The 144,179-nt window shown below is 33.3% G+C and overlaps 3 protein-coding genes across 4 annotated transcripts; 2 read left to right on the top strand and 1 right to left on the bottom strand.

Annotated features, from left to right (window-relative positions):
* Window positions 1-8,825: 8,825 nt before the first annotated feature.
* Window positions 8,826-15,514, bottom strand: LOC143224237 (uncharacterized). Of its 2 annotated transcripts, XM_076452653.1 has the most exons (4): window positions 15,125-15,514; window positions 10,816-10,964; window positions 10,602-10,701; window positions 8,826-9,984 (listed from the first exon to the last, which is right to left on the bottom strand). In XM_076452653.1, the coding sequence occupies exons 1-3, from the start codon at window positions 15,193-15,195 to the stop codon at window positions 10,619-10,621; spliced, it is 303 nt and encodes a 100-aa protein (XP_076308768.1). In that variant the 5' UTR covers window positions 15,196-15,514; the 3' UTR covers window positions 8,826-9,984; window positions 10,602-10,618. The 2 variants fall into 2 exon arrangements, with proteins under 2 accessions (XP_076308768.1, XP_076308769.1); XM_076452654.1 differs by lacking the exon at window positions 10,816-10,964 and having other exon boundaries at window positions 15,125-15,455.
* An 11,312-nt stretch (window positions 15,515-26,826) lies between these two features.
* On the top strand, window positions 26,827-65,523 carry LOC143223100 (cationic amino acid transporter 2-like). The gene is made up of 14 exons (XM_076450549.1): window positions 26,827-26,984; window positions 28,454-28,584; window positions 33,386-33,505; window positions 34,634-34,762; window positions 35,785-35,940; window positions 42,267-42,406; window positions 44,507-44,621; window positions 45,225-45,447; window positions 47,456-47,595; window positions 52,284-52,386; window positions 60,624-60,796; window positions 61,203-61,369; window positions 62,514-62,622; window positions 64,804-65,523. The coding sequence occupies exons 2-14, from the start codon at window positions 28,470-28,472 to the stop codon at window positions 65,010-65,012; spliced, it is 1,899 nt and encodes a 632-aa protein (XP_076306664.1). The 5' UTR covers window positions 26,827-26,984; window positions 28,454-28,469; the 3' UTR covers window positions 65,013-65,523.
* Window positions 65,524-71,533: 6,010 nt separating this feature from the next.
* LOC143223099 (calsyntenin-1-like) lies at window positions 71,534-135,497 on the top strand. Its single transcript, XM_076450548.1, has 16 exons — window positions 71,534-71,776; window positions 96,560-96,661; window positions 100,917-101,100; window positions 101,632-101,840; window positions 107,424-107,570; window positions 109,114-109,305; window positions 113,443-113,712; window positions 122,810-122,988; window positions 123,572-123,698; window positions 124,357-124,511; window positions 124,910-125,061; window positions 125,351-125,700; window positions 127,395-127,540; window positions 130,318-130,501; window positions 131,611-131,783; window positions 132,307-135,497. Exons 1-16 carry the CDS (start codon window positions 71,713-71,715, stop codon window positions 132,463-132,465), a joined length of 2,793 nt encoding a protein of 930 aa, XP_076306663.1. The 5' UTR covers window positions 71,534-71,712; the 3' UTR covers window positions 132,466-135,497.
* The last annotated feature ends 8,682 nt before the right edge of the window (window positions 135,498-144,179 follow it).

Raw genomic sequence — 144,179 nt, 5'->3', positions numbered from 1 at the left:
TAGACCGACTCAAATGATATTCAAGAATGCTGGCCAAGATGACGTTCCAGCCAAACTGACCAAACTTGGCATCCCTTAGCATGCAAGAAACCTTGTATTTACTTAGAGTAGCCACTGCGTTCCACATTCTCAATGTAGATGGGGCTGTAACATATAGATATCACCTGAAAAACATTGCTATCAATATCCTTACGTAACATGCATTACTGAATAAATTATCCTAAGGGTACAACGGGCATTATCCACTTCAGAAACAACAAAAGTGTGGCATACAATGAAACCAGTTTAACGACTTTTTTGACAACGTGTTATGCGAGACCTGCCCAAATACAAAACAAAGAATAAATTCAGAATAACTAATATAATCTAACAAGAATACATAAATGCATAATGTATTAAAATGCCACACTTAATTTGTAATATAATTTTCACAATTTCCATAAATTCTGTTTTGCTTAAAATATATATACTATAACATTTATAATATGAATATAATATAACATGATCAATTTTGTAATACCTTCTACCAGAAGAACTACTAAAATTCTTACTAATAATTGTAATTATTAATAAATAATCTTGATTATGAGTGATTATTGCATTAAACCCTAAACTTGTGTTTTCAAGAAAACCATTTTACTGACAAGTAATGGTGTTTCTTATTATCAGTGATTTTGTGTCTAGACACAGTATTAAAGCTTCCTTTAATTGAGATAAGGAATAATTGTTGATAATATTATTTTAAAACAAACTATTTAAACAAACCTTAGAGAATATTACCAGAAGTTTCTAATGTTATTCACTGACACAAGATAGAAAGGTTATCCATAACATAGATATTATACTTCAAGCAATTCACTTAATTCTAATGTACATGTATGTATAATATATAGTATCATATGACAGATTAAAATTACGTAATAAGTACTAAATCAATATTTTCTTATATTTCTTTCAATAGATAAAAGTACGTTCTAGTTTAGGTACTTAGATTTGGTTGGTTTGACATTTCTTATGCCAAGCTAATCTTTGGATTTTTGACTTACGAGTCCTGAAACTTAAAACTGGTCAATTGGGAAGCAAATATTTTAGAAATTATATTTTAATACATTTGAATGAAGTATATTTTGTATCTCATAAACAATCACAATAAAACAGATATGCTAATTTTGGAGGAGGATGGACTGATTAATTGGTATTCTAGAATAAGAAACTATATTCTTGATATATCTCTATGATTGAGACATAGGTAGGATGTTAGCTCTTAGAATCTAGTTTTAATTATTGATAAAGTTCATGTATGAGAGGTTGGTGGAAAACTTATAACCTAATGGTTTATAAAATTATGGTTTGATTTTCACAGGCCTTTACCAAGGACTACTAATCAATATTCAAGAGGTTTACAAACAAATGAAGTTTCTGCTTCAACAGATAATAAATCCATGTTGAAGAAAAAGGTAAAATTTAAAAGCTAGGATACATTTTGTTCAGTAGTGTATTATCATTGTAAGTATGAAGAGTAAAGTTGGGCAGTTAACTTGATTACATCATTAGTGTCAAGAAAGTAATCAGTTACTTAAAATTAGTGTTTCTTGGAATTGTTCATCTTGAGAATAAAGTTACAAGAAATGACTGTTACACCCCAGCTTTACAATATTAACTGTTCTAATATTAAACCGTTTTATACACTAGCCTTGAAGAAACCACAAAAGGTAAAATATCAGTTGAAATAAAAGTTATTTGAAAGTATGGAGTGTATAGGTTGTTGTTGTTTTTTATCTTCATTACCAAAATGTTTAAGCTAATTCAGTATGCACTACATGTTCTAAAAGATAGGAATAAAAATGTTTGGCAATGTTTACTTTCAGCTATTTTAATTATCCAAATTAATAGGAATATTGATATTGTGATTTCTCATGATTTTTTTATTAATTCAGAGTTGTTCTGCTCAATCAACTGATGAAAAATAATTAACTAACTGAAACTAGCGTTTCTGATAATTATCATTTGAACTGTTCATGTTTTGTTACAATAACTAAATAACGACTGTGATTATTGATCAATTAGCAAATTCTGCTAATCAATCCATGCTAATAAAGAGCCAATGATTTTGCAAACTATAAACCTATGTTTAGTTGCTTAAATGTTTTCTCTTTTGTATGTTCGTATATTTTTCATTATTAATTGTACATATTTTTATTTAAAAAACGTTTGTATGCAAGATGTATCTCCTTTGTTATGCATTTTCTTGATTACACATAAGTAATTCAAAAGAGACGATAAAAGAAAAATGTGATAATATACAAAAATACATATTTTAATGTTTTATTTCACATGAAATTGAAAGCGTTTGTTAAACAATATAATAAAATGTCAATGACAAATTTATTTTATTAATATAGTTAATTTTTCCCAGTAAAACTATAATTCACTTAAAACTGTATTGATGTATCTATGTAGTAAAGTTTACTGCAAACAATATGATTAATCAGTGTTTGTGCTTCCTAAAATATATCTTATCTATTCTCTTTGTTCGTGTATATTTAACAACAATATCTGGTTCATGAAATGTCGTGTATACGTTTTCTATGTGATTGAATAGTTAACTATCTGAAAATAAGTGTACTAGTACTTCTCTTCAATTTTCTAAACGAATGTGTATTTTGTTATCATGTGGTCACTGATATACCAATTATTGTTCTCCACACAAAATGTTATCACAAAATCGCTAGTAGATAAACTGTAGTTTATTTTTTCTTTATCTTACTTCAAATTACTTGACTAATTAACCTTGATAACAGTATACATGTGTGTATACACACACACACACATATATATATACCTTAAATCCAGCCCTAGTTATCAATTTTTCTCTTACATTCATATTTACTGCTTTCACAATATCTGAAGACACACCATTCCAAAGGCCAACCACCTTGTTAACAAATAAAACTGCCTTGGCTGAAGATGACTCTGCCAAAATTTATATTTTTGTTCTTTCGCCCTACCAGCCCTACCATTCTCACCACTAAGTATGAAAAAAGATGATTCATTATCACTGTCAATTTACTTAACAATCTTAAAAATTTCTATCAGAACCCTCCTAACCCTTCTTTATTTTCACAAAAAGAACACAATTTCATAGATCTTACCCTCTCCTTTTATGATAAACCTTCAATCCCAGGCATTATTCTAGAAGCCCTCCTCTGAACCATTTCCAACAATTCAATATCCTTCCTGAGGTAAGGAACCAAAGTCTGAACACAATACTCCAAATCTGGCAATGAAATTATAACCTCTTTAGACTTGTACTTTATAGATACAAACTAAAATCCTACTTGCCTTACCACTAGTAATAGCACACTTCTTGGATAGCTTAAGTTTTCTGTGTCTTTCCACATCTTTCCAAGGATTCTGTTTTGTTTGGTAGAATTTTTTCAGTTGAAGAAAACAAAGATAATTTTGTGTTTCAATTCTATAAGCTTGTAGATTCCATGTCATCCTTTAACAGAAGGTGAAGATAAAGCACTCATGCTGTGCCTTGTTGAGAAACATAAAATGATGCAGGGAATGAACATTCTCTTGAAAGAGAAACCCAAATCAGTGAACATCATATAGACTTTCTGTGATGTATTTTGAACTCTAAATTAAAGGCTTTGAAGAATCAAGCCTTGTAGTTTGTTTGATTTTATTTAAAATCAGCATTTGTAATGCACTTTATTAGTTAATTTAAAATCAACATTAGTGAGATGGGTTCATGCTTTCATAAAATGCCCTTTTATAATGCTTTATATATATATATATAAATAAATGAGAATATGAAGAATTTTTACCAAGTCTTATATGACCTAAGTTAGAATCATAAGAAGAGTTTGCACATTAAGTTAGAGGAATGATATACACACAGTTTCAACATATGAAAAGAGAATAATAAGAAATTATCTTAAATTTGTATTATCCATAGTATTCTCCTAAATTACTTGAGTGAGATCTGTTATATTTTCTTTTTCCTTTTCTCAAAACTCTTTTTTACATTGATTACTGTCACAAATATATAAAACTCAATTGACTTCTATTGATTTAAATTATCACACGTAATTTATGACAAAAAAAAAAAAAGAGAACATTTTCATTAATGGTACCTTTAATGCATTTTATGATAACTGTAGCCAGGGTATTGGGGGTGCAATCAACTGGGAGGTAAATATAACATATGAACTTGTAACAAACATTTACTTCAACAGAATTGGAATGATCTGAAAAATGACCATTAAAGATGAGACAGAACACAACTTTAAAGAACTGTAATTTTTAACTGCTGATGACTGACTAAGGAAAAAACATTTGGAAAGTAAAGTGAATTGTCACAAATCATGTACTACCTCTATTTAACCATTTAATTTGGCACTGGACAGGATTTAGCTGTCTCTAAGCATACCGTGCTAGAAACATTATAAAAAAACTTTCATACTGTAACTGGAAACCAGTTCAAAGAATGATTATCTTAGTGACAGCTCAGCTTCAATAGTTTGGATAGCAAATGATGGGATCGATGCCACATGATCTAATGGGCTGTATCTTACCCTGTTATAAACAACATGAGGCTCTTGGACTTTCTTGTGTTATTATGACAATAAAAAATGCTCTGTAGTGTAATGGCATTAGGTATGTTTTCATAACATAGTTTGAGTCTTGAATGTATCAAAGGTTCTTAATCAACCATGCTATTTACATAATCCTGTATTTCTACCACATTAGAAAAACATTCAATCTAGAAAACGTTGCAACAATCTTACATAAGTATATTGTCTGAAGTTAGTTCATAAAGCATGCCAATGGTTGTTAACCATCTTCCTTCATCAGCACATAAAAAAGGTCAGTCCCACTGAGAAACGATTTAATGAACTTGAGGACAGAATTGACCATTGTAATCTTCTGCTACTCCTGTGAAACTGTTCAATAAACAGACTAAAATGTAATAAAAACATCTTCTAGACATAATATAAATCTAAAGATGCCAAATTCATGCTCTTTTCATAAAAGTAGGGAGTCTAGCCTAGAATTCACTAATATTTTTTTTTATATTGGAATATTAATGTTAAATTTAGAAAGAAGGAGAACACACTGAAATGTGATTTTAATATTGAATTACTTCTTTACATGCTAAGTAAATATCAAAGTTACTGCAATCATTAATGGTAATCAATTTTGAAAATTTATCTTCAAGTTTGTTTTCACATATTAGTGATAAGTTTTTGTTTGAATATGTTTAACACTTGTGAACAATTATTTCCATCTCATAAACAAATGAACAAGTTGAAATCATGTTCTATTTGATTTAATTCCAAAAATCAATTTTCTTTCAATTCTGTAAACATTATGTCATGTAAGAACTAAAGTTAAGTTCCAAAATATTACTCAAGTTTAATATGTATTCCTTTACTCGTTTTGAATATTTATACAAAACTAGACAAGAGATACCTGCACTAATCATCTCTAATTTTGACCTGTCTTCTGTTCAGTTACTTTACAACAACTACTATCATCCATAATCAAATAGTGGAATTTGACTGTCACTTTATGAAACAGTATATGAACGCATAATGGTTATTTTCTTCTTTTTAAGTGTTTAAAGCTCATCTTTAGGTGCATTACTGTACTATAAAACTTGCCTGAAGAAATCTAACCATAGAGATAAAACCCTCACCAATATGTTCAGTTTGTTTAATGAATTGTTTTCAAGCCTCTGTGTGAAACCAGTTGGCGATTCGTATTCAGTGACGTTGCAAATGTTCCCAGTCTTGGTCTTTTAGCATGATTTTGTTCTGCACATTTTAGAAATATAATTCAGTTACTGTTAGATGTAGGAGTGGAAAGTTATGCTTGAATACGAGTAGTAGTACTTGAAGTGACCAACCAGGAAACATCCTCTTCGAACTAGCCAGGTAAACAGAAATATTTTAAACACCTAACAAGACATGAACATATATTAGTAGCTTATCCTATGTGTTAAATCCCAACAAAACAGCTGGAAAATTTTAAATAAAAAAAACAACGACTTTTTTTGTTCGTTTTCACTCCAATATTTTTCATTGCATTGGGAAGATTCCACTTGCTGGACTCTTAGCAAATAAAATCAACATGATGTGAATCACTGAAACAGCTAGAATAATTACAAGTGAATAAAGAAATATGGTGAGAAAAATGGCAATAAATATAACTACAATTATTTGATTATGCAAGCGAATAAAGTATGATGACTAAGTCACTAACACCTAGAATAACAGAGATGTTTGTTTATACAAGTGAATAAACCGTAGAAAACATTATACGCACACACCTAGACAGAAAGCAAAATCAACCAACAAAATTAAATATATCTCGCGAATAAAAAAAATCACGAATCCATACATTGCTGCATACCATATATTCCCGACATCAGCAGAAAAATAACCAACATTTGGCAAAAACTTGTAACAAAATATAACATTCCAGTTAATACCAAATTTATTCAAATACCAAACACAAAAAACTGAGATCTATACTATGTAAAAATTACACTGACAAACACAACACCAACATTATTTATAAAATACAATGTGATAACTGCCACGAATTCTATATTGGAAAAACAAGTAGAAAAATGGAAACCAGATTCAAAGACAACAAAAAAGTCACCTTCACACGTTTTCGAACACTGTAAGTCAAATAAACACAACATAACCATAGAAAACACTCAAATACTAAATAAAGAAACAAACATAAACAAACGCAAAATTAAAGAAGCCTTACTAATACAACAACTTGAACCAAAATAAACCAATACAAAGGAACACCTTTATACCTATATTAAAAATAATAAAATAAATAATATAAAATTATATATTCAAACATTTAACATCGCCCTCTACATTCCGACACTCAGTTACACAACCCCTTCAAACATGTGGTCAGCTTCCGGTCAGTTACCTCTCTCTTTCTTTGTGAACCTGACGATAATCGAAGAAAGTCAAAACGTTGTTCGCTCCTCTACGTAAAATATTTTCTCAACCCAAACGAGCTGTTTTTACATATATAAATGAATAAAGTATTATGACTAAGTCACTAAGACATAGAATATCAGAGATGTTTGTTTATACAAGTGAATTAAGTATTATTATGAGAATAACTTATTTTATTGTGATCTATTTCCTTTATTCTGTATTATTATCAGCTATACTGATAACTAGAAAACATTCTTTAAAAAATGTATATTTAATTTGTTTTGTCCCAATGCTTACGTCATCTGTTATGGGCAGGCTTCTGTGATTTCATCATACATTTTTCCGGTGTTATTGTTATTAATGAATAAAAACCATGTAACGTGAGCGCTTTTGAAAGGTCGATCCATCGAAAGTGCTCGGGTTATATGTTTGTTTTTTTTTATTCATTTTTGGCAAGACTTCTTGAAACTACGCGTTTTTCTAATACCATAAATGTACAATCGGTTTTGTTCCTCTAATCTCTCTCTGTAGATCTCCAGCACATTCATCGATCATTTCTTCAGTCAGGTTCATTTTATTTTGATGTCTTTCTTTTAACTCAGTTGTTAAATTCCTGTCCGTTATCTCGTGATCATCCTTCAACTTCCTATACATACATACATACATACATGTCTTCTATTATTTTTTGCTCTCTTACTTTTATGTTTTATTATTTTCCTGCCTTTTTCTTCTCGACTTTAACAAAACTGATTCAGCTCTTATGGAGGTTTGCTTTTGCTTTTTCTTGCCCGTTTTTTTAATCATTAACATTTGAAGTATTGTCAAAGTTCTTTTATTTCCACCAAAAAATACCACTTCCAACATTAATGTTGCAACGTATTCTATCGTTGGTCGATTCCTTTGTGTTAGTTAGTTAAGTTTTGTCAATGTTTCAATATAATTAGTTTGTTTCTTCTTTAACGTTTTTTTACAGCCAAATTCGCCTCTAAATGTAACTTCAAATATAAACTTTTAAACAGAAACTCCAGAATTACCATAGGCTTAATACATTAATAAGATGTAACAAAAATGTATTTGATTGATAACCAACTGGAGAAGTATTAGCTCTCCAACAACAGCTTTCCTCGATCAACATATCATATAATTATACTGAGTTCTTACTTCCTGTAAGTACGGAAATTTATAGATTGGAACAAACGAATGAAAAACTGACAGGACTTTAGGTTAGAACAATTTGACAGTCGGCATTACAAATGTAAACAGTCAAACAAACAACAACTCGAGATCTCGAAGTTAGATTACTCTACGAGCCAAAAAAAACAAAAAAAAAAACTATCTAAGTAGTCGCCAAAATCAACGACTACCTAATATGACCATTAAATACGAGTCATTTTTACTATTGTGTAGTCGGAAAATAGTCAGGTGATGATGGCAGGGATACCTGGCAGGTAAAAAATTTGACTGCTCTATGATAGTCGTTATGACTTTTGTTAGGTAATCATTCTGACCAATGGTGACTACCTGACAATAGTCTCATTGCCTACCTGCAAACCACTACAGAGTAGTCATGACATAGTCAGTGTGACTCTATTCGTCCAATGAGCGGTTGTCATTATGACCATCCATTAACAATGGACTGTTGTCATTATGACTATCTAACGACCACGGAAGATAAGTCATGTTGACCCGGTCAGGACCGCCTCTGCAATGTCACTGTTAGGCAAAGAGACCATCATCAATCAGTTGTGGTCAGCAGAACCGTCACTGAGCAGTCAACCCCGCTACAATCTGATGATTCAACCGAAGTCTCAGTAACCTTCCACCATCCTGAAAAATATAAAATGCATTTTAGCAGCACCATTTTTATTCCAAACCGAACACAAATGTACATTAACATACATGTACCAAAATAAAATTCAAAATGCAGCAACAATTTGAAAATAAACAACTGAACTTTACAGTTGGTTTTTGCAAATTCACCCTGGATCAAATACACATGACAAGTTACTATTACCAGATCTAATATAACCTTATGGCTTTGAACACTTTCCTCTTTCTTTACCTTTGGACGTTTTGACAGATTTCCCGCTGCTATGTTGTTTGACCTTCAAGAGATGAAGCAACTGAAAAACACATCTGTCTGCATCTTTTTCAGATTTGGTAATTTTCCTGGACTCATCAAAAAGCTTCAGAACAACTCTTTCAACAAAGTTGAAAGTTTTCTTGAGTTTTGTCTGAAATGCAAAGTTGAAGATATAAAAACTTCCTACATACATAGTGAATGCTTCCACAAAATCTTCAGTGGCACAAATATCAAAGCCATCAACATATAGTTTGAATTAATGATCACAAAACTGAAAAATTGAACACATTGAATGTATATACCACTCTCAGCAGGTTCCCTAACTTCAGCATCCACCATGATACTTTCACTTTCTTTTAGAAGAGAAAGAATACCAAGAATGGCAATACTAGATGTAACAGACATTTGTGAGGACTGTTTCATAAGAAATGCTAGCAATGAATTGTTTTCTGGCGATATGTTTCTGTGCTGCAGATAAAATTTACTCAGTCCTTATATTGAGAGAGAAAGCTGGACACTCCTTTTTCTGCATCACTTCCTAGACGTTTAAATTCATTCAATAGCTGTGCTGGTGATGCCACAAGGAAAGGATAATGCTCTACAAGTTCATTGACAGGAGTGCTGTCAATGACCAGTTTCCCACGATCATGCGGAGGAGTTTTGTTAATAAGAAAGTCCACTTTACAAAGATAACCCTTTTTTCTGCAATGCAGACGGCTTTTCATCCTCCCCAACTGGCTTTTCACACAAGTATTGTTTTAATCCATATAGCCTCCGTTCTTAGATTTGGTTTGGAGATGGGGTGTCACCTGTTGCAGTTTTAGTCTTTTTCTTTCTTTCTTGGACTATAGGCAATGATGAATCCTTCCGCTTTCCATTATTCTGCAATTTCTGACATAGCCTCATCCTTCACAGCTCCTGCAATTAGAATTGACAGAAATAGTTCTATTGAGAATGAATAACAAACCTGCCCTGGTATAACTATAATTATTTTAAACAGTATTTCTTTTAAACCACTTTTGGCATTTTTCAGGTTTAACCTGCAAAACTGAAAGTCATACACATACTGGTTAATAAATCAGTTGTACGAGTTCATCTTGACAGTGTATTCTCTTTAGCGTCAAATTAGTTGAGTTTCATTAGTTGAGTCATGTTACATCGTATACAAACAAAACAAATGTTTCAAAGTATCAAAATAGTATTTTCCACAGCCCCTCCTTGGTAGATATATGTACTTGTGTGTATTTTAAAAAGCATAACTTCCCACAAAATTTTCACTTGTTTTTTCATTAATATTATGCAACATAAAAATGCCATATAATTTATTTTGTAACTAATGAACATATTTCTTGCAGAATACATTTATACCCTTACAAGTGGTGATATGTTCATTCCTGTCATGCACTTTAAGACGAATTTTATTGGGCTCATTGGCTTTTGGGCTTATAAAGTCAAATGTATAAATAAAAGAATATTTGTGATGAAAATATATTTCACAACAAACATAACATAATGCACATGTGGATAGTACTTACACGAACACCTTGAGGTGTTAGATTTGTGGCATCTGACAGCTGAGGGTAGTGCTTAAATATTTCATCCACAACTTGGTCATACTGCCCTGAAGTGGGATATCTGGAAAATAGAGGTTGGGCAGGCTATCAAGTACAGATGACGACATCTGAAGAGATATAATTACACGCTTGTAATCAGAAATGGTACACATGGTATTCACTGCACAGCACTTACAAGGTATAGTTGGAAACCTCAGTGTAGACTGCATCCAGTAAATGGAAGCGATCTTCTTTCTCAACAGGCTTCCCTTGCGACAACAGCAAAGCAATAGATCTAGGCAGACTTGACAAATTTTCCAGCTTAAAGGCTTGGATGGTAAGATGCTGACCAAAGAAAATATCAAATAGTTCACAACACTTACAAATTGGGGTTGATTGATTGCAATGAAATACTAACTAAGACCTAATTGTCTCAAGCGAAAGATTAAACTATTTCTCTAACAGATTGAAAGATCTGTTTGACATTCATCAGGACAGAAAAGTTGTCATTGAAGAACAACTACAAAATACCAAAAAGATATGTTAAATTTAACATCAGCAGGGCTGGTATAAATCAGCTAAATAAGTAATTTGATTCTTTCCCTAACAAATAGTAGCCTTCAAAAGGTGAAAGCAAATACAAGTAGACTGACCTCAATAGATGGTGATTTTGGTGCCAATATGCATGATACATATTAATATAACAAAAGTTCACTCTGTTTGAAAATTGTGATGAAATCTGTCACAAAAAGGCAGAAACAAATTTATATAAAATATGTCAAATATTTTGATGAAATTTGTCACTGGATGGTACACACAAAGTAATATAAAATAGGTTAAATATTCCACTGATTACAGAGTCCTGTTTAAAAGTTGTAATCATTCAGTCGCCACGAATGTAGTGATGTAGGATGATTATATTTTCACCTTTGTTCACATAACAAGGCAATGATCATAAAGACCTGGAATGCTCAGGAGTTCATAGCTTCTCATTGACTCTATACTGTAAGCATGAAGATGCCTGTGATAATCAACAATTTGGTATCTTTGACAATACAAAAAACGTTTTCTCCAAAAAACAAAGCAACAGATCACTGAAGAAAATTGAAGACTGTCGAATTCATAGCTACTGACAACCATTGTGCCTGTGTTGTATGAGAGGCAGTTGACTGTACAACCTAATGCTTTAGTAACAAAATCACCTTCCCCAACAAATGTACTGACAAGGTTTCGCATCTATTTCAAGAAATCTATTGCTTTCCAAATGTGAACAGAGTTTATACTGGTGTCTCATTGCCATTGGTTTGGAGAGATTTCTCCCGTTTTTGGTACGTCTTGAAACATCAACAAATAAAACTATGTATGGCCTCAAATCTCATGGTCCACACATTCCTCAGTGGACCAAATCTGCGGGTCATCTCTGGGTAATGCAAAGTAAAATGTCCCTTGGGCTTGAGAGTTCCATTTAGAGAGTCTTTTCTTTGTATCACATCATTTAAGAATTCAATGCTTGCATATGACATTGATGGACGCATTACCAATTCTACCATATTCAGCAGAGCCAACAGAACTTCCCATCTGTTGTTGCCTTCTGGCAGTGCATCACCCACCAGTAATGGAAATAACCTTAAGAGACACCAAACTTGCACAGCTTTTTGCTTAATGAGTACAGACTCTTTCAAAATAACAATCTCAGGCCTATTGATTTTAGCAGTTCCTTTGTAGTGGAACTTCTTCACTCTGTCTATAAGATATTGAAGGCTGAAGTATCCAGACAAGACATACTGATCTATGAGCAAAACTAAATTTTTTAACATCAAGCCAGATTCAAAAAGGTCATGTAATATATCAGGTGGTAGAGCATTTGCCACATGAAATTGCTGCAGAACGTTCAGGGGCGATCTTTTTAACCCCCACATGTACTTGCCAAAGTCGGTTCATTTTCGACCATTGAAACTTGGTAATTATAGGATACAAGAGATCTCTCTAAACGTTTTGAAATATCAGTGAACTTTCTTAAATCATCCCGAGTTACCGAGTAGAATCTACGTGATCTGAGAGCAGAAAATGATTCAAGAAACCCTCCAATTGCATGGCTTCCCAAACTATCTGCAACAACAACAAGAGGTGCACCTCTGAATTTGAATGCTCCCTCTGGTTTGACAATGTCAATACCAATGTTTTCAAGAACAGATAGTTCTTCAATCAAAAGGTCTCATCACTGTATTTAGCCCTTTTTTTTTTTTTTTTTTTACATTTTGGCTCTTCACCAAAGATTGCTAAGAATATACAATGAAGCTGAGATCTCAAAGTAGGTTCAATATTGCCTAACTGATAGCAAAGATAAACAACCTGGCTAAAAATATCATGATGTTTAAGCAAACACTTCAGAGTATCTAATAAAGAAACATACTGCATTGTGTCACGTTTCCCATCACCAGCAATTCCCAGGTCATACTCAACAGGTTTCACAAATGACAAATTATCTTCAATATAAGACTGGAAATTATTGTGGTTAGTGAAATTTTCAATCATAAAATGAAAGTCAAGAATTTCTCTCTTGCAAGCTTCCATCACTGTAACTATACTATTTCTAGGAACCTCCTAACTGATCAATGTTCTTTTTATGGTTTGGGATAAGTGTTCATCTTTGGCAGCCATAATAGAACAGGACAAATTTTAAAAAAATTACTTGTAGTTTTGCAAGTAATTTTTTTCATTTTCACGCAGCTGCAGAATTGTTTTAGCTAAGGTTCTTCGCTTGTCTGTGACAACTATCTCCTTATTACCATCAATTGTCTCACCATTGTCAGAATTTTTATACCTCTGTTCCATAAAGTACTCGGCAAATCCACCACCAGCTTCATTATCACGCATACTGGTAGAAGCAAACCATCCATGCTTTTTATTTATATGTCTTTTCAAACATCTGATGCTTTTAAATGGTATTTCACATCCATTAACCCCACATGGGACAACAAATCCAGGCTCATGCTCATGAACAAAAGAAAATGTGAAAGAAGCGTCCTAAAATGCCTAACCTTATAATTACATTTAATGCAAGAGAAAATATTGAAAACGTCTGACTTATGCCATGTTTAACTCCAAAGTTTAGCAAACTTCAGTGTCTATTAATAAATATCATGCAAGACATGCATTCAAATGTCACGGGTTTCCATTGTGGAACGTAAAATGTATCATTTATTTAACTAAATTTAATGATACATTTTAACAATAACAACTAGCAAATGTCGGTCGCCCGCAAACCGACGATGTATTCTCAGACTTGCACTCAATCTAGCGAATAAAAACGTACTTCAAAATGCAAATTCTTGCCACAGGATGGTCAAAAACATTCATTGGCCAGACTTGAACCTAACTAACATATTCACCAAATTGGACAGAAATCCGAAAGGAATTGTGAACGGTAGAGTGAACACAAGAAAATCTCTGCAGACGCATACGCATGCTGATGCGTGATCCATAGTATACCCTGATTTTCATAAGGGTATACAATTTTTATTATTTTAACTACACAACTCGGTTGCTCCTGACTCGATGCAATATCCCCCGGATCATACATTTCTCTCACCGATATGAATGTGGTATGGATTATGGGAGGGACCCAAAAGTCTGAGAAAGTTTCCTGGGAGCAAAGAAGGGAGAGGGGTTGGGGTAATAGCTTGCAGGATCACAGGGCTTTCATTCATAGTGTACGGCCTGGCGCTGGCTCCTATCTCGCACCATCCGATTTTAAAGTATAGAGTTTAAAATTTAAGTAAATTTTGTACCTAAAGAGATTTTTAGATAGTTTGTAATGTTAAAATTAAAGAAACACACGTTAAACACAATACATGTTTCACTTTCTCGCTATTTTCAAATTATTTGTCTTGCCACCCCCATTTGTAACTCCATTGTTGGCTGTGACAGTGGATCCCGCCATAATACATACGTCGCATGAAGTGTGTACCCTTTAGCATTTGTAGCTTTGCTGATGTATTATAAATAAGGATTTATTATTTACGTATTATCGTATGTCACCTTTCGTTATCAAAGGTCTATAAAATAATAACAGACGAAGCCCCTTTTAATGAGTATACAACCTTCATCTGTGTAGCGGTGGCCGTAACAAATCATTTTAGCAGCGGTGTAGTTGGCGCTGAATTTAACAGAGCAGCAACGGGCTTTTGATTCTTCCACAGGATATGCATTCAAGATACCAGATATATGCATTTGTGATGTCAAGACTGGGGAATGTTTTCGATTTCATACTTATTTCAAAGCATTACCTAAATATAAATATTTCTACTCTACTACTACTAGATTACAATAGTACAGACCTACACAATGTAACGGGCAACCATCCTTGTTTACACATAACGAGTTGCACAAAAACATACGAATGGATTCACTTCAGCTAATCTAGAAAGTTAAACATTCGTATTCTCGTGTTGTTTTATTGAAACATAGTATTGTAAAATAAGACATAAACGATTAATATTTACCTGGATATCTTCTTTCCGTCATCTGTGCGGTTGCATGACAATTGTGCAATGTCAGTACAAGTTTCGGTCATTATAAATTCTATAAACGTCGTATGTAATCCTCCAATGTGCGACGAAATATTGCTGTGTGATTTCTCCTTCCTCCCCCCGTCCCCTTTGGGTTTATAGTGTCATCCCTACCTTCGGCTGCCGCTAAGGAGTGGACCGTGCCGTCTTCACTCTCCCCTGTGTATGTATTGCTGTATGAAGGTCCCTAAATCCTCCCTCGACCACCTAGAGGAATGATTAACCTCTCTCCACAAATAACATCTACAACCCTCCTTGCACAAGGAACTCCCGCCTTCAGACAAACTTGACCTGGTACACCCCTCTGGAAAAGAGATAGTGTCGCTCGCGCCTAATGTAGCTGCTTTCCATTTCTACTCGATTTTCCCTGCGCACCACTAGACGAATCGGATGCATTTCTCGGACGTGTAGTGTCAGCGCGAGTGTTAACCACGTGAGGAAAGCTTATTTCAGTCATAACTTACATCGTTGTGGATTGTAATAATAAATATATTGACTATTGGATTTCATATTAGAATATTGCAACACACGCACACAACAATATAAAAACACAATTGTCAAATAAAACAGTGAAGAAATAGTAGTGGTCGATAAATAAGATTTATTTAGGTAGGATTTATTTTGTGTGAAAGACATTTCTCCCCCCCCACTCAAATAAAAGACAATAAATCAATAAAGTCTTGCAAAGTTTAGCCCTGGTCACGTTTCAACTGTTGTATTTATGGAATAAAATGTATGTATACAGTCATTTGCTTGAATTGCACCTTAATGCTATAAGAAACATCAAGAGTGTCAGTTCATGAGTTAATGCTGACTATGGTGTTGGTCTTCCTGACCACAAAATAGTCCTTAAGACTAGCATAGCAGTGCTGCTGTAAAGTAGTCAAGATGACTGGGAAGTGGTCAAACAGACTGGGACATGGTCATTCTCACTGAGAAGTAGTCAAACTGACTAATTGCTTAAATTGACTAGGTCAGTCAAACTGACAAGTAATAGATCATTGTTACCTAATAGTCAATTTCATATCCACAACTACAAAATGGTAGTCATCTTGCTTATTGATACATTTTAGATAGTCAATTTGACAGCGACCACGATATCTCTAAAGCAGAAAATAGATGTGACTCTGCCCCGGTAGTCATAATGAACAACTTTTATTTAGAGTGAGAGTAGTAAACATTAGTTTGTTTGTTTTTGAATTTCGCGCAAACTTGCACGAGGGTTATCTGCGCTAGCCTTCCGTAATTTAGCAGTGTAAGACTAGAGGGAAGGCAGCTAGTCATCACCACCCACCGCCAACTTTTGGGCTACTCTCTTACCAACGAATAATGGGATTGACCGTTATGTTATAACGCCCCCACAGCTGAATGTACGAGCATGATAAGTGTGACGAGGATTCGAACTCGCGACCCTCAGCTTACGAGTCGAGTGCCTCAATCACCCATGACGGTCCTTGAAGAATTAGAATCTATGAAAATCTCTAAATATATAAATTTTGCCACATTTTCATTTGTTGTACAACTACATGACTGCCTAAAGTTAATTTTATCTATTTGAGTATTATATACTGCCAAGTTAATATTATAATCATTTATTACTAAGACAATGTCATCTAAATATAGATTTTAAAGAAATACTTGCTATACTATATACATATATTAAAAAAACCTTGTTGTACTCGAGATGTGATTTATTGCTATAAATATTTTTGATTTCGGTACAGAATCTGGCCTTTAAATATACAATTTTTAAACCATTGTGACATCTTACTTCTTATTCCTGTATTTTGCAACTTAAGTTGTGGTCCATTGTATCAAAGGCTTTACATAAATTCACAAATAATGCGTTAACAATCTTACCTTTCTTGAAAGACTAGTTAACTTCTGAAAAAAAACTTTCAATTTTATCGGTAATCATACCTAGCCAATATGAGTAGTTAATGAGTATGAGTAGTTGATAGCTGGACTTGAATATTTTCCAGTTTCAATTTAGTTTCGAATTAGATCATTACTGCTAGTTGAGGCTGTATTTATTTTAGCATCACAAGTTTCATCACCATCTTCTTCTTTGGTTGTTTTCTTAAATGCAATCGAGAAATTACACCACTCTGGTTTCTTTTTTTTACTTTTCGTTCTTTTCTTTTGTCAGCACCAAACTTGTGTACCCTTTTGAGCTTTCTTGCTGCACAATGTGAGTTAAAAGCTAAATAATTCACTTAAAAAATAACCGCATTTCCTTCTATAAAATGCTTGAAGTACAGGGTGGCCCGTAAGTTCCTACCCATCCATATATCTTATGTATCTAGTGTATCTGTGTGCTGTCCCTCATTCTCGCTGCATAATGTTATGCGACGCCATGTTCTGTGAGACATTTTTCTCAACATGGGCTTACATTGGCTATATTTCTCTGAAAAAAAATTTATAATACATGCGTAATTGAATATAACATAATAACATATGGATGGGTAGGGACTTACGGGCCACCCTGTAGTTATTCTCACTTATAGTTTTTAAACCAGCCATAGAGTGGCAAAGTGCATGTCGCAACATGTTGTTGCAAGCTGAAACCTGGTTCCATTCCTGCGCATACCGATGTAGCTCATGGGTATTGTATGCTTGTAAACCTTCGGGAATACAATTCCGGGAGATAAATATGTGTTTAACTGTGTATATACATTAAAATTTTCATAATTCATATTTGTTTGTAGTTTAAACACAAAACGAAACAATGGGTTTTCTGTGCTCCTCTCACCACGGATATCGAAACTCGATTTGTAGTGTTGTTAATCCACAGATATAAAGCTGTGCTACTGAGGGCAATAACTCACAAACTATTTAAAAAATTGGTCACATATAAAGGCTAATAATAGTTTAATAGCAATTCATATATTTAAGGAAAACCATTTCCAAAATAATAACAAACTTTTATTTTCAAAAATATGTAAAAAATAACAAATTTAATATTTATTTAAATTTGTTTTTATTTTTACTACTTGTATTATAATTTTAAAAAAAGATCGTCTCACCTTATCTATGTGATACATTATTTTTCTGTGACTATTGTTTATTTCATGGGGCACGAAAGTGTTTTGATGTGCAAATAAATAATTTTAGTAAATCCAAGAGCCTCTAGTGGCAAGGCCCGGCATGGCCAAGTGATTAAGGCAGTAGTACATGACTGCTAATTATATTCCTTTTATAAACTTGTTTTGTCATGCAGTCACAGTGTTCAAAGTTTGTACAGAATAGTTCTCATGACTATTTCAGTAAACATCTATAATTTCCAGCAGCTGTGAATTGTGGAAGAGGAAAAAAAGTCCTTATTTTGTCGCTTTCGTGCACTTTCCTTTGTTTTCAATTTGTAACATATCTTATACATTGTCAATTTGTTTAAAAATTTTTTCGAATTAGCCGGTAAACTGTTAATTTATGTGTCATTAGGTAGATTGGAATTATGGCTAGTCGAAAACAATTAGCGTTATCACTTTTTAGATACTTAAAGACATAAAACGTATTGTTATAATTTTTTAAATAGTATTGTTTGAGTATATTCATATCGTTTCACAAGTTAACTTCAACTGTTTATTCAGAATAAAGCGATAATACATAAAATGAAGAATTACTGTGTATCACAGAGAGAACAATAAACGTGTGTGTGTCTGTGTAAGGATGATTCTGTATTTCAGTAATAAGTAAATTATTCATAATTTTTTATTGATAAGCACAAAGCTATACAATTGGCTATTTGTGTTCTGCGAGTATCAAAAGCTAATATTTACCTTTATAAGTTGGCGGAAAGCAAAATAGGTATTACTGGTGTAAAATAGTGTTTAAGCCTACCCTATGATAATATAATTAAGCTAATTCGGCATCAGATCTTATCAAAATACGTCTTACTTTGAAAGGTGAATACAATGATAAGTGAAACATTTCTAACGAAAATTTGTCAAAAATTGTTTTTGAAGAACAACAGTTATGGACATAAATACATTTATTTCAGGCACTTGAAGTTATTCTTCAGAAGGTAAAATCATCTGAATAAATGCACAGCGTTCATTTGAAGAACACTTTAATGTGGTTCTATTCTATAAATAATGTCACTAGAATATCTGGGCTACTATCAGAATGTATACCAAATGATTTCTAGAAATACGTCATCCTTCACTTTAAAGCATGTCATGGCCAGGTGGTTGAGGCACTCGACTTGTAATCTGAGGGTCGCGAGTTCGAATCCTCGTCACAACAAACATGCTCGTCCTTTCAGCCATAAGGACGTTATAATGTGACGGTCAATCCCACTATTCGTTGAAAAGAGTAGCCCAAGAATTGGCAGTGGGTGGTGATGACTAGCTGCACTTCCTCTAGTCTTACACTACTAAATTAGGGACGGGTAGCACACATAGCCCTCGTGTAGCTTCACGTGAAATTCAGAACAAACAAAACCACTTACTTCAAACGATAAGAAATGTGTGTCAGTGGCTGAGTTCTGCAGAAGCCATACATGCAGATCAAGAACAGCGACCAGTATCTTTCATTTCTCCTGTAACATTATCACTTTTGAGAAATCCAGTATGTACGTCATCTTGATTTATATACAATTCCACAACGAAAGGCTTGACACTTGAATGTTCCTATACACAAAATGGCAAATATTTCATGAGTATTAACTAATTTGTGTAATTCAGTACTTTCATTTGGATTACATAATAAAGGTGAACTAGATTTTTATTTTACTTTTTTAACATTTGTCACACTATTCATCTCGGTAGCTTGAGGTAGATAAAAAAACAACTCGTTTTGAAAAGATTTAAGTTGTTTTGATTAGACAAAAAAAACAGGAAATGAAGAGACAGAACAAGTATAGATTCCATTGGAAACATAAAATTTAAGGCCTTAAAAACTCGGCTATAGAAGATAGAAAAAAGTGAATAAGTAAGAAATATTTTTCAAACTGAAAAGTGCCTAAATTCTCCGTTATATAGTTGGGAAGACGAGAGTGTATTTGTAACTAAAGAGTTTTATGTGTAAAGATTATGAATGGAAATTTGTAGCACTGACTGTTCTAGGGGGCCGAGCGTGGCCTTGTGGTTAACTTGCTGGACTGTAGAGCCGATGTTAATAAAGAAAAAAAAAGAACGCGCTCCGCACCTTGGAGCAGTGGATGTATTATAAGAGTGAAGATCAAATTCTATAACTAGCGTAGATAGCCCTCAGATAGCTTTTCATGAAAGTCAGAAAATAATTAGTCGCTGGTACAGATAGCCCTGATTTTTCACATTCTCTTCCAAAACATATCTGGCCCTCACACACCTTGATAAGATATAAGCACCTGGATTTCCTATAGTTATTTACTAATTGTGAATTACTATACACTTTTATCTTGCATTGATTTCGCACACTTCATTATCATACTATGGTATCAACTGATCTCGAGATGCTCCAAAATGTGGCGATTTGGGGTTCACATTCAGGCCACTGTTCTAAACATAAAAGCTTTAATCTATTTGATGTATCATTTTTTCTTATTTATCACGTGCTATTATCTCATAAATACAACCATAAGAGTCCCCTGCTGGTACAGCGGTAAGTCTACGAATTTAAAATGCTAAAATCAGGGGTTCGATTCCCCTCGGTGGAGTCAGTAGATAGCCCAATGTGGCTTTGCTATAAGAAAAGACACACACATCCCTAAGCAGTAAAACCAAAACAAGAAATGAACGTCAAAGCAGAGTGAAAATATAAATTACAGTTAAAAGAAGTGGAACACGTATGGCGTTTCTGTTTTCGCTGGCAATGCTAGAGAAGCCTTTACAAGCCAGTGACTACCATAATCGATCGGTTGATATTAAGATGACTTTGTTACTGCCCGATCTTTCTGTGAAACTCCTGAAAACATAATCATGATTTGCCTGATACGCTTGAGTTCATAAATATAAAAATAAATCATGCTACAGATATAAAGTTGTAAGATTCAGAATAGCTGATAGTCATGATAAGGTCTTAGGTGGATTTGTATGGCAAGCAGGCCAAATTTTTAGTTGAGTCTGTAATTATTTCACTTCCCTGGCTGAATGTCATTCTTTCAGTTCTCTGACTAAATGTAATTTTTCCAGTTCTCTGGCTGAATGTAATTCTCCCAGCTTTCTAGCTGAATGTAATTTTTCCCAGTTCTTTGGCTGAACGAAACTTTTGACTTAAACTAAAATCTAGTTCCTGCTTTACATGCATCCAATAAGATGTCAAAAATTGGTTTCATTGGATTTCTTTGACAAATGAGGTTAGTTAGAACTATCCAGAGTTCTTCATCAAAGAGAGAAAAGATCATGTTTCTACCACTATAGTTCTAACGTGAGATACCATTCACTAAAGTTCAACGAGAGATACCATTCACTAAAGTTCAACGAGAGATACCATTAATGGTCTCGTCATTAGATTAGTTAAATAAAGGAAGTTCTTATTGCAAGAGAGCTGTAAGAGATTTATGAAATCTGCCAAGAATGTTTAAACGTAGATTTTTCGTGTAATGTGAGACTACAGATAAAATTACTAGATTTTTACTACAGCATGCAGTATCATCCAAACACGTTTACACCTCCAATCCAATTAACTCTTACGGATTTACAGAAGCCTGAAAGTCCTGCTGTATTACATATAATGTTACATTATTATCCAGGTATATAAGTGTGAAATATTACTATAGTGCACGTGGTGTTGCATTATGTTCAAGCAGTTCTTCATATTTTTATTTGGAATATCTTATACACTGACTTTGAAAGTATTTATCAAACATGCACAAAGTGTATCAAATTTTAGCAACTAAAAGCTAATTTTAGTATTACAAGCATGTTTTTGCTTCTAATCCTTCTGAACTCATGGAAATAAACTTAATAAAATAATTAATTAATGATATTTTATACTATATTACATCCAAGAATTCGCGGTTGCCAAGAAACCTTTTGGTTGAACCAATATTACATTTTTCTCCCATAAAGCCATATACACTGCTGGCCAAAATCTTAAGGCCAATGAATATAAAGAAAAAATATGCATTTTGCGTTGTTAAACTCAACCACTTATTTGAGTAGAGCTTCGAAAGATGAAAATAAGAAAATGGAAAATAAAAATAAATCACTTTTTTAGTATTTAATAGGGAAAATGTGAACACTGTGAAAATAGCCTAAATACTAGCTGGTCAAAAGTTTAAGACCATATTGAAACGAAGCGTTAATTGGTAAACACGTAACGAAATTTAGTCATTTGTATTTAAGCATTAGCGTTGTCAACATCTCCCACTGACATCTCCTGTGTTACATTGGGTAAAAAACATGGCAAAGGCTAAAAAGTTGACAGAGTTTGAACGTGGCAGAATTGTTGAGCTGCAAAAGCAAGGTATCTCTTAACGTGCCATCGCTGGTGAGATTAGGAGCAGTAAAACTGCTGTTGCAAATTTCTTAAAAGACCCTGAGTGATACGGAACGAGAATTTTAAATGGTCGGCCCAAGAAAATTTCGCTGGCGTTGAGCAGGAGAATTCGACGGGTTGTCCGGCAAGATACCAGCCAATCGTCGAACCAGATTAAGGCCTTTACGGACGCAGAATGCAGCTCAAGAACATTAAGGCGGCATCTACGAGAGAAAGGCTTTAAAAACCATAAACGTCTTCAAATGCCACGCCTTCTATCACACAACGATACAGCTCGGTTAAATTTTGCGGAGAAGCACCAAACATGGGACGTTGAAAAGTGGAGCAAGGTTTTATTCTCTGATGAGAAAAAATTTAACTTGGACAGTCCAAATGGCTTCCAACATTACTAGCACGATAAGGATATCCCACCAAAGACATTTAGTGCACGACACAGTGGAGGAGGTTCCATCATGATCTGGGGTACTTTCTCCTTCTATGGAATGATGGAGCTTCAGGTTATACAGGGGCGTCAAACAGCAGCTGGCTACATTGGCATGTTGAAGAAAGCATTCTTACTGACTGAAGGCCCACGCTTGTGTGGAAATGATTGGATCTTTCAGCAGGACAAAGTTGCAATCCACAATGCCCTCAGAACAAAGGACTTTTTCATGGCGAATAACGTGTTTTTGTCGACCATCCAGCGTGTTCAGCCGAACTGAACCCTATTGAAAATGTTTGGGGGTGGGTGGCAAGGGGAGTCTATAGAAATGGACGTCAATTCCAAACAGTGCATGATCTTCGTGAAGCCATCTTCACCACTTGGAATAACATTACAGCCAGCCTTCTGCAAACGCTTATATCGGCCATACCAAAGCGAATATTTGAAGTTATTCGCATTGACGGCCGCGCAATTCATTACCGAGACCTCTTGTTGAGCATTTCCTATCATGTTTAGGACTTCTTTTTGGTATGGTCTTAAACTTTTGACCAGCTAGTATTCAGGCTAATTTCATAGTGTTCACATTTTCTTTATTAAATGCTAATAAGTTTTTCATTTTATTTTTCCTTTTCTTATTTTCATCTTTCGTAGCTCTACTCAAATAAGTGGTTGAGTCTAACAACGCAAAATGCATATTTTTTCTTTATGTTCATTGGTCTTGAGATTTTAGCCAACAGTGTTACGTTTTATGTGCATGTTCTGCTGTGTCCGAAATTTTGTTTATTTTTGTTGGACATATCTCTTTTGTTTTTAAATGATATTTTATTTTACGTTTTGCCTGTCCAATATAAATTCTTCCATATTCTTATTCTATTTTATAAATTTAGTTTTTCCGTTAATCGTGTATTATATTTAGTATTTCGTAATTTTTTTTTATTTATCAGTTTCAATATAGAGTAAAATATTTGTTGTTGTTTTAAACGCTATAAATAAATTAGTAATTCAACCTAGAACACACGGGTAAAAATAAACCTTACATTTTAAAATGTTATCATAACTAGGTTTTAAAGCAATATTTTGATCCGTTCTTGAGTAAGGAAGCACATCATGCTACTATAAAAATAAGCTGACGAACAATGATTTATAAGCATTATGTTTATAAATCATTGTTGGCCAACTTAATACTACTTTAATCTATTATCACAACATTAGTGAATTTCTATAGTATTTGAGTTAAATTCTCTTTCAGCTGATATATAGTTCGTTAATATATTTTTTTTTTTAGAACTTCGCGCAAAGCTACTCAAGGGCTATCTGCACTAGCCGTCCCTAATTTAGCAGTGTAAGAGTAGAGGGAAGGCAGCTAGTCATCACCACCCACCGCCAACTTTTGGGCTACTCTCTTACCAACGAATAGTGGGATTGAACGTCACATTATAACGCCCTCATGGATGAAAGGTCGAACGTTTTCGGTGCGATGGGAATTCGAACCCGAGACCCTCGAACTGCGAGTCAAACGCCTTAACCCACCTGGCCATGCCGGGCCTGTTCGTTAGTAACCTGTCTTCAAAATTCTGAGAACAGCAGTATAAAACGCAGATATTGTTTATGCTTTAGTATAACATAATTCCAGGTGTAAATATAGAAGAACAAAAAAGGATTTCCAATTAATAGGTGTTTCTAAATTACCTTGTACGATTCTTTCTACCAGTGCATTTAGAAAAGGCAAGCTATTATTTTTGTCTGTTTCATAGGTCAATTGCATAGACTGTTTTATTCTCTTCAAATTGCATGCAAACCATATCACTGCATTATTGGCCCAGCACGGCCAGGAAATTAGGGCGCTCGATTCGCAGTCTGAGAGTTGCGAGTTCGAGTCCTTATTCCGCCAAACATGCTCGTCCTTTCAGCTGTTGAGGCGTTATAAAGTAATAGCCATTCCACAATTTGTTGATAAAAGAGTTACCCAGGAGTTGGCGGTAGGTGGTGATGACTAGCTGCCTTCTCTTTAGTCTTACACTGCTAAATTACGGACAGCTAGCACAGATCACCCTCTTGTAGCTTTGCGCGAAATTCATACTGCCTTATTACCATATCTCCACATCTAGAGTATGTCACCAAAACATATAATTCAAATATGAGGTTTATATTTTGTACCATTTATTGCTTTTGTTTCAAATAAATCCATACAATCTTATATAACAGTGAAAATGGGGACTCCATCGCTAACCCTTCATTTTGTTTATGAAATTATTGTTAACTTAGAAAAATGAATTATTCACACATACCTTTGCTATATTAATCATAAATATAGTTTCAGTTGTTAGAATTTTATATTATAACAAATTATTTTGTCAAAACCATTAGATGCGTCTACTACTGGAACTTTTCTAAATAACGACACTATATCAAACGTTACCAACAAATCTTTTTTAATTAATTTTAAATAGTTAATATTCTCTACAACTTCTAAAGCATTTTTAACATGTACATATTTTTATTTCTAAAAGAAAGAGAATACGTCTGAGCTATAGGCTTGGCTATTTGATATACTAAATCGTATTGGTCTGAGGCTGTTATTAATTTTACGTGTTTTTGGAAGTACATAACATCGAGGAGTAATAAAATTTTTCTTTATTTTAAAATATTTTAATGGTGTACGCATTTTAATTATGTATTGTATACTATTTTGACATTATTCGGAAGTGTTAAGAAACAAACTTGAAGTAAATACATCTTTAACATGGAAAACATAAGCCACATGCACTTCTCCTATGTGCATACTTATGATCTGTGCACTATAAGAACTTAAAAATGTTGCATTAATTAATTATGATGATTAATATGAAAACAAAATCCTTACAAAATATTTTAATCCTCAATTATATAAAGAACTATGAATAAAAAAATCCTTTCATTTCATTTCTGAACTCCACATAAAAAAGATTTTTTTTCCCTCTCTGATGACTCAGAGGTAAACGTAAGGGCTTACAACACTAAAATCAGGATTTATTACTGCGGCAACACGGCTCAGATACTTTTAATACAGCTTTGCTCTAAAATAGATTACTAAATTGGTACATTTGTATTCATATTTCTTTTCAATTTTTTGTATAAATATGTTAGAAAATATGCATTATTCATTATTTTGTATATTTTGTCGAATCGTGTACTAGCATATGCTTGAAACAGTTTAGTTAATAAACATTTATTGCGTAATAGGCACAGCAAATACACTTGATAAAAAATCATATTATCTCTACAAAATAAACTAGTTATCATAAAGTGCCAGGCGTGAACTGTAATCTTAACTTACCTGGGCTGTAAATCCAAAGATTCATGGTTTGTGACCCTTTGTTGTATAAGCGTGCTCTGTCCTTGATCAGATAAGAATGTCTCGAGTGTTGGTGGTGAGCGCTGTTGACTGGCTATCTTCCCTTTATCAATGTTTAGTTAAGGATAATTATAAGAAGATATCGCTGGAGTAATTTTAGACGAAATTATGAAACAAACAAATAATAACTATCCTACAACATAGCACGCTGTGGGTCATGGGTTTGAATCTCTCTTACGCTCGCCACTCTGTGACCCAACTTGTCAAATTCAGTAATCTAGATGAGATATAACATTCAAAATTAGTTAAGTACGACCTTAACTCTATCAGTAACTTTTAATCTAAGCGACTCCAACAATAAAGCTGTTAATCACTTAGAGTCCGGCTACTTCACGTTACCATAGACCCATTAATTCTCCTCTTATGTGAGATTAAACACCAAATCATCGTAACACAGCTCATCAATCAATTGCTGAAATGAGGACTGAGCACACAAGATAAAAGTGAAAGTAAGAGTGCAGTCCAAGTTACTTAACAGTTTGACGTCAGAACTTGATGAAACTACATGTTTATCCATTCAGTTGCAGTGCATAAGTAGGGCGAGACATACGAAATCTGTAAGTATCTTTTCATAGCATAAGGATTTCTTTCCGTTGTGTAGCTTTGAAAAGACAGTTCTCGTTGCTAAAATATTTCGCTGTGTATTTATTCTTGTAGCTTAAATTATTTTATAAAAGGGGATCGAGTTCGAGAATGCAATAATGTAGAAGGCATAGTCTGATGTATTTACGGAAAAAAATTGTTACTTGAGGTATTTGTATTAATTTTCTTAAAATACATGTGTTTCATATATGCACTTATTAAAGTCTAGTCGCCTCCTTTAAATCTCATTGACCTACAGCTTAGCAAATTATGAACAGCGAATATGACTTATTGAAACTTACATCTAAGAAACTGGTTTGAATCCTCGTCACACCAAACATGCTCGCCCTTTCAGCCGTGGGGACGTTATAATTTAACGGTCAATCCCACTGTACTTTGGTAAAAGAGTTGCCCAAGAGTTGGCGATTGGTGGTGATGACTAGCTACCTTCCTTCTTGTGTTACACTGCTAAATTACGGACGGCTAGCACAGATAGCCCTCGAGTAGCTTTGCGCGAAATTTGAAAACACAAACAAACAAACCTTGGGGTTCTTGATAATAACGATCTGACAAAATCGTTACAAGTTATAACTTGTTTTTGACTCTGAGCGTGTAACTGAATATTCTGAAAATAGGTTTAATTTCATTGAAAGGAAAACAAAATACCTTTAAAATATCCAGGAAGGACCTTCACTGTGTTCAGTCATGGCCTAACTTAGTGATTAACATGCTGTTTTGTATATAAGAAATCCAAAGCTCGAGCCCAAGATAAACCTTTAAACCCTATGTTTTGACTATATTTTGGTTTACATAAATTACAGTCACTTCCTGTGCTTAGTATTAAAGGATCCATGTATGAATGATATGTCTAAACCTTGAATCGATGACTTGGCTATTTAGTTGATGATGTGTTACATAATGTACTGTGCTGGTTTAAAATACAGACTGTATGTGCTTAGACATATCTGTTATTTTCTAGTACTTTTCGTTTTTACTGTGGAAAATACAACACGAAAACCACCTTAACAGCACCTACATATCGTAAACGCTAATCCCTAGATTTTTGAAAACAAAACGATGGGAATCGCTTTTGTCACAAAAGCTGTTGTCCAGATTTAAGTGACTAAAGTTATCACATGTCTTACTATAAAGAAATGCTTAGGCCACGGTCATACTTAATTGTTATACATCTGTAGACCTGTAGAACTAACTATGTTTATTCATGATTATTTCATATCTTCCCTTTATATATTATCATTTTGCAGTTTTAACTAAGAATTATTTTCGTGAGATATATTGAACATTGTATTTCTCTACATAGCTGTGAATCAAATGCAAGTAACAAGTTAATACCATAGTTTTAAATAACCAAGAATAAATTAAAAGCAAATAAGAAATTATCCACCTCTGGTTTTTATTATCATAACTGTTATTTTTATCGCAGCTTATCCAGAATTATCATGTCTGCAAACAAATTCTTCAAAACACTGATTCGACGGAAACAACTGGACTTCGGGGAATTAACGGACACTAATCTAAATCGATGCCTGTCTACGCTAGATTTAACAACCCTAGGTAAAATTCAGTTATTTATTAACATTAATTATCAATATCTTTTGAACAAAACAAGCTACCTAGTTAAATAAAAAAACTAAATAATGCAGTTAATTTAATATACCTTCTAATTATGAACATGCATGACAAAATACAAAAAAGTTCTGATGAAAAGAATGTATTTATCCCTTAGTTGGGTACTCTAGGCCTTACAGGTTTAATAATTTACATCTATCTATGGATAGATGATGTCAGCTCTAGGCATTATAAACTTGCGATACCAAGTGAAAATATATTTGTTATTGTATTGAAAATATGATACAGAAAATTAACAATAAGTTTTCACTAATAGACCAAGAAGATGATTAAAAATAAAGAGATAATTTTTCATTTTTGGATAAAAGCACCAAAAGTGGCTCACTTGTAGTGCTTGACCTTCGGATCAGTTCTGATTGAAGAAGAGAACGTAATGGAAAAATCCAAGATGGCCGCCCAGTCTTATGTATATAGAAAGTAGAAATGTTAGAAGCGTTATAAAACAGATTTTTTTACACAATATTTATCTTCACTAGTTACAGTAATGTTAGATACATAAAAAATAATTATTAGTGTAATTTATAACATTATATTGGGAAAAAACATATTTTATATATTATATAATACGTATATAATAATTATCAAATGTTTTAAACAAGGTTAACGTTAGTTCGTAGAATAGCATTATACCTTTATTTATTGAGAGTAATCTGCATAGTTTTAACCAAACTAAAGTAAAAACCGTATACAAGTTACACTTTTAATTTTATATGCTTACTAAATATAAGACGTGCTTAAAAAATGCCTAACTAATGTTAGGCCTAAAGGAAGTGGGCTTATAAATACATTTTAGTGTATGAGATTTTAATTGTTTTGTAGTATTATTAGAAATCTTGTATTTAAATAAATAATTTTGCAATAAAGATACTAATTTGACTGCAAATATTTTGGATTCTCTGATAATGCAATAAAAAACCCATACAATAGATGTGTCAAATCAATGCACTTGAGTATGACAGACTAAGGAAAACTGGGGTTGGTTGATTAACTTTATTTAAATTTTTAAGTAAAAATCACCTGTAAACTTCAACATAAGAATTTACGATACCATCATAAACGAAATGTATTCCTCTATTTCATGGCAAAATTAAATCACTTAACGTGTCCATAATTTTCTCGGAAATGTTATCCTATTCTAAGAATAGGGCAAGCTGACATACGTTCTTGGATAGATTGAAACGGATGAAAATAAGTCAAAAACACATTAAAATTCACATCAATATATTTATTTCAGATTTATGTAAATTAGATAAAAATTTAATTTTTGTTATCATAGTGCGTACAAGCACATTTTACATGAAGGTAATGGAAAGGGAAAAACACAATGAGGAGTCCACAAGAAGCTTAATTAATTTTCTTAGCTTTTCAACAATAAACATTAATTGAAATTAATTAAAATGTATTAAATTTTTATATCATATCTTTATTTGAAGGGCATAAAAATATTGCAAACTTCTTACTGAGGGGCTAGTTCACACGCAAATCAATCTGTTTCAAGCGAAACGAGCCAACGTTTCCCAAACCGCCATTTTGTTATAAGTGATTTGTGTGTGTGCTGTTCAAGTTAGAGTTATTAAAATAAATTATGTACCCTTTTATAACCGAAATAACGCACTTTGAAATGCTATGTAACATGAGTTAAGCATGAAGCTACACAATGGGCTATCTTTGCTCTGCCCATATCGAAACCCAGGTTTTAGCGGTATGAGTCCGCAGACATACTACTGTGTCACTAGAGGGCGAAATAACTTGTTCTTTCCTTCTGCGTATTTTCTCTGCTCTGTTTTCCGTGGAACACCTTCCTTTGTATTCGCCCTTGATTTGATATATTTTCAAATGATTTGGTATATCTCAAAGTCTTACTAATTATAACCCACCCCAAATTAACAGAAGGCAACCTAATTACAAGCTTTAAGTTGTCAACTAGTTTGAATCTGTAATGTTATAATACATTCTAAAGGTGAGAAATGTCTAAAGGTATTTCATAGGATTAATAAGTGGGAGTTGTAGACATAATCTGAACTAGCAAAAATATGTTGATATACTTAAAAATATTTATATGTATATATATATATAATAGAAAATGCTTGGAATGTTTGTAGTTAAACATAAGGTGACATAATTTACTATCTGTGCTCTACTTATTACGGGTATCGTAATTCGGGTTCTAGTGCTGTGAACTTGCAGACATATCAATGTACCACTAGAAGGTTACATGAAGTGTCACATAATTAGTAAATACATGTTGAGGTTATTTGTATTTTTCACTAATCAGCTATCTCGTTCATAGTCATCACCACATTTACATGGTGCACATAGCTGGCTCATCTCATTCATATCGTCCTCTATATCCTACATCTGTCTGACACCTGAGTAGCTCCTTGCAGCACTGGGATACCTAAGTTAGTGTGGTCCATTAAGGCACTCTTATCTTTGTTTTGACATCTTCCACTGTTATTTAGATGAATATGGAAGCAGGGATATGGCAGTCACCAACAACGTCCGGCTTCAAAAACAGCTCTTTTGGTGAGTCTAAGAGAACTGCAGATGTCAGCGAAGTGTTGTCGATGGATGTCTATCTTTATGTTAGAAGTTATTTCTAGACATCATTTACACTGACAGAAGATCTGGATCGATCATACCTTAACACTACAAAATGTTCTATCACTGTCATCAAGTCTGTTTCACATTTCTCCGATGGAACTCGATTCGAGTGTATAAAAACTGCTTAGACCTTTTCATGTTCTTTCTTAGCATTCAGAATGGTCCTCTTACCTTTACATTAAGAAATGTTTCAGTTACATTTAGAGGAGATTCAATCATGCTTGGACCAATAGTTTGGACAAACTCACGTATTGCTGTGTGCCGGAAAGAAGTCCTCGTTTCAAACTCTATCTGCAACTCATTGAGACTTACCTCAAAATACATTACAATAAACAGTACAGTGATGTAAGTGTTAAAAATTCTAAATATCATCGTTTGATTCTTTCCTTGTTATAATCTGATATGTGAAGTGAGAGCCTTGTATCTGCCTCTTTATGTTTACATGAAAACATTTAACTAATGTATACCAGTAAAGTTCCAAAAAACTTCTTTTGAATAGCAGTATCTCTTCAATAAGATGATTATAAAGCTCAGTTTTTTCATCCACAGTGAGAAATAATTTCCACTTACCACGTAATTTGGTGTTTGGTTACAACCATTTTCGGAAATTTTCCATCGCAAATGGACTTAACAAAAATTTGCAAACAGTCAGTCAAGGGTGAATTTAAATCTAGGATAAAATTTATTTTGGTCTTAATGGTAAAACATAGCTTGTTGTCTGTCCCTTCTTTGACGTTTAATGCTCAGATAATCTGGAAATGTCGGTATGTACTTAATCACTTTATGCGACAAATAATTAATAGTTTTATACACCTTTGTCACAAATAATTCCGCCATTTTCAGGTTTAAAGGTTAACGTAACCATCTTGAAAATATGGATTATACATTTAAGACCACATTAAAATCTGTTATTCCTTGTAAGTTATAATTACAACCTTATTTTAGTAACAAAATACAGTCATAATTATAGCAAATATAAGGTCAACAAAACACGACACAAAAGAATAGCAGTCACTATCCTCAGAATGTATTTTACATACGTATAAGTTTTGATATTGTTCTGTATACGGCCCGGCATGGCCAAGCGTGTTAAGGAGTGCGACTCGTTATCTGAGGGTCACGGGTTCGCATCCCCGTCGCGCCAAACATGCTCGCCCTTTCAGCCGTGAGGGCGTTATAATGTGACGGTCAATCCCACTATTCGTTGGTAAAAGAGCAGCCCAAGAGTTGGCAGTTGGTGGTGATGACTAGCTGCCTTCCCTCTAGTCTTACACTGCTAAATTAGGGATGGCTAGCGCAGATAGCCCTCGAGTAGCTTTGTGCGAAATTCAAAAAACAAACTGTTCTGTATATTATAAATTGTTGGTAAAAATTTACATAAAAATCATTATTTTCATTTAATTACTCTATAGTGTTAGTAAGCTATGTTTTCGTAAGATTAAAGATCTGTAGCAGCCATCTTAAATTTGGGGGTCGACTTTAAAATATGTTTGTTTTCCCCGACATAAAGACATGGTGCCTATCATTCTGACAGCACTGATGCGTCTACACATTATATTATTGCACTATACATTTGTGACATTTTTTGTTGGAAATATATTTTTCTTCATTTCACAATCAATTTTTTCTTCTCATTAATTTCATTTTAAGAATTTCTCAAAAGAAAAATGCATTATAATGTTTCAACTTACTCAGTTCCACAATCGATCATAAATCAGAATAAATAAGTTTCAATTTTAAAAGAAAATTTTCTGTACAGTATGACTAGTTTTTCAACACAATGATGATTTCAATGTAATTATATATAAACACTGACGAGAAAGAAAACCTGGTACGTTTTTCTCCATATTAAGAGTTTGATATCCATACAACCTAATGATTTTGATTATTATAATTGATTTTGTTCTTAGTCCTTTATTATTACTTTTAATTACTAATTTTATTTTGTGTAATAAATTGATGGTAATTTCTAACTCGTATATTAAACTATAACTTTCAAACTATTAATTCAGTTTGAAAATGATTTTTGTTTTTTATCTCAGTGTTTGGAATGCTATTTTAAAAGACTTATTATTTGATGTTGAAATATTTACGACTAAATCGCCATCTTTAAACTTTATAGGTATTGGAAGCACCCTTGGTCTGGGAATTTACGTTCTGGCTGGACAAGTAGCCAGCACCAAGGCTGGTCCAGCTGTAATTCTGTCGTTTTTCATTGCTGCTGTGGCATCAGTTTTTGCAGGTGAATACATAATTTTTATGTATTGTTATTTATTGTATCGTGAAAAAAAATACTCAAAACAAATATTAAATAGTTGAAATATAAAAAAAACAAAACAACCAAGGGTAAATATTTCAGCCTACGATTTATCTAAATATTCAGACAGTAATATACGTAGTTGGTATATGATTTAGTTGATTAGTTGCGAAATAGCGGACATGAATTTTGTTGCGTCTTTTACATATGTTTCAATTACTTTATAGGAACATTAATTTTTAGATAAGTATCTCTCTGTCATCTCATACATTCGTCATTTTTATGTACACTTTTACATTTAATTTTAATACTAAAATTTTAGATTTGGGAGAAAAGGACTGGACTTGACACTTACAATGTCTTTACACAAACAAATAATTCATGATGACAAGAAACCTACTTAACGTAAAGGTATATTCTAAAAACGGCTGATATGGGTATTAAAACTTTAATTAAAATATAACACAGGACAACGTTTCGATCGTCTTAGGTCATCTTCAGGTTAACAAAGATCTTTAGATGATCTAAGAAGGCCGAAACGTTGTTCTGTGCTTTATTTTAATTAAAGTTTTAATACTCATATTAGCCGTCTTGAGAATACACAAATAGAAAGTATTAAAATACTGAGTGGTCAGAAACATTAATATCATCTGCATTAGCTCTGCAACCGCGATATGTGTGTTGCAAGCACACTTTTCGCAATGTGTGTGTTTCCTGAGTGAAATTCTCTGAATAAACAAAACACAGAAATATAGCTTGTAATAAATCGAACTATAAATCAAAATAAATCATTTTGCATATATATGTTGAATTAATTGTAATTTTGATCTTAAAATATGAACGTTTTTGTAAATACTTAGATATCGTCGTTTAAATAGGTATTTTTTAGTGTCAATATAATAGAACTTTATATATTTATGATGTTACTGGTAGTCATCTGGCTTGTCATGAACTAATTCCTATAAAAAACTTTAAAACATTTTTCGTATGATATATATATATATCATATATATATAACATAAAGTAAATCAGAGGCTATTACTTCCATTAAGACAATTGTTAAAATAGTGTTGATAACAGCCTAAATATGTAAATATGTAACTTATTCTCCAGGAATGGCCTATGCTGAGTTTGGAGCCAGAGTTCCTAAGACTGGTTCGGCATACGTATACAGCTATGTCACAGTTGGAGAATTTATGGCATTTGTGATTGGTTGGAACTTAATTCTAGAGTATGTAATAGGTATGGTTAACTTGCTGTTTTGTTGGTAAAATAAAAAAAAAATTAACCCATCTTAAGCACGGTTGCCAGATACTGCTCTCAAAATCCCCCTACTTCTGAAAAAGTAAAATAGAAAATCTGCCATCTGTAGCAGATTCGTTCGTAAGTTTGCTCATGAATTGAATCTATAAAAACATAAAGAAAATGTTTATCTTACTACTTCAAATATAGTTTAATAAAGTGGTTGATGTTTGTTCCAGAAATATACAACTTGAATGTACTACTAAGTTAAGGCAAGAGGAGCAAATGTGCAGGTCTTGCTTACTACATGTTGCAAGAAAAATTCTACAGCGCACGTAAAAAAAACAAAAACGGTTTTGACAGAACGATGATGGTAAAAGCAGAAAGATGGAAACTACATGAGATAATATGACTGGTAGTCGCATCTACCAATCACTGTCTTTGAGAAGGAAAGGTAGGATAACTGTGGTGTTTCGGAACAGAATAATATTACAGAGGCAGAATATGGAGAGTCAGTACGATTGGTTTGTTGTTGTTTTGTGTAGGTAAAAACTAAACTACACAAGAGGCTAATGGTGCTCTGCCCATGACGGGTATCGAAACTCTGCGCCACTAAGAAGCGAGTCATTACGAGAAGTTATTAAGATTGAGAGAGATAAAATCCCCTGTATGTGTTACTATTTCCCAACAGCTTACAATATTCCACAAATAGATTTCCTCCCTATTCTGGCAACCATTATATAATATAAAGTTAATTTACATGTTTATCGTGTTATGATTTTGAGGTTTGTTGCATTATAGCTGTTTTAAAGTAAACTAAAAAAATCAGAAATTTTAAAATACATGATAATAAACATTCGACAACAAAGTAAAAAAAGCGAACATTAAAAAGGCTAAAACTTGTTTTGTATACCAAACTGAATAATGAGAAGTAGAAAAAAATATGTTCATAAATGTAAAGACGAATTGATTCTAAGTGTGTTCCTCGATCATCATTATATGTTAAAATATTCTGATGACAGGCACAGCATCGGTGGCTCGTGGTTACAGTGGTTACATCGATTCTTTAACCAACAGAACTATCGAACGGACACTGATAGAGCTGTTTCCAATAAACAGTACAGGGATCTCTGCTTATCCAGATTTTCTAGCTCTAGGAATTACACTGTTGTTAACAGGTAGGAATAGACGTTTCCTCTCTTGTCATTTTTACATTGGCAAATAATATTGGAGAAACTTTTAAGTATAAGTTTTCTGACTCGTGCAAATTATCAAGGACAATTATCTATGTTAGTCAGATCCTAAGAAAGATAAAAAACCAAACAAAAACAGCAATACGTTTGTTACTGAAAGTACCTCAACCATTTTTAAGCCATGAAACATCACGGTTGGTAGATTATAATGCTGTTTGATAAGTGATATGGTATAAACATAACTTTTATCGGTTTCATAGAAATGAAGATGTCAAGTTTATTTTTTTTTTCATTTTTATGCACTCTTCCTGCTATTAAGTGAACGTTTTTAACATAGACAGTTGATGGATGATGACTTAATTTACTGCAAAAGTGAAAGCAAATGCACCTCATGTACTTTCTTATCCCAGTAAAGTTGACCAAATAAAGTGAGAAAAATCAAAGGTTAATATTTCCTCTGGATGACAGCTCATGATATATGAGTACTAGCTTCCGATCATAGGATGTTATCTGCTTAGTACGAAGCTAAATGTCATTTTGGTAATAAGTATAGCTAATTAAAATATACTTGTTTTATATTCTTAGTTATAAACATTAGAATTGTCGTTAACAAAGACTTCAGTTTTTTGTATCTCAAACTTACTGCTTTGCAAAGGAATATACGTTTTTATAATTTTCAGGTGCAATAAATAAATTACATTAATTTACAGATTTTTTTTTCAATATTAACATATAAATTTAGGCGTGAATAGAACTCGTGAAACCATTATTTTAATCCCAGAATTTCCAACGAATTCTTTTTGATCAATTGTTCTTGTCTTATTCATAATTATGTGTGTATTTGTAATATAAAAATAAATTTTATTTTTCTGGTATTTCAGTTTAAAATTACAAAATGCACTCAACAGTCTAGCGCTATGAACTACCATTGGAGTCACACGTGATCCCATTGAACCCATGTTTTAAATAGACTCATTAGTGTTAAGTTGTTTTACACACATCACATGACACCATTACACAAAAAAAATAATATTATACCAGATCTAAAACTAAATGAAATAATAAAAAGCTTAATGTATTATGGTAGATTAAAAGGTTATTTATGAAGAATCCCAACTTAAGTATATCAAACTGTTTCGTCAAAATTTGTGTTCAGTGGTTATTTCTCAGAGGAATGGAAAGTAAGCACAGTGCACATATGGATACATTTAAATGAAAGTATAGGTAACATAAATGTTTTATATAGTATTTAACTGTAATAATATAAAAGAAGACGTCGTAACTAAAAGGACAAAATGAAATTAATCATTCGAAGAAAATAAAATCCAGTTGATGGATTGTTGTTATATTTAATAATATTTAGGACAGTATTGCCATAAATGATTTGTCTTGCCCAACCACAAAAACTGTTCAATGACATTTTTAGAAGCATAAAAGTTGCTATTTCTATTATAATTTGGCTACCAAATACATAATATTGAACTTCCAAATAACAGCCTATTTCTAATAAACACTGTTCTAGCATATTAGGAATGTTCTGAATCTAAAACAAGTGTAATAATTGCAAATGACAACAATTATACTTTTTTTGCTTTAGATAACATAATATATAGTAAGGGAGGCGCTTCACAGGTGGAGGTGACGTGCTACCATGACACATAAATTCAACAATTCGGGAGGGGGGAATGGGTTGGTATGTCAAAGATGACGATATCAAATTTTTTAAAGGTTACCACCAAAGGGTGAGTTCTTAGGATGCGTAATTAGGCCGCCATGATAGGCGTGTTACTAGAAGACGTAACTAACTTATTGTGGGCTGAAATCATAATTGGATACCAGTGAATGATTATGTAATAGTACCACAAAGGCGAGAACGTGTTTATAGGCGGTCATAACTCGTACAATACATATCTCAACAAGAATACAATTAATTATTAATTCCATAGTTAATTAATTAAATCGTCCCTATAAAAATCCATTAACACTAATGAACTAAAACAATTATAATTAAATCGTTATAAAAAGACACTTAACGTTAATTCATTAAATCATTTATAAATAATTCGAACTAAATAGATTTTTGAAACTAATTTATTTGTTAATTAAGTGGTTATAACAAAGGACATTTAACGCTAATTCATCAATTAACTAATTTTTCTTATCATTTTTGTATCCGAAAAGAACGATACGTGAATTAAAACTTATTATTTTAATTAGCATTCAAGTGTATTCCAATAACATAATATGTTATTTAATTTAACATGATCGCAATTATATATGTTTTTACCACGTATACATTACATGGCTCTAGGTTTTATATCACCCTACAGAGGAGAATACCATACAATAATTAAAGCTTATAGTTTTACTGATTGAATTTTTATGATATTATATGATATTATATTTCCTTTTCATTAATTAGTCCTTCAAATTAAAACATACCGAATCAAACAGTAGGCTTAGGTTGGTCATTTGGTATTTACTGTTGCAAAGCAAGTAGGATTAAAATGATCAAGTCTATTTCACAATAACTGGCTAGCTAGTTCAGGAATCAAGTGATTAAAGTTTTTGATTGTTTGTGATATACATACTTAAAATCAGTTACTATAATAATTAATATTTACCCTTTGACAAATTGCTAAATATTTCCAATTATACCCTAATTATAATACACAACAGATTTTATAATGAACTCTCCACATGCACATTTTACTCTAATTACTGAAACTTAAAAGTTCTTTACATAATATTTAAGTGTTTAATTTATTACTCAGCATAGATTATTATATACTGTGGATGAAAACTATCAAAGTGTTTCAGTCCACATAGAGCGAAATGAACGTTCGACTTAAATGTGTGACATTTATATTTACAGAAACTTTTATTAAAATAAGTTTTTTTGTGATTTACTTATAACAAAGCCACATTGGGCTATCTGCTAAGTTCACCTAGGAAATCGAACACCTAATTTTAGCGTTGTAAATCTATAGACTTACCACTGTACCAGGGCGAGGACTGTTAAAATAATATTTAATTACAGCACACTGTCGCTATCTATGTATTTACAATATATTTAAATAGATGGTAATTGTATAAAACTGTGAATATGTAATGACGCTTATCAGTTAAATAAGAATTTTATATTTGCATTTCTAAAATGTAATTATCAACGTTGAAACACTATCACTATCTTTGTAAGTTCATTGTGACTTCATGTAAACCACTAAATGTATATTCTCAATACTTTGCAGTTAGCGTATAATTATTGCGTTTTGTGTCCAATATACAACAAAAGGTCAGACTTTATCAGTTTGCTTTGAACAATTTTCAAAATAAAAGCTTGATTATATTTACATCTGAGAGATTTAATTATTGTTTTAATTATCTCGTGTTTCGAAAAATTGATGCTATATAGTAGACGAATATTTTAAATCATTGACAATGGCCGGTTTTGATTTATCTAACAGCAGCGGTAACTATTTTCAATCAAAAAAAGAACAAAGATTTTGTTTCAGTAAACATTACAATCAGGATTTATTACACTAACAATGAAATATCATAGCAATCAAAGAAAGAACAAAGATTTTGTTTGAGTAAACACTACAATCAGGATTTATTACACTAACAATGAAATTTCATAACAATCAAAGAAAGAACAAAGATTTTGTTTGAGTAAACATTACAATCAGGATTTATTACACTAACAATTAAATATCATAACAATCAAAGAAAGAACAAAGATTTTATTTGACTAAACATTACAATCAGGATTTATTATACTAACAAAAAAATATATAACAATTAAACACACACACAGAATATATTGATTGTAAATGTTATAAATTGTCTATGTTCAGCTCAAACATTTATGAGTCATATGAAGTTTACTTATATTACAGTCTTAGTACTTAATTTTGCTACAACTAAATATAATAAATGAATGACTTGTATCAATCCATAGATTTTTATTAAAAGTTCACGAAGCATCGAAACTAACTCCTAAACGAGATCTTGAACTTGTGTTAAAGATGATCACGTGATCACTTAAGCTGTGAACGAGAGACGATAACATCACTGTCTCAATAAGTCATCTATGAAGAAGCTTTCTGTATCTTAGGGATTGTCTCATGAATTACCTTTTTCTGTAGATTATTCATTTTAAATCCCACCACATATATAAAATTCATAAAACTTTGCAGCTAACATTCTTTGTCATTAAAAGCCACCAAACAAGCATCAAATTCAAAGTTCTGTTTGAGTTCAGTAATATTACAGTTGTGAATGATTTGTGAAACAGTAAGTTTCCTACAGAACATTGAAAGAAGTTATGTATTCCATAGTTTCAGAAGTTTTCTGTACGTTTACCAGTGATTAGTACTGATTTAGAAACTGTACGAATAAGTAGAAAGCCACTCACTTATTATTTTAGTTGTAAAAAATTGTATCAGTAGAGATGTTAAAATATGGAAAATAATAATTTGTACATTGATGACTTGTAAAGTTCTGTCACACTGTGTTTGTTAAAATCCTACAATAACAATAATGATTAAGTAAATGTGAAATTCCGCCTTTGTGAAACATGTGTAAGTTATTTGTCACAAATTAATAAAACTGTTATTACATAATAAACGTTTTATTTTCGCTGTAAATTGTTTTTAATCAAAATATAATATGATAAGTCAATATTATGTCCTTTTTATGACCCAACGTTTGTAAAAGTTGAGAAAAAGTAATATGTGTAAATTATTTTGTTGCATAAAGTCAAATTAATAAAAGTATTATTACATAATAAATGTAATATCAACAATGTAAATTGCTGTATGAAGTCAATTAGTAAAATTAATTCTAATTATTGGATGATATTGCTTATTGCAGGGTGATTTAAACCTATAGTCATTTATTGTTTGCATTGAAAAAACGTATATAGTTGTGATCATATTACATTAAATAATATTGTATGTTATTGAAATACACTTGATTACTAATTAAAAGAGTAAGTTTTAATTCACATGTCGTTCTTTTCGGACATAAGAATGGTAAGGAAATTTATTTAACTGATGAATTAGCGTTAAGAGTTTTTTTTATGATGATTTAATTAATTAATGAATTAGTGTAAAACGTCCTTCTCAAGATGTATTTATTGAAAATGATTTAATGAATTGATATTAAGTGTTCTTTTTATGACAATTTAATTATAAGTGTTTTTAAATAATTAATGTTAAGTACCATTTATAGGAATGATTCAATTAATTAACTATCGAATTAATGATTAATTATATTCTTGTTGAGGTATATATTGTATTAGTCATGAAAACTTAGAAACACGTTCCCTACTTTGTTGTACAATTAAGTAATCCTTCGTTATGGCTGCCCATCTCGTATCAAACTATAATTTCAGCCCATAAGTTAGTAACCTCTGGTGACAATTTGTTTAACTGTGGCGTTATGGCCGCCTGTCATAACGACTAATAATGCGTCCTTTTGGAATTATGAAGTCATCTTTGATGACATTACACTCTTTTCCCTTCCTTATCTTCCGTCTTCATGCGTAATGGAGATACGCCACTTCCGCCTACGAAGTGCTTCCCGTACTACTACGTACGTTTCATTTTGATTCAAATTTTCACATTTTTCCATCCATTGTATGTAATAAACCAGAATTTTATTACAAACTTCTTTTTTTTTATCTTTTTTCTTTGTTCTAAATAAACATATACTTTTATAGTGATTGAAGAATTGTTCAGTTTATCCACAAATATATGTATATTTGCAACAGATCTTAATGAGCAGTAATTAAGAGTAATTTTTTTAATCTTATAGTGAAGTATCTTTATTTTGTCACACCCCCAGTGGCACATTTGTATGTTTGCAGACTTACAACGCTATAAACCGAGTTTCGATACCTGTGGTGGCGGAAACAGAGATAGCCCATTGTTAAGCTTTGTGCTTAACTAAATAACAACTACAAAATTTTATTATAAAACTGTTCAATGAGCTTTTAAACTTAAATTCAACGTGGCGATCAAACCCCGAATTTTCAGCCACTAAGGGCAATTAATAGAGTAATAACATCTTATGTTACACAAACTGAACAAGTTCAAAATATTTTATACTATGTGTGACGTTTATGGCATCATAATACTGTTTAATTTAAGTGCACCACAGTACTGCTTTGACTTTGTTTGCTATTAAGTTTCCTTTTTTTATAATACGTTTAAACTTTGGCTATTTTGCTGGTTTAAGCATTAAGACTTATATTTCTTATTCATTTATACATCTAGTCTGAAAAGTTGTATATTTTAATTTTTCAGTCATGTTAGCAGTCGGTGTCAAGGAGTCATCTAGATTCAATAATTTATTCACTGGCCTGAACTTGGTTGTCCTTCTGTTTACTGTTATAGCTGGGAGCTTCAAAGCTGACATAGCAAACTGGAAGTTGTCCAAAGAAGACGTAAGTTCTATAGCGTCCATCACTTTCATTCATTTAAGAATTTTGAATTAATGTCGATGAATATGGTTAGGATGTCAAGCTGCGTTGTGAATGGTCCAGAGTTCGAGACGTGATGTCTGTGGAAAAGCTTCGTACTGTTGGCACGTTACAAAAATATTACAGTAAATCCTATTAGTTGATTTAAAGAGCCGGACAAACACCTTGTGTCAACGAGTTCTGTTGTCTGGCTTCCCTCTTTTTGGCCAGGTAATTAGGAGGCTTGAATCCCAATCTGAGGGTCACGGGCTCGAATCTCCGCCCCACGAAACATACGCGCCTTTTCAATCCCACTGCTTGTTGGTAAAAGAGTAGCCCAAGAATTGGTGATAAGTGCCTTTACTCTTGTCTTTCTTTTCCAAATTAGGGACGATTAGTACTGATACTGATAGCCCTCTAATAGCTTCGCACGAAATTGTAAACAAACCAAATATTTTTGCCAGTAGCTCAAACTTAGGAACGACTATACCTGAATACTGAGGATCCCTGATTTGTCTGTTTATTCCACCAGAACATAGGATGCCGTTCATGTTATAAATTTCAAATCTGATAAATTTACCTGTGTTTATGTATTAGACTTATACAGAAACAAACTATGTTTGCTGTGACGGTAAGACACTCTTACTTACACGATATTTTACATATCTGTATACTTCAATTTGCTTTACCCATTATTTTTTTAATAGATATGTTTAGAAAAGTTAACATTATACAAAATCCGAAGAAGTTTATGAAGATTTAATTACAGTTGTTATAAAACATTCAGTAGGAAGCTTGGATTGAGCGAAACGTGTCCTCAACAATGGATATGGCGAACACAATGTGAGGTTGAAATATTATTATAATAATACACTTTTCTAATTCTTAAAAATCCATAAGGGCACTAGATAAAGAATGTAGCGTAAACATTATGACAGGTTTAACACTAGTGTCGTATGAAAAGTATTATTAACTAAATTGATGCTACTCTAGTTTGAAAGCTGCGTTCGCACACTATAAAAATTGTTGTAAGAATCTTTGCCTAATTATTTTCTGCGTGCCAAGCATGTACACATTTGTATCAAACTAATAAAAATTATTATATAAAACCTTATATCTTGTTATGTATACTGCAACGTATCAAAACTGGAGATGAAAACGAAAAGTGGCAATACATTACCAGCTAAGAAATGCGGTAGGTAAGTCAATACATATTAACTGTATCAAAGTTGCTTGTCTGTCTCAAAATTTTGCTCTAAGTTACTCGAGCATAACCAGTACTATTTATTGAAATGATAGCAAAGAAGAAAGCCAGCAGCCACAGCCAGTTCTTGAGCTACTTCTGGCTGACGACCGAATAGTGCCATTTGACTGCTACTTAGAGTGCATTCATAGCCTCAGTGTACGACAACGGGCCACGAACAATTAATTCTCGAATCAGATTCACTGTACGGCACATAACACAACTTGGCCACGCCCAGACCATTTTTGTTAAAAATAACTTGAATTACACAATATTGAGATTGTCATTCAAGTACGTTTTACCTCCTATTTTAATCTTGACACGATCTTATTACAAAAGTTCACAGGTAAACCTATGTATGATAGATAAACCTGTAATGGAATGGTGTCCTGTCCGGGGTTAGGTATCACTTTTCTCATCCGCTTGTGACATTGAACTCAGAGTTAGGATCGCCTCCTATATGTCGTATAATCATGAGTTGCATTTATGGCTTATGTGCTCTTTCCTTCTGTGTGTTTCTCTGTGATAAATTTTACTAGTTGCTGTTGTTTTCAATAAAACACATAAACAAGATCAGAAAACTTTTTCTATATAAGTGAAATTAATCTATTAAATTTGTAAAGGCAAAATATTCTTGACAACTAAGGAAGAAAATTAAAGCTATTTGGTTGAATTTGAATATTTGAAAAGCAGAATATGTTCTGTTTTGATAGTTCATCACTTTGGTTGTTTCTCTTTGTTTCCGGGTGACACAGGGTCTTTTATGTCCAAGATGTCCCAGGGAAAGTGCATGTATGTTTTTGCATTTGCAGAAATGATGCGCCTATTTTATTTTCTTGCAGGTTCCAGATAACGCAGGTGAAGGTGGATTTTTGCCTTTTGGCTTTTCTGGCATAGTGCGGGGAGCTGCAACTTGCTTTTATGGGTTTATTGGTTTTGACGTGATTGCAACAACAGGTAATTGACTGTCAGATCCCTTTAGTGGTAATTAATTATTATACTATCTAAAAATCTTAATTTTTAAAAGCTAAATTTTCAGCAGGGCGATTACCTTCTAGACAGATCTCACGAATAAATTGTCCATTCCTTATACGTTAAACGTCTGAACCCAGTATTTCTTTTCTAATATAATATTCTGAAGCTACGCAGCTTAATATATGATAATGTCTCCTAATACAACAACTCTTAAATAGAAGTATCGGTGATGTCACTAATATTTTGTAGTAATATCTCATACGTCGTATATTAATAGTTTTCTCTACAAACGTTAATAATATGGCGGATAACCAAAGTTCTCTCAAATGGTGATTTGAGTAGTTTGTCACTTTTGACAGTTTTATAGTTTCATTCATTCCTCTGTATCAATACAGTGTCAATAATATAGATTACATCGTTTGGAATGTTAATATTATCAGATAGCAACCTTATGAAGCTTATATTTTAATGAAAATCCCTTTTCAGAGCAAAAGGTGATATTGTGACTTACGTTTGGTTTCAATAAACTCCTTCGCATAGCAAAATGTCTTCCTTGTAGTACTTAAAGGTTTTCACGTTTTCTAGGTGAAGAAGTGAAGAACCCCCAGAGAGCTATTCCTATTAGCATCGTCTTATCTTTGCTATTCATTTTCTTGGCTTATTTTGGCGTATCTTCAGTCCAGACTTTAATGTGGCCTTACTGGGACCAATTCCAAGCTGCTCCTCTTCCGTACGTGTTTCAGATGGTAGGATGGCCCTGGGCAAGATGGGTGATAACAATCGGAGCTCTAGCTGGCCTCTCTACAAGGTATAATACCTATTCTCTTACGACTGTTTTTAACTGCTTTCCTATCTATAATAATTACGTAGTGATTACACTATGTAACAAAATTTTTACTTTTTCTTGTTCCTGGGCAGAAAGTGTTATTTCCCAGTTGCTTATGCCTAAAGTAAATAGAAGATTCCTATTTTTCTCTTCAAACTTTGTTTTTGTGACCTGGGTAATAAAATTTTCAAATCTACCCATTTTCCATAATATTCCGGGTAGATTCAGTGCTGAGTACCTGATAGAGAATTTTGTAGAACTTACGAGAATTTTCAAGAATTTTTCATAATAATATATATATATAGAGGGTCTCACCATTCACCACTTCAGTTTAGTTCTAGCTGCCTAAGCAAACACATAGACCTATCTGATTTTATCAGAGATGGCATCAAGAAGCTGCAAGAGTTCTCCAGACTCATTCTGCTATGTATGTGGTCAATTTATCAAGAGAAGAGCGAAAAGGTACTCTGTGACAGCATCTGCTAAAATGTGTGAAGCCTACAAGGCATATTTCGGCATGCCAGTCGGGGATCAAGACAAATCATGGGCACCTCATTTTACCTGCGAGCACTGCAAAAAAACTCTAGAAGGTAAGACGGACAATTTTTGCTTGCTTGAATAGTAAGATTTTATATTATACAAATTTTAGACCTTTTAAAATTTAAATATCTTTCGGTGCACCTCAAGAAGAAATAAAACAGCGTCAAGACCTTGCTAGAAGCCTTGAAGTATGATGAGTATAGCTGGGAGGTTATCGAAGACTTCAAAATGGTGGCATTCCTGGTCGGTCATTAAGGAGGCTTTACCACGTTTTCCTGTTATATTTGCCTTTGGGACAGCATGGACACCGCAGCGCACTATAACAGGAAGCACTGGACACAACGGATCGAGTTGTCTGTGGGGAGGCACAATATCAAGTGTAAACCACTAGTCGACCTCCAGAAGGTGTTTTTCCCACCATTGCACATAAAATTGGGTCTTATGAAACAATTTGTCACAGCTCTTGATAAAGAGTCTGAAGCCTTCAAGTACCTTTAAGACTTTTCCGTAAGCTGTCTGAGACAAATTGGACCACAAATAAAAAAAATCCTAGAGTGCACAGAATTTCCCAAGAAGCTCAGTAGGAAGTGGAAAAAAAGCTTGAGGCAGCTTTATCACAGTGATTTGGGGCTTCTTGGACAATCACAAGACCAAAAATTATGTGGAACTGGTTGAGTTTCTGGTGAAGAACAACGACAAAGTTTGTTGCAGGATGTCACTGAAAATCCATATCCTTGACGCTTATCTTGACAAATTCAAGGAGGACACGGGAGCTCACTCAGAGGACCAAGACGAGCGCTTCTACCAAAATATACTGGACTTTGAACGCCGCTACCAAGGAGCGTATAATGAAAACTTTATGGGAGACTATATTTGTGGGCTGATACGTGAAAGTGATTTACATTACAGTCGCAAATCTCGAAAAACTACTCACTTCTAAACATTTTTGTATAGCTTTAGTCTAAGTACATGTTGTTTCATTCAGACCTTATGTAAATGAAAATGTGCAAATTTGCCCGTTTTTACATAGGAAACAAGTTAATTTCTAAATTTCATTATCCAGGTCACAAAAGCAAAGTTTGAAGGGAATAACAGTCATTTTCTGTACTTTTACAACATAAGCAATTAAGAAATAACACATACTATCCAGGATCAAAATTTCTGTTACACAGTGTTATTATTGTTATTAAAACTCTATAACCATTGAACTTTACTCACTCGACTTGGAGAACAGCGACTATTCTTAAATAAAAGTTATAGTTATTAACTAACGTTTAATATTTCTCAGCCACAAGATCCAAAATAATATCTCGATTGATGGATATTTTTAACATTTCATATTGTAGATAACTGAATTGTAGTTGTCAGCATTAATTTCTTCGCGCCATCAACCAGATCATTTCTTTACGGATCATTCCCAAAAACCTAATCATATTCCTTTGGTCCTCAGTCTTCTAGGCTCCATGTTTCCCTTGCCTCGTATTTTGTACGCCATGGCCAGCGACGGTGTCATCTTTCGTAGATTAGCAAAAGTAAACCCTAGACTTAAAACGCCTCTCTTGGCCACAGGAGTGTCTGGAATACTCTCTGGTTAGTAAGATATAGTAATGAAATTCTAAGTATATTTTCTTAGCCCTAAGTATCTCTTACCTATTAATATGTATATTAAAAATAAGTGCTTTAGAAGGCTATTTATACACTGGAATGAATATACTAAGAAACCGACATTAGTTTTAAGCTGCTACGACAGCATTCATGGCGTATTTATATGTAGTGCTTTGGAATAGTAAACGAGGTTAATGAAAATGTGAATACACGTATGAAACTGTTTGTTATGTGCAAAACTCTTGCAATAAGGAATAAAGAGAAAATGTCCTTGCATTAAATGCATTCACATTGTCCTGAAATGGATCAGAGTAAGTCAGGGATACTCTGGTTCTCGTCTAGTAACTATAATAAAATTATCCAGCAACCACTTACCTTCTACTAGTGAAAGGGGAAAAGATATGTCAAATGTACATGATTCTCCAGGTCTAGTAATTATGATAATATTTTCAAGAAACTATTTACCATCTTCTGGTCTCAGAAAGACGTTCTGAGTTTTCGAAAGAGAAAGTTGACGTTACGTAATATAAGCACATGTAACTATGTAAAAGAGTGGCAGGATGAGGTTACGCAATCTCTCTGATTGCTCTTATTATAATATATACAGTATTTTAATATTTAGTATATTATAGATTTGCATTTAATCGTGTGCTGCAACATTAATTACATATTCTTTATTAATAATTATTATTAATATTCAAGTTGTAAACAAGAAATATTTTTGATTATTTACTATTTTCTTTAAATAAACTTATAATAGGGTAAATAATTGAGGAAAAAGGTTTTCAGTGTTTGGTTTAAAATTATTTCTAAAATTGTCTTTAAATAACCTTAAGAATGACGTGAAAGAAAGTTTGAGATTTTACTAATAATGTAATGTAACCTTAAGAATGACGTGAAGGAAAGTTTGAGATTTTTACTAATAATGTAATGTAACCTTAAGAATGACGTGAAGGAAAGTTTGAGATTTTTACTAATAATGTAATTTCTCTTTCTCTAAGTTAAATGACATATTGAAGAATTAAAAGACATTTATTTTAAAAACAAATATTATGAAAACTATATTTTGGGAAAGTGTTGTTAAAACATTTTTAGAACAAATTATGTTCGGCCATTCTCCAGTAATATACGATACAACAAAAGTACGATGTTCGTGACGTTACCATAGCATTTGAAAATGATAACAGTAATACAATCTAACTTGTTTTGTAAATCAAATAAAGAACTTTTTTTCACTTCAACTCCCATCATTAAAAAGCTTCTAAGAAAGATGCAGTTATTTGAGATATAAAAGGAATATATCGCAATTGCAGTGATACAAGGACTGCATGCTTTAAACTAAAATCACAGTAAATGCACAGCTTTTGATATCAAATACATTTCCAATAACTATAGTTAAAAAATTAACATAACTCCTCCAACACAAAAATAAAACACATATAAACCAAAATTAAAGAAGGCGATTTTCCAAAATCACCACAATAAACTGCTTTTACAGTACCTTTAATTGACTAAAGTATCTTCAAGAAAATGAAATAGTAATCAAGAAATAAGAACTGTAATTTACAGTTACAGAACGACCAAGTCGAATTATCATGAGTTAACTTTCGAAATCTCAGTGCTTTTCCCTGTAGTGCAATAAAACTGAATATATTACAAAAACAATTACAACAACGGCAGTGTTTACAATTTGAAAACGTTCTGCTTCTAATATTGTTTCTCAATTTACTCGTGTAATTTACTACTGCTGTACTTACGTTGGAGAAACCGTAAGAGGCCCACTCCCAAGGATAGGATAACACATTGACTCTCTGTATAAACAACAACATTAAAGAAACGTAGTTGAACATCACTTTTAACTAATTGTTGTTAAATAACTATTGGTATGAAGCCACCATCATTCCTAGTAAAAATCCTAATAGAAAATTTAAAGAAACTATTTTCATTGAACGACTACGACCACAAATCAACAGAGACTTATAATTTATTTTTATCATAACTACTAGTTGCTATTGGTAACAAGTTATGTATTCAACAATATCATTATTTCGTCTGATAACTTAACAAAACGTAATATAGCACTAATGCTATAGAATCAATTAAAGTTAATTATTTAAGCCAATTGATGCTCAATACTGTCACTTACGGTTTGTTATTTGTTGTTGTAGAAAGCTCCTCAGACAACTTTAAAGCAAAATGTTATGTGTCTAATTGAATCTAAAAATTAGTGTGAAATAAGGTCACTACTAGAATTAAAATTTCGATGTCCAAAGAAAAAATAAAATAGGGCAGATCATTTGACTGGTTATCTTAGAACATAGCCAAATTAGGTTATCTACTGTGTCACCAAGAGGAATCGAACGCTGCATTTTAGTATTGTATGTCCATAAACTTACCGCTGTAAAACTATTATTTAAGGTTGATTTTTAATTTCTGATGAAGATCCTTTCTGTTAAATAGTTCTCAATAAACATCAATATTTTTATAAAAGTAAATTACTTTTACTTTTATACTTTCAGTTAATATTAATGGAGTTGAATGTTTTTAAAAATATTGGGAATAGATTCATCGTAATGATCAGAAGCGTAGCATAAACGGAAAGTTTGATATTCATCCATTTTGTTTTTAACTCTAGAATGTCTTCCCGTTATAATATTGTTTGGAGAATGGACACGATAGCCTATAATTTTTTTTTGAAACGGCTTCTTGACATTTCAGTCCTAAAATGTCAGTAATAAGATATTCATCCGTCTATAACAAAAATCTGTTTTATTTTCTACATTCCAAGTTTATGCCTTTCGCCAGGCTTAGTTATTAAAAGCTCCTATGCCTAACGAAGGGCACACTTCCAAAACATAGCAAATAAAACAATTTTTTGCTATAGACGAGTATTTTACCTTTTTACCAATATTTCATTTAATACTTCTGCCATATCTTGTGGTCTTCACCAACAATCGGTTTTTACCCAAACAGGGGAAAAAATGAAACATTGTTTATATAAGTATTTTAGGTGTAAAACCTAACATTTCCATAAGTTTCACATTTGATCCGCTGAAATTTATGATTTATTCTAAACTCTACTACCTGTGTTGTCATTCACAAACAGTAGTGATAAAGTAAAATCAAGATTTCGGGAAAACTTTTTATTTTCAGATTCATTTTCCCTTCGTTACTGCTGTAGGCTTTTGAAACAGTTGTTTAATCATACATATCAAAGGCATTACGACGAGCTCGCAACGAATGCAAGTGAACAATCGACTGTTATTGACTCGATGTTAGTACTCTGAGTGAAACAAATATTTAACCATTCAGAACACAACGTTATACAATACATCATTTGATAGATGAAAACCTTTACTCTCGATTGTTTATAGGTCCCTCTGCTGGTACAGCGATAAGTCTACGGATTTACAACGCTAAAATCAGGGGTTCGATCCCTCTCAGTGGCCTCAGCAGATAGCCCTATGTGGCTTTGCTATATGAAAAACACACATACACACTAGTGGTTATAAGTAATATATAATTAAATGTAACGGAGAAGTATTAACAATTCTGAAAAAAAAGGATATGGTAGGTAGGTGTGTGCAGGAGGGTCCGATTTTATTTTCGATAGCTCTGTAAACAAACACAATTGAAGTAAAAAAATATGGTTTCTCTGCGCAATGACAATTTTATAGATAGTGATTTACGTTTAATTTCGCACTTTTTGAAGAAGTGGTAGATAATACAGAGAAGAAAAGATGGCTCGCGAAAATGAATCACAATAGGGGAAGGTCAGGATTTTTTAAAAACTTGCCTTGTAGAGTTAAGAACTTTAAACTTATATACTGTTAAGATATGGATTATTAATAGCTAATATTTTATGATATTGTAATTGGTATAACGTGAGTAATTTAATAAAATATTGAATGTAAGACACTAAAGCCTTTCGTTATATGTAGTAAATGATACGTGGTGATAGGGTTCATTGACTGTAAAAATAATCTCCAAAACAGATAAAATTATATATTTAATAGTTCAAAGTCAAGCAGTTTTACATTTCCTCGGTTTAAACCAAAAGTATGAGCAACATCGTAATGTATTCTCAACTCTTCCATTAAATTCTTTATATTGTCATTTTTAGGAACGTTTGCATATAATTGATGGTATATTATGTATTTTGTCAATTTTATGTAAACAGCTAAAGAGACCTGAATTATTTTTCAGATATAAGAATATAAAAAGGAATAACTGGTTTAATGTCCTTTCTAACTATACAGAATATGTATCTATATTTTTTTTCACAGTTGGTGAGTCACAGTTTAATACAATAGGTCATAGTGGTGTGTTCTCCTTAGGAATCCTTGGAGGAAGTAAAAGAACTCAAGAATGAGCCTAAATACATATTAATTCTACAAATAATAATATAAGTGAAACATTAACGACACTGTTTGAATGATATTTTAAATTTACTTATACTGGTTATGTATGTACTAGCGATTGTGTATAATAAGAGAACCTTTACATGGGGACTACATCATTGAATAGAAAAGTATATTAGGTTTAATTACTACAAAATGTAAACCTCGAAACATAAGTGTTTTGTCAGTATATAACCCATATTATCCCAGTCACGTGATACAAGTAGTACTTGATATTTCAATAATAGGAATTTATTCTTATATGTTTGGTAGGTGTTATGGCAATGATGTTTGATGTCAAGGAACTTGCCGATATGATGTCAATTGGAACACTGTTGGCTTACTCATTAGTGGCGCTTTCAGTTTTAATACTAAGGTAAGTTACTATACAATTTGGTATAAAGAACCTCCCCTATATGGTTTAAGTCGAAACACTTTTTTCCTAACTAATTAGTGCCCTAATGATACCAAAGTAAATTACAATGGCATTTCATGAATTGGACAAATTTTGACTTAATGGCACTTTTCGTGTGATACTAAAGTAAATTTCTGATATCAAAATGTTTAATTTTATCCTTATTATGATTACACTATGTAACACAATTTTTACTTTTTCTTGTTCCTGGGCAGAAAGTGTTATTTCCCAATTGCTTATGTCTAAAATAAATGGAAAAGACCCATTTTTCTCCTCAAACTTTGCTTTTGTGACCTGGGTAGTGAAATTTTCAAATTTACCCATTTTCCAGAACATTCCAGGTAGATTCAGTGCTGAGTTGTTGATAGAGAATTTTCTTGAACTTACAATAATTTTCAAGAACTTTCTAGAATGTCGTAGAACTTACGAGAATTTTCAAGAACCTTTTATAATTTTCTAGAACTTTTCATAGTAATATATATATACAGGGGCTCATCACTTCAGTTTGGTTCTAGCTGCCTGAGTGAACACAAAGAACTAGCTGATTTTATTAGAAATAGCATCAAGAAGATGAAAGCGTTCTCCAAACGCATTCTGCTATGTATGTGGTCAATTTATCAAGAGAAGAGTGAAGAAGTACTCTGTGACAGCATCTGCTAAAATGTGTGGAGCCTACAAGGCATATTTCGGCAAGCCTGTCGGGGAGCAAGACAAACCCTGGGCATCTCATTTTATCTGCGAGCACTGCAAAAAGTTTGTTTTTTGAATTTCGCACAAAGCTTCTCGAGGGCTATCTGTGCTAGCCGTCCCTAATTTAGCAGTGTAAGACTACAGGAAAGGCAGCTAGTCATCACCACCCACAGCCAACTCTTGGGCTACTCTTTAACCAACGAATAGTGGGATTGACCGTCACATTATAATGCCCCCATGGCTGAAAGGGCGAGCATGCTTGGCGCGACGGGGATGCGAACCCGCGACCCTCGGACTACGAGTCGCACGCCTTAACGCGTTTGGCCATGACAGGCCGCACTGCAAAAAACTCTAGAAGGTAAGAAGGACTGTTTTTACTTGGTTGAATAGTAAGATTTTATATTATACAAATTTTAGACCTTTTAAAATTTAAACATATTTTAATTTATTTTTTTAATTTCCAATAGTATAAATAAAATATCACATATAAAATATTTTGCATGAAAACTTTTTACACATTGGTTGTGGATGAAATCAATTTATTCTTCATAATAACAATTTTATTTTGCTCTTTTGCAGGATGGTACAGAGGAGAAAATAGAGCCATGAAGTTCGCTATTCCAATTGACATTAGCCCACTGACTACTCAATCAATTGCTACTTTTGCATGGTGGACCCTTCCAAACGTCGGGCTGGCAAGAATGCATCTGCTATCATTTATCCGGACCTTCCATCATCCATCGCTCTAGTGCCACACTGCCCTGAGCTCTCTGTACCCACTCCGCCAGAGAGAAAGCAGCCATCCTCCAAAAAGAGCAGCAAATCAGGAGAGGAAGTAGACGTTGAAGATCCAGATTACAATTTCAGAGGTGCAGCTGGTGAGATAAACCCATACTACCCCAACCAAAGAGACCTCAATGACTTGATCAAAAATCCTGGTCTAACAAAGTCGAATGCCGAGCTTTTGACATTTAGGCTCAAGAAATGGGATTTTTTAGATGAAAGTGTGCAAGTCGCAAGTCAGAGGAAGCGTCACCGACATTTTTCAAGCTTCTTCACTAGTCAAGATGGGCTCTGCTTCTGCCACAATGTATCCGGTCTATGAGAGATAATAAGAATTACCTGTAACCCGAACGAGTGGCGCCTCTTCACTGAGAGCTCATGCAGAATCATCAAAGCTGTGCTGCTCCAACAGCGTCAAGACCTTGCTAGAAGTCTTGGAGTATGATGAGTATGGTTGGGAGATCGGAGACTTCAAAATGATGTTATTCCTGATGGGTATCCAAGAGGCTTTACCAAGTTTCTCTGTTATCTTTGCCTTTGGGACAGCACGGATACAGCAGCGCACTACAACAGGAAGCACTGACCACAACGGACCAAGTTCTCTGTGGGGAGGTACAATGTCAAGTGTGAGGTACTAGTGGACCTCCAGAAGGCGTTGTTCCCACCACTGCACATAAATTTGGGTCTTATGAAACAATTTGTCACAGCTCTTGATAAGGAGTCTAAAGCCTTCAAGTAAATTCGAGACTTTTCCCCTAAGCTATCTGAGGCAAAGGTTAAAGCTGGTGTCTTCGTTGGACCACAAATAAAGAAGATCCTGGAGTGCACAGAAACCCCAAACCACTGCAACAAAGCTGCCCAAAGCTTTTTTTCCCTTCTTACTGAGCTTCTTGGGCAATCACAAGGCCAAAATTATGTGGAACTGGTTGAGGCTCTGGTGAAGAACAACGACAAAGTTTGTTGCAGGATGTCACTGAAAATCCATATCCTTGACACTTATCTTGACAAATTCAAGGAGGACACGGGAGCTCACTCAGAGGAGGAAGACGAGCGCTTCTACCAAAATATATTGGACTTTGAACGCCGCTACCAAGGAGCGCATAACGAAAACTTTATGGGAGACTATATTTGTGGGCTGATACGTGAAAGTGATTTACATTACAGTCGCAAATCTCGAAAAACTACTCACAGCTAAACATTTTTGTATAGCTTTAGTCTAAGTACATGTTGTTGTTTGTTTTGTTTGTTTTGGAATTTCGCACAAAGCTACTCGAGGGCTATCTGTGCTAGCCGTCCCTAATTTAGCAGTGTAAGACTAGAGGGAAGGCAGCTAGTCATCACCAACCAACCGCCAACTCTTGGGCTACTCTTTTACCAACGAATAGTGGGATTGACCGTCACATTATACACCCCCACGGCTGAGAGGGCGAGCATATTTAGCGCGACGCGGGCGCGAACCCGCGACCCTCGGATTACGAGTCGCACGCCTTACGCGCTTGGCCATGCCAGGCCCTACATGTTTCATTCAGACCTTATGTAAATGAAAATGTGCAAATTTGCCCGTTTTAACATAGAAAATAGTTTAATTTCTAAATTTCATTATCCAGGTCACAAAAGCAAAGTTTGAAGGAAATAACAGTCATTTTCTGTACTTTTACAACATAAGCAATTAAGAAATAACACATACTATCCAGGATCAAAATTTCTGTTACACAGTGTTATTATTGTTATTAAAACTCTATAACCATTGAACTTTACTCACACGACTTGGAGAACAGCGACAATTCTTAATTAAAAGTGATAATTAGTAACTAACGTTTAATATTTCTCAGCCACAAGATCCAAAATAATATATCGACTGGTGGATATTTTTAGCATTTCATATTGTATATAACTGAATTGTAGATGTCAGCATTTATTTCTCCGCGCCATCAACCAGATCATTTCTCTACGAATCATTCCCAAAAACCTAATCATATTCCTTTGGTCCTCAGTCTTCTAGGCTCCATGTTTCCCTTGCCTTGTATTTTGTGCGCCATGGCCAGCGACGGTGTCATCTTTCGTAGATTAGCAAAAGTAAACCCTAGACTTAAAACGCCTCTCTTGGCCACAGGAGTGTCTGGAATACTCTCTGGTTAGAAGAATATAGTAACGAAATTCTAAGTATATTTTCTTAGCCCTAAGTATCTCTTACCTATTAATATGTATATTAATAATAAGTGCTTTAGAAGGTTATTTATACACTGGAATGAATATACTGAGAAACCGACATTAAACATTTTTGTATAACTTTAGTATAAATACATGTAAATCTTGATTGAGACCTCATGTAACTGAAAATGTGCAAATTTGTCCGTTTTTACATACAAAATAGGTTAATTTCTAAATTTCATTATCCAGGTCACAAAGCAAAGTTTGAAGGGAATAATGATCATTTTATGTACTTTTACAACATAAGCAATTAAGAAATAACTCATTCTATCCAGAAACAAAATTTATATTACACAGTGTTATATATTATTGTGAAATTAACTGTGTCATTACAATGGTACAATAAAAAATACAGCAGTATTTTTGAGCACGTGCTTTTCTGCTTTTGTTTTGATGCAAAGCTGCTCATTGGGCTGTGTTCTATTCATCAAGAGGAATCGAACATCGATTTTTAGCGTTGTAAATCAGTAAATCCTGAACGCATCCAGAAAAGTTGTACTTTTGTTCTACTTTTTTAAACTAGAGGAAATTCAACATATTCTGAAGACAAGATTATTGAAGGTGAATTTATAAGCGCTATAATGAAATTAAGTGAAAATTATGCTTTGAAGGAATTTATGAATATAAAATACATTAAAGAAGCACTGCTCGAAGTAAATTTTAAGTGGTCTAATATTGTGATAAATAGCAAGATAATAAATGAATAAAATATAACTACCTCATACATTAAGTAATAAAAAACTAAAAACGACTAAAAACAAGGTTTTAAAAGAGATCATAAATAACTCATAGCATCATAGCGCAATTATGTAATGGTGTTTTAGGCTCTGTATTTTGTTAAACCCGGCATGGCCAGGTGGTTAAGGCACTCGAGTCGTAATCTGAGGGTCACACCAAACATGCTCGCCCTTTCAGCCGTGGGGGGCGTTATATGTTACGGTCAATCCCACTATTCCTTGGTAAAAGAATATCCCAAGAGGTGGCGGTGGACGGTGATGACCAGCTGCCCTCTCTCTAGTCTTGCACTGCTAAATTATGGCTGACTAGCACAGATAGCCCTCAAGTAGCTTTGTGCGAAATTCCAAAAACAACAAAACAAAACAAACAAACCCTCCCTAATTTAGCAATGTAAGACTAGAGAGAAGGCAGCTAGTCATCACCACCCACCGCCAACTCTTGGGCTACTTTTTTACCAACGAATAGTGGGACTGACCGTCACATTATAACACCCTCACGGCTGAAAGGGCGAGCATGTTTGGTGTGACGGGGATTCAAACCCGCGACCCTCAGATTGCGAGTCAAGTGCCTTAACCACCTGGCCATGTCGGGCTCGCCCTCTCAGTAAATTACTTCACGTATAAATATCCTATCCCTAAGGAATTTATGTTACCTTTGATGTATTTTTTGTGTACACAATTTTCAACTTTGAACCTGAAAAGTGAACTGTGGCTGATACAAGAGATAAAGGAATCAGAAAGCGAAAACTTTTGCAGCAAATAATAAGCGTTGACATTTTTTTTGTTTAGCATTTGAGCCGTGTAATGCTTAATTAAATACATTCTTAAATACTATTATTTCATTATTATCACAATGAATGTCAGCAAAATCTTTTATCAGTTAGGAGTGAAAAGCTACAGATTCAGTAAAAAACTGAAGTGGTACCTATAAGTACATGTGAAGTCAGTATATTTATGAGTTTGGGTTCATAATACCAGCAATTTCAAATGATGATTTGAAACAACCCAATCTTTTATCGTATTGCAGAGATACAACATAAATTCTGTTATTCACAAAAATACCATACGCATTCATTGTTCTCAGAAAAAAGACCTTGCCTCAGTTCCAGTATTGACTTATTTATCTCCTAACTAACCCTGACTCTGACCCTGCAACAATGATAATGAATTAGTCAAATAAAGTATTTCAATAGAATTTCTTCAAACCTCCTATTTATATGTTTTTCGGAACTAAGTGATTGTTACTTCATTGAATACGTGGATCAATAGGAAAGAATACACTACTGTGCGTAAGGAGTTACTAAATAATATTTAAGCAAAAATAATTGTATTCACTGGCCACAACCTTACTCCTCGTGTTCATCATAATGATAGCTGCATAATGGGCTATCTGTGCTCTGCCTACCACGGATATCGAAACCCGGTTTTTAGGGTTGTAAGTCAGCAGACATACAAAGAATTGATATTCTAATGATAAGCTACAGAAAAGATATAACGAATTGAATCCCTTGTATGACCTTCCAGAGGGCATATTTGAGGCTAAGGAAACATGTACTGTGTCATCGATTATGAGAGGCTGGAAACCCAGTTAAAAGATGAAAGATGGAATTTTTGATTAGTTTTAATCCTAGAGTATTAGTATATGATGTGCAGGGATTGGAAACAGTGGATCCCTTGAAGATGTTGTTAATTTGTTATATCCTTTATTAGATAACAGAAACATACGTACAAACTATATGTTTCTTGGACACACCTGGCAATATCTCTTCAATAATGATTTCAGATCCTAATTTTAACTTTGACTTTCATAAATAACTGAACTTTTCGTGATTTTAGTTACATTTTCTCTTAAAAAGTGTTGTGCACCTGATGTAGTTTCTTAGATCTTCTTATTAAAGTTAGACTACAGAAAGATCAAAAAGATTTTTCTGCAATCGTGAAGTAATTAAAATATATCTTAGAAATAAGAGAACTGATGTTATGAAGTAGCCAGATCTATCACCTGATATCACTCCGATTGAAAAACTTATGGATTGAGTTAAACTGATTTACAAAAGATTGTAAGGCAAACATGAAAGACGAACTTTTTGAAGTACTAAAAGAAGGATGGCAGTCAATTACTCAGGAATATCTGCACAAACTCATTGAAAGCATGTTACGTTGGTGTAAAGCAGTACTGAAATCCAAGGTTACACAAAGTAAATATTAACTTGTAAAACTGGCTTGTGTTATTTTGAGTTTCATTTTTTTATGTTTCATGATCACCGGTGGGCTTTTTATGGATTCTTATAGAATGGTGTTAACCTTTAATTCAGCATGTGATATTATATGGACTGGTCCTTTCATGCCAATCCACCCTGCAACGGTATTAAACGCTGTAAATCCAAAATAATGTGAAGGATTTATGAAACTAGTGCCATAAAATGTATGTGTTATGACTTCACTCCTGGAATACATGAGATAGTATATATGACTGCTACTAGTGAAACAGATCGTATATATGACTGTTGCTAGTGAAACAGATCGTATATATGACTGTTGCTAGTGAAACAGATAGTATATATGACTGTTACTAGTGAAACACTTCAGCTTTAAGTTATTAAACACTGATCGTGAGACCGCCGTCTGTCCAGTTTGCGTTACATTCTAGGATTTTTAAAATATAAAATTGTATGACATTGAATCAATTCTTTTCACACTTCAGAACAACGTGAACAATATCTATTTCAATAAATAACATTTTTGGCTTTAATTCAGTGTATAATTTTCAAATAAGAACCATTATATTTTTTTGCTTATTCTGTTTTCTCCTCGATTTTACCATAAAATGGGGGTGTTTGGGATTAAGATTTTAGTTATGTGGATAGATTTTTAAAATCTGAGAACATGCGTGGTAAATTGGTCTTCTAAGTTACCGACTTGGGAGAAAATCACACACACCAGTGGCTCAGCTGTAAGTCAGAGAGATTATAACTCTAGACACGGGTTTCAATACTTGTGGTGAGCACAGATAGCCTATTTTGTAACTTTTTGCTCAATAGCAAATATAGAAAAAGAAACTTCTCTATGAGTTATTGGAAGAATTGTGTTGTTTTTTTCTAAACTGCAATAGAAATAGCTGTTAAATGATTTACTATATAGTTTTATATTTAGTATCATTACAACTATTCAGCCAAAGACTGGGTGGAAGACAGTTTTTTGCATGTTTTTATCTAGGTGTGTGTTTCAAAACACTAGTCAAAACCAAATCACTGTCAAGTAGTTTTTGAGAGCACAGTTTATTTTGTTATAACCTTAATAATAAGCGACAACATGATAAGCTAAAGCACTTTTGAGCATTTCCTGCTTGTAGAAATGTTTAAAAAGTCATACATTTAATATAAGCATGAAATGTTTGTAGAAAGGTGCTTAACCTTTAATTGAGAATTCCTGTGGAATTACAGGCTGATTTTCATTGTCATTTGGCGAATAGTTGAAGACAAAAACTCTGTGATTGTACTTTTAGTGTTTGGGTTCTTTATCACATATTTTAGAGCTTTCTGAGGCCACATGTATTTGCTGATAATTTCTAATTCTGTATATTAAATTACTTATTAAGATTTTTCAATATACAGTGTAGAGAAAATCTGCACCTACTTTCAAATTTAAATTCTGCAGAATATTTCGTGCACTAACATTAAATCCATAAATGTTTCATTTGAAAATTGTGTTTTAATCTTACGCACAAATCTGCACTAAAGGAATTTCAATTTTCAACAACAAACATTTCTCCCACAGATACCAGAAAGATATTACAGATTCCAGTGAATTGAGCACAGAAATAAACACATACCAAAATGAAACATCAGCCACACTTCAACAAGTTTTAAGACAGATCATAAACTTAGAGAGGATTAACAAACCCACATCACTATCTTCAAGAGTTAGTCTAGGCCTAACTTTGTCAACGGGTGAGGAGTGATGTAAAATCCATTACACTCTGTTAGTTGTAATCTTATAAGATAATGCTTTTTATGGCTTCCGAATGAATGTTAATCAAAAACAAAGTAAATAATGAATTGTTTTCATTTTTTAATATACAAGTAAACTTAACAAATGAAATCGAATAGCAAATATTTAATGAATTTACATTTAAACTGCTATTTTTTTATTAAATTAACACAAGGAATGGTACCTTAATATAACAGAAACTAGATATTACTTCAAATTTCTAAAAACTTACAAATACTATAATTGTAGAATGTTACATTAATTCAGTGATCAGGAAAATCTCACTTTCTATGTAAAATTAAATATTTATATATATATATAGCTTTAAAACTTATTTATTTTTTCTTTATTTTTTGCTTCAAAAAGGTGTCGTAATAGTCATTCTGGATTCACTACTGATAACCTACGAAAACGAACTCGGTAACCAAGAAGTAAAAAGCACCACTATAGTAGCGTGTGTCGCTTTTTGCGGACTTTTACTAGTTTTTGCTCTATGGAAGCAACCTTGTAATCATAAAAAGATTTCTTTCAAGGTTAGTATAAAATATTTTACAGTTTTATTCACTTTCATGACTTATCAGCAACACAAGATTATTATGCAACTGTAAATAGAAAATTTATAACCAACACTTTTGTTAAATCTTCGGACTGATTGATTGCAGAAGAAGCTACATTATATAAGCTTAATTTTGAGAATAAACAAGATCATATAACTCCCACATGTTGTACAGCTTAGTGCGTTTATCTAAACAACATTTGCTCAAAAGTGCTTGGTATAAAACCATTTAGATCCACGATTGATTTTATAACTTGAAAAAGCTGAGTAATATTTGAACATATCCAAAACTAAAACGTATTGAACTACACAACTATTAACTTCTTGGGTTAGATTCTATATGAGAGATTTAATTTGTTTTCAACGTAAAGGGCTATCTGCACTATGTCACCACGAAATTTGGAGTGTAAGTCCAGAAACTTACCGTTAACACACCAAGGAATGAAAGAGTTCACGTGTACTGCATAAGCTGACTTATATACCTTATTTAAATTTCAAACTGTCCACTAAATGACCAGTCTGAGCTGTTTAACAAAAGTGTTGGCTACAGAACAAAACCATTTTAATGCGAGATCTGGCTATTGTAAGATCCTCTAGATATCATTTGTAAAATAAATATCTGTGTAGTTGAAATACATACATACATAAAGATTAAAATTTATTTCACTTATAAATGTGAAGGTGAATGAAGATCCATGAATACTGTATAACTTATTATATTAATGAAAGGGGGAAGAGTTTTTTAATAATATTTTTGAACCGAATGTGATTTAAAACAGTAATGACGTGTGAGCTCGTGTTATTGAAGCTTTATTCTGGGAAACAGAGAGCAAGAAATATTCATAACACAGTAAAATAAAACAGAAAATTACTACAAAATTTACTTGTATAAAACTGTTCCAAGCTTAGCCAGGTATATAAAATATAATTACAAGTTAATCACTCTCTTATTACAATGAAGTTTTTCTTCTACAGTGTAGGTTACAACAAACGTGGTATTTTCATTCAGAGAACGTAACTATTTCTTGATTACATTTTGTCATAAACTGTTGAAATTTCTCCTATGTTTGGCTTTTAAAGTCAGTGTATTTCTACAAGTACTTTTTTCACACCCAATACAGGTACCTCTGGTTCCGTTTCTGCCTTTTCTGAGTATTTTTATAAACCTATACTTGATGCTCAAACTCTCAAAAATCACCTGGATCCGTTTTGCTGTCTGGATAAGTATAGGTAAGAGAATTTACGTGTAATTTTTATATATTTTTAAAATGAGAGTGTGTGCTGAAACAGACGTATTTTATTCGTTACTGAAGTTCTGTTTACTCATGTTCAGTTCACGTAAAGTGCTAGTTTATAAAGTTTGTTGAACAGTTTTAACAGTTTTTTTTTCATTTTCTCTGTTTTTCTCAGCATTTTGATACAAATATTATTTAAATAAAATAAAACAAATTAATTACATTAATAAAACGGCACTAAGACTAAGGAGGAAATAAGCTGTTGAAAAATAAACACAGAAAACGTCAGCTCTGAGAATTGATATATGATAATATTTGATTTCCTAATAACAACTTTCAATACTGCGTTGGGCCAGATGGTTAGGGCGCTCGACTAGCAATCTCAGGGTCGCCGGGTCGAATCTGCGTTCCACCAAACATGCATATTCTTTCAGTCTTGGTGGCGTTATAATGTAACAATCAATGCCATTATTCGTTGGTAAGAGTAACCCAAGAGTTGATGGTGGATGGTGATGACTAGCTAGCTACCTTTCCTCTAATTTTGCACTGCTAAATTAGGAACAGTTATCGCAGATATCCTTCATGTAGATTTGTGTGAAATTCAAACTGCATTACTTTCTTCCTTTTCCAGCACACTAACTAATTTGTCTCATCGTTACTATAAGATCGTTATGTTCTCATTATTTACTGATGGTAGTACTATTAAATATATATATATATATAAACGATAATAGTGCTGCGTTTGTTGTAGTACAAAGTTGCACAGTATGATATATAAGCTGTTCTGAACGTCGAATCGCTATCCCTAGTGGCACAGTGGCATGTCTGCGGACTCCTAGCGCTGAAAACAGGACTTCGATAGCTGTGGTAGGCAAAGCACAGATAACCTAGTGCTTAGCTTTGTGTTGAATTCCAAACAAACAGAACTCGACTCTTATTGCTATGAGCTCTCAAGCTTGTTATTCCACAACCGAAGAAACAGATAATCTTCAGAAGTATCTTCCAGGAACGTTATACAAAATCTAAGCGTTCGTCGTTCGAAACAGTTGCGTTTCGTTTTCAAATAACAGAGTTTTAATAAATAACAAAAATTATGATATAAATGCCTCTCAGTGGCACAGCGGTAATTCTGATCATGGTGAGCACAGTACACATAGCCTATATATAGATTTGTGCTTAATAATAAAGTTTAAAAATTCCTTAATTTCTTTGTAATAACTTACGATAAACAATTAAATTACTAAAGACAAAACTAAATTTTTACACCAGAAGTGACTAAAAAACCTTGGTTTAAGCAGTGAACGTGGAAGAAAATGTTTGTTTTTTAAAGGATAATAATGAGTCGTAGTTATTGTTTGTTTGTTTTTTTATTTTGCGCAAAGCTACACGAGGGCTATTTGAGCTAGCCGTCCCTTTTTTTGCAGTGTAAGACTAGATGAAAGGCAACTAGTCATTACCACCCACCGCCAACTCTTGGGCTACTCTTTTACCAACGAATAGTGGGATTGATGGTCACATTACAATATTCGCACGGTGGCCCGGCTTGGCCAGGTGGGTTAAGCCGTTCGACTCGTAATCTGAGGGCCGAGGGTTCGAATCTCGGTCGCACCAAACATGCTCGTCATTTCAGCCGTGAGGGCGTTATAATGTGACGGTCAATCCCATTATTAGTTGGAGTAGCCCAAGAGTTGGCAGTGGGTGGTGATGACAAGCTGCCTTCCCTCTAGTTTTACATTGCTAAATTAGGGACGGCTAGCAAAGATAGCTCTCGAGTAGCTTTGTGCGAAATTAAAAACAAACAAACAAACAAATACCTGCACGGCTGAAAGGGTGAGCACGTTTGGGGCGACCGAAAATCGAACCTGCAACCCTCAGATTACAAGTTGAGCGCCTTAACCACCTGGCCATGCCGGGCCCGTAGTTAATGATTGACAGAGTGACCAACATGCGAAATATGCACTTCACTTCTTAAATTTACAATAGTTTGTATTTAAACATTCAACATTTCATGTAATTTGGATAAAGATTAAAAACAGGTTTTAAATTAATTATTTTGTATTCGTTTCTGTAGGTATATTCCTTTTAGATTATTTGAAAAACACTAAATAGTCAAATGAACGAAAATTAACTTTTATAAACAAAATTTTTGATCGCATATTTTTATCTTTTGTGTTAGGTCTTCTTATATATTTTGGATACGGTATATGGAATAGTAACGAGCGTACACGTGTACATGGAGCTCCTATCTCAAAAGTTTCCTCTACAGCTCAGCTGCAAAACTCATTTGAAAGCTACAGAGACAATGAAGATGTTGATTCTAGCAGTTCAGCTGGACAAGAAATTGAAATTCCTAAGACAGAGCAGACGACTGTCACTAAATTTTAAATTATGTATTAATATTTTCTATTACAAAAACAAACCCACAATGGTGAAACTGTTCTGCTTATGAAATTCTTTAAAGATAACTGTTTAAATTTGTAATTATTAATAAAAATAACAATCTATAAAACTTTTTATCAATGTTTCCTGATCATCGTAAATTTTCTTACATTGTAACATAGCAAATATCCTGTACTAAAAATACTGAAAGAATGTTTAGAAAAAAAGTTTTACATTATTTTATGTTTTTAAATACGTTTTACTTTATATAAACAATAGATAGCGCTCTTATCGTTTACTCCTTTCATTTTTGTTATTTTCTCAAAATTTACTTAATGATCACATAATTAACAGTTATTACACAAGAATATATATGCTAATGCTTCAGTGTGTCTTAAGATATTATATAAAGTGCCAGTGTATCTTTAAAATTGTATTGTTTTTTGTATATATATGTGTATGTGTCATAGACCAGAAACTTTGCCTTTTAGATCCTTTATTAGATTAAATAGTTGTAGTAAGTTGTATATTTTTTATTACTAATATTGTGTTTTTATTGTCGAACAGTAAATAAATACTGTTGTAATTCTGAACTATTTGTGCTGTTTTTGTTTGCAATACAAACTTAAACTTTCGTCATCATTAAGTTTTGTGTTAGAAAATACGTCACTTTCGAACCTGACATTTATTGATATTATTATTAAACTTTATAATAGTTACAGGACGCAAACTTCTGGGGATTCCAAATTTATAAAATATTGCACTTATATGGTTAAAATCACGATTTGCAGGATATAATTTTCTTCACTTTCTTCTCAACACCTCTCCTAAACACAGGAAAGACTGATTCTTTTGTAAATGTAGTACGGGTATTTACAGTTAACTGCAAGCGTGGTTTTAACGTAAGAAATGTTTTGGGACAAAGTCAAAAATTAGATTTCAGGCAAATTCAAAAAATAATGGAAGACAAATCGCAGATGGAACATCAACATTTTATTAATTTTTATATTTAGTGCAACAGAATATCAATGAAAGTGCTCGAGTTTAGCAAACAGTGAATATTTTGTGTGTCTCCCTTTTGCTTTTATAACAGCAGGCAGTGGTTCATCAAAGTGTCCTTTGGGATTTTACTCCAAATGTCTTTAATACACTCTCGTGAAGGTTCTTTGCATGTTACCTTTGATTTGTCAAGTTTTTGATCTAATAAATTTCTGATCTGCTCAAATAGGTTGAGATCGGGGATCTTACGACGCTAGAAACCAGGTTTCGATACCCGTTGTAGACATAGCACGTTTAGTCCATTGTATAGCTTTGTGCTCAATTCAAGTAGTAGTGTTATACGAAATTCACAGATATTAACATGAAAAACATAAGCTTGGTGTGCCCAGTGTTTCATATGGTTGCTATAGAACAATTTCAGTCATGTACAGTTAAATCATTTTAATAAGCACATAATTGTACTAAATATTTTCTTAATATTGCTTTAGTGCAATGACACATGACATTTCAAAGTGTAAGAGAACTAAGTAAAAGTGTAAAGTAACACATTCGTAGTAAAATCTTTTTACCGTATACCGTAGAAGAATTTACATGTATATTTGTACACATTAAGTGTTTATATTATAACTTTTAATACATTATGTGCATCTTTGCAAAATTTGGTAGACTTTTAGTAAACATTACAATTTTTTGTACACAAAAATTTAGATGTTTTATTGAAATATCGTTACTAAATACTTGTTTATAAATATATCGAGTTTGTTTCGTTATTAGTCCGAGTGCAAAGTAATTTTCATGTTGTCATTAAAAACTATTCTTCGTATTAAAAACATCAGATATCATTTATATGATCTCTGAAATCTCCTGTATACCTCCCAAACGTTTGTTTTCAGTAAAACTTTATATTTTGTCTGCCCCATCTTTATACAAGGCTGGTTAATTTGACCGATCTCGTAAATACCATAAAAATTAGGAAATAAATATAAATTATTCTTTTTATTTCTAAAATAACTACAGATTATATCAAAATATACAAATGTTTAGTCTAAATAGCGTAAATCTCATAAAATTAGAAATGTATAAATGCAGATATATATGTATTACTTTTATTATATTGATCTTCCAGCTGTGCCTTGCTAACATTACAGGAGTTGTAATGATGACGCGGCGCACGTGCACTCATATTACCGTATTCAAGAATATAAAACTGGCCTTAATTAAGTGACCTATCTTGGCTGTGCTTTAGTGGACTAGTATTTTATAAAATACAATCACATTTCAGTTATAATACGTTATGCATATATATACATTATTATCATTTACAAACATTATTATTTATTGCTTACACTTCGCAAAATGTATATTTAACAGATAGTGATTGTTTAGAAATAAAATCCATTCCATTTGGTATTATTACTATCACTTATTACCAATGATGAACGTATTTCTTTGGTGTTTGGGGAACGAAATTACAAATTAACCTAAATACCTACCCAGTATTTTCCTTTCTTTCTTTGGTGTCTGTTTTATCAGCTTCTCCTGCTTGTTAACAAGGGTTCTGCAGGCGATGTTGAGATGCTTCTATTAGTTTTCGCTTCTTCAGAGTACAGCCATGTCAAGGTTGCTCCCCCCCAGTGGCTCAGCGGTATATCTGCGGACTTACATCGCTAAACACCGCGTTTTGATACCCGTGGTGGGCAGAGCACAGATAACCCATTGTGTAACATTGTGATTAATTCAAAACAACAAAACAACTTTCTGTAAAGTCTTAAGGCAGCACTCACACGTAAAACTTGGCAAATTTCATAATACGAAAATGTGTTAAAAACACACATTTACTAGAAGCTTACTGACAAATCAGTCCAGAAAAAAATTAACGGATATCTTCTCAGCAAGTATTTTTCACTGGAGTCACCAATTTATAATATAAATTATAATATAACTTTGTCATTAAAGCCAATATCATCATGAAAGTGTGTATACTTTATGATATTACACTCTTTCATAGCTTGAATTGTTTTAATTCAAAAATAATTACCAGTTGACCTGTTATGGGTCTAATTACCAATAACAATGGCATTAATTAAAATTAATTGCCCACAACTTATTAAAATTGCAGAAAATTTACAAAGTTTTTAATTTAAGCTATGAGAATGTTTTGGAATATCGCTTATAAGCAAGTACTAAATACGAAAAGTTTGTCAGTAATAGGTATCTTTAGGTATGATATTTTTGTATTAATATTTTATACAGAAAGTTGAATATGTTAAATCAAAACATAGAAAGTAAAAAGTCGCAACAGCTACTACTGATATAAAACTGCATGTATCAGAACTACATTTTTATATTGTTTCGGTTTACATAGATAGTGTGATACTGTCTAAGACTCATTATTTTTTTAAAGATATATGACAAAAAATACGTCGCAAAATATTCTACACTCAGATCATAAACTGTTTCAGTTTGAGAATTTTTAATTCCCAAAATTGAGTTACCCCTTTTATATTAATAGAATTGAAAAAACAAAGGAATATGGATCAGTTTGGAGAAGCAAGACCATCCAGAAAAAGACTGCAATAAATCGCACACATACTATGGCCGCTGTTAGCAAAGTATGACTTCTTTTAAAGATGAGAATCTGAGAACACAAAGACAAAGACCTTTCACGTGTGGAGCATAATCAAGAAGGATCTACGTCTGTAGAAATAGAGACACAAATCACGTTTACACAAATAGCTTCCAGAACATGTGTGTTCCATCATCGCATTGCTCAAGAAACTATAGAATGAAGCGCATATTCATGTTTTTCTGCAGAAATACCTGACTTCCAGGTCGCTGGGCTAAGTGCGTGTGTTTTTTTCTGTGATCAGATTATTAAAATGGGTGTTGGGAAACCATCGTGTTCGTAAATTATATGCATTATTGAAAACATTAAGTGAGGAGAGGTATGCTATAGACATGACAGCCTTACAACAGAACCTCCACATCTTGCAATGAAAACCGCTGTGCAGCGTTATTTTCAAGGTGCGTGAACATCAAATAGAGACTGAAAGAGAGACCATATTTGGTGTGACGAGGATTCGATCCCACGACCCTTAATCTTATTCTCATGGAGCTTTCTCCCTTTACAAAGATTCCACGTATAGTAAAAAAATGAACACATCATTTCTTTTCTTTTTTCCGTATTAAACGTCAATTTGCAATCGATCCAAACTAAACACTATGGTAAAGTGAAGGTATCATTGGTATGCCAAAGAAAGTAAAGTTATTATTCTCAAGAGACACAAACAGAGGTGTTGTAGCAAAAAGCCACACAATTGGTTATCTGCACCTGGTCTTTCATAAGGATTAAACCCCGAATTTTAGCTTTATGATCCTTTAAGCTTACCGCTGAGCAATCGAGAGAAAAGTATATGAAGATATTAATATACTGTTTTTTATCCTGTGAAAATTTAAGAACTTTACATTGTATTTTTAAGAGATTTTCAGCCATTTTTTTCTGTTTTTTGTGTATTCATATTTCGAAATATCATGTCTTTGTTAAAAACAATAGGCAGCTTACTTACATATATTTGCCAAGTAATAGCAATAGTCCTAGGAAATAAATCGCAGTTTACTTGTATACTGGAATTGTATCTTTCAACTAGAATGGCCTCTGAGATAAATTGCCTTAGTCATCCAGATCCATGAATTAACACCTCCCACTCCCACCCTCCACGAAATTCAAAGTTGACCAAACTTGGCACTATTTAGTGCTAATTTTGTGTTATTTTGTGCCTCAAATTTCACAGTTTGTACGGAGTTACAACAAGACTGCTGGAATTATCTTTGAAAAAGGGGTGACTTCACGATAGCTCTGACCACCACTATTAGTTTTAAAGTTAACCAGATTTGGCACATATGTCGTGTTGATACCTCGTTGGAAATTTTAGAACTTAAGTTGTATTACAGCAAAATAATAAAACTTATGGGGAGTTGTCTATGGAAAGATAACTTTACGACAATTTCTCAACACTAACTCTCGTCAATATAAAACTTATTAAATATATAGTGTTATTTTTATGCCACAACTTCCAGAATTTATATTACAATACCTCTAAACTTGTAAAACAATTTATGGGGAGAAAGAGTATCTTCATGTGAGCCCCTCAGTGATTCTGATAAATTTGAAACTTTGAATATATATAATTCTGTTCTTGTGATATATATGTTGTACCACAAATATCAGAATGTGTGCTAAACTACAATTAGATTTATGGCGCAATCTTTATGGGGTATAGCTTCACCCCAGTCTCCCAACCCTGACTCATATGAAACTTGCCTGACGCTTATTACTGGTTTTATTTTTTATGATCTAATTTACATCATATTAACAAATTGTCTCCTTTTTTAACTTAACTACGTTAAAATAGATAAAATTAGTCAGTCTTGACAACATTCCGGTTGACAAAGGTTGTCTATGGAAAGCAAAGCAAGTCGATGACTATCGACATTAAAGACGTACAGTTCTTGTCTCATAAAATGCTTGCGCCGTGAGTCTGATTTCATTCAGGACATATTCTGGACGTCTTCGGCATAATCTAACACAAACTCAGAAACAAATGTATGTCAAGTTTCGTAAGCGTCAATGTCCGTAGAAAGGGGACGGTTGGCTTCGAACCTCTCTACAAAGATTGCGCCATTAATGTAAGTGTCGTACAACACAACTGAAACTTGCGTATGAAATAGAACTAAATCGGTAATAAATATGTGTAAAGTTTAGTAGCCTTTAGAGTTGATGGGGAGGATGAACCAGGATCGCGAATTTCAATACCATATTATGCTGGTATAGCCATGACTTATTTTAATAGTGATTACGGCAGAAAGTGTGGAACATGTTTAAGGCATCCAAGGGTCAAACCTTGGATTCATTGATCCACAGCCCTGCATGCTAATCACTGTGCACTAGAAGACATCCAACGTTAGAAATATCTTGACAGCCATGTTGCAGATATTTGCACCACAGCTTGCTATTTAGCAGAGCTTAATCATTTAGTGCATTATTATTGCTTTCTTCCACAGAAACTTATGAGGATAGCAGGGGTCATTCATGTGGGTTGCTTTTCAATATAACGAATCACCAATACATAGTGCAAACTTAGAAAACTGTTTGATCTTGCTTCTTATAATATTTGTTTCTGTAATATTAGTTTTGTTTTAGCTACACAGTCGGTTATCTGTGATCTATCCAGCACAGGGAACTGACTATTAGATGTTAGCGTTGTAAGTCCGAAAAACTTAACGTTGATCCACTGGGAAATATATCATAATTAATATATTGCCTTACTAAATCTTTGAGATAACAAAAAGAAAACTAATTTCCATTTCATTTTCTGCTTGAATTCCGGTAGTTTATTCCTGCAACCAGCTTGCGTTGCTTTCTTTCTCTTTTTCTTTTTAAATTTGATGTAATACATCTGCCAGCCATTTCACTGAACATTGTTTTCTAAGCTCATCAATTGAGGGCGCTCGAGAGTCCGTATTACCGCTTTCTGTTCGAGTGACGTATTGTGTGTTATAAAATCAATGGTACGAGTCTAGCGAGAAGAAAGAAGGCCTGTTCTTCATTCGTTGGAGAGAAGAAGGACGCGTGATTCTACCAGTCACTTTTTTATGTAAATTTACGTCATTTGTTGAAAAACAAATATAACAGCTATAATTATTAAATATGTTATACAATTGTGGAATTGTATTTTTGCTCTTAGGGTGTGCTTTTGCAACTCAGAAGCCAGGTATGTGGTAATTGTAATTTTTATCTGAAAATGTGAAATGTCTTATTTTGTTACATAAAAAATATTTGAGTCAGTGAATGTGTGATATATGTTATAAGCGTATTCTTTCGTAACTTTTAGTATTGATTACTGTTACGACTTTTGTAACAGTACATGTCTAAACGATCATCACAATGTCACTATACTGTATAAAAGTACAATAGTAGAAACTACAAGTAACGAGTTCATTCCAGTTACTTGTGTTTTAGAAATAGCAGTTAACGTCTCTATCGTTAATAATAATTACATTGACTATCAGTGTCTAAACATTAAAGGAATAAGTGTTACACTCGTGTTTTGTATTTTATTAAGGTTTTCGCAACTAACTAATGAGAGTACAACTGTTTCCAGTTGTATCATATCAAGAAGTTACAGTTTAGGCCTAAGTAACGAATATGTAAAAATATGGCCGTAATATTTATAAGAGTAATAACAATAATATTAGTAGGCATAATTAATTACTAATTAATACTCCTCGTCGTTACTAATTACATTATTTCAAGTTAGAACTTTTACAATAAAGAATATTATAGATTATTTGTTAGGACATGTAAGACGTTTCGATCACTGTTGCGATCATTTTCATACAGTAACAGCTTTGTACTAGAGAATGATCGAAATACCATACTTTTCTAAAAGTAACCTTCCTTGCTTGCTGTAAAAGCTGTAACATCCAATAAAATAGTACTTAATGGCTAAGTAAATTCAAAACGAAACTATTAGCTCTTACATGATAGCTTGAAACTTTGATCGTAAATTATATGTTAGAATAGCTTATTAGTAAGTAATGCGCATATACATTAATAATACAGGATTACGTAAACTGTTGGCGTTGTAGTGATTGAAATTTTTGCTATGGTAAAGTTGGCTTGCACTGTTTTAGCTTTACTTATAAAGCTTACAATACGGCAGTGAGATAACTTTGTCTTTGAATTTCGCGTAAAGCTACACGAGGGCTATCTGCGCTAGCCGTCCCTAATTTAGCAGTCTAAGACTAAACGGAAGGCATCTAGTCATCACCATCCACCGCCAACTCTTGGGGTACTCTTTTACCAACAAATAGTAGGATAAACCGTTACATTATAACACACCCATGGCTGAAAGGGGCGAGCATGTTTGGTGTGACGGGGATTCAAATCCGTGACCCTCAGATTACGAGTAGAGTGTCTTAACCACCTGGCCATGCCGGAACCTTTCTGAACAGAACCAACATGTTAATTTTATTCCTAGATGTGTTAATTCACATTGTTATCCGTGACAAGATTATAAATTAAAATTCACAAAATGAGTCTTATATTAGCTGCCGTACCTCGTAACGTAGAAACACTGTCTCAAGAGCTAGTGCTAAAATCCGGACTTTGATACCCGTGGTAGACACAACATTGAGTAGCTTTGCGCCTAATAGCAAACTTTATTAGCAATGTACAACTGGCCAAAGATAAGTAGAAACATATTACAGTTTACTTCCTATAAAATATTTACTTATATTAAAATAGGTTATTTTAAATTTTTGTTAAGCTCTTTTTCGAGGGTTAACATTTAGTTTGGTGATTAAGAATCTGAAGAAAGTTACCTTCTCAAACATTGAAACAGATTGCTCCATACTAGATTGTTTTGCAAATATCATCCGCTAAGAAGCTTGTGGCGAATTAGAATATTAATTGCTAATAACGTTCTGACGTAAGTTCTCCATGACCCAGGTAGTTAAGGCACTCGGCTCCTAATCCGAGGGTTGCGTGTTCGAATCCCCGTCACACCAAACGTGCTCGCCACTTCAGTTGTGAGGACGTTTATAAGATCGATCAATCCCACTATTCGTTGGTAAAAAAGTACCCCAAGAGTTGGTTGTTGGTGGTGATGACTATTTGCCTTTCCTGTGGTCTTACACTGCTAAATTAGGGACGGCTAGTGCAGATAGACCTCATGTAGCTTTGCGCGAAATTCAAAACAAACCAAACCGTTGAAATTACAACAGCTCCACATTACTTTTATTGCGGCAATACACAGAGGCCTACAAATGTGAATTTCCATTTAGTAAATTTCGAATGCTAACCATGGACAGTAAATGTGTTACTGAATAGACAAACCCTATTTCTCCTGCTAAACATTCTAACTTTCGTTTTTATCAAGATGTTTTATCACAGTTCAGTTGTTTGATTTGAATTTCGCGGAAAGATACACGAGGAATATCTACGCTAGCCTTTCCTAATTTAGCTGTGTAAGACTAGAGGGAAGACAGCCAGTCATTGCCACCCACCGCCAGCTCTTGAGTTACTCTTTTACCAACAAATAGTGGGATTGACCGTTACTTATAACGTTTCTACGACTGAAAGAGAGAGCATGTTTGATTGGACGGGAATTCAAACCCGCGAGCCTCAGTTTGCGAATCGAGCGCCCTAATCACCTGGCCGTGCCAGGCCTTGTCACAGATCGGAAAGATTGTTTTAAAAATCTGCAGCTGTCAGACGACACGGAGTATACGTTAATACAGCTGCAGTAATGAAAATGCTACGAAGTTAATGAAGAAATGATACTGTCCTTCCATGCAGTTTTTTATTTCGCTCAGTCGAACTTTTACTATTAAAGCAACTGTCTTTGTGTTGTGTTTACCAAACGTTTATGGGAAAAAATAGCGTGAGAAAAACATATTTCTGTACTGGGTTAATAATACACAGTTATCATCCATGTGATCAGTCTACGTATAGGAGTATTAAAGCTGCCCGTGTTCAGTAATAACATTATCGTTAAAAAATGTAGATTTCCACTTCAAGTAATGAATTCTCCTTTTGTAGTTTTATAAACAATAGATATGTCACTTTGATAACACTAAAGTTATACTAACTTAGCTACGTTTTGCTGTAAATATTAACTAGTCAAGATAAAGTTACCCCGCTAATACAGCGGTAAGCCCTACGGATTTACAACGTTAAAATCAGGGGTTCGATTCCCCTCAGTGGGCTTAGCAGATAGCCCGATGTGGCTTTGCCATAAGAAAACACACTCACACACAGTTGTCAAAATAAAACATTTACATTGTATTTTACAGGCTCAGGTATGATTTTACTTTACGAATAATTCGTGAAAATTAATGTACAATATATTCTTTGTTACTGTTGTTTGGTGATAAGGAGAATTCTGCCATCACTTTGGTAATTGTATAATGCTAAAGAAACATTAAAACAGATGGCCAAACGTCTAGTTGTGTTGACCTGGCTGCTGTGTTTAGTGTCTGTATATATAAACAGTATAATTACACTCCACTTTGCTCTCACATATATTTACTAGTACGACACATCGTTGTGTGTGATAAACACTTAGAGGAAGTTGTTCTAACCAGATGCGGCGTTTATGGTTTTCGGTTGAATTTATGTTCAGCCTTTGAATGTGTGATTCTTATAATGGAAATGTTTTAATAATGAACGAAGTCTGTGCTTGTGTTTTTATTTCACTTGGTTTAAAAATGCTTTTAATTTAAGCAGTGCTGTGGATATACTTGGTCCCTAGTATGCCTGTTTTTTGTTATTGTTTTTATTATAAGCTTAAGATGAGTGTTATTGGTACGTTTGGTTTACAGAGTTTAAAAGTTCATTTGTATAATTTTATTGATTTTTGTTATTTTATTATAAAATCTTTCTTCTGCTCTTCGTTTATTTAATCGATTAATGTATTCACAAAATCGTACAGTTGCTTATTTCTTCGGTATTAGTTAAGAGAAGATGAGTCGTAGACAGAAATAGTTGTGTCTAGAAACATTGTTGTTTAAATTTCATTTTATTGGCTCTTTATAGTAAACAAATTGTTCTTGAAATATTCACCATTTTCAGACCTTTTATATTCAGGTATGTAAGCTAGTATACGCTTTGGTGTACAGCCTCTCTTCCTGAAAAACTTAAGATTACTGACTTTAAAGTCTTTAGGCGCAGATAGCCATCGTGTAGCTTTGCACAAAATTCAAAACAAAGTCTTTAGTTCTAAATCTGCACCAAGAAGCTGCTGTATTTCAGGGGTATTACTGAAACTATTTTTGTTCCAAAATTTTTACTGAGACTGTTTCATTTCAGAGGCAATCGAACGCAACCTTAATTTTAAATATCCCAAAGATTTACAAAGTATTCAACGACGCAACACAAAACTGTGTCATGCATGTGTTGATTTTGGTTACTGTAAGTTTGAAAAGGCTGGGTGGGTAAGAATTAATACACAGCTGCAGTATTTACTTCCACTGTCTTTATAGATAGGTTGTGTTCAAGTGTGTGAATTAGGTAAGAGACATGTTTTGATGTAGTACAACCAGTTTTAAGGCCTCAGTCACCGTTCCTTTATGAGAAGAACAAACATACTATGAATGGAAAGATAACAAGGCAGGGGGTGTTGAGAAGCAGTTCTACGACATAACTGGAGTTTGATTGGGTGTTACTGGTGTTAAGATATAGAAGATGAGACAACAACCCGTTAGTACTGTATAAACATACAGCTTCATTATATATTTATGGTTTCTTTACAAGATAGAAGTGAAGACGTCAGCACAGTATTGGATTGCACATTCAGTAAATATTTAATGTAATAACGGAGGTACGAAACTGTGAGCACGCAATACAGCTGCTAGCTCTATTTAGTTAATAACACGCTAAACCCAATAAAATGAATACACTTAGTGATTGTGAATTCATTTTACAACAATTTCAAACTACTTACTGCTAAGCAATTATCATAGTTAATGGAAAATTGTCAAATACACATACAAGTACAAATGCGTTATCCGCCATTACTCTTGGTGAGTCGTGCAATGGCTGAAGCCACATACTTTAGTGGCGGAAGATCTGTATATGTCATCAGTAGCTCTAGACGCATCGAATAAACACTTAACATGATAGATGTTTTAAATTTTGTAAACATACTAGTACTTTGTGTACAAGCTTGTATTTCTTAAGCCTTTCAACTCGTACCTGTTTTAATCAAATACACCTGAATTATTTTTCAATAAGTAGGCTAATTTGACCATCATAAACATTTGTGTTAATGATTGGCAAGGCTTAGCTATAGACAGCTAAAAATCGATTTGTAGCATTAACATTGATGAAGTATGTTGGTCCTATCGTAACATACAAGTTAACTTATATTCTGTAACAAGAACACTGCTGTTATGGTTACAGGTTTTTACTGTCCTGTGAAAATCTTTTGATTCTAATATTTAGTTGATAAGTGTGTGTTAAACTGATATACGTCGTTGTGACGACATATGAATTTATCACTGTTCCCGAACTGAATCGCGTTTTATTTTTTAGCCGCAATGCGACTTGCAAGAAAAGATGTCGAAATTTACGAAGGCAGCATGTTATATGACCTTGTATACAAGTTGGTGATATAAGGATAATAAGAAATTATCAAATAAATAAATAGTCGTTTCTAAACCATTAATAACAAATTCTGAGTGAAAGTAAAAAGAAAAAAGTATGCTATGTTTAGCACACTATATTTGCTATATCCAATGCCGCCGAGGCCTTTCGCAAAACACTTGTGTCAAAGCTTTTTCAGGCCGGCTGAGATAGGAAAGACGCTACTTATATTGGCATATTGCGTTATTTAATTATTTTAATGCCAGATATTATCAGTTCCTAGCTGGCCCTCTATAGTCTGTGTAGATTAAGAGATAATTAAATGTTCCTTTTGATTGGTGATTTGCTAACGTAACTTTAATTAAAAACACAAACCACTTATTTCCGTCGACAGCAAAATTAAGATACGAGTTCAGTCCAAAATGCGTCCCTTTGGTTTCAGTTTCACTTAGACTGTTAAAGCTAAAGGTATGTAACATGTTTTGGTTTTTTTTTTAACTGATAAACATCATTTATCTTCAGCATCGAAATTTAATTTGAATTAAATTAATGTGCTAAAGTTGGTGGTAGAAAAAGTTTTGATGTTGTATTTGGAAAGAGTTCGTCTTGCGAGTATAAAATATAAGATACAAAAACTACAAGTTAGTGTTGTCTACTGCTCGTGCTAAATTTTCAGTTGCGTGTTTATTATTGAACAAACTGATTGACAGGCATTTGATGAAAGCGAAGTCTAATGTATATATTACCATACGATTTATATAGTAATAGATTGGTCAGGCGCGAAATATAAAACTCCACTGATTGTGCAGAGTCAAAGAATGAAAAGCGTTGTTTGTTTTTTCTCCACACACAGACTTCTAGTAGTAATGACTGTTGAACAGCATTTCGGACTCCAGGTTTCAACACGGTACTTGAAATATTTGGAAATGTACAAACAGTAAAGTTCCTACAATGAACCATATAGCAATTCATTGTCAACTTTGAAAAAAGACTCGGCGTGACCAGGTGGGTTAAGGCGTTCGACTCGTAATCCGAGGGTCGCGGGTTCGAATCCCCGTCGCACCCAACATGCTTGCCCTTTCAGCCATGGGGGTGTTGTAATGTGACGTTCAATCACACTATTTGTTGGTAAAAGAGTAACCCAAGAGTTAGCGGTGGGTGGTGATGACTAGCTGTCTTCTCTCTGGTCTTACACTGCTAAATTAGGGACGGATAGCGCAGATAGCTCTCGAGTAGCTTTGTGCGGAATTCAAAACTAACAAACTTTGAAAAAAAATATCTGATTATTTGCTGACCAGTTAAGTATCTGGCAAGTGATTTAAAGCTGTATTGAGGATCGATATACATTCGATGTCAAAATTTACGTCCTAGTATGCATTCCAGATTTAACTCCACGTAATAATTACATCATTGCGAACTGAAAGTACGTGATTTCAACAAACATTTAAGTACTTAAGTTATCTTATTAACGTCCCCTTAATATTTTAATATCGCTTTATAGATTTTGTGGTCTTCGGGTTTTTTTAAAGGACCATTTAATCTAAGATTACGCTATAAATATTCAGTCACTTCTTGGATTTTCTCGTACTTAATAGATTCCTAGCATTAAGTGTCAGAACTTTAAATTAAAAGCTTGTTTGGCTAGATACAGACAAAAAAACATAAGTGTTTGTTCACATTATCGTAAGAACTGAAAGGACTTGTCTTTATGCCACTTTTATTTAATAGTTTTAAGGAAGCTCTATCAGAATAATATTATGTTACCAATCTCACATTAGCTTATCATCTTCAACTTTACTCTGATTTGTGTTCGACAAATAAAAAAGTAGTGTCTGTCGTAGGATTTATAATGCTAAAATCTGAGATTAGATTCTCCATGGTAGTCACAATAGAGCTTTGCTGAAGAGTAAACAAAGAATCTGTAAAGAACGACCTCTATGAAGTTCAAATTTAAGTTCTGTTTTCACGATATATATTTGCATACCTAATATTTGGTATTGATAACAGTAAACATACGTAGACCGAGAATTGTATATTTTGGTTGTGTATTATTTTTAACATAACTTTATGATAAAGCAATATGTATAAATTTCTGTCACATTTATCGCGTAGAACAGACACGGACCGTATAGGTGTTAACGTTCGTGGTGTAGCATAATGTTTCGTGTAACTTTTATGAAAGTCACTTAAATATCGGCCTAATTTTTTGTCATGCATAAAAGTAGGAAAGTGCAACTCGGATCAAAGTGTGTGCTTTTATCTGTTGATTTATGGCAGAGGAAATACTCGCCTTTATAAAGCTAAGGTAAACACATCTGTAATTTAGTTCTGTGGAGTTTGTCCGCCCTTTCCATGAACATCTGCTTCGAAACTTGAACTGGACTACCATTTGCCCTAAAGAATTCTCCATACAAAGACTGGTTTAGCGTGCATGCATGATGTGTCGCCTAGAAACAGCTGCAGTTCAGCACGTGCACCAACACGATCACCTGCCTACGGGGCGATCATTGTGGTATATACCTTTTTTCCTCACTCTGTTGTCGTGTCCTTGGACCGTGTTTCGTCTTTCTGTCATCTAAGTGTTAGATTGTAGTCGAACAAAGTTTCGAGGCCTTGTTGTTAAGGCTTGTTATACGAACTGTAGACACTGATATTCTCCATTCCTATAGTTACATATCGATACGAATAATTAAGAGAAATAATTATGGTCGTCGTCAGTTATAGACTAAGCATTTGAGATGAAAACCACATAAACCGAAGATTTTTTTATTATTATTTCTCTCAGTGTGCCAGTTATTAGATTCGGAGTAAGGGGTGTATAAAAAAAATAGTATTTCAAATCTTTCTTTTGTTCTTGAAAAGATTTTCGTACAATGTTCACACAGTAAAGTATAGTGAGAAATCAAAAATACCTTTCTTTTATACGTTATTAAATTTTACCCAATCGAAATAACATAAATGAAGTATATTAAAAACAACCGTCAGAATCACGTTGGAAGGTATTTCGGACGACCATCGGTTGTTCCTCTTCGTCTCGGCGCAGATAACCTAGTTGTTTTGCGCTATAAAACACCAAACCAGCCATCCTTGGTGGTAATGGAGAGGGGCTGTACTGGTAGGTTTGTGGTTAGGGCTATAACCAGTGGAAGTTGAATTTTAATTGCAAATGTGAAATGCCGGGAAAAGGCCGTAGAAGATACTACTTGGTGGATTGTATTTTTGTGGGTTTTTTGTTTGTTTTAAAATCATAACTTTACTAACATTAAAGCTGTCATTAGTGATTCAAGCTGGTAACAAAATTACTTAAGTATCGCCACACTCAAATTGTCGTCATTACTGAACACGAAACGGTACCCCAGGCATGTTTAAAGTAGAAAGTCGTCGATATGTTTGAACAATTGCACTTAGTAACTTGATTAGCGAGCATATAACTGACACATTTTCACTCTGGCTCAACTTTTCATTACCTGTTATGTAGCCGATAGTCTACAGTTTTCATTCAATTGGATATTCAAGAAATTTAGGACGTTCTAGGAATATGTTTTATGTTTTCATGTCTCGCGTTTTAAGAGAATAATGTATCTCAGAACTGCTGGTATGGGTATTAACACATTTATTGATAGGCAGAGAACAACGTTTCGACTTTCCTAGGTCATCTTCAGGTTAACAAAAGAAGCACCTTTTAGCAACTGGAACTAAATGTTCTATAGTTTATACCGCAACATAAAGACGCTAAAACGTATACTTGAAACACAACATAAATCTGGTTCGTGTTTGTGATAGCGTATGTATTGTATACCTATCCGTGGATGTATTTAAAATAATACATGGACTTGATTCTAACAGAATATTGCGTTATGTTTTCACCTGTGCTCGTTAAGCATCAGATATTTAGGATCTTTTGATCCTTCAGTGATTATTTTGCAGATGTTTAACTCCATGGCACCGCCACCCATTTTGAACCCCTTCTGTGCATGTTACCGAATTACACTCAAAATTTAATTAAAGCTCTTTAATATGCACGCATTTCAATTAAATTACTGTTAGCAAGTACGTTATAACTTAAAGCTTTATATTATCAAAGTTTCATTCCTTTATTTTAAAAAGAATCCTTTAAAACAGCAATTATAACTGCAGTTTTTGCTATCTGGTGATCCGCTCGTATGTTACAAGAAACGTTTTATTTAGTCCATAATGACTAAACCTAACAAATTTTGTTTTGTTACGATAAAGTTTACGAGGCCTTCTCGAGTTTTGTGCGAAGTGTTAGGTATCATGACAATTTTGCTGAAATAATAGGTATATTTAAAGCTGAGCTATTCTTCACTTAACACAACTAACTTGCATTACAACACTTTGTTGGCTGTGAATTAAGTTCCCGTTTCTTATTTCGAGTTGCTTTGATTGATCTATGAGGTCAAGCTTTGTATTCAATAACCCTTCCCCCGATGAATTAACACAATCGTGTTTACAATAATATCCGTTGTTCGTTGCTTAGAGCTGTAGTATTTGATTGTCATTATTTTATTTTCGCAGTTCTTTATTTGAACGTATGCTTTAATAAAGTCTGTAGTGAAGTTTTACAGCTTAGTGTGAAACAGATACATATGTTTTTCTCTTGAGAAGTAGAAGTGAGAGGTTTGTATTGCTTTATTGAATATTGTTTTGGCAGTTATTGTGACTTCTCATTTGGTTTTTATTTTAGCATATTTTATGTACAAAATAGGTAAACGTACAAATATGAGATTATTAGCATGACAGGACAGACCTGACAGGGGAACGAATCAATATATAGTCTGACCTTTCCCTAAACACATTCCTGAACAGAACGTGTAGTCTACGAGCAAGTTGATTATTCAGCCATGATATGTTGCGTTAAGCGATGATTGCCAGATCTTCCCAGCCTGGTAGTTGGGTCACGTGATAAGAATGGACCAATGATTCGGCGAACCTTTGCAAGTGACGAACGTGGTGATCAATACAATACATGTATACTGTATACAGTAACGAAATTTCAACGTGAGGAAATATTCCCATTTCTATAGGTGGATAGGTGTGACGTTGTACAGTTTAGTACTTATTTATATCACCTTAAGATATGTGCACTTGTAAAACTAAGAAATATTAATATAACGCTCACACACTGTCAGGTTTATGTTTTTTATTTGGAAACAAACAATCAATATTTAAACTAAAAAAAGGAAAGAAAAGAATATTTAATATAACTAAACCATCAAGATTTGTCACCAGGTAGATTAATAACCTGTATATGTTTTTATTTACACAGTTATATTCGTTGCATTTGTATACATATATTGTTTGCATATAAATTGGTGGTTATATCATATATATAGATGTCAAATTAAGAATGGTAATGCAATTATCTGATAACTCAGTTATTGGACGTTTCTTTTTATTATTTTTTTGGGATTATATTTTCTTTATGTACAGACAGTTATATCTGTAATGAAAAATATTCCATAACGGACAGGTATTATGATAAACACACGATAAAGAAAGATAAAGTGGGTATGGTAATACATATCATAAAATTAAAACATACTAATACAAGACATCGTCCAAAACTAAAATATATATTAAGAATCTACACTTAATGGAGGATAGATATTGCCGTCTGAAATAGGAATGTGTGTTGATAAATATTAAACATTTGGAAGAAATAATGTTTCTTGTCTCGTCTCTCCTCTCATTCATAAGTCCTGGACAGTGTAATATACACTATAAAATGGATATGCAATGGCTAAAGTTTAGAAACTATCTTCAGTTTAACAGTGTTGTATTTCCAGTTTCTGTGTTGGGTTCTTCGTGGTACTACAGAGCTTCAGTAATTTCTAGTACGCATTCATCAAAGGAAAATTAATGAATAGTATTCCAAATTGAATATCGTTAAATCATTCGTTAGAACAAATGGTGTAATAATAAGCTGCTTCTTTGGCGGTAATCACTTTCTGCTTATAAACAAAGATGATATTTTAATCTGCACCTGATTTTCGTATTTCACTTATGATTTTCCATAAACATATAAGCTTCACGATTTTACTGTTTAAGCCGGTTTTAATTACAAAAACCTATATTGCAATAGATATCAATATGTTTGTCTTTTAATAGATGACATATTCACACAAAAGTACGTCAAATGCTTTGTAAGTGTTTCAGGAGGCGTTTAAATTATTTTGCTGTGTAAGTATTATAGTTAGAACTAAGTTCCATCAAATAAACTATGTTCGTGCTTTCTCAGTTGGATCTGTGTACCTCATCCAATAGCTCAGCAATAAGTTTGGGGGCTTTTAACGCTAGGATTTAAGGATCGACCTTTGCAGTGAATAAATATAACAGGTAGAATTAAAAGGCAGAATAATGTCACCAAAGTAAGAAAACAACTGAACTTTTATTGTGTTTATACCCAACTTGACAAATATCGGCTCTAAACATATCTCATTAACTTTGTTTTTTTTCTTTGGTATTGTTCTACTTGTATATGCGTGTATGGTCAAACAAAAACTTACCACCTGGTTTTTAAGCTTAATGTAATCAAAACATTTTTGTAAGCGTTATTAATTTTATATCACAGCTGTCTTAAAATGATCAAAACAAATGTATTGTTGCTATTATAAGTATATTAACTCTGGTATACACTAAACTAAGACACAAGCAGTGTTTTGCTTCTGTTTTAAAAATATCTTTTGGTTAGGCTTTAGTTTGTCGTCTGTTGTTTTGTGTTGCTAAGTGCGAGATTTCTTATGTAAGAGAGCTCTGGATGACTCATGCTACAAAACATGTAGAGTTTTACGTACTATAATTTATCCCGGACGAGTTCCAAATTTATTATTGTTAGTATTATCTCGGAAGTGTTTCCGATTTATTATGTTAGTCTGTTAACGTATTACGATTTCAAACAGTCGGAAATTTTAGTTTAGATTTAGAAGTTAATTAAATGTCAATATATATAAGATTTATGATATTTGCCAACAAAATTTATAAACAATTTTCTTTATTAACAAAAATATATTTAAATATACAAACAACAATGCAATTTATAATGACGGTTATTACAAATAATGGTTTATATATACAAGACTTTTGAAACTTACAAACAATATTGAGTCTTCTATCTGGTCTGGAACTGAATATTTTATCAACGGTTTACGATGAAGAATTAATTCTGTGTTGATACACAGGATGTCCTTTACTTGACGGAAAGCTAGCTACCTTCTTCACTCGAGTTTTTTTCCTGAGAAAAATATCTAATGTCTTCTTAGAAATACTAATGCCCAAAGTTAATTCACTGAAGTTAAACGGTTTGCGATGTTCGAAACCTGTAAACGTTCCTGATCAAATATTTGTAGTTTTTCGATTAATAAGCGTTAATTGGAGTTACAGCTTCCGAGTTTTATGGTATACTAATTAGAGCAAACTAGCAATAGCACGAAAACTGTCTTGGCTCGTCGATTTATAAAATTTAGGCGAGGTTTTCTGAAGTTTATTGTCGATTATTACACTCGAGAATCTTCTACAAATTTAAGTGTTAAGTTGGGTGCATTGTTAAATATATAACTAAAACATCGATATTAAAATAAATATATAACAGTAAACATTTATAAGAGACATAGGTCTGATTTTTTATTATAGTGGCAATGTATAATGGAAGTTTAGGTGATTTTTGAATTTTTATAGTCGCGACTGCAGCGGATATTTTAACATATCTGGAATAAGCAACTACGTAAAGAGCTGAAAATCGTTTCTTCTAAACGTATGGTCTGTTATCTATATATTTTATACAATCTCGTCCACATACGCATTCGATTTCTATGTGTAGACCAGCTGTGATAGCCGAATAACATTATAAATGAATAATTATAGATGTGTTTATGAGGATTAACACAATATGCAGACACAATCGCGTCGTGACGTCATACAAGATTTATTTTCAACTACCTATCTTTTGTTAAATTTAGACGCATTTATCACGCATGCTCTCATAAGCTACGCTTTTTTTCGAAATCGTTTTGTGCGAGTTTACACTTGCAAGAATGCATCCAATTTGGAAATCGAGCACTGGATGCGTTATTTCAAAATTTCGTTTAATAAAAGTTCGCGAGTATAATTATTCGTATTTAAGTACGTGTGTGTTTCTTATAACAAAGCCACAAAGGGCTATCTGCTCAGACCACCGAGGGGAATCAAACCCCTGATTTTAGCGTTGTAAATCTGGAGACATACCGCTGTACTAGCGGGAGACCGTATTTATGTAAGTAATATACCTAAAATAATATACATCTATAATATTATGTTATTGTTTTTTTTCTTTTGAAATTAACACCAATATCATCAATAGTGGACTAATGCAGTAACTTTAAATTTTATTGTTGTGCTTAACAGTCATTAGTATTGTCAAACTGGTTTACCCAAGATGTTCATAGTATATGTAAAAAGATGCCAGATGTTCCCATTTTAGCAAAATATTGGTAGGTTTTCAACCCTAAATTTCACCATTGTTTTAATTTTTTTTATGACGCGATCTTATAAATTTGTTATAAAATGAAATAATACTATTGAACTCGTAGTTTAAACGTTTGTACTTCTGCAGCTATACTCCAGCAAAACGCAAGTGTGTTAGTAACATTGAATTAGATGGAGTCAATCAGAAATCATATTGACAGTTAGTCTATCCAGAAATTTGGGTAGACACATTAGTGTAATTGCAAAGGTGTTAAAACTAAACACATCTAGCCAAGAATGTGTGTGAAAAAGCACGGATAAAGAGATATATACTGGTAAGCCATCCTCACAACAACAACAAAAGAGACGTAACAGATTTACTGTTGTACATTTATTTTAGTGCCTACGTTTGTTTCAGTATGGTGTTTTTAATGCGTGTGACGTATATTGTCGGATGCGTATTACGCAAGTCCCGCCTATTCTCGAAATTTGTAGAAGATTCTTGAATTAAGAATCTACAATATTTGTATTAACATTGTTGAAACTTCGAGAAACTCGCGTGATTCGTATAAAAGCGACTAGCCGATATACAGAAGATCATTATTAATCAGGTACAGTCAATGTTCTATTGGCCTTGGAAGCTATGATTGTAATTAACGCCTATTAGTCAGAAAACTACAGAATCTGACCAGGCGTGTTTACAAATTTCGAACATTACAAACCGTTCAACTTCATTGTATTAACTTATGTTGACATTAGCTTGATACTAGTGTATTAATTTCAGCAGTTTACTTTTCTAAACCCACCTAAAAGGAGTGTTTCAATTTATGCTGTCGGCAGTGGTTCTATGGAGATAATCTAAAGAATGTATATTTAGCATACGGTACGAAGCCCAAGATACTGTAGGCTTTCTTCTTAATCGTAAGCTAGACTCAGTCCTGTTCTCAAATCTCACAAACTTCATAAGATACGTGGGAATTATTACTGCTTTCAAACTTTATGCATGAATACAAGCTCACATTTCTATACTGAAATAGCAGCCTGAACTTTAATGTAGCAGCTTGAAATACATTGCTGTATACCAAAATATTGTTAATATAAATTAGGTGTTATTTTCATTTCTCACCAGAATGTTAAATTTCAACATTTGCTCAAAAAATGGCTGTCTTTTCACACAGACATGATGGCGTGACAGGAAATTGGCACAAATAATTGCGAGTGCTGAAAGCAGTTTTTGATCAGTAGTCAAATGCTTGAAGTCACCGCAGAATTTTGATATCCTTTTCTTTTCTTCACATTTTGCAATTATTAACAAGAACGTGAATGGTTGGATGGCTGTCTCGTCTTCCCACATTTTGAGCCAACCTCCATTAGCAAACGGTACGCAACCAAGCAATTTTGTTGGATAAACTGGGATTGCACAATACACCATAGCTAGTACAGGAAATACCATCTAACATCGAGACTTTATTCCACTGTAATTGAAAACTACAATTTTAGAAATTAGCAAATAACTGTGTTGTCACGGGGCAACAGGAAGAGTCAACTAAGGGTCTCTGTAGTTTAAGTGAGAGGGTTGCAGCTGTCATTGTCTCTTTTTGGCGTCTAATTTCTACTTGTCACTTGGATGGTTGCAAAGATGTCGATTTTTGCCTTCGTGGTATATATGATATGAGAAATATTATATATAATCTCTTAACTAAAGCAAATGTCGTCTAACACGGTATATCTACTTTGAAGTTTATTGGCCATAGTATTGATCCAGCCAGTGCAACCGGTTTTGTAATGTCCTGTTCACTGGTCCTACCTATTCAGCTGAATTGGTCTTTTTATTTATTTATTTAATTTTTACTGCCAGATAGATGGCTGAGTTGCCTTCAGCAAAATATTGGGTTGAGGAACAATTCGTGAGCGTTTTTTCAAGTTAACAAAATATATTCATAAATGAAATGCTTTCGCAAAATATTTCATGCCATTTGGTAGATAATTTTTTGCTCTAATAGATGGTGTGTTTGATTTTCATATGTCTTTAATTTTTGCTTTCATTTTCAGCTCATTAAATGGAATGTCAAGTGGACAAAATCGAGCATTTTCGACACCATCTGCTTTTCGCATTTAATTTCTTGCAATTTCGTTTAAAACAATGCATACTATATACCTAGGTATTACATGAAATAAGGTATCATAATAAATGTTTTGGGTGTAATGTGTTCATGCATTGAAGTATTGTATAGTCTTGCATGTAATGCTTGAATGAAATTATTTAAAAAAGCTCACGAATTATTCCTCAACCTAATAGATAAGCAGATAATGGAGCCGCTGAAACAACCACTGCCGGATATATAACTATTTTGAACCTGAATACTACATAGAACATTAGGCATAAATATAAGATTCCCAACTAAAGTATGGTATTTTACATGTTAATTTTACAAACGCGTTATGCATTTACCTACTAAAAATATATTTATGGTTTTCTACTGACATAAGTAGACAACCTCCCTGGTAATATGTGAAATTTGTTCTCTGAATTGCGCAGTAGTTGAGGTGATAATCGTATAGCTGTTTAATGAATGTGAAGGTCGGCTCTTTCTGTTACCCTGATTATTGAAATACAACAGGCTGATTGATCTCTTTTAATTGCTATTTTCTACTAATGGATGCCAGATCACATGCTGATAAAAGTAGCATTCCAAAGTATTCCTTTATGGTATCCATATACCCAGCCTTGACTGTTAAAGCTACCATGGGTAATTTAGCTAAAGAGTTGGCATAGTATTGATTTGGTCATATGATCGTTACTTGGAAGGTTTATCAGAGGCCTAGGAACCTCAATATCCAAGGAAAGAATCATTCATAAAGTATTCTGGCTTGTGACCTCTGTTTACCGTTTTTCTTCTTCGTGGAATGAAAAAAACTAAGCAGTCACACAGAAAATGAAACAGTGAACACAAACAAGCAAGGCAGTGTCTGCTGTTCATACAAACCAGAACCTGGTCACGTACGAGATAATATATTTCGAATCTGTAGTTTAGTGTTCTTGATTGTGCAAACTGTCATCGCAATAAAGTTAAACTGAACTAACGAAAAGATAATACAGTGAGAGGATAAGGTCACTCTTTGTTCATTTCGTTGGCTGGATTTTGACGTGATTTGTGCGAAGTTTGTAATTTAGTGAATCCAGTCTAGTAGATTTAAAAGTGAAAGAATGTAAATCGATCATTTTTACAAACAAAACAATGACGTTGGTGTAAAGAAAAAGTGACACGTACAAAAGGAGTTAAACTTAAAAAACGAAGGTCTATTAGGTCAACATGAAATAGTTACAGTTGATACGTATATCTTGTAAACCCACCTCTTTATTTCCTTTGATTTTCCCTTGTTACATTTCTGACAACGGTGTAATGGTTTATATAATTTACTTTTAATTTGTATTTATCATTGAAATTTGCTAGAATGAATGTAGCAGTTGTGTCTCATTTTAAAAAAAAATCTTTGTCTTCCTTAACGTAGGAGATACTGTGAGGTGCGGTCATGATATGATTCTTATTTTCTGGAGACGCTTTTCACCCTGTAACTTGTTATGTGTGACGCTCTTTAATATACGACGTTCATGATGTTTTTCTTTTTCTCCCTCTATTAGTGAAATCTTATTATGATGCAAAAGTTGAAGATTTATAAAGTTTTCAGGAACACTGGGGAAGGTATTTATTTTCTTGACCACGGCGACTGATGACCCATTATATTAACCGATGTTGAGGATGTATTAGTCCACGTTTCCTTGGGCAATTCTTAAATTCTTCGCCATACCATTTTCATCCTGAAACAAGTATATGAAAATTTATCCAAATACTCGTTTTTCAGATAGCAGCAGGTGTTTTTGTTTGTTTTCGTAACAATTCTGTCGTGTTTATAATATTTGTGAAATACTTATCCACGCTTGCCAACACCGCCGTATTTTCGTTTTGAGCTCTAATGTCGTAACTAGATTGATCGTCTTCCTATCTGTTGTCATAAAACTGGTGCCCAGTTCAAAACTGTGAAAGTAATTGGCACGATCGGCTAAAAAAAATTACGATTTTCTTATTTTATTGAAAAATGTGGAGTAGGAGAAAAATTGTGCAGGTTCTTAAGTACGTCATAAAAAAGTGCTAAGACCAGACCCTTTTTAAAAAGTTTAGGTCAGATAATAGGAACAGGGTTTTTCTTTTTCTTTTGGTCTTACCATTCTCAGTAATTTAGGATTGTTTTCAGTAGAATTTGTCAAAGTTTTCTTCAACAGTAGGAAAATATTAACACACTAAATTCTCCATTTTTTGTGTTTCAAGACGACTGGTATGGGTGTTAAAAGTAGAGAACAATGTTTCCATCTTCTTACGCCCTTTTCATGTTTTTTTTTATATTTTAGACTCAACTATAACAATTGTGACTTTAGACATCACTCTAAAAATGTTGATTCCCTTCGTTCTTGGCATTCATAATTTTTTTGTGACGTATCGAAGGTCAGTTAATAGAATTAAAAACAACTACCATGGCAAGTATGCAGGCGTTTCAGTCATGGACGGACCTAGATTATTTCCTGGACTTTTGTGACGTATCGAAGGTCAGTTAGTAGAATTAAAAACAACTACCATGGCAAGTATGCAGGTGTTTCAGTCATGGAGGGACCAAGATTATTTCCTGGACTTTTGTGACGTATCGAAGGTCAGTTAGTAGAATTAAAAACAACTACCATGGTAAGTATGCAGGTGTTTCAGTCATGGATGGACTAAGATTATTTCCTGGACTTTTGTGACGTATCGAAGGTCAGGTAGTAGAATTAAAAACAACTACCATGGCAAGTATGCAGGTGTTTCAGTCATGGATGGACCAAGATTATTTCCTGGACTTTGTTAGTAAGGTTCTGTGAACCAACAATCCAGATATTATTTCAAAACTACATGGTTAAAATTGGATACATCTGGCGTATGAAATGTTTTTGTTTTTTTTTTTTCAACACGTAATTCTTATATGTATTGAAAACTCATACTGGATAGTATTCAACCATTCTTCCTAAACGAGAAAGCAATATATGTGATTATATACGAGTTGCTCTAGATTCTGCTGTGAATGTTTTTCGAGTTACTGTTTTGGGTATATATATAAGTATGTATATATATAAATATACAAGAAAACAACGTAAATATTCCTATTGATACAAAAAGCAAATGGTGCTACAAGGTTTCTCAAATAACAGCATGACCAACATGCTGTGTAAGTAAATACGTAGGACGTGTAACGTAATAGCTTGCGTGGGAGTTATGTATCTTAATTAGAGTATACCTTATACAGGTATCAACATTTATAAAATGAACATCTAGTAAACATGTTTTGGAAATAACACGCAGGGCAATTTGATCTGGACACGAACGGGATTTCGTATGTCTTTTAGATCATTACTGTATTAGTTGAATAATATTTTGACTGAACAAGTGTTTTGTCTGTATAGATTACTTTGATGTATATTGTTTAAGCAAGGTTACCATGGTCTTAAAAAGCATCCTTGGTTTCATACAAGTATGTTAATGTACAAAGATTTAAGAACCTACAAATACTATTTTATATAGAAATGACACAGTATATATTGATCTTCTATGTCTGTTACCATGGTAACTGTAATATAAACTTCTACTCTTGAAAGGACAAACCTTCTTTTTTTTTTATTCACTGGTTATATAAGCAAAGATTATTTTTTTAGTTGTTAAATAATAACATGTAATAAGAACCAGAGCAATTACGTTTTTCCACTGTTTCAAGTGCAGTACTTTTTGAAAAAGTAAAACAAATTTAATACGGTTTCAAAATAAGTTAGCATTCATAACAGTTTTAATTGAAAAAAAATCTGCATTAATAAGAACTTCTAAACACAGTAAGCTGTACAGATAAGAAGAAAAGCTAACTAGTAATTTAATGACACTAATTCTTTATTACGAACGAACTGGAAATACATAGTGCCATAAATCAATACACCAGAAAATTTCGCCAAATAAAAAGCATTGAATTATTCGTCGCGTACTTTTGCTGTTTATGTATTTAAGCATGTGCGTGTGTGGATACATCCGATTGAGAACGGATTATAAGGAATCACGACTTCGATTTGTTTCTTCAATGCAGTGGTGAATGTTTTCACGCTCCTTCCTACCTACCTATCTTCTTATCTCGAATTTTCACGAACAGTTTAGTACGATGGCGAATGTTGGCGAGCTTTTCCTTACTTAATTTATATTGTTAATATTCATACATGGCATAGTATGATATCGAATGTTGTATTATTGTATGCATTCTGGTTCTGTATTACTTGATGACCATGGTTGAAATTTAGACTGGGCGTATGGTACGGCCAAGTCACTAAGTCGATCTGTAACGAAGGAGAAGGTATTAATAAAGTATTATAATAGGTACAGTAATGTACAAGCAGTACCACAGAAACGTAAATTTTAAGTTGCACAAGTATTTCACGCCATCACACACAATATCACGTCGGTGACTTGTTTTATTCAAAAATTTGGAGTCGAAGAAAACTTGTGCAAGTTCTTAAGTACGTCATAAAAAGTCTTAGTTATATAAACTGGTGTCGAATAGACTGGTGAATGTTTTAACAGACTTGTATAGTTAGTAATGATACACCCTAGGGTAAGCGGGGATGGTTATTCTTCTGCAAACGTTCCCTGTTGAAATGTAAATAAGTTCTGGTCTTATTTGGGATGGAAACGACTCTTAATGAAAAGACACTAGTGCAAATAAACCTTATTAAAAACACACACTCATTAAAGATTCATGTTACATGCGTTTGCCAAAACTGAAGTTTCATTTGATCATGTTAATTGTTTTCATTTATTGGTAATTTAAGAAAAACAGATATAAGCTAATAAGTTGAGAGCATATTTTGTTGGCAATAGTCTTGGTGACGTAATGGGGGGGGAGGTCAGAGGCCAGTGTGAATGTATAATACCATTATTGTTTATTAATTAAGGAACCCTTTTAGCAAACTTCCACTGACGAGTTTGTAAAAGCGTCTTAGATGTATTAAAAAAAAGCAACAAAAAACAGCGGTTCCTCCATGTTGCCCGTAACAAAGAGCTTTAGTTAATGGTCACGTGACGTACACTTAGTGGTCTGGTGGCAAGTTCTCAGCGTGTCGTTTAAGGTCACATATTTTACCTGAGCAGAAAGTTTCCGAATGTAAAAAAAAAAAAAAAAGTGGGTGAGGGGATTTGCGGACAACTGTTAATGTGGTAACCTCTCGATTCGTAGACGGTGTTCAGGAAGACGTCTTTTTGTTCCTGTAAGGTTGGCGGCATCATGTATGAAACCAGTTGAACCTGTTTTTCACACAATGTGATTTCATTGAGTACAGTGCTAAAGTTGTACCTCACCCCATAACCTCGCTGGCTCGCCAAATCTTTGGAATGGTGACTGATGTTAAAGTAAAAATAAATAATATACAGTTGGCATTAAAATAAAATAAATAGCAATGTGTTATTAATCCTTACACTAGTTACAATTTGCAAATAGCTTAAATAAAACAGCTAAAATTTATGTTTCTTCAATTTTACCTAGTTCACACAGTTTGATAATACAAATAGTGTTTCAATTACTAATGTCTTTGGTATCCTAGCTCACGTGATTAGTCCCGGTATTAAGCAAAAAGCTTCGTCGGCCGTTCTTGATTTTCACTCACAAGTTCTTAGAACTTAATATGTATCGAAATATATACGGAATACTTATTCCTGCTTACGTGTTGTATAAACGTTGATTTAATATTTTCAGATACAAATTTGCGACTAACATAATACACATGCAAGTCTTAAATGAGAGACTTTTATCCATTAATAAGACGTAAGAAGACAATTTGACAAAACTCCAAAGCATTAAGTAAAGAGACCAGACGATAGATATATCTACTGTACAGTACGACAGTTTTGGGTCGTCAAAATTCATTTAAAAATCCATCTTTAGTATGAGCCTTGGAGACTTAGTTACATGTTAACTTGTATTACTGTGGTCAGTTATTTTTTTTCTGAATTCATTTGTAATAATTCAAGTACTAACGTTTACCTTATTTTTGTGTTTTAAAAATATAGTAACAGTTTTATGTTTTGAATGTTTTAGATTTGAATGAATTACATATGAGTGACCTTGTTTTAACAGACTTTTATAGTTAGTAATGATACACCCGAGGGTGAGTGAGGATGGAAATTATATCGCGGGTGGGTTCAGGAAACGTTTCCCGTTGGCGTGTTAATGATATACGTGGAATGCACGTCATTTTTAGAGGAATAAGTGTATACAGAAGTTGTCAAATATAGGATTCACTTTAATCAGTCTCGTAAGTCAATCTTGTGGTTAGTTCTGTCGACCTTCTGATCACCCACACTAACAGTTTATTTTTAAACGTAGTATTTCGGTTAAAATAAGTAACTAAATGTTTACTTCAGTGTCATTTAGTGTACACAGTTCAAAGACAAGCCGAGTTCAATGCCACCAAGTTTGCCGTCTGTGTAATTATGTATACCTATATTATGGTGTGATGCAGCAAACGTCTTTGGTTCGAACGGATCTTATCAATATTTAAAGCGACACCACGACTTTTTCATTTCGGCGAGACACTGATGGATGGATACCTAGCCAGATAAGACACTATCTTCGGTCATTTTGGTTTCAAATATGGCGTAACTCGAGAAGTTTAAAATTTAAGTAGTTACTTGTACTTATCGATGCGATAGTCCATATTCTGACAGTAAGCAGTATAAATTAGTATTCTGCAGTGACAACTAAGATATAAAGTATTTTTTTTTACACAAAGAGAAAAAAAATTCTCATCAGAGTCAAAGTGAGAAATTCGTTATGATACGTTTACTGCACTGTACAAAGAACAACAATAACTTAAGAGAAGATGAATCCATATAAAAATATGGTTTGGAATGCCTGAATTTTATGTAAACATCACGATCGAATAAATTAACTAAATTTTTAACCTTGTAAGATTGATTAATATTTGATCTTTTGTTACTTCGGCCCTGTTAATATGTGAATTATTATTCTTTGAGCGACTCGATATTCTGTATCATTTATGTGATTTATTACATTAGGTCAGAACTTGTTTGACTTTGAAGTTTAGTTTTTGGATGACTTATGACAATTTTCTAATTTCGTTAGCGTTAAAATATGAAATGCTGGTGTAATAACTGACAGGACAGTGTCTTAATCTAGCTGAGCTACGAAAGAAAGTGAATTGCATCATATGAAAGGCAGACGGCAATTGAAACTAATAGGAGTTTTTATTATTGTAACAATAAAAAGTGCTTCAGATTAACTAATCACTAGATGACACTGTCTAGCTGTAAGTATGCAATAATAACTAGCTGGAGTACCCATCCCCTGGATTAATAACAGGTCATCTTAAGACATAAAGTTGCTCCACATATATGAATTGTAAAAAAAACGTCCATAAAACTACAAAACATAAAATGTGAAACCGCAACTTCGCAAGTATCTCCGTATGGACCCAACAAACAAAACTTCCTGCTAAATTTCGTGAAGAGCCATCAGCATAAGGCTAAGCAGTGGTTAAAAACGCAAAACCACCTAAAAACAGCAAAACTAAAATTTCATATGAACCATGGACCAAATAATCTCCATATCAATTTGGATGACGAAGTTGTTACATGGACAGACAACAGACAATACTGCCATACTTATATAGGTGACAATAATGTTGTACCCTGTTTTATATTGTTTTGACATTTAATGACAACAACGTACATAAATTATACACTTTCTGCCTTTTGATTGTTAAAAGGAAGTACAGAGCTATCGTATAAATTGTGATTTATACCCGTATGTGCTTATTTTTTTTTATCCTAGAGCTTAAGACACGATTTCTCTAATAAATGGTCGAATTACTATCTGTATTGACGTAAAGAATTCCCATAAATATTTTTTTATTATTTCGTAATCCTGTTGAAACCGTGAAAGTGAGACTGTGTGGTACACATACTATATGAAAAGAAGTCAATAAAACCTAGTTTATTTGAGTGATTTCGGTTGCGGAGATGTCTGAAACTGTATGTGTGTTTCTCAGCGTGAGAGAATAAAAAAAATTGTGATCTTGTATCACCTAAATCAACAAACAACCAAACTATAACGAGATGTTTGTGTTTATTATCTGATTAAAACAACACATTAACTTAAATTCTAATATATTTTCGGAATATATGTACTGAAACGTCTACAACTTTACCATATGCCCGGCATGATCAGGTGGTTAAGCTACTCGACTCGTAATCCGAGGGCTGCGGGTTCGAATCCTCGTTACGCCAAACATGCTCGCTCTTTCAGCCATGGGGGCGTTATAATGTGCGGTCAATCCCACTATTCGTTGGTAAAGAATAGTCCAGGAGTTGGCGGTGGGTGGTAACTCCTTCCCTCTTGTCTTACACTGCTAAATTAGGGACGGCTAGCGCAGATAGCCCTCGTGTAGTTTTGCGCAAAATTCAGAACAAACCAAACTTTATCATATATACAGACGATCCTCGTGCATGTGTGATTTAGCTTTAGGTATATTCATTTTAGTTAAGTTTATTTTTTAAGTTTTTGTGCATACATGTGTCTTTGTACCTTTGCAATTATTTACGACAAAATTGCAATTGGATTTCTAGGGTTATGTTATTTTTTATGTTCATCGAAAGAAGGTGAAGATCTGACTGAAGTCACCGTTAATTCGTACGCTCGTTATATATTAATATAATTGTGGAAATGAAAGTTCTATTTGAGTTAAGCTTAAAACATACTAAAGTTTTATATAAAAATTATTTTAGAATGTATACAGAGTGGAAAAGTAATTGCTAGAACTATAACTTGAATATTCTGAGAAATATAATTTTTTATATCGATTTTTCTTTTATAGTACCTCGTCTAGACAACGTAAAGCCTGGCGTTGGTTACCATGCCATTGTTAAGGAAAACGACAAAAATGTGGAAGTCACACCCAAAATCCGTGTTATAAATGGTAAGTTCTTTCTGAGAAACGTAATCGTTTTATTCGTAGATGGCAAGTTTTGAAGACCTACCCAAATACAGAATCATGTACCAGAGGTGACTCCCTTTCCCAAGCCTCATTTTTTAAAAATTAAAACACCAGTTAATCGATAAATTGTTATATTAAACAACTAAAATATTGTGATAGTATTTGTTTTTGAAATAGTGAGGTCTCAACTTGTGCTTGAGGTATACATTGATTATTGTCGTTGATTAAAAAATACATTCCTTAGTACTACACGTACGTGTTAACTTAAAAGTAGAAGCGTTACTCTTTACAGAATCCTCATCGGTCTGTACAGGTTGTTAAAATAGAGAATCTGTGTCGGGGTAAATTTCGACTGTGTAAAACAGAAATCATCTAATTACAGTTGATATTAAGTGATTAGTGTCAAACGAAGTAAAGATATTTACGTAGTTGACATTATGTATGATCTGAGGTTTTGAAATAAATAAAAATTCGTATTATAGACGACAATCTGCAGTTCAGTTTTAACAAATTGTTCAAATACAAAATGCGTGTTAGGGCAATACTTTTACACGATTTTTAAATACAGAATTAGTACACTAGTTAGTCGGGTGAAATGCACTTAATAAAAGGTAAAATCTGTTACTTTGTTAAAAATAGAAATTCTATTCATCAGACAACAAGTATTATCTAAAATCTCGTTTCCAGGTAGTCTGTTATAAGTGCTGTAAAATCACTTGTATGAATGCTTCTATTAGACACAATGTCTGTGTGTCTTCCACGTGCAAAACCTATTTAGGGGTCAGTGCATTATTTCTATCATTTAAAGCGAATTTAGGCAGTAGACTGAAACACTAAACTTTAAATCATACGAGTATTGTAATGCGGTATTCCGTAATCCAATGTATTACCAACATCATGCAGTGATTATTTCAAGTAAACATAAACAAGGAAGAGAACCTTTTAACTCGTACTTGTTTGCTTGTTTTGAATTTCGTGCAAAGCTATTCGAGAGCTATCTGCGCTAGCCGTCTTTAATTTAGCAGTGTAAGACTAAAGGGAAGGCAGCTAGTCATCACCACCCACCGCCAACTCTTGGGCTACTCTTTTACCAACGAATAGTGGGATTGACCGTCACATTATAACGGCCCCACGACTGAAAGTGTGAACATATTTGGTGCGACCGGGATTTGAACCCGAGACCCTCGGATTACGAGTCGAACGCCTTAACACACTTGGCCATGCCGTGCCCTTAACTCGTACTAACTTCCACGAATGTACAATGATTTAGAACAAAACGAGAGCAGTTTTTAAAAACTTCTCTTCTACCCTTATACTCTTCATGTTAAGAGATAGGATTTTTTTCTTTTGTGACTTAGTTGGGTCATAGTGCAAAAGTATAACAACATTCGTCTAAGTCCATTCAGCCATTTTCGATAAATTTTCGGTGGCAAATGTAATACGTTTCACTTGGGAGAATTGATACAGTTTAGCGTATTTTAAAATAATAGTGTATTGTATACGTAAATCGCTTTTGTCGATTCATCTCTTTTTGTTCCTAATGTTATTCGACTTTATGTGATCGGTGATTTGAATAAAACACGTTTCGATTTGCAGTATTCTGTGAGGATCAATAGATCTTATCTGGAACAGATGTTTTGCAGATGTTCATTTGCGAATAATCTTAATAATCGAAAGCATATCGAAATTTTTATGACCATTTTTTGAAGTATCATATCTTACGTGTAAACTTTCCCGAATAAAACTTGTGATTCTTAATGTGAAATTTAGTTCCCATAGGACGAGTAATTTTGAATTTTTAATCATTTTAAAACCAGGGGTTTATTGTATTATTATTACTATCATTATTGTATGGTTGCATTTTGTATTTTCTTTTTATACCATCATATTCGAAACTCGATATTGGGTATTGCAAAAGGAGTTATTTTAAAATATTTTAAATTATCTATAGGTATCCATACTTTTGCTTGACCTGTATTGATAAACCTTGCACTAGTAAGTAGCACAAAAAAAAAGCACTTGTATGGATACTTAACCCCTTTCTTTTTGTAATGCTTCTATAACATGAGGAAGTAAGTTAGCTATAAATATCTTACTTCCCAAGCAAAGTACTTAAAGGCACTCGGACTTTGAAAAGTAAAAAACAAACACAAAAAGACTCCACATGAGGAATCAATTGTGAGATAGTTTTACACACCAGATTAAAGGGTTAACACTAATTTATTTGAATTAGCAATTGACATAATTTTATATTGTTACCGTTCAAAACTACGTGATATAATACTTTTACGGTATTGAATTAGTATAGTTTAATATCAACTTTAATCGGCTTTTGATGCATTTTTAGTGGTTCTAGTATTTCAGTAGTGAATATATGCAGTTTAAATATAACAGACAAAATTTTGAAATGAGACATTGGATGTTTTACTTTCCTGATGAGTTCCACATAGTATTACGGATTTTATTTTTGTGGTACCTATACCATGAAGACGGTTGAGTTTTTCCATTAAAGTGACGCAAGTGCTTACCATGATGGATAGAAAAAACAACAAACAAACTCCAATATCATCAAAGAAATGCACTTCAGTGCTTTCTTCGAAGTTCTTATTTTTCAAGTGTCTTTTGCCATTTTTTCCCTTGCTTTCATATTTCCACTGACTGACTGAAAGATAGAGTGAAAGATGTTTAGTTTTTGTTTAATGTTATCATGCAGATATCAAGTTCTTGTCGATTAAATGTCTGTTGGTCGTACTTCTTAAAATTCGCAAGTGTACGTTTGTCATATGTACATACAGACATCTTCTGGTCTAATATAAACTATACATTTATAATTCAACATGCATGCGTGCATTTCTACACAAAAAACAAAACTTCATGTAGGATGATGGATAGGAAATTAAATTTTAAATATGTCTGCAGCGTAATCCTGTTAAGTGCAACTAGTATATCCTTGTGTCATATTAATCTAACTATAACAGTCCTTCAACTGTATAAGCGTACAGCAGCTTCGTTATTTTCGTGAAGTGAGATGCGTCCACTGTATTCGCAACCTGTATTGATCAGGTTAGAGAGAAGAGATATGCTGTGGCTTGGTAATGGTCCGTAATGTTAGAAATTGTAAAGAACAGGCTGGGGAGGATAGATTGAATCTTAACTTAATTACAGTCGTTGTTCTGTGTTACAGAATGACACAGAAGTTTGGTTTTAATAAGTTTATAGCTCACATCAGATTAGCTGAACAGCATCCTTTTGCTAAATGATACTTCCTAGTTTTGTAACGACTTAAACAGATCCAACCAGTCTTCTGATAGAAATTTATATTTTTGATAATAAAAAACTAAATTTGTTATCTGTGTGCTAGTTTTCATGTTTTTTGTTTCTGAGCTATCCGTGCGTAATGTTACCTATTTTTAAATACAAAATATCATGCTACCGTTCTTCAGTTTTAGAAGTCTGAACAGCGTGTGTATGAAGGAAAAGCATTCCTCTTAGTAGCCCCCCCCCCCCGCTAGTACAGCGGTATGTCTACGGATTTACAACGCTAAAATCAGGGGTTTGGTTCCCGTTGGGGGGCTCAGCAGATAGCCCGATGTGGTTTGCTAGAAGAAAAACACAAATCCTCTTTACTAAAATACATTCAAACAATGTAGAAAGGTACTTGAAATATTATATTCGTGTTTTACAGTTATATGTATGTTTAAATATGTATGGCTCTAAAAATATCTTAGACTGTTACGTCGTGATATGTAAAAACTGTTTTACACTAAAACTTAGTACAGCTTACAGATACTTTTTACAGTAAATATTACAGAAAACTCAACTGTCACTTTCTAGAGGTGAAGTGGATATGGTTATTAATAAATTGAAATAATGTAATTTAATCAACAAACTATACCTCAGTATCGGAACCAAAATTAGACTCTTTTTGTTAGAAACTGTAACTACAGTTTTCATAAAGAACTAGTAGTTCAAATTAAGTTTCATAAAGTTGGATCAACAAAACATTTCTCAATATATTAGGACTGAAGCCAGTAATGTTTTTATTGGATTTCATCTATAATTTTGTTTCAATTTATCCCAATTTATTTCTTATTTATAAAAGTTATTCGTTTCGTCAACTTTATTTAATTAAAAAAGCTTTAATCAGTATGTATATGTGTGAAGAATTCAAAAGTATTATGATTGTATAGTATAGTAGAAAACGTTTCTATCCTAAATCCTTATCGTAACGTTCCAGAGGAACCGGCTCGGTTTCTGATAACTAGCAAACATCATGGAGAAATTCCCTTTCGAGTTCAGATAAAGGATCCTAAGAAAGGAGAAGCTGTTCTGGTAGCTGAGAAGAACCTGAACTGTGAGAAAAGAAAATCCTACAAGTTTGAAATCGCTGCTGTTGGACGCAATGGTGAAGTTTCTGAGAAGTACGTTCAGTTCATTTTACTTTGTGGTTCAGAGTTTTTAGTATTCTAACAACTTTTGTCGGTATGAGCTAGTGAGTAATCACAAGGTAAAAAAACATTAACATGCAACTCTCTACAGAACTGTTTGTTGTTCCCTCAGTAAATTTTCTAAATCACAGGAAACTAAATTATTCATAAGTTCAAACAAAAAGATCTATTGTTAAAGTAACGCCGGTAAAATTATTCGTGTATTTAAACTGTATTAGATAGCAAAGAACAAACACGTACTGAAATACATTTATTTGTTAAATCTTAACGTGCGACATGAAAAGCTTGAGATTGAAATGCGACTTACTTCTTCTTACTGGAAACCTTTAAAATGCCAGTAAGAAAAAGATGTGATAAAATTATTAATAGTTTTATGCCTAACTGTAGTCTTATAAAAAGCGTGAACAAAAGCAGCATTGACATGAAAACTTTTAATGTGATATTTTAGTTTTCTCCAGCCACTAGACAGTGAAAATATGTAAACACTTGTTTGTCGTATTCTAGTGTGACTGTGCACCTCACCGTTGAGGATGTGAATGAGTATGCCCCGGTCTTCCTCCATGATTCCTACATCACAGATGTTGATGAGCAACGGTTATACGAGTCCATTATCCAGGTGAGAGCAGAGGATAGAGATTGTACCCCGAAGTACAGCGACATCTGTAGATACGAAATTCTAACCCCAGATCAACCCTTCACCATAGATTCTGAAGGTATGTGTTAACTTTTAATAATGATAATCAACACTGTGTTATAATTATAAGGTTCGGTATGTCGTAAGGTGAAAAGATGTCGTGACCTGATTTCTTGTATTAAAAAAGCTAGTTTCTTTAAGGTGTAGAAATACCATATATTTGTATATTAAAATTACTCGTTGAAGTTATGTGAGAAATATCACCTTTGTATGACCGCTTAAATTTGATAATGGCACTTGTAAAAGTAAGGGAAACATGAAATAACACCTGTATGTAAGGTTTGAAACTTCTAGTTACACCAACAAAATTACGTCATTTCCGTAGTTTCAAAAGAGAAATTTTATTTAATAATTATAAAATATATCAAAATATATCATTGTAAACCAACGTATGCATAAGTTAAACTTTAGCGAATTTACAATTCCCGTATTTGCCAACTAGTATATAACACAACAGATGCTGTATTCCATACGAAGAGTAACATCATGAGCTATGTGATATCAAAATCCACAAGAATTGAACAAATACCATAAATCGTCACAAGTAATAATAGCAAGTTAATTTAAATTCAAAGATATATTTACAGTTAATGAGTTGTAACAGTTTTTTATCCAACTGTTTATCCTAGATGAACGAACACTGAAATACTATATTATTGTAAAATAATACTTTAATTAGTCTTAAATGACATGTCATAAGTTTTGTTAGCAACCAGCTAAAATCTTTGGTAGTGTGGGTTTTGCACATTTCTTGAGCTTCTGTTTGTTAATTTTTACCCAAAAATACATTCAAGCTTGAGTTGATTGAGCAGACAGATCCAGAAATTATGCTTTAAACTCCTGCCGGATATCCTGTTAAGTAAAAAAAAAAAATTAGGTACAAGTTTTCAACAACGATTATTTTCATTAGTTAAATGGGCATATCCGTTTTGATTCAGCAACCGCTTCTTGTTTTTGTGAGAACAAGTCAATTTCTAGAGGCGTAAAATTTTGAGAGGATTGGTGGGTGAAGTATTCTGCTGTGTTTTTATGTTGTTCAAATGATATGTTATGAAAATAAAAAGCATTATTAATAACACATGGAGCGTTTCATTTTGTTTTATTTTCTTAATGATGGTTGGTGCTCTCGTACAAGGAAAACAAGTTAGATGTTGTCTGTAATTAGCATTCTTCCTGCTGCCTAATATACTTTAGAGATAATGAATCAAGATTAGAGCATTCAGTGTTCTTTTATTAAGTATTATTATTCTGTATTATATTAAGTCGTAGTATCTCGTTTCCTAACAATAGTTATCGTTTTCAATTGAGGAGTTGGATTTCACTGTTTTGTTTGCTAAGAACGTGTGGTTACTAGGGGCAAGGAAAAGGCTGGGATTGGGTGGAATTATTACATGGAAAGACAAAGGAACATGGAAGTGTAGCTAATTAAACTTCACAGCTAAGCCTAGCCAGAGTTAATCAAGGTGTTGTACTTTCAGGTGTAATGGGAGAGAGGAGCAGGTTAATGAACTTTGTTCAGCAGTGTGTATGTTTTGGATTTTAGCGGAATAATATTGCCGTTCCGAAACATCCTGGTTTAAGTAGCATACGCCAGTGTATAATTTCTTAAATAGAAAAATTTGGTCATCGCTGTGTATGATGGGAATGTTAAGATATATTCCCAACACACTAACTTTACTTATTGTTCACTAGTCATTTTACTGGAATATTTCTTGACATTCTTTACTTGATGTCAAAAGTGTTTTAGGCTTAATTGTTGTTTAACTCTGTACTGGGAACGTAAATTTGTTAATGGATTAGAGCCTTGATGCATGATTATGAGATTAAGGCCAAGATGTTTACAGTTTTCTGGTTAAACAAGTGTTTATTAAAATAATGTAAAAACTCGCGTTAATATTGATGGCCAGATTTAGAAATAATATAACCCGAAATGTACCCTTAAAACCAAAAGAGCGTGAAAAAGGCGTAAGGAATATTAACGTGTCAAAGTTTACGTTAAAGAATAAAATTAACACTTTTGGAGTTGATGTATTATTTGACTTTTCATCATGTTACTAGGCCTACTTAATTTGATTAAAACTTTCACCTAACTTTAGCAAAATTGGCCGCATTTTTTAAAATAACATTCTAAGAAATCGTATTTGTAATATTTCCTTCAAGGTATTAATACACTGACGTTCCTTCGTCACATTCAGCTTTATTACTTCAAGAAGACAGTAGGTGAAAAAAACCCCATAACACTAGCACATGTTTCCTTGGCATTTTAAACAGATGGTTCTTCTTGGATGCTAGGTGCAAGAGATCTGCTGATACGTGAGAATGGCGTTGTTTTCATAACAGCAGTATCGTTTCCTTCATTTCACACCAGCTTTATGAAACGTAAAGTGAACAGCTCTGTGGTGTCAGACTTTATCTTATCACAATCAATACACAGACACACGTATTACCGCCACTTCAGTGTGTCTACCTGAACTATTGATGCATTTGCGTGTATAAAGTCATACATAGAATTAACTGTTTCAGCTGTTACAATTATATTTAAAAGCTTCGAGCTAAACATTTCAGTGGCATTGAAACTTCCCTTAGCAATATTTTATAGAGGCGATGTATAGTTAGGAACGTCGAAAGCATTTTGTAAATATTGTACGGTAAAATACCACACAGATATTTAGCCATTGGCCTGTACACATACGTAGAAATGAGGAATGTCCTAAGTATCCAGGTCAGCAAAGTTACTCTATTTGACACTTTGTCTACAAAGAAATTTGTTTATATTAACACCTTATTTGCTTTAAGCATGCAATATAAAATGTTTATTTGCGTGTTTGTTATTAAGCACAAAATTACACAGTGGACTGTTCCCATCGCAGGGATTGAATCCCAAATTCTAGTTTTATAACCCCCCAAGCTTACTAGTAAGTCATCAGGGAACGAGGGGACCAAAAATAATTTCATTATATACCAACAATTAAAAATATTTCCTTCACATTATCAAAAATAAAATATAACGAAAGTGTATAACAGTCGAAAACTGTTTACATTACTACCACTGTTGACTCATAAACATCTTATTGGAAATCAAAAAACGGACGTACATTTAGTGGAAAGCGTATATAGACAGTGAGCACAAACAAAGTACATTAAATTTATATAAAAATCCACAGAGGAAAAAATACGCACAGGCGTATACGCATTGAATGAGAGGCTTAACAGTACTTTTTATAGGTATAAAAACGTTTCTCCTATCTACCTCACAGTTCTAAAATGTTACTTGGAACTGCGATAGCATCGTGCAGTTAAACAATCCTGACACGACTGGAGAATGTTAAAATTGCTTGAGCGTTAAAAGTCACGACCAGACTAGCTGAGGTTGCCCGTTCAGTGATTCCCATTAATTGTCTCTGCAGCCATTGTCTTTGTATAACCTTCCTATTAGATTTTTTACTAAAAAACCATTACTTTGATCATGATAATACGGTTTCAGTATCTTCTTCTGTGACTTTTGTTCCATGATCACAGTTATAACAAAACCAGTTAGAGAGATTGCATATCCTCACCCTGCCGCTTCTTTTCGAGATTACATGCGTTTGTATTTGGTAATGCCAAACTTCATCTCCGAAAACTCAAAACATTTTTTTCATATCTAGAATAACCAATAGTCTGGATCGTTTCTGTTTTTATAGTGTGGAGACAAGTCTCCATCTTAATGTGCCCATGAAATTTAGTACAAATCCAATCACATTTTACACAAGTTATAAACCGAAAACTGCGCAAATGCCTGTTATTTAAAGAAAAAAATAGTCCATGTGATTGAAATTCACACCAAATTTGAGATGGACTAACCCACGTTGACTTCCCATCTTGTGTGGAATTTTCGACTACGTCGATTTATTAATTTTCAAGATAGCTGGCGAAACACACATACACACATATACGCCAACTCGATTACAATAAACTGTACCCTCCCCATAGTTCAAATTACTTTTTGGCTTAATTTTTAAAAGTTCTTGTAATTTAACGGATATTCAAAGTTTGTTTGTTTTTAACCATAAACTAAAGTTCGTAAGCAGCTTTAAATAGAATAATGTTTATTTGATACATTGTGTCTAGACGTTCTTTTCATCTGCATGTGATCATTAGTTGTTAAGCGAAAGAGAAGCACAAAGCTACGCAATGGGCTATGTATGTTCTGCCCATCACGGATATCATCAAAACCCTATTTTTAATGTCATAATTCCAAAGATTTGTCGCTGTGCCAGTGGGTGGCGATAGAGGGCGTTCAAACATTTCTTAAAAATTATCGATTATTTCCGAAAGCTTTGCGCCAGTGGCTCTAACGTCAGTAAAGTAAAACGTATATGATTAAATTAATTTAGTGTGAAATAACACACTTTGTTAAAAAATATCAGATGCACGCTTATATAAATTAGTTGATTTCGGAGGTTCTGTTTTTTTATGTTATTCTCTAAACGTCAGAATAATAGTTTTTTTGACCCTGGATTTCAGTAAAACCTATTACATCTGCAAACGTCCTTTCACACGAAATCTCTCTTTGTATGAATTAATGAAGTCCACCCAGACTAATATTACTGTTTAGCCTAAACATAGTGATGATAAAAACTTTTGGGAAGTGCATTCTTTTCTTTTCAAAAACAAAAAAAAATCTATATTTTATCTTAGCAAGCTGTATCGAACAAAGGGGGAAAATGCGTTTGTTCGTGTAGCAAACGACTACCGATATCACAACTACTCATTAAGCCCTGCTTCTGATTTTGTTTCAGCACAAACGAATAACTGTGAATATTACACAAAGGCAATAAATATAATATTTTAATTGAATAAGTTTCATTTTACGACGACATAAAAAAACTGTTGCCTATAGTTTCTTAAAGATAAGAAAAGCTTTAGGGTTAGTCATCACAGGAATTATTAACGAGAATTAAGAAAGAAAAAAGAAATTAATAATATTAAAATCTACTTCCCTCAAAGAAGGTTACTACATGTGATAACCTTTAGTGAAACTGATATATTAGTAGTGCATTATAAACCATAAGCAGGTAAGATTATAAGCCTGAATTGATATTAGGAATTTTAATTAGCGTGTAAATAAATCTATACATATATTTATAACTGCAGTTAATGTAAAGGGAATGAATATATTAATTAATGCAAGTATTGTTTTATTTGGACGGCTTAACTGTGCATTTTTGTAAAACATTTTCGAAGATTAATTGCAATTTGGTGTAGTTTGTCTTTTGTCCGGTTTGGTAATTTTGTTGTGTGTCTATATATATATGTATGAATAAATGTAATTATCCAGTTGTTTGCAGTACACAAGGTTTCAATTTCACTGTTTGTTTTTTATTGTTACTTATAATGTCATTTTCAGTTATTAGAACAGTCACGATAACAAGGTGTAAATGTTTACTGTAATAGTGAATAATATATATTTAAATCGTTGAAAGTTAGGTTTTTTATGTTAATGTCGTATTATTAATAATAAATATATATTTTTTTAATATCGTATTGTAACACTATGATGGAGTTGAAACTATTCTACTAACGCCGTTTGTATATTATAACAATGTTTGGTATTACTCAGGGCGTATAAGAAACACAGAACCGTTGTCATGGGAACAAAGCCATAATTATATTCTGAGAGTTGTAGCATTTGACTGTGGCATGAAGAGGTCAAAACCAGTAAACGTGAATATCAAAGTGAACAAAATTTGCCATCTTGGTTGGAAAGGTAAGATAAAATTATAAAAGCTATCAGCGAAATATAAATTAAAATGTGTTTCTTTTGTATGTAGGTGTGAGTGTATATTAAAATATCAAGTTTTTGTTTTTAGAATACATTGAAAGGGATTTCCAATTAAACAAAAACGGATACTTTTCACTAATTACCCTATGATTTTATCCTTGATGATATATAATTAGTATTTATTAATTTGTATGTACTTCTTCTTTGATTAACTTTTTGCACCAACCGAATGCTCTCTCACGAGCTTGACCCACGCTGGTACAGCGGTAAGTTTATGGATTTACAACGCAAAAATCGGGGGTTCAATTCCCCGCGATAGACTAAGCAGATAGCCCGGTGTGGCTTTGTTATAAGAAAAGACACACTCACGAGCGTTAAAATTTCCTGGTGAGTAAAGTAAAAATCAAAAACCCGACCAGTTTTAAGATTCTCCTTTGGCACAGTTGGATTTTCCAATTCACATTAACTAAAATTATTTCTTTGGCTGTAAAAAAAAAAAAAAGTTTGAAGAAGTTCACTTTATTGGCTAAAACAACAAACTAAGATCTAAACACACTAGATAAGCACAAATAATTAATTGGTAGTGACTGACATCCCACCTTATCTTAGATTTTGAAATTATCAGGTGACGCACCAAGAATAAGAACAGTTTTAAATGTACAAAGAAGTGATTTACAATACCAAACAAGAAAGCCTAGGATTTGCCACGTTTTGTTCTAAGTTATTTTTATTCAACCAACTCGTGGGTTTTTAAGACGACTAGATAAGTTTCAAGATAATGCTGTAAGCCTTTAAAAAAACAAAAAACGTATTCATTTTCAATGTGGCTATTTGCATGGGAATGTGGTCACTTTATTTCAACCACTTTTAGTACTCAAAGATATTAGTCAAATAGCGTGAGATTTTACGTGCGAGAATTGTATGTTAAGTTAAATAATTTGATGAATGAAGCTCATGAACTTTGTAAACCTATAGCAGGCTAGTTACCATCGCTTTTAAAAAATTACACAATTTGATAGTGTAATGAACGCAAGAGCAGAACGGTATATAGACTTTACTACGATATTTAAAACAGTATGAGGCTGCAGATATAAACGTAACTGAAATCTTGGATAACCTCAACTTACGACATAGAATTCAATATTAAGGGTAAGTCATACAGTTAAGTTAAACACCACGCATTACTTGGCCCCCCGCTAGTACTGCGGTATGTCTACGGATTTACAACGCTAAAATCAGGAATTCGATTCCCCTCGGTGGGCTCAGCAGATAGCCCGATGTGGCTTTGCTATAAGAAAAACACACACACACACGTATTACTTAATTAGCAAATCAATGATTTAGTTATTTTCGGCTTTTATTATAATACAAGTCTCAATTACATACCTACAAAACAAATTTCCATTTTTTTGAAACATGTTTAATTAAAGGGATGAAGATCTAGATAGTTGTTGTAACAGTTTTGAACCGATTTATCTTGGTCGTACTTTTGTGAGTCAAATGCTTTATTCCACTCTTTACTCATCAGGAGTGTACGAAAGAATAGAGTACCTGCCACAATCTGGTCAACAAAAGCTGTTCCCTAGTGCAAAGTTAGACCTTTGTGATGTCCCGTGTAAACCCGAAAAACTGTCCGCCAGGGTCGCCATGGCCACTGGTCATATTGGAAAAGGTTGTGACCGTGATACACACACCGTGGAATCCCAGCGAAAGTTATGTGGTGAGTTTGTTTGTTCTGTAATGAGTTTGGTTATTTGAAGTCTTGGTGAGTGTTATTGTGTGTCTTGTTTCATTAGTGGACATTTTAGTGGAAGATGATTTATCTTAACTCTTCAATGAGTTTGAAATTTTAATGTAGTTTTAATGTAATTTTAATTTTCTGTAGTTTGTTTCCAGTTGATGTTAAATCCTGCATATTATAGTGTGGTGAGTTTATTTCACTGTTGATTTTAGTTGAAGTGGTTTATAGCGTTTATTTGATTTTTTTTCTAACTTTAAGAACGAAGTTGTTTTTTAAGTTTAAATTTGATTGTTTGGAACCATGGTGAGATGTGTAACTAATATGATACATTGAAATATTGGTAGATGCTGATATTGTTCCTGTTTACAGTGAGGCTAAGCCATGGCCTGATGGTTAGAGCACTCGATCGCAACGTGTGAATCGCAGGTTTCAATACCCATCACCAAATATGCTCACTGTTTCAGTCGAGAGGACGTTATAATGTGACGGTCAATCTTACTATTTGTTGATGAAAGAGGTGGCGGTGGGTGATGCTAATTAGCTGCATTCCGTCGAGTTTATTACTGTTAAATTAGGAATAGTCGGTTTGTTTTTGAATTTCGCGCAAATCATCACCCACCGCCAACTCTTAGGTTACTCTTTTACCAACTAATAGTGGGATTGACTGTTACATAATAACGCCCTCACGGCTGAAAGGGCGAGCAAGTTTGGTGCGACGGGGATTCGAATCCGCGACACACAGATTACGAGTCGAACGCCTTAACACATCTAGCCATGCCGGCCCCAGGAACGGTCAGAGCAGATAGCTCTCGTGTAGTTTTGCGCAAAATTCGAAACAATTTTTTGTCAGCATACATATTAACGTTATATTAGTAAATGTTATCATATGGAGCTCTATCTTTAAGACTAAGCACACGTATCTGAAACGATTACTATACATCATATTAAAAAAAAGTTTTTGGTTTTTTGTAAATATAAAATACTCTCACCCAATCGTATTTGTAAACGAGTCTTTAGCCCGTTGATCCATTGATCATTGAACCAAGATAATACATTTTTCCGCCTGGTTGAACCGCCCCTGAGACGTCGTTGTTAATGAACAGTGAAGATGGGTTGTTTTTGGTTTTTTTTCGATCTTTAGTCTTGAAGATAAGAAAAGAAGAGCAATCTTCTTGTGATTGGATGTAGGAAAGTCGCGAATATTGGATATCAGTCCTCAGGTTTTTAATGACTTTCTTGTGGTAGATCCCGTGCTAACTGATGGACATTTAATGTGCATCTAAAGCCTGAAACACAAGCAAGCATGCGATTTTTATTTATTGATCGATTTCAGAAACTGCGGGTATATTACTTAAACATCAAATATACGTGAAGCAATGAGTGCAACTTTCATATTTAAATATTTTGTTAAATATAGTTTTTGTCTAAGTGCTCTGCAAAATTTAGATGGTTTTAAATTTGCAGTTATCAACCAGTTAACAAGAAAAAGGTTGAGCGACATTTTCACGAATCCTTATATTCTTCATATAAGAAGGCTTTGCTAATAGAACGCAATCAACGAGAGATTAGTGAGAGATTAAGAGATTATAACAATGTTCTAAAGGGGACAACCGATATTCTTGCATAGATTTAACAAGGTTTAGGGTAGAGTTGCAGTGGATTGGCAGAAGCCTACCGTTTTAATTTGCTGTTGTCACACGCCCATGAAAGTGTGACATAACTTTTTCACGGCTTTGATAGCCGCTTCATTACGACGAGAATTTATTTATATTTATGTATATATTATTAGACTGCTTTAAGTATCGATGGACAGAACTCTGGCGCTTATTTTAATTTTTGAAGTTTCCTTTTGAGAATTCATTTCATTGTGTAGATATAATGATATACACTCTTCAAATTTAAAAAAATTGTCAAAGTGAAAAATTATATTTTGAGAGTTTAGATTATTTTAACCTTATTGGGGCCCGGCATGGCCAAGCGTGTTAAGGCGTGCGTCTCGTAATCTGAGGGTCGCAGGTTCGTATCCCGGTCGCGCCAAACATGCTCGCCCTTTCAGCCGTGGGGGCGTTATAATATTACAGTCAATCCCCCTTTTCGTTGGTAAAAGAGTAGCCCAAGAGTTGGCGGTGGGTGGTGATGACTAGCTGCCTTCCCTCTAGTCTTACACTGCTAAATTAGGGACGACTAGCACAGATAGCCCTCGAGTAGCTTTGTGCGAAATTAAAAAACAACAACAAAAAAAACCTTATTGTATACATGTGAAAGTGACAAAATTGCGGACTTACGATGCAAAAACTCAGGGTTTGATTCCCAGTGGTGGACACAGCAAATAGTTCAGTGTGACTCGGAAACAAGCCTAACTCTTGTCTGTTTACTAACACGAAGGTTACTTTGACATCGCTATACGCTGACGTGTCGAAATTTTCGGTAGTAGCAGTGGTTTTGTGTATCTCTTACCATAAGATTTCTTTTCTAGCTATTTTTTCATTAACTATAAACTTATATTTAAAGCGATTTTGTCATTTTGTGATTTTTCAGTTAAACCAACCAGCTTGCGATGTACATCCCTTGGCTATAGGCATGATCTAACAAAGAATGTTATTTGGAATTGACTATTTCGCATGTATTATCAGTGTGTATAAAAGCCAAATGTCAGTCCGTCACGCTCGATTTCTCTGAATTTAGTGAGCTACACGAGTCCAATTCTACTTTCTTTCTTATATAATACTTCCTCTTTTGATTTTCGATTCCCATTTAGTTGAATTTAATCGCTGACGTAGGTGTAAATGGCTTCTACATTTTGGCATTTTTTCACTATAGAAAAACCTGTCAAGGACAGACACGACCAGATCAGACATGACGTTATCAGAGATGCCAACTATTAAGATCTGAGCATAATCATTACGACTATACGCTCATACAGACAAATATTACGACTTGTCGCAACTCCCAAATTATTATATATTATATAGGCCTATACAATAAAGTGATAAATTGTTCACCCGGAGCTTGAAAAGGTGAAAAGAAAATTTTTACTGAGATACAAATAAATTTTGATAATAAATAAAAGACATAGGCCAAATGGCTACTTGCGATAATCATGTTTGTGCTTGAAGTAATAAAAAAATATTTGTATCTCCGACGTCTACCAATAGTTTGAGTGCGGTGCTTTTCCATACTGGATACGTGGGGGAATCCATAATTACGTCATCAGTGTTTGTCAGCCAATCAGCGCTCGCGTAGATGGGTATTTCTCGTTTTCTGAGCGGCATAGAAACACCAATGCGATCGTTCACAAGTTGGAAAAAAGAGGTCTCGTTCACCAGATTGTCTTGTTTCTGGCAAATCTAACAGGACTAAAACTGTGAATCAAAAATTTAGGAAAGAGTATAGTGCAAAATATCCGGTCATTGCATCAAAAGTCAGTGACAGTCATGCGTTTTGTACAGTTTGGCACATCAATTTTTCTGTGGCGCATGGCGGAATAAACGATTGTTCCAGACATACAAAATCGGCATCTCACCAACAAAAGGCTGAGGGGAAGACAAAAACGATGCAGAGAACGACATTTATGAGTAAGAATTCAGAATGTGAAAAAGAATTTCAAAAGAATTTTTTAAAATTTATTTATTAAATACACAAAACACAGTCATAAATAAGCAATCGAGAGCAGTAATAAACAATAATAGTTATAATAATAATATACTAATAAACAGCTTAGAGACATTGGTCAGGCCAAGTACCCGCAAATGATAAAGGGCTCTGTCTACGATGATTACGCTCAGTCATTTGAAATAGTTGGCATATCTGTGTTATATATATGACATAACATCATCCATATCATTATGACGTTAAGCTAAGTAGGATTCGAATAGGAAAGCCGGGAAAAGTACTATGAATAATAAGTCAAAATTTTAGCGCAACTCTGTGCTTGGGAATTATTGGGAAACATCTGTTGTTACTAGACATTTTACTAATTAAGTAATAAAGAAATGTGATGCTTCTTTTGTACTTCGAGTCTTCACTGTTTTCTTTAGCTGTAGGTGTGCGTGTGTAAAGCCTTATTAAGGCTATTTCCTTATATAAGTCTTAACATAATTCGCCCTTTATCTACAGGTGCAAGTACCGAAAGTGTGGATCTGCTTCCTACACCTGAAATAGGAGTCACGTGGACTAGAAACCTCCCGACTGATGAGGGTCATGAGAGCGACCAGATCTACGAGTTTGATGGTGCAACGAGCGTGGTGGTTCCCGAGACAGTGTTGAACCACAACTTAACAGACAACTTTACAGTAGCCTTCTGGATGAAGCACGAGGCTTTTCCAGAGCCGAATCACACATCCCATCATGTGAAAGAACACATCATTTGCAACGCAGACGATCATGGTAAATAATGTTCTGTCTACCATACATATGCTTACAAGAAAAACAAATGTAGAAAAACGTGATAGATAAAGTGGAGGTAGATGATGAATGAAGACTAATTAATGTAGTAATATTTAAGTGGTGAAGAATAGGTGGTTGGGTGGGTGGATGTGTGAGTAAATAAACATATATATATCTGATAGGTGAATTATGCGTCAATTAATAAGGGTGGGGAGAGATGTTCCAAAGAGCATGAATGTAAGAAAAGAAAAATATACGAGTGAAGGTTGACCACTAGAGTGGTGAGCAAATATAGTGGTAAATAAATAGAGAAGGAAAATTATGGGATAATTATAAGAATAAAAAGGGTCTGAGTGAAGGAGGAAGGCTGATCTTAAAGGGTAACATACCACTATAAGATAGGATGAAAGATAGTAAAGGGTTGATGAGTTTAATGTGTGTGATGTGAGATTAAGGTGGAATAATGAATATTTATATAGCAAAATTATAAAATATGTAAGGGAAATGTAATAAAAGTAATATGCAAATAATAACTTAAAACAAAGCAAAACACTGGATTATGAATGAGAATCAAAAACGTATTATGATACTAGGCTTATATGAGTTCTTCAGCCCACCTGATGAATACTGTTATTGAGTGTAAAACTTATTGGACAATAGCTTCTGGGAGACAAAAGAGAGATCTAAAATATTGTTCTTCACACTTCTTATATTGAGAGGCATTACAGAAGTTAATAGGAATGTGAGGAAAAAGTGTACAGATAACTTGATTTTATGACCATTTTTAAGCTTATTAATGTTTCTAATATTTTGGAGGCTTTAGACATCTCAAACAGAGTTCTTCAGTATTACGTTATCTTTGGCTGTATACAAAATATAAAAACAAAACTTGCTAAAGGACAGAATATCACGTAAGACTGAATAGTCTTGCATTATATGTTTGATACTTAGACAGCTTGGAACTTTGTAGTAGATTCAACACATGAATATAACGAGTGATTGTTAGTCATAATAGGAACTGAGTTTTGTCTTTCTTTTGATACACCATTCATTAGATTGACCTCTCCTTCGTTTCTGCCAGTCTTTTAAATATAGTTGGATGACCAAAAAACAAATTGTATTGTTAATAGTGATAGATAGATATGTCTTGAAATAATTAATCTGAATTTTTACAAGAAACAAGTAATTAATATTCTACCTAATCAGTTTATTCTCTATTGAAACAGGTTTTAATTGGTTAATGAAAGGTCATTGATATGGACATTCAAACTTTGTCTATAATGAACCGGTCATGCTTGAATGACAGCGAATATTTATTCTTTGACAAGGCTGGTAAACTTTGGAATAAAACACATGAGGTTTTCCTTTTGGGTGTGTTTTGTGTTTTTTTTTCCACATTTTTTCTCTTACATAGCATGCATGCAACCATTTAAACCACATTTATCTTTGTTTTACTACTCCATTCTATTGGATATGTTTCATGTTTCAGTAACATATCTGTAATAACACTGTTGATGATATGTTCAGTTTTTGTACATTTTTCTGTCAGTGATAATGTGGACGTATAACTCTAATAAAATACATGAAAGTGAATAATTACGGAACTAGCTTTGTCTTTATAAAAAATGTTTACCCATATATGAAACTGTATCAATGATATATGCAGTATCAAGAGATTGATTTAAAGGCCCTATATTTCTGCTAAAAAAATCAGAAATTGGTTTGAATTTGATGCAAGACTGCACTAATCAATTCTAATTTAGCAGTGAAAGCCTAGAGGGAAGAGAGCTAGTCATCACCATCCACTGCCAACTCATGGGCTACTTTTACCAATGAATAGTGGGATTGACCATGACATTATAACATCCCCACAGCTGAGAGGGTGAACATATTTGGTTGGATGGGGATTCAAACTTTCAACTCTCAGATTGCAAGTCAAATGCTCTAACCACCTAGCCATGCCAGGTCCAAAAAACAGAAACGTCTCAGTATTAGCTGAAACGTTTTACAAACATGTCTTCACACACAAAGATAACAAAGCAAGGTGCAGTGAGTTTTTATTCTGACAGATACAAAAATTCCTGAAAACATAACTCTCAATTTATAGCAGTCTTACAAATATGTTATTTTTACCAGTCCATTTTACTGTATATTGTAGTTTTTATATTATTTCACAAAATCATCTGTATCTATTTATTGTCAAGTATGGCTGTTAAACTGTGTAAAGCGTGCCAAACAACTTATGTATTTTAATTACATAAACTTGATTAGCATTCAATACCTAAAATGGTTTTACAAGTAAAATTTATCAGTCTGTCTATCTCAGATTAATATAAGCTTTATAAACAAGTTTGTTCACTTCTCTACATGTTTGTTCTTAGATTTAATTCACTTCTATATGCCTGGTTAATAGAATTTACAAAGAAACTTCTGTGCCTTACACTTTTTTTGGCAAGATAAAGTTCACAGATTAAAGTAAAAGGATCGAATTGACTGGATGAATCTTGGATATAAGATTGTGGTTTAGTTACTTGGAAAAAACTATAACATTTCCTTCATTGTTATAAAAAATAACCTTTTTGTAAGACTGCTATTAATAGTAAATGTTTTCAGGAAAGTTTTGTTTATCGTAGTAATACAGCTTGGCTATACCTGGCTTTTGTTATCTTTGTGTGTCTGTGTGCATGGATAGGTTTATTGTTTGTTTTGTTTTCAAATTTCGTGCAAAGCTACTCGAGGGCTATCTGCACTAACTGTTCCTAATTTAGCAGTGTAAGACTACAGGGAAGGCAGCTAGTCATCACCACCCACCACCAACTCTTGGGGTACTCTTTTACCAACAAATAGTGAGATTGACCATCACATTATAACACCCCTATGGCTGAAAAGGTGAGCATGTCTGGTGTGACGGGGCTGCGAACCTGCGACTCTCAGATTACGAGTTGCACGTCTTAACCCACCGGGCCATACTGGGCTGGATAGGTTTATAAGTAGTTCATTTTAAAAAAATTAAGTTACTGTTTGTCAAGCCAATGTTTTAACTAATATTTGGATTATTTCATTTTTCTAGCAGAGACATAAGACCACACACACACCTTTAAATCAGTGTTTTGATATTGCAAATAACATTGACACAATTTCAGGTCTGGCTAAACATCTACATAGAGATAAAGCTAAATCTCATGGTTACATTGGTAACCCCTAAACCTTCATATGAAAATGAAATGATTCACTCCAATGCTGAGATCGTTCTGAATCTGTTGTAAGTGATAACTGAAGGGAAAATACTACTTCATCTGCTGAGATGCAATGCCTCATTGAAACAAAGAACAACTTTGGTTTTTTATTAGACATCTCATTGAAAATGGAAAAATAATTGAACCTTTTTACTGCTTCATCTGCTGAGATGCATCGCCTCACTGAAACAAAGAACAACAACCTTGGATTTTTGTTAGACATCTCATTGAAAATGGAAAAATAACTGAATGTTTTTCTAGACATAGAGGTTTGGTGGAAAGGCACAATATTTCAGTTGATGACCTACCTGGCTAGTGATATATCAGATGTTCTTTTAAATCTGACCTTCACACAAATAGACATGTGAAAGATTTCAATCCAAAGGAATATTATTGTACACCATAGCAAACATTTGAAATTTAGTGTTTGTGGACATATGTATGATGAAATTTCTTTGTAATTGTCCATAAACTTTTCGTTTATTAAAAAATATTACAAAAAGGCATGATCCTTTCAGGGATATATCACAGTCATTGCAACTTAAAAAAAAATGGTACACTGAAAGTCACTAAAAAATACACATTGTTCAAACCAATCAGAAAACTGTACCTTATTTCTCAGTACTGATGTGCAATTTACATTAGAATCTGTTGGTACATCAGTAACTTTAACTCTACTATTTCACTTGAAAGATTTAGACTTTGAATTTTACCTTTAATAAGTCACAATGGGTGAACTTTGGAAATTGTCGTGTGGCTTACAAATACCTGAAGGTTGAAAATATGAACATCGCTATAACAATATCTTAAGCATGTATGTTAGTTTTAGAAGCTTGAAAGCATAACACACGAGGAAACTTTTGATTTGAATATTTGCAACAACTGAAACAACAGCAGACAGTATTGATGTTACTTACTTATGATCTCACGCTAGAAATTTCACATAAATTGGATCTCCATTTTAAAAGTCATACTAACTGGCATTCCACCTCTTGAGGATACAAGCACTGGTCTTCTGATGTGAAAACGGATAATGAAAGAGAATGCTGCCTATTTGAAAATCCACATTTAACTGCTAGTTGTATATAGATATTGTGTTGCATGTACTATACACATTGTTTTGTGTAAGCTGTACGTTTTTAGGGAAGTATATGAAATGATATTTTGGACTACAGTGTTATTACACTTGCTGGTATTGAGCAGCCTGTCATCACAGACTAAAACATCCAATTGTTACACATGAATAGCATTGTATTACCTAAGAAACCAATGTATCAATATCAGTACTAAATATTATTAGGCATTTTCTTCTCAAAATTCGTAAATACCTGACTCTCCTGTTTCCTATTTTAAGAAATCCTCCAATTTTATTTTTGGGAAATAAAGTAAATGCAAAGCATTACTAGGAGATATAAAAAAAAGTTTTTACTGCATATTTGCAAGGTATTAATTAATTAATTTTTAACGTGATCTTTAACATAAATTTAATACTGTTTTTTAACTTCTCTAAGTTTGTTTATTTCTGAATTGCATGCAACGCTACACCAGGGATATCTGCACTAGCCATCCCTAATTTAGCAGGGTGAGACGAGAGGGAAGTCATCCAAACATGCTTGCCCTCTTAGCCGTAGGGGCATAATAATGTGACAGGGGTTTGAACATGCTACCCTCAAATTACAAGTCGAGCACTTTAACCACCTGGCCATGCTGGGCCAACTTCTTTAAATTTTGTACAGACTCAGTATCGTGGTCAAGAAATTTAAATGAAATGATTTATATGCAAAAACGGCTCGTTTGGGTTGATAAAATATCTTACATAGAAGAGCGAACAATGTTTCGACCTTCTTCGGTCATCGTCAGGTTCACAAATGAAATGATATTTTCTTGATGAATTATCCAATTCTGTTGTCATATGTATTTGTAATTTCCACATTCAACGTCATAAACAGCGAAATGTAAAGAAAGGTAAATGGAGAATAGGTGTTTAGTGGGTTTGCAGTTAATTGGTTTGAAGGTTGATAATATTTAGACGTTTCTTTTACCCCGCTTCAACAAATTAAGCATTTAATTCTGTTTAAGGAACGCAAGCCTCAATAAAGACACGAGAAGACTTGACCTATTATTGACCCTAACGGTTTTACAGCCGAGGAAAATAATCATCACTTTCATTGGCGTTTTATTTCAAGAGGGTGACTTTATGACGTAAAAAAAATGTATTCTCTTTATCATTGTTATTTAGAGCGCCAACTGAATTACAAAGCCAGCGATAAATAGTGTCATGCTTGACATGGTCTGGTAGCTAGGGCGCTCTACTGACAATATACGGGTCACGGGCTCGAATCCTGATTGCTAAACATACTCAAGCCAACTATCCAAGTGTAAAACAATTTTGACTAATACAAAATATCCGAGAGGCCGACCTCTAAACTAAAGGGGTCAAGGTCAAGTGAAGTAGCAAAGAGTGATATTTAGTAGTATATAACCAGTATTATTATAGCTTAAATTACCTATTTGTTTGACGACAGTGATTAGACGTTTTAGTTTTTTAATTTTAGGTACTTAGTTGAACTACTGATTCTGAATTATACATACTGTTTTTTGTAGTATAGTGATATTAATTGCTTTAATCGTATTATTAAGCTTGCGAATTGTGTTAATGAGCATGACATGACCTATAAGATTAGCGTTCCACAGCTGTGTACGGTCTCATTATCACCAAAACGTGTTCCACACTTTGTGACTGTGGGTGTAACACCAAGTTCTATTATTTTTCTTTTTGTTTGTTTGTCACTGTTGTTTTTAATTGCAAAGCTTCACAATAGGCAGTCTGTATTGTTCCTATTACGGGTATCGAAACCCGGGTTTTAGGTTTTAGCATTGTGTATGTTTTCTCATAGTCAAGCCACATCGGGCTATTGCTGTGACCACCGAAGGAAATTGACCCCCCTGATTCTTATCATTGTAAATCCGAAGACTTACTACTGAACAACAAGATGGAGGCAGAATTTGTAGCAGATGCTGTTGATTACTTGTCTTCCAACTATGCGCATGTAATCTTTGTTAAGCTTTATAAGAAAAGTCTAAACAGACCTGTTTGTTCTTTGTTTTAAGTGCAAAGCTACACTACTAATACCAGTGCTCTACCCAGTGTAACGATTTAACCCCGAATTTTAACGCTTTATGCACTCACACTTGTCGCTGTGTTGTCGCTCAGAAGACATTATGGGCATTTGTTGATCTCAAATCAGTTTGTTTGTTTTTTTGTCTCTTAAACAATATTTGTAGTGTCATATTGGCATCAGAAACACTGTAACATCTTACCATCAAAACCATATTAACATCATTGTGTTATTGTCATCTAAGTACTATTAACTGCATCGTGTTGAGGCCATAGATTAATAATGTAACTTCATTTTTACATCAAATTATATCTCAAAATACCAATTTAAAAATAACAGTTTAAAAACTACTGTACAAATAATTTATTTGTTTGAGATTTCGAGCAAAACTACACGAGGGCTATCTGCGCTCGTTCAAATAATAGTAAGTAATATAGTAAGAACAGCAACTTCCACGCCTCTTTCTTGGGAGGCCCGGCATGGCCAGGTGGTTAAGGCACTCGACTTGTAATCCGAGAGTCGCGGGTTCGAATCCCCTTCACACCAAACATTCTCACCCTTTCAGCCTTGGGGGTGTTATAACGTTATAGTCAATCCCACTATTCGTTGGTAAGAGTAGCCCAATAGTTGGCGGTGGGTTGTGATGACTAGCTGTCTTCCCTCTAGTCTTACACTGCTAAATTATAGCAGGCTTGCGCAGATAGCCCTCGTGTAGCTTTGCGCGAAATTCAAACAAGTTTTTGTGCTAGTTAACATTATACTGATAATTTCGTTTTGGTGCCTCCACATTTCTGTAGTAGCCAGGTAATTATAATTATGTCTTGACTATACCGCAGCTGACCATGTGTTTCTGACAAAGTACAATTGAAAGTTTGAAAAGTGTAACGGAGACTTATGAAGAAAAGCAAAGTATAGGAGTCACAGGAAGCATAACTTCATGATATCGTGTTATTATGTTTTAAGCCATTTCAGTTCATCTTTATCAAAGTATTTACCAATGAAATCTCTTATCTGAGTGAATGATGTTGTTCTCTGGTTAATCTCGTAATGCCCCACTATCGAAAATAATATGTAACTCGTGAAGATATCTCATCCAACCTGGCAGCCGCCAGTAATACCGTATAATAAAATTAACCGTGTGACTGATGTGTCAGGCCTGAATTATTTACTAACTCTTACAGGTTTGTATTTATAAGCTGAAATTTGTTAAAAAGCGCTGAAAATTAGTATTAGCTTTCGTAATCCTCATATTTCTAAGTAGTTAATTGTGTGTATGTTGTTTGATACAAAGCTACACAAATGGCTGTCTGTGCTTTGCCCACTAAGGGTATCGAAACCAACTTCTAGCAGTATAAGTCCGCAGACACACTAATGTTCCACAATTAATTAACACATACTGTTGTATATTTCCAACTTTTTTTGTAAATTGTGATTTAAGAAGGACAATTAATTACATTAACTTGTCATCGACCAACGTTGCGTGTAAGTTCAAAAGAAACTGCGTCTGTGTGCTAGAACGCAAACAACTCGATATAAAATGCTGTCCTTACAGCGGTAGCCAAGCTTTCTTAATACAATCGATTGTCTATAATGGCGTGTCTTAACAAAAGCGACATTTGCACGTGACCTCCTTCAGCATTGAGTCAGGCTACAAAGGTCAAAGTTCTGGGAAGTAGTGAGAAAAGCTGCACTTTTAAAATATCGAACAATAAAAGGTACGTATTATGATGGACAATGGACATAATGTCTGTAGCTATAGCGTTTTAGTTAGTATGTTTTAAAAAATGGATTATTTATTTTTTATATGTTTCTTTTAATCGTGATGGAGTAAATAGGTAGTTTCGTTGGTTGAATGATCAAAGACCTAGTTTCTTGACTGGTACAAGTTTTTTGTATTTTTTCTGTAGTGGTAATAATTTTCATTAAATGAAGGCGGCCATATTAACTGCATCGATAAGACCACCAACCTGAAATGGCTCGTGCAGTGAGGAGTTGGGCGTATTACGCAGATAAAACACTTAAAGACTGCTGCTGAGGCCTATTAGTGATGGATGTGAAGTAATATTATTAATGGGAGAGATAACGAAAGTTAGTATGGAACGTTTAAAGTGGTGTAACTATTTTGCAAAATTGGTCGTTTTAAAACACCCAGATACAAAAACTCAATATCTGAAACTTTGAAAATCGTAGCGAGTGTAAGATTGCGTGTTAAAACACCTGCGCAAAATTGTTTTAATATAAGTGATGTTAAAATTGTAATGAGAAAGAAACCTACGCGTAGAATCTGTAAACATTTGTAAGGTAATAAATAAAAGCAGAGTCAATTTGTGTGAAACTTTTATCACTCTTTACATAACGACGTTGCTCCCCTGGTAGGATACTGTTGAGTTTATGGACTTGCAGTGTTAAAATTTGAGGTTCGATACCCTTCAGTGAGTACAGCAGGTGGGTTAGTGTGACTTAATTATAAAGTAAACAAACACAATGACATTTTAAAGTAACTGAAGTCTAGCGGAAGACTTGAGACTGCTAGAAATGATGAATGATATACTAATAAAAAATAATTAGTGTAAGAAGTAATTGAAATTTGTTAAACTAAAGCCATCTTAAGGTATGAGAATATTGTGAGAGCAAAGCAGATAAAAAAATTCTCTTTCCATGTTTTAAAGCATAAGAAATTCGAAGTTGTGGAGTTTTCAGATTATACAAGTCTCACCAGACTTACTTTCATTTCGTGCCCAGTTCACAACCGCCATCACTATTCCGTCTTTGTGCGGAACTGCAAACTGATTCTCCTGTTACGACGAGAATTTTACCAGGAGAGACCAAGTGTCTTCAGACCTGCAGAATGGAGATGGAAGATACCTGAAGTTTGTGACAACCAATGGCATCATTATGGTGTTAGTGTAAAGTTTCCTGAGGTGCGTTTTTTTCTTTTTCTTTTTTAACATCTGAAATGAGTATCCCAATCATAAGCTAACATAATGCGAAGGTATTCTCTTAAACAGCCAGACTCTCCAAGTGATGTTTGAAAGTTTTCAACACCTTAGTACAAGGCCTGTTTTGATATGCAGCTCAGACAATTTTATATTGCTTCAAAACATCGTATGCAGTTGAAAACAGATTTATGCAGTAACATTTATACATGTAATTGCTTGGTAGTTGTAGAATTACAAATATTTCTCTCAAAGCATACATTATATTTTATGTATAATATCGTGTAGGTTTTAAAATCATGAATACCTAATATAACAAAGTGTGTGTGATCTCATTATGATTTTCATCATGCACAAAAATCGACTCTTGCTTTCCCAAGAACAGATAGACAAAACATATGTAAAATAATGCTCAATGCCCTTCCATGGGATGTTACACTGTGGTACATATTTTAACCCACGGTTTCTGTAACTCTGAAAAGTTCTTTGGAAAAGCTCCTGATTTAGTGTTTGAATATTATTTAATTATTTTAATGCAGTACAAAAACATTACTGTAATGTTTTTCAGGTCATTCTGTTTGTGGATGGAGAGGTATTTACTGCATCTGCTAACAATCCAGAAATCATTGATGATTGGCCTTTACATCCCATGAAAGATGTTAAATCTGTTTTTGCTGTTGGTGCTTGCTGGCAAGGTGAGAGAACTTGCTTAGTTGAAACATATGTTATGTTAAATTGAGTGAGGAATTTATATTTTGTTAAAAAATTTAATATAAAAGTTTCTAAAGAAAATCATCATTTCACTAAATAAGAAAGTACATAAAACCAATACAATATTTAAAACATCACTGCTTTATTGGTCTTCAGATAAATTAAAATAAAAATTAAACTGTATAGTGACTGGTCAAGGAGCAAGTCAGCTGATGAATCTAAAATTAAGCAGTTAGTTCACTTTGAAAGCTATTTGTTATAATGTATGCTTTTAATACTGATACACAGGTAGCCCATACATTAATTGTGGACAAAGCAAAAGTAAGATCGATATATGTGAAATTAATAAGTGTCACACACATTTTATAAAGATTCTTTTACAGAGCTGTTTTTAACTTGATGGTATAAGTAGTTTTTTTTTGGGGGGGGGCCTTTTGTATTATTTTACTTGTTTTTATAAGTATTAGTTTCTGTGTCAAAAGGAGTGTTAAAAAAACATTGTTTTATACTAAATTGTATTTTTATGCTATTAAAATAACCAACACATCATATTCTGATTGACACTGTAAAAAATAGTCAACATCTACTTGTAAAAATTACTGAAGAAACAATAGGATAAATTAATCTGGCTTTACATTTTAGGACATGAAAATAAAACTGCATTCCATTTCCGTGGTTACCTTGCTGGGTTATTTCTTTTGCGAGGGCAGACTGAAAACCCAGAAGTATTGTCTTGTCTACATCAGTGCAAGGAAAGCCTTGAGGAACCACCAGTTGACTTGTTAGAACCTGGAATGGTGGGGCTTTTGAAGATATACAAAAATAACTTTTTTTTTGAGTAAACTAATTTATAATCATTAAAAAAACGTCTGTGGAATAATACGATAATAATAACTTAATTAACTGACATAATAATCTGATTTTTTGAAGTAAGAGTTTATGTTGTGCATGAAATAAATGAAATTGGAAAATTTAATATGTATGTGTAATTTTCATAACGTTTTTTCCTAACTAACACATTTGTTATTGCTTTCATAAAAAAAACTAGTATATTTTATTTCTTTCTCACTGCTACACTAACTTTAAATTTGTTATTCTAAATCCTGATCTATATTTTTGTTTCAATTTACTTTTGCTTTATTGTTTTATTTTTGATGTAATAATATATTGATTTTTTTGTCCATTCTGACTTAAGGAACTAATGACGAACTCTAAAAAGACACAAGTGACTATTGAAGGGAACAGTAAAGAAAACTTAGAGAAACTGGTGTCAAATGTGATGTACTTAAACACTAGAGAATTTCCTACACCTGGCCGTCGCAACCTGTACATTGACACTGTTGTGATGTGAGTAGAAATTTTTGTCTTAAGAAATTGTTTATACAAAGTTTAAAAGGAGAAGTGAAGTTGCATTCGTTTACATTAAAATATGCTATTTTTTAAAAATATTCTAGAAGTATAAGCTTAATACTGATGATTTCAAGATTATAATCTTTTACCTTAAATCCAAGTAAATTATATAATCAGAATATTATATATTTTAAAAGGTATAATTTTATTTAGGTTAACTCAGTTTAATTAAAGACTGCAAAAGGTTTTAGAATTTTCTCTAAAATGTGGATAAATTTAAACTCAGGTGCTCTAGTGGGAAACCCCAAAAAGTTCCAGAAGTTAGGAGTTATGTGATGGTCCTCAAGCCAGATCTGCCAGTGATCACCATTAATGGCACTTCCAACTTAGCTCGAGAATATGAAGCCTTTAAGTTGGGTATTGAACTTTTCAATACAATCTCTCTCTCTGTCAGCCAGCATCATGAGGAGGAGTTTCCAGATGTAATAGTGAGGGCAGACTATAAACTGGACAAGTGTTCTGTGCAGGTTTTTCCTCCTTTAAACCCTGACCATGAGTATTTCCATTTGCCAGAAAATCTAATGGTGCATCTTGGCATTCATCATAAAGAAAAAAGTGAAGGATTAGTCATCTTTGGTGAGTAAGAATAACAACAAAGATTATTAATGATGGATAAGATTATTCTAAAAATGTTATTATAATTATTCAGATTGAATTAGAACATGAAATATACCACAAGGTGGCAAGAAAACAAATCATAAGTTTGTTTTAAATACTTTTACCTTTTTAGGATAATTTTGTTCACTACATAGTATTAATTAAAGCTGAAATGACTTCATGATTGATTGATGAAAAAGGTGGGGGATCCAACAGTGTGTGATGTTGCTTCGCATGGATAATTATAGACCTGTTGGTCTTGGTTCTTGATAAAAGGTGCTTTGCAAACTCATTTAACCAAATTTAAACTTTTATGGGTAGTCAACATGGTTTCATTAGTTCAATAGGAGAGAATCTTGCATTTTAATATTCTTTGAAGAGGTTGCTGCTTATTTGGACAAGTGTAGATTTGGTGTATCTGGATTTTCAAAAAGCGTGACAGTGTGCCACCATATGGAGGGCTTGTTGAAACAACTATCTTTATAGATATACGAGATAATTATTAAATAAAGTGGTTTGATAGAATAAAGCAGAGATTAGGCAAACTCGATTTATGTGAAAAGTGGAGTTCTGAAATCTCAGTGTTCAGACCTTTGCTGTTTTTGGATTTACATCAGTGAAGGAGTTGTCAACAAATTGCTCAAGTTTGATGAAATTAAGATCTTGGGTATCACTGGCTGTGAAAATGGTTTTGCCATTTTACAAAAGGATTTATATCAGTTGTTGAGTTTTGGAGTTTGGGAAATAAATGGAAGATCAATTTTAAATATAATTGCAAAATAATGAATGTTCATCATTGTAATTTAAATTATAAGTATGAATTTGAAGGGAATAATCAGTGTTATAGAAAAAAAGGATCTTAGTATTTTTGTTGATCAGTCTCTTGAGCCATCCAAACAGTGTACTATTGTTAGTGGCAAGGCAAATAGGATTTAGGTTTTATATATAGATTATTAAATACAAGTCTAAATGGGTTATGATTTACTGAGTAGACCAATTTGGAGTACAGTGCTCAGTCTAGAGTTCCTTATACTGGGAAGGACATTGAATCGTAGGAAAGGGTTCAGAGAAAGATATTTCAGAGGTTCATATATCTGAAATTGTTTTCTCATGGAAAAGAAGAGTTGATGGGGATCTGTTTGAAGTGTTTAAAATTACAAAAATTAATAGTGTTGATGCATTATATTTTTTCTTCCTTTCTGGTAAGAATTTTAGGTCTAGAACACACACATTTAAATTTTGGTAAGTTAAGAGTCATCTTCAGCAAAATAGTTGTATTTTTCTCATGTGGCAGTTGACCTTTGGAATGGGTTGTCTTCATATGTGGTGGAAGCAGTAAATTTGAGGGAGTTCAAGGGATAACTTAAATATTTGAGCAATGAAGACTGGTTTTGTGGTGTCTATTTTTATTCTTTAGTTTATTTAGTGGATGGAATGGCCTTAATGTACCAGTGGGTCTTTTTATTGTCTTTAAATTTTATTTTTCAATATCTTTTTACAGATTTCTTCTTATTTTTAATTAATTTTCTTATTTAATTGATTACTCTAAATTTACCTCAAATGTAATTGTTTATTAATTTTTTATTATTTTGGTTATTCTTTTTTATTTTTAAGAAGTGCTGTTTTCTGAGTGAAGTAATTGGGAATTAATAATGTTGAAATTTGTTTTTCAGGGGCAGACAAAATTCACAATTATGAGCTAATTCTACGACAAATTATATACTATAATCGCAAGCCAGCCTACTATCTTAACCGTGCTTTTAAACTTGTTTGTTCTGAACTCAACAACAGATTTGTAAGCAATGAGTACATACAAATGGTAAGTTCTTTGCTAGTTATTTCTAGTTAGCAGATATATTTTACACATACTGTTGAGTAGTAAACTGCAGAGCAACAAGCCACCAAAGCTTTTGAGAAAGTCAGTAGGGTAAAAACAACAATTTCATAAAACCACAAATTTGTCAATCTGATTACCTAACTAATACTTGGTAATAACAAACAATAACCATTTTGCAACACTACTAATGAGCTAACAACACACTTATAGTCATATTCTATGATTACAAACATGTTCTGTGAGTTGCAAAGTAACAAATTTTCCTCATATCATATGTGGGTGTAAGAGTGCTTGGGTGAACACACTATATAATCAATCTGCAGCTGTATCAATTAGATAAAACAACTAGAACTATGTTGATTCTTTAGATGTGGGTTCTTATTATTATCTAACCTTTGAAATTGAAGTTTTCAGTTCTATGCATCTGAGTGAAAGGTTTTGTATCAGATAAAACAACTCTATCATAGCAGTAAGTGCCTAAGATGTAAATATCCTATGTAAAAACAAATGCTACCATTGCCAAAGTCTGACATGGCTTTGCTCTAGCACTCTGGAATGAAAACAAGAATGATAAGTTGTATAATTTACCTTTGCATTGTTTTCAAAATATACCTTTCAAGGAAAAAAAAATTGACAGAAAAGTGGAAAATTTTATATTGATAACCTTGAACAGTCTTTATCCCAGCAAGAATAGAGGTAAGGTTAGAAACAGTAAAGCTGACTATGCAAAACTAGCCTAGGCATTAACCCAGCCAAAGAAAAGACTGTCATCCTAGTCAGTTGGAAGAAGAATTATAGTAAAGATATCAGCAAGAGCTAAGAAAAGTCAAGATATAGCTCTAAGAAAAGTTATAAGGAATGGTAGCACTAAGAAGTAAGGAAAGAACATTTGGTAGTTTTTAACATAGTCCTACCTCAATGTAGTTGTGGCTGTAGTTCAGCCCATTCCTACTTAGTGTTTTGCTTTAAACTTTAACACAATTATAGACTTGAATTGAGTTTTATCAATAGATGATCCTTTCTAAATACTCAACATATTAAAAAATTTGATAAGTATCAGTCAGATAGTTATATTGTCTCCTGTAAGCAAAGTAAGACTAGTGGAGCTTCCTATCTCGCTTCTAACATCAAATACCCCATTTGTGATGTTATGGATTTTGTTAGGGTCACATAATTTGCTTACATGCATGTGTCTGAACTTGGTTTCTGAAACAAAGTTTACAATAAAGAAATGTAGCTATATACACCATTGTAAACAAAGTTTACAACAAAGAAATGTAGCTATATACACCATTCATTTAGTTTGAACAATTACCAAGCTACAAAAAACACAAGAAGTATGGATGAACAGAATAGACAACAACCAATTTGAGATTGATCTACGTTGAAAACCACCAAGTGTTGTAGTGTTATCTCCCCATTCCTACCTTGTTTCCTTATTTTTTGATGATTTCATTCCTATTTTCTAATTTTATTTGAGAAATTTTTATGCTAATTCAAATAACTTAGTACATACACTTAGCTTTATTATTGCTTCATTATTGTAAGATAGTTTATGTTATGTTTGTTTAAAAAACACTTTTCTATTTGCACACTTTTTTATTTCAGATTGGGATTTATTTCAAGTTCTGTTACTTCAGCAAAAATAATTATATCAGTGTGCTATATTTGTTTGCAATGTAAATATATAGTAGGAAACACTGATTAAAGAAATATTGCAATACCTTAGTATGTTACTGATAAATTCAAAATATTTGTTGCTACTGTGATAATCAGGTAGACTCATTTCCAAAAATATGTATCAGGTATTCATGATACACAGCAGATTATAGGATAAATTAAGCAGAGAATAAACTGAAATCATGGAGGAAAGAAAAAGACAAGAGCAGGCATGAAAATGGAAAGTAAACAGTATATATTTCTCTAAAAATACAATAATGACAGTGATTGACTTTTATGCTATCTGTTAACAGAATTCCACAATTCTAGATTATTTTAGTGATAGATCATTCTCATTATACATTCAAAGAATGTGAACTCTTAGCTTTTACTAATTTGTATAAGTCTCTGTCTTATTGCTTGTATTGAGTTTGATCTGCACTCCATTGCAATAATTGCACAGAAACAAGTTTAAGGAAGTATATGCCATATTGAACAGTCATTTTCATATGTACATTTTGTCTACTAGAAGAATAGAGCTAATATACAATCATTCAAATTCTATTTACAAATGTCCACTTTTATTTATGTGCAGAATATCAGCTTAAAATTTTTGAAAATATTACCTGAATAAAGACGTATTCCTTTTCTAATTATGGAAGGGTGAAATGTAGCAGTTCTTTTAACTGCTACAAATTGTGTTCTCTTACCATAGTTTAGTAGAATACCTTTAAACAAACTTTCCACAAAAAATATTGAGATATTTTAAATTTGAATTTAGTGAATAGCTAAAGCAAGTATGTATAGTACTGTTATTATGGTTGTTAGTAGAGATTTGATAAAGGACATATCTCTTGAGCATAAAATGTAATTGTCATACATGAAAACTTTATATGCTGAAAAATTTGGCAATTCATTATCACATGGATTTGATTTTTGGATATCAGTATAAGAAATATGTGCTTTTGTGATAGCTCATACCAGTTTAAGTGTATCAGTATCTGAAATTAATTAGATGAGTGTTTATGTTTGTGAAGAAAGTCGAAATGCCCATCTTCTAATCAAATAATATAAGATGTTTTTGTTTTTTACTCCTTCAGCTAACAGTAATTCATCCACGTGCAGAACCTAGTCATGAGGTACAAAACCATATTGATCCTGTAGCTTTTGCCCATTCCCATATCAATAAACACAAGGTAGATATTCAACAGCCTCAAGTTCAGTCAGGCTACATTAATGCTAAACTCCTAGACAGTGCAGAAACTGTAGCCAAGACTTCTGCAAGTAAGTTAAATGTCTGTACTTTTATGCAAGTTTATATCACATCTTTTCAGTTTGAAGTTCTATACCTTTAATTTGTTCTGTACTGTCTGTTAAAAGAAGTTCCTGCCATATGTTTTTTATAATACTAGACTAAAGGAGTTACATTAAGTCTGAGAGAATCCTGTCTTAAAGTATGTAATTGTGTAGATACAAAATATTAAGCAGTATTAATTGTCAAGTGTGATGATACATTTTATATATATATATATGCACACACACACACACACACACACACACACTCAGTTATATAACTTGATGGTTTCCATAATACTAATACTTATCCCAGAATCTTAAATTTTCATTTGCAAAGTTGTTTTAAACAGATGACGATATGGAAAAATTAATGTCAGGATTGAACATGTGTTAAATATAGTGTTACATCTTTGTAATGGAGGTTTTAGCAACATTCTGTGCTTGGAAATGTGCAAGTATTTACTTGCTTTGCCTACTTATCTTGTGGTTTTATGTTCTAAGTCATAAAGAAAACTTTGGGCTGTGTTTTACATATAAGATTTTAAAGTGTTATGTTCAGTTTAATATTATTTCCAAAATTATTAAGGTCGAAGCACAGTAATTCACACTTATAAAGAAATGTACAGACTTTGGCCATTTAGATTTTGAAATAATAAAAGATATAAGTGTTTATAAAATTCTTGAAGCAATATTGAGGTTGTACTAATAAACGTGTTAGAAAACATAGGCTGGGCACGGCTTAGTAGTTAGTATGTGTGTATATGAATTGGAGTGTTGCTTTATTTGTCCTCTTGCCACAAAAATGCCTTCCAGACATTGGAGCCATATGTGTGCTTTAAGACTCGTAATATCTTAATTTTTGGTCTGGCAAGAGTACCTAAAGATTTGAGTTCTATTGACCAGCTGTCTTAGCTCTAACCTAATGGTTCAAAACTTAGGATGGCTATGTATAACTAATCCTTATGTAGCTTTGCACAAAAATTCTAAGAAACAAACACAAATTTATATAACACTTGGATCTCTTTACTTTCATTTTGAAGATAAGTGTAAGATAGTCATTAACAACTAAAAAAAATACAAATAATTTTTTTAAACAGGCCATGCCATGACTATCATCATAGTTGTCTGTGTTGGCTTCCTTGCATTCATGATTGTCTTGGGAGTTATTCGCATCCGTGCAGCTCACCACAGGTCTCACAGTTCCAGGGATGATGAACAAGAGATGGCCTGGGATGACTCTTCCTTGACAATTACAGTCAACCCCATGGAAGTAAGTACCATGACCTTTAGGTCATTGCCAATTTCATATATCTCAATACACTGACTTTAATGTCATTTTTGAAGTCTGTAATTGCTGGTATAAACTATAATCTAATAAATATTAGTGGTGATTTTGTATATTGTAATCACTCCAATCAAAAACTGATTTTGTATTTTCATGTTAATTGATCATAAATTTTTTTTTAATGACATGTGGTTTATACTCTTGCATAGATAAAACTGTATTATATAATAAACATGTAATTTAGATGTTGTAGCAATAGCTGTAATGACATTATCATAACCCATGGTAAGGACACTGAGAAAAATCTTCAGAAATCCCTTACATATCAGTATGTTATTTATGTTGCTGTTTATAAGAAAATGAAAGTGCATACAACTCAAATTTTGATGACCTACATTAAGAAAAATTACATTTCAAAAGGAGTGCACATTTCACAGACATTATTCTGTTTTTCTTAAGAAGAAATTTGAACTTATTACTGAGCTGTTACTATTTGTTGATATCTCAGCAAGTTGAAGAACAAAAAGGGACACGAACATCACACAAAAATGATGACAGTGATTCAGATGATGGAAGTAGCTATCATGAGGGAGAGAGTTCCGAGGAAGAAACTGAGAAAGTAAAAGAACGAGAGCTAGAGTGGGACGACTCCAATATGTCATTCTAATTCTGTATTTTCTGTTTCCCTTTCTCACAAAGTCCCTAACTCCTCATGTTGAGATATTGTTTATATAAGCTGTGTACAAATGATACAAGAAAAAAAACTGTATCATATTGTACATATATAAATACAGAACCTTGTTGTGATGGAGGAAAATGTTTTGTACTTTAATTTGGCCAATTTTGTTGCTTGCATTACTTCATAGCTACATTATTGTCTCCCTAATACTACTTAAATTTATATTTTGTATAAGCTGAATTTATAGTAAATTGTTTTGAAATAGTGCCATAATAAGTTTCATATATTTTGATGGTGTTTTTTTTTTTATGTTGTGACAAAATATATTTATAAATTTTCACACCTTTTTTTATGGCACATTATAATTATAATTAACAGCATCTTTAACCCATGATTGTAGTTCTGCTGTAGGCCTGTACTTTGTAAAGATGAATAATTAGTAGATTGTGATATGCACGTGTAGAGAAGCTTGCAGTTTCAGTGTGTTGTAGCAAAGATAAGTACCTTGTCAATGTAGATCAAAGAGTTCTGGAGTTCAATCTTACTTTCCCTACAAGGTGAACTGAATAACATATCCAAATCTATGTATTATTGGTATTTTACTAACAGTTTTGCTAGAAGTCTTCCTGTAATCTTATTCAGTTGTAATTGTGTAGTTTTAGTCACTGCATATGAGATTTATCTACTACTTGTGTGTGACTTCTTTTCCCCTGTTTGTATGTCACAACATATACTTATCTTTGGGTATGCATAAATGTGTTTATATGTGAGTGAGAAGGAAAAGGTGGTGAACACGACTTTGGAGTAAAGTTTTAAATGAAATTATTGTTGTGGTTTGACAACATTAGCATTTCTTCTGACAACAGTATTGGAACAAGCAGTGTCATAACCATGAAAAGATTCAGGAAGAAATTGCTGTTGGCTTGATGTATTCAGCAAAGCTGGACTGGGTTGCTAAGTAATCCTTCTTATCATAAACTATGATGTAAAAAAACAATAGCACTGAGGTATCTTTGTAATTGAAAAATATGTTTAAAGCAAGTGACTAAAGCTAGATAATAATATCTTCTCTGATAAATCTAATCTGTAATAAATATTAAGTTAGTACAAAAGAAATGTGATTAGTGCTGTTAATGAATAGTAGGAGAAAGAAACACAAGGTAAAAATAACTGAAAAAGTAAAACTTGATTTTTTTTTAAATAAATTAAGACAATAACTTCTAAACTAATTTAAAGAAAAACTTACAATAGCATGTTTCAGAGTAAGACTTTAATATCTTAATTTCTTATTATTCTGGCTTCCTCTAAAATGTAGTAATGATAGGATCATTGCTGTAGTTAATACCATACTTTTATAGAGTCATCCTAGATCTTATGGGGTTCTGTCAGTTGATAGACAAGTTTCTCAGGAACATGGGTTTGTAAGGGTTTAGTGGAGACAAAAGATTGATGAAATGAGTATTTAGTTATGTCTTCTTTAAAATGTTTAATATGTGTAGCTGAACAAGTCTCTCTGTGGTAAAACATTCCATTTGTATTGTTGTTTTTATTGTGGGTTTAAGGGTGATGGGCAGCTTGTGTTGAGTATTTCTACATAAGTATCAAGCTTTTAATCTTAAGCTAGCTAATGGTTTTATTATTTTTACTACTGTATTGTTATTGTAATAAGCATATCAAAATTTAGAAGATAATAAAAAATCATGTTAAACTTGGAATATATACACATCCATATTTGGTAGAAACTGGAAGAACTTGTTAACATTATTTCTGTCTAGAATATTTTTTGAATTTTTTTTCTATAACTTGTCTGTTATTGAACACTGTAAGAGACTGGTTTTGATTATTTCCTACTAGTAGCCATGACTGTCTACTTAAAACACTGTAGTACCTGTGATCATGACTTATCTGTCTAAAAATATTGTAAATCACAAATATATTTTATTGTTTCTCCAAATGAAGATCAGATAATTCTTGTGACTTCACTATCTAAAACACCATGATGTGTTACCATGATTTCCATACCTAAAACATAATTTTTTACTATGGTTTCTTTACCTACAGGAGAAAAATGAAGTTCAGCTATACACTAATTAGATGAAAATATGGACATGTAGTTAACTAGAGTAGTCCATAATTCATTCCCCACTGATTAACTAGTAAATCTGCAGACTTTATGACTAAACAGTATTTTTGGTGGGAAGGCTACAGATAGTTTACGCTTGACAATAACCAAATAAAACCAATCCATCATTATTTTTTTTGTAACAAGATTGCATTGTTCATTCAGTTTTTGTTATATCACTCTTTGCTCCATTAAATTAAAGTCTCTCACAAAAAGTATCATAAGATCCTGAACCAGTGCATTTATTGTTGGATATAATCTTTTTTACTTCTTCTTAGAGTATTACAACAGCAAATTAAACTTTTTTTAGCCAGATCATGTGATTTTCTGTATTTTATGAAAGAATACATAAAGTGGTTAGTGACTGATTGTTTTAGTCTTTTAACACAGGAGTATTTGCTTTTTACTAAGTTTATGTACTTAGTACCTTATTTGTAATTTCATACTTGATTTTTGTATATGAGACAACATTAAGATACCTTTGGGCAAAATAGAAAACTAAATAACTCTCTCCAAAATCATATAATAAATAGTCAAATATAAACAACATTGGTAAAATGAGTAGATTTAACACAGAAAATCACCCCAGATCAATTACATACTAATAATATTTAAATATTGAATTATAAAATAAATTAGAGAGCATCATATATGAATGTATCATGGGGTAACATTTTAATCTAAAATCTAATGGATGTATTTGTTTCTCTTTTCTTTTTGGTTTAGTTAATGCTTTTCATATTTTAAATAAGAAGCAATATTTGAATTATAAAGGACTTTAGTTAAAATTAAGATAGATTATTTACTCTAATAAACAAATTTAAGAATTACATAAATGTAATCTGTATAAGTTAATTTTCACAACTAAAATAAATTGCTACGAATTCATCCTCTCAAATTTTGTCCTACTTTATTTCTACTGTACTGAAGCTAGTAAATTACTTGAATTTACAGGAGGAGTTTCTTAGTGTACAAGTTTATGTTAATTTTAGCTCTTTAACAAGTAATAATAAAACCTTTCTCAATACTTTTGTTTTGAATTAGGTCGTGAACTAACTAATATGTACACACTCATCATAATAGAAATTGCTGAAGAAATTGATTAATTCTGAGAACTGTGGCAAGTTGCACATTGACATTAAGATGAATTGCAAACACACCATCAAGAGTAAACTGTGCAACTGTTACCAAAATCTCTAACACGATGAATTGCAGATAGAACATAAGAATTTTCATGTAGACAGTTTGCTGGGAAAAACAAAATATTGGTTATGGTAACTGTCCACTTTTGTGTAAGTAACATTTTTTTGTAAATAAACAGAAATTCTACCCACGTTGGTGCTTAGAATGTTGACTCCTGGCAAATGCTACAATATCACGGGGTTCAGCAATTCATGTTTTATTTAGTTTTATCACATGAAAGGTTTCAGATGTGTTTAAAGCCTCAAGTATTGAACCCTGAAGGCTTCACGCAAGTAATTCAGGGTATTGGAGGTGTAATAAGAAGGTAAGTGATGTTATTAACCCAACTAAATATCTTTGAGATGTGTTAAAATGTCAGATTAAAAGCAGAATACAGTTTTTAATTCTTCCTGAACTATCTGTGTACCTAACTCTTCAAGGACTGCTACAAATATTCACAGGATGTATATTACCATGTTTTTAAATCAGTGCTTCATCTTATTGCTGCTGTCATTAAAGCCAGAGGTGGTCCAATTCATGGGACTGTTCTTTATATCTTGGTTGTTACATTTACAAAAACAAATCATGCAAGTTAATCATTTTTGTGATATCAGGTGGTAACGTATAAAAACAGAATCATGTTCATGTTATGATTAGTCTGTAAACCAACAAGCAAGAATATGAATTTGTAAAACTTGTAAAGACATTATAGTGAACGCTTCTCTACCAAGGCAGGTTTTATTAAATACCATTTTAAAGACAACTACTAAAAGCTATTTGTCACCAGAGCTTATCAGAGAGTCAAATAATGGGAATAATTTATTCTACAGGTAACAATTAACTGGTAACTAAATAAAACAAAAAAACCTGGCTGAACAAAATGTTCAGGTATAACAGATTGTGACTTCAACTGTACCATGCCAAGGACATTATGACAAATGCTTGACAATTGTAAGCTAGCAAGAACACTGTTCATCTTCAGTGCAAAGAGAAACACTTATTGTAAGTTGTGTTGGAGCATGAAATATTGATGTGATTGGTGTAAGAAAGTCTAATGAATCATTTTAAATCATCTTCAATACAAGTAGGTTAAAGGTGTGGAGAAAACGGAGACTGATGTTAATTGTATTGTTCCAATTATTTAGGTGGTGTTAGTGTTTTAATAGGATTAGAACTGTTTGCGTCATGCGAGGATTTCGTTGATTCCTATAAAAGGATGAATAACGTACAGGATGTGTTTGTACTTTGATGTTGACAAAACAAATTCTTACTCCGTAATAATGAGTGTCGCACTAATTAACACAGACTCTTCAAAAATGATATTGAAACAATCTACAATAATCGTGTAGTTTATAACTGTTTCTAAAAGCATGGCAGTGACTTGACTAATAATTCGTAACCTGTATGCCCACTGGATTTTAATTCATGTAGGCACTGTTGGAATAAACTCTAGTGTCACTACTGTTTTTATCTTGTGACTACTGGGAACTAAAATTTCTTTCCTTAGTCTCCCACGAGACACTTTCCGTTTAAACATCTTGTAGAGTAGTCCGTGTTAAACCTAATTGTTATTGTGGTGAAAAGTACTTCAACTAAAGAGACAGATCAAAGTATTATTACAGCTTAGTTAAATATCAGTGTCATATCTGAGATTATTTACTTATCAAATCGCATGCTATTTACTATGCGTTAAAAATTAGCTCGGGGATAATGTTGATATAATCATTTAATAGTAATTCTGTTCTATAATGCTTAGAATACGAAAACTGATTATTTTTTCGTTATTTTGAACAATGTATCTCATTGTAAGAAACAAAATTAACAGTTTGTTTATTTAAATTTTCTTTTAGACAGTCTAGTGTATTTGATATTGGGTCCTAAGAAATGATGAAGTATGTTGGAGAAACGATAAAGTTATATTTTCGAACCACTTTAAAATATATATGTATATTAGAAATTCTAGCAACAACACCTTATGAATCAGTAAAAATTTCCATGATGGTATCAGGATTGTTTGTTTGTTTTGAATTTCGCACAAAGCTACTCGAGGGCTATCTGTGCTAGCCGTCCCTAATTTAGCAGTGTAAAACTAGAGGGAAGGCAGCTAGTCATCACCACCCACCGCCAACTCTTGGGCTACTCTTTTACCAACGAATAGTGGGATTGACCGTCACATTATACGCCCCCACGGCTGGGAGGGCGAGCATGTTTTAGCGCGACGCGGGCGCGAACCCGTGACCCTCGGATTACGAGTCGCACGCCTTACGCGCTTGGGCATTAGGAAAACGTCTTGCAACATATGGGTTGGCATAGTCGGACAGTTGGTGCGTTGGATTTCGCATTCTGTCTACTTGCCACAAAATCAGTCTTCGCCCCATAGGGTTGTAGATACATTATAAGCATAACTGTCAAACGCTACTATTCGATTACAGCCAACAAACAAAGTATCAGGTAAAATTAAAGAACAGCTGAGATGACTATATGTGTCTGTGTGGCTTTACGTGAATATCCAAAACAAAGTTCATTCATGTTTTAAAGTTCGCGTATTTTCCCTAAATTGGGAAAGCAAATAGATTGTTTTGTAAGTATAATTTAACAAATTTTATTTCTTTTGTGGATGTATTTAAAATACAATCTGGAAAGCGTTGTAGGAATAAATATTTAAACCACGTTATCACAGGAAGCGTTTTGTAAACGTTTACATTTAATGTATACTTATGAAAGATTTTATTTTGAATTTGAAAGATTATTTTTGTTTAATGTTGCACAAAGCTACTCGCGGGCTATCCGTCCCTAATTTAGCAGTGTAAGACCAGAGGGAAGGCAGCTAGTCATCATCACCCACCGCCAACTCTTTGGTTACTCTTTTACCAACGAATAGTGGGATTGACCGTACCATTATAACGTCCCCATGGCTAAAAGGGGCGAGCATGTTTGGTGCGACCGGCATTCGAACCTGCGCCCCTCAGATTATGAATCGAACGCCTTACCCCACCTGGTCATGCCGTATTTGAAAGTATTTGTGCAACTAGTACCATGGTAATTTTAAGAATAAAATTATAAAAGCAGTTAGTTGGCTTTCAAGGTTATTTAGCCCTTAGAACCAGTTCTTCTTCCACTTGTTATATTGTATTTGTCGATGGTACGATTTTGCTAACTGCCTGTATTTCTTGTAGTAGAAAGTTCAAAAATTACATAAAATAGTTTTTATCCTTTTGACATTTCTACCTCCATGTAAAGCTTTGTAACACCCATAATTCATTACGTAACACTGACTGATCAGAGCTCCTCTTCGATCAAATCCTTTGAGCTTTAATATATTTAAGTACATTAAACAAGAATTAAATAGCTTCTTTGATAAACCTGGTACATTATGCAGTCAATGGTGCCCTTCTTTTATATAAGCTGCCGCCATCTTGTGAATTATGATAAAATCATTTTTGCCGATCCGTTGAGAAGAATATAATGTATTAACTTCTTCCTCTGAACACATTTATGTCTGCCATGTAAATGTAGCAAACGAAAAACCATAGTTCGTAAACGAGGTTTTCTCCACTTACTAGAAGTATTAGCAAACTTAACAAAGCTATAATGACATCTGTAGAAAAATGTTTCATCTGTATGGAAGTAGATTAAGATATCTAACAAAGTGTGAATAACAACTGCTACATTTGAAAAAGAAAACACTAAAGCGAAAGGCTAGGGTTTAAGACAGGGTACGTTTATAAAATAAATTAATTTTCAATATTTAAAATATATTCAGTATAGATTTCAATAAGCTAATAACATTATTCAAACATTCTACACATATCAGTATTCATGATCAACATAAAACATACCAAACATAGCTAAAACATTAAAATATTTCAAAAAAGTCCCGAATTATTAACAGTGTTCCCCGGTGGGACAGCGGTTAGTCTTTAGATTTGCAACGATTACCCGCAGTGGACAAGGCATAATAGCCCAACAATCATAATAATTTAGAACAACAATAGCTCTAAAAAAATTATTAGTAATTATCATTTTTATCATTTATTATACTCACAGATCATTGTATAAACGTTATATTTTTTTTTCAGTATACCTTCAACGTTTTGGGAAATTTATTATCAGTTAAGTTTAAACGGGATGACCCCCTCCCCAAGTGGCACAATTGTATATCTGCGGACTTACAACGCTAGAAACGAGGTTCCGATACCCTTGGTTGGTCGTAATCTGAGGGTCGCGTGTTCGAATCCCTGTCATACCAACCATGCTTGTCCTTTCAACCGTGGGGGCGTTATAAAGTGATGGTAAATCCCACTCTTTGTTGGTTAAAGAGTAGCCCAAGAGTTGGTGGTGGATGGTGATGACTAGCTTATTTCCCTCTAGTGTTACACTGCTAAATTAGGGACGGCTAGCGCAGAATGCTCTCGTGTAGCTTTGCGCGTAATTCAAAACAAACCAAAACCCCGGTTGGTACAGCACAGATAGTCCAATTTGTAGCTTTGTGCTTAACTACAAACAAATAAATATAAGGAAATAGTAGGAATATTAAACTGTCATTATAACTTGGATCACCAAGGTGTGGTATCAGAGAAGGTTCGCAAATATCTTCGAAACAAAAATACAGCTAATCCAGTAAAAACAGCTTAACTTCAAGGAGAACTATAAGAAAAATTAAATTGGCAAGTGTGTGGAAGCTTTTGAAATGTGTGTCCTATCTGCCACAATACTAGGACAACTTAGCTAAGTATATTAGGATATGCCGATGAAAGCATAACTGGCATTGCTATCAGAAGAACCACTGCTAGTGAGCGTTACCACACAGAAGTCACAAGGACAAGTGTTGACAGGTGCACTAAAAATAAGATTTTCATCTATAGAACACATTTGTGTATTTGCAGTTTTTGATAAGGAAAGCTTCAACAACAGATATGAAAACTTTATGTCAAGATGGTTCCTGTGAAACCGACAAGTGCACAAAACAACCTTCATCCAACTCACCAAAATGCATCATTTGCTTATGCGACTATTTCCTGTCAATAATAAGTAGCACCATTTCTTGAGTCTTCTGAAGTATCGCACTCTCTGGATGATAAGGCCAAAGTGCCACTTTTGCTAAGCTTGCAGTATAAACTCAAAATTGACGACCTTGACTTCCTGGTTTCGCTCAAGAACAAACGTTTTCCATCTATTATTTTAAGCATTTTCATCAAGAAAGATCACATTAAAAATAATGAGGTAGTTATCTATTTTTTTCCAAACATTTGCGTAAATACAAAATAAAAATCACAGTTCTAATAGTGTCATTTACCACCCTAAAAACATGAAAGATTTCATAGTCTTGAGCAGTTCAGCGATGGCCTGTATGAGGAAAGGATAGTCAAGATTGTTCTGATCCTAACTGTTGTTGGAGTTTCAGATGAATATCCCCTATGCAAACACAATCAATTATGCCGTTGATTACGTCAGATCTTATGATTTAGATGCAATGCCTATAGCATAAAATGCACCTGACAGAAATGCTTACAATAGGGTGGATCGACGTGTGCTGCGGCTCAACCTTATCCTTTGCCAAACTGCTATATGGTTTTTCATGACTAAGCATATAAAGCACCTTGAAAAACTGGACCTATAAGCCCCAACTAGTAGCATTCAGGTGAAACTGATGAGCATCATCCAATACATGGAACACGTGAATGAGTGATTTATGACATCACGAAGATTGTGTTGTCATGACTGTGCTGAAAAGACCACTTGATGTCAGAACCAGGAAATCATCCTGATGCTGCCATCAACTGAGCGACAGCTTGTTTGGCAACAACAGAAATAAAACTCTCACTACCAGGTGATATCTATAAATTTTCAAGTAATCTTATGGCCTACCACTACTGATTTATTCTGTTACGTTGTTCTTTTTGTCGCAACCACAACGTAAACGTTGTTTTGTGTCTTTTAAAAGCGTATTTAATATCAGCTGTGCATATTTTAAAATAACACTGTTCGTGATATTTAATATATATTTATATATTATGCAAAAATACAACATTCTTATTATAGATAGATGCGCTGACAAATACATAATTGTACCGGTAAAACTGTAACAAGACAGTGTAAAATTATGTAATCTATACACAAATTATAAATAATATTATTTTAAAGTGAAAATGTCTTTAGGCATAGCATCCAAAAGTACTGGGAATATTCCATCTTTCATCCGTAATCAAAGCGACATATTTAAAACTAGAAAACAAGCTACATAAGGGGACAGGAACTGGGTGCTAGAACCCACTATCACTCACCGTCTGTATGTAGCCAGTTATAAGTATGATAGTTATCCTCTTAAGTCATAAAAATAGAAATCTGATCACATCATCCACCCTTGATTTCTATCAACTCTTCTACAATACTATACTTAACCAATCACAAATTTCGTTTGATAATCAGAATACGTAACTGACTAACTAATATGACTGTGCTTGTAAGAAACAAAGAAACTATATAAATATAATAGTACTGTCTGTTGTCTGTCCATGTAACTACTTCGTAGGGTGTGAATGGATCTTCATCCAAGTTGCTATAAACGCTCATTAGAGCCATGCAAGAGTGCACACAAATTTTCAGTTTTGAGTTTTGTGGTTTCTATGGGAGTTTTTGCATTTTCTACCACTACTTCGCTCGCTGTAGATGGATATTCACTAAATTTGTCATGAAAGTTTGTTGAGTCCATGTGGAGATACATGCAAAGTTGCGGTTTCAAATGTTGTGCTTTGCAGTTTTTATGAGTGCTTAACTGTTTATTTCTATTACATATAAGAGAAGCGACTTTTCATGTCGAAAGATAACCTTTCGTTAATCACAAATGTACGTAACTTCCGTCCAGAGGCTGGGTACTTCAGCTAGTACACATACGTACGTATATATATATATATATAACAGAAATGGAATTTCAAAACACAGCCTCGAGATCAAATTCTAAAGTTTCGGTCTTAGTCTTGGTCTCGTCAATATGTCGGCAAAACTGCGAATAATTTCAGATACTTATTTTATTTCTAAAAGAAGTCATATTGTAGTGCAACATAATTTATTTCATGGCTAGTGTTCTGGATGCAAACAGTGGTTTTGATTGGTTGGAAAAATGTTCACCTAGGATAGGAAAAAGTGAAATATTTGTAAAGTTTGTTTGTTTTTAAACACAAAGCTGTACAAATAGGTATTTGTGTTCTGTTCACCACAAGTATCGAAATCCAGTTTCTACTGACATATCTCCACAGACATACCGTAGTGCCACTGGAGGACCTACCTAAAGCAATAGTATCATTGATGCTATTTTGAAATAAGCAAATAGTCTTTCTAACGCAGAACCAATTAAAAGGATAACCAACAGCACTGTTGAATTGAGGATAAGCACTCAAACTACAACAAACCGTAATCTTGTGTTACGGTTCTTTGAAAATGCTTCTATCATTATTAGGACAACAATACTCTTGAAGAACTTACAAAGATAATGACATCGTTTCAATATACTGTTCATTGTACGAGAAGATTTACTGCATCCTTTCAAGCAGTAGTAGAAATAGTCTTCGTTCAGTCTTCATGAAACTACGAAACTTTCACCCAGATTTCTCTCATATTTAGTGTTTTTTTAAGATGCAACAACTATTTGCAAAGAAGATTAATGTTGAAACTTTGTAGAATGAACGGCAACTGCCTGTTGTGGAGACACAAGTGTAGAAGACGACATTTCGAAAGTCTTCCGCCTGAGGACGAAAGGTGGAAAACTTTCGAAACGTCGTCCACTACACTTGTGTCTCCACAACAGGCAGTTGCTGTCCATTCTACAAAGTTTCATCATGAATACTCTGCCTGAACAATCTATCAAAGAAAGGTTAATGTCACAATGGCATGCCAACAAATGTCAAAACTAATAAAAATAATAGCAATGCTTTAAACTACATGGTATAAATAGATATTTACTTGACATGGTATTAGATATGCATATCACATTTAATTAATCATTATTAATAATTAATATTTAACAACAACAAGTTAATTTCAACAAGCATGAGAACTCTGTCTTTAGTATTTTCTTTGCATTGATTTGTAGTCATCTAATAGCGTTGAAATTACCGTTTGTTATTGATTAAATTGTTCAACTAGAAATATATATATCAACTGAAAATCAGTATCAAGAAATATATTTAATTATTGATAATTACTAGCCGAATGGCAATCAAAAATATAATTCCTCGTTGGCTGTATTTAAATTACATTTTGTTACTTCAACCTCATTGAAAGTGTTTGTTTTTGAATTTCGCGCAAAGCTACATGCTCTAGCTGTCCTTAATTTAGATGTGTAAGTCTAGAGGGAAAGCAGTTAGTCATCATTACCCACCGCCAACTCTTGGACTACTCT

Source organism: Tachypleus tridentatus, chromosome 8 (genome assembly GCF_004210375.1).
Source record: "Tachypleus tridentatus isolate NWPU-2018 chromosome 8, ASM421037v1, whole genome shotgun sequence".
NCBI classification, from domain to species: Eukaryota; Metazoa; Arthropoda; class Merostomata; order Xiphosura; family Limulidae; genus Tachypleus; species Tachypleus tridentatus.
This window is presented reverse-complemented; position numbering and strand designations above follow the sequence as displayed.

What these genes read in the sequence shown, in the direction of transcription:
- LOC143223100 (XM_076450549.1), top strand. Translation starts at nt 28,470, where the DNA reads ATGTCTGCAAACAAATTCTTCAAAACACTGATTCGACGGAAACAACTG. An exon ending in AGTGTCTGGAATACTCTCTG is followed by an intron (nt 47,596 to 52,283) that starts GTTAGTAAGATA and finishes TATGTTTGGTAG; the next exon opens with GTGTTATGGCAATGATGTTT. An exon ending in CTTTCAGTTTTAATACTAAG is followed by an intron (nt 52,387 to 60,623) that starts GTAAGTTACTAT and finishes TTTCTCCCACAG; the next exon opens with ATACCAGAAAGATATTACAG.
- LOC143223099 (XM_076450548.1), top strand. Translation starts at nt 71,713, where the DNA reads ATGTTATACAATTGTGGAATTGTATTTTTGCTCTTAGGGTGTGCTTTT. An exon ending in TTTTGCAACTCAGAAGCCAG is followed by an intron (nt 71,777 to 96,559) that starts GTATGTGGTAAT and finishes TTTCTTTTATAG; the next exon opens with TACCTCGTCTAGACAACGTA. An exon ending in TACATTGACACTGTTGTGAT is followed by an intron (nt 125,062 to 125,350) that starts GTGAGTAGAAAT and finishes ATTTAAACTCAG; the next exon opens with GTGCTCTAGTGGGAAACCCC.
- LOC143224237 (XM_076452653.1), bottom strand. Translation starts at nt 15,195, where the DNA reads ATGACCGAAACTTGTACTGACATTGCACAATTGTCATGCAACCGCACA. An exon ending in GACGGAAAGAAGATATCCAG is followed by an intron (nt 10,965 to 15,124) that starts GTAAATATTAAT and finishes TTCTTTGGTCAG; the next exon opens with CATCTTACCATCCAAGCCTT. An exon ending in GAGGTTTCCAACTATACCTT is followed by an intron (nt 10,702 to 10,815) that starts GTAAGTGCTGTG and finishes TCTATTTTCCAG; the next exon opens with ATATCCCACTTCAGGGCAGT.